The sequence below is a fragment of the Natator depressus genome, chromosome 14 (assembly GCF_965152275.1).
Source record: "Natator depressus isolate rNatDep1 chromosome 14, rNatDep2.hap1, whole genome shotgun sequence".
Lineage (NCBI taxonomy): Eukaryota > Metazoa > Chordata > Testudines > Cheloniidae > Natator > Natator depressus.
This window is the reverse complement of record NC_134247.1, coordinates 46477489-46613821: the sequence shown is the minus strand read 5'-3', so window position 1 is coordinate 46613821 and position 136333 is coordinate 46477489. Positions and strand designations below refer to the sequence as shown.

The following is a 136333-nucleotide window of genomic DNA, read 5'->3' as shown; positions in this document are numbered from 1 at the left end:
GCTGGCTCCAGGCAGCCTTCTGCTCTGGTCGCAAAGTTCCCAACATATCTAATAGGGTTCGGTTGAACCTCTCTGGCTGAGGATCACCTTGGGGGTGATAAGGCCTTGTCCTAGACTTTTTAATTCCTGCTATCTTCAGCACCTCCTTCAGAAGGTGACTCTCAAAATCCCGCCCCTGATCAGAGTGTATCCGAGCCGGGAATCCATAGACTGAGAAATATTTGTCCCACAATACTCGAGCGACGGTGGTGGCCCTCTGATCACGTGTGGGATATGCCTGTGCATACCGTGTAAAATGGTCAGTCACTACTAGAATGTTCCCAACATTCCTCTTGTCTACCTCTACAGACAAGAAATCAATGCACACCAATTCCAAAGGTTTGTTGCTGGTGATGTTCTTGAGATATGCAGCCTTCGTGGGCAGAGTTTTCCTTTGAACACATCGAGCGCAAGTCTCACATTTCCTGTGAACATCTTCAGCCATTCGGGGCCAATAGAACCTACTACGAATAAGTTCCAGGGTCTTCTCCATCCCTAAATGCCCAAAGTCATCATGCAGGGCCCTCATGGCCAGGGCTCTGTACTCTCTTGGCAGCACTGGTTGTGCTCGTTGTTTTTGTAAAGGGGCGGTGGTCATTCGGTGTAGCACTCCCTGAATCAGTTTTAGTTTGGTCCATTCTCTCAATAGTAGTTTACCCTCCGGGTTAGGTGGGACAACCGCAGCTGGGCTTCGCCCCTCCCTTTTGGCAAATAGTGTATCACGAATGTCAATATCTTGCCGCTGGGCTTCTTGCCAGTCAGCCGCATTGAGCATGGGCAAATTTCTCAGTGATGGCCCATTTTAAGGCCAAGAATTCCAGCTTGTGGGTGGGATAGCGAGTTTCACTATCAGACAATCCTCGGCTGGCAAAGGCATGGGATTGGGCCAGAGGGACAGCTAGCGCTGGCCACAGTGTCGAGGGTCTCGGAGTGGGAAGTTCCTTGGAGAATTCCACCGGGTGGGAGACTCAGCTGTGAAGGGAGGGGGCGGGCAGCAGCATCTCATCAACCCAAGATTGGAATAACTGAAGTAATGTTCCTTTTACACGGAGCCTCAGCTCTTTGGAACCTCTGCAAACCCTTTAGCCACGTAGAAGTAGCCTTGGATGGCAGTGGGAGGGCTCAGGTGTGCAAATGTTTGCAGGATGGGCGCTCAGGGCCGTCCCTGACGCCAGGGCAAAGTGGATGTGAAGTGCCACTGTCTGGATTTGGGAGCCTGCCTGCACACCGAACTCACTCGGCGCTGGGTGCATGACTGCAAGGCGCTGGGCCGGGGAAAATCAGGCCCGGGTGGTTATTTCGAGGAGAAAACCAGAGCCACTTCTGGGGTCTTTCAGCTTCTAATGCCCTTTCCCTTCTGCAGCTGGATTTCAGCGTATGATAAAATCCCTCTCAATGCCAAGTCAGTGCCATAAATCACTGGACTGGGTGCAGGAATCAGTAGGCGACGTTCTCTGGCCTGGGTTATGCCAGGGCTCAGACTAAATTATTGTTCCCAAAACTTTTAAAAGCTGAGCCCCCTCCTCAAGGCAAAGTAACCAATCGTGCCCCTCACCCGTCAGCAATGTGTTAGCGACCCCACCCCCCATTTTCCTGGATACATCTTCAAACCCCACCCTTCCCACCGTGGCTAGCCCTTCCCCACGCTTCAGGAGACGCTGGGGTAGATGATCCTAACGTCCCCTCTAACCTTAAGACCTGAGGGACCCATCCTGGAGCATCTTAAAAATCACAGTTCCCAGACTCTGGAACAGGGGCTGCTTTGCCGGGCTCACCTTTCTCCCTCCGTCAGGTTGGCCGATGGGGATGATGAGCCTGGAGATCTCATTCCCACTGCTCTGAGTGGTGCCCATGTGCGCACGACCCAACTCAGCTCTTACTGTATCCCAGGAACGTCTCCATCTTCTGGGATCCTCATGGCAGCAGTGGGATGATTTAACGGACTCCCTTAGTCATGGGGCCTTTCTCTCTCTTTTTTTGTTTCAGAGCCAGCGTCCTGGAATCGTCTCATGGTGCGTGGAGTGGTGGCAGTGGTGGGGGTGCTAGTCTTTCTGTACCGATGTGGGTTTTGGAAAGGTAGAGGGAAAGTGTTTGCCTACCCGCGACTCGTCTTCAGGAAGCTGCTGTCTCATCCCTCCCAGCAGCCTGGAAGGCCGCAGGATTCACAGGAATCTGAGCTCCCCGCAGTGCGTGACAGGGACGGGGACCAGGCCCAGGGAACCAGAAACAGGAATCGAGACCCAGCCCTGGAGAATGGCGAAGGAGACTTGCTAATGGAGGACAGACGCTTCCCCCAGGAACCCAGAGAAAGGGATCCATTAGGTGGGGACATGGGTGTGGCCCAGGAAACTGGAGTCGCATTGCCAATCCTCCAGGGTGACCGGAAGTCTGCAGGAATACGTCCAGTTAAAATTGGCAACCCTAAAGCAGAGTGGCGGGGAGGGATCCATTAAATGGAGACAGACTTGGGCTGGGGAACCAGCTAGACGAGCTGATCCCTCTTACGGTGCCCCTCAATGGTGGGGACTAGACTGGGCGAAACTTTTCATCTAAACCAATTTTAGGTGAAAAATGCAGATTCAGCAGTTTGCGAATTCGTATCCGGTCTGCTGAATTGTTCACGTCCAGCCCCTCCCCCCAGTTCTTAACAAGTCGAAGCATTTCGTTTAGACACTTTCCAAACAAACCATTTTGATTTCTCAGCTTGAAACAATTTTTTGTTTAAAAATGTCCTTCAGTTTTATTTTAAAAATTCAAAAAGTTACAAGCCTTGAAATGTCCCTGGGTCTTTTTTTTTTTTTTTTTTTTAAAGATTTTTGGTTCATCAAAAATTTGCAAAAATTTTAGTTTTGTTCAACCTGAAACCAGTTTTTTTCCATCTCTTTTTTTGGAATTGCCAGGGACCAAAAAATTCTGTTTGCCCAGCCCCAGGGGCGGGTGAGGATTTTAGCGGTTATATTGTGGGTCTCTGAGTCTCGTTGTTGCTCAAAGTTTTCTTACTGTAACAAATTAATTTGGGATGAGGGCAGAATGGGCAAAAGCTTCCTAAAAGTTGGTGGGCTGCTGGCAGCCAAACTGTGGCCTAGCCCCTGTGCCACCCCTTCTCCTCGAGGTCCTGCCCCCTCAAACCGCCCCTTTCCCTGGGCCCCCCCTCACACCGTCTTTCTCTCTCAGCTCCCACTTCACGCCGCCCCTTGCCCCCAACCCCCCCCCCACACACTCCCTTCTCTCCCCACTCATCCAGTCGCTCACACTTATGGTGTGAAAAAAAAAGTGGGGAGAGTAAAAAGTGGTGGGCCCTGGTCTCCCCTGTTCTGGCACCCCTGGATGAGAGTGGGAGAGGATGAAGAACTCCTTTCAAATATAACTCCCCCCCACCTCAAAAAAGCACAATTTTCAAAAAGCAACTCCCCCCCACCCACCATAGTCTTCAAACTTATTTGCAAATGCTTTTCATGATCAAATTTTTGTTTAGTTTTGGTGGGAAAAACTCCACGTTCTCTCTCAGAGAAATCCAAAATGTTTTTTTTAAAAAGGGAACTTTTTTCAAATGATCAATGTAATCCAAAGTGGTATTTTTAGTTCAAAGGTTGCATTGTGAGTGTAAAACCATTCTGAACCAGCTCTATTACTGAATAACAAGATGAGTTTATTTTTCATGGTGCATTGTTTGGGCCAGGTTCCAAGTGGTATTTCAGTTTTTGCACCGCTCTTGTCTTCTTGCGTCTGCACCTCTCATAAACTGTGGCCTTAATCTCGGCCCTGGAAACACTTACGTGCATGTTTAACTTTAATTACTGTTGTGAATAATTCCATTTCAATGGGACAACTCTGAGGTCGGGTTTACGCTACGGCCCTATATCACTGTAACTACGTCACTCATTGATTTAATTTTCTTTCTTTTATATGTGAAAGTTATTGAGAGCTTAAAGCAGGTAAAATACATGAACAGGTTCGGACAGTCCAAGTTTGTCAGTGCAAAGTGACAGCAGAGATGTGGTATCTGCTAGTTTTCCATAAGTCTCTCAGGGTTACCCAGGATAACTTTGGGGATCTCTGTCTTGCATCGGGAATGTTCCCTGAAAGTGTCCAAACAGCTCAGAGATCCAGAACCATTCCCTGGATCCATTCTTAGAGCTGTCTTCCCCGGAAAGCAGTCTGGCAAGTGTTCCTGTCAGCTCTTTGCTAAGTTATCTGCCAAAACCCTAGAGTTTTCAGGTGCCTAAGTAGCCCCTGGAATCATGGTGAAATTATCCTCCCCGCCACCACCAAAATTTGAAATGGTGCCCCTGAGTGCACGGGACCCTACCCTGCTCCCCCAGAGGAGCTGCATTGACAGGCAACTCTGCAAGTTCTCTGCATGCCTCTGCCAGTGACCCCCATGCCTCTCCATTTCCTTGGCCACATGTATCCTGTCCCCATGCTGGCGGCTACTCCAGAAAAAGAGGGAAAGAGCTCACCACTGCGACCACCTGAGGGAGGTGTTGGGGTGAGATCAGCTGGTCAAAGCAGGCAATAGGGACAGAATCGGAGACTTGAAGCTCCTCGAATGACCTCTGACCTTTCCAGACCTGCCCTTCAATCAGACACAGCGATTGTAAAGTTGAATGTGATAGTAACTAGACCCATTTTAAACCCTTCACCACACAAGACAAAGCCCGTAGGATTCATCATTAATGATTTATTTCTCCTCCCCTGGATTCCTGCAGCCACCAGCCACCTTGGAGCTTTCCCTCGTCTCTCCCACGCTGGGCTCACTTGATGGCAGGAGCTCAGCGGAGGGTCCAGCTTTGCTCTTTCGCTTCCATTCTTCAGTCTTTGGGTGGCTGCATTTGCAACTGAGCAGCCTGATGGAAACACGGAGTCCTCTGTCTCGGCAGGCAGGCCCAGCCGCCAAAGCCAAAGACTCCCTGAGAACAGGGGGAGGTTCGCCCGAACTCTCAGGAGTGGGGGCTGGGTCCATAGGGTAGGGTTACCATATTTGAACTTTCCAAAAAGAGGACACTCTGGGGGAGAGGGGGGAGTTGTAGCCCTGCCCCCTATCTACTCCCTCCCACTTCCTGCCCCCTGACTGCCCCCCACAGAACCGCCAACCCATCCAACCCCCCCTGCTCCTAGTCCCCTGATCGCCCCCTCCCAGGACCCCGTCCTCTATCTAAGCCTTCCTTCTCCCTGTCTCCAACTGCCCCCTCCTCAGACCCCCCCACCCTAACTGCCCCCCTAGAACTCCCCCCCACCTGTGCCCTGACTGCCCCGCCCCCTATCCGCACCCCCACCCCCTGACAGAGCCCCAGGTCTCCCACACCTATCCAAGCACTCCCTGTCCCCTGACTGCCCCCGCAGAACCCCTGACCCATCTACCCCCCCCGCTCCCTGCCCCTGACTTCCCCCCTGAACCTCCGCCCCATCCAATCCCCCCCTCTCCCTGTCCCTTGACTCCCCCGACCCCTCTCCATATGCCCACCCCCTGACAGGCTCCCCCAAGAACCCCTGACCCATCCAAACCCTCCTGCTCCCTGTCCCCTGACTGTCCCTTGGGACCCCATGCCCCTTCTCCAGCCCCCCGGCCCCCATACCCTGCTGCTCAGAGCAGTGTGTCTGGGGTGCGGAGCCAGACACAGTGCCATGCTCCCCCGCAGAGCGCACAGCTCCCCCCCCACCCCCAGAGTGCTGCGTTGGGAGGGAAATCCCGGCCCTTTGGAGAGTTTTACAAATTCCTCCCGGAGGGCGATTGAAAACCCCCAAAGCCGGACATGTCCGGGAAAATCCGGACGCATGGTAACCCGACCACAGGGACTCCAGGATCTGCAGCTGCTGCCACCTCTATGGTGAATCCTCCGACTCATCCCCAACCAGCTCTTCCCCATTCTGCCAGCCGGCCCCACGGTCTGACCGTGCAGGAGAACAGAAACCCTTTGGGACAGCAGGAGAGTCTCCTCAATGCCGCACCCTTTGCATGGCTTCCCGCGGTCACCGGGAAACACGACTCCCCTGCCCCAGGAGTCTCTCAAGGAGCTGCCGGCGCAGTCACTGGGCACCCACTCGTCATGGCCTCGGGCAGTGGCATTGCAGAGGGAGCTGAGCAGACCATCCCTTCCGTGACTTCCTGAATTGCTGCCAGGACGGATTCTCCTCTGCGCTAGGGAGAGTCCCCGAGGAAAAGCAGCCGTGGTGCGGGAGGGGGCGAGATAAGCTCTCCCCCGGAGCCCCTGAATAGCAGGCAAGCAGGACTCTGGGAGCCAAGGGATCGGTGTGTCTTGCTGGGAGAGCAGAGCTGGAGAGCAGGAAAGGGCACTGGAGGAATTGTCGAAAAGTCAGAATCATGGCCGGGTCATGGGCAGCCAGGCCTAGTGGTCAGAGGCAGAGTCCACACTCACAAGGCAGGAGTCGAGAGTCAGCTGGGTCAGGACACTGGAAGAGCAGAAGCAAGAGACCAAATTGTGTTCAGCACCTCAAGTCAGATGAGTCACCCCGAGTCCGCATGCCAGGAAATCAAGCCTGGGGAGCGGGAGCAGGAACAGCCAACACACGGTCCAGAGCCGGGGAGGAGCTCGGGTGTTCAGACAGCTCCTTGTTCCTGCTGCTGGTTTAAGGAGGTCCCGGGGGCCGATTAGCTGCTCTGGGACTCTGCCAATGGGCCTCAGGGATGGAGCCTCAAACTGGGTCTGGACTTCGTCAGTCCTAGGTAAGCAGTTTTTCGTAGGCTTCCAGGTGGCGTGCTGGAGGGCGGCTGCTCCCAGGAACCCTGCAGACCCGGGTTAATGACCCGGGGGTCATGACAGTGAGTGATCTCTCCCTGCTCAAACCTCCTCCACGAAACAGTCTCCAGGGTCCCGGACGCATCTTCTGAGAATAAAAAACCACAGTCATGAGGACAAATAGGCTATGGAACAGGAGCCCCCTCTTTGTTGCAACAGCCCCAAGTGCCCGGAAGAGTGGACGGTTCTTACCTCCAGGAGATGCCTGGGATCTAAGCCTCTTTGGGACCCCTGTTTCTTGGTCTGACAGGACGAGATCATCTGTCCCCCCTGCTCCCTGCGCTGGGCTGGCTGCAGCACACATCTGGGTAAGAGGCTGGGCCAGAGAGATGTTCCAGTCAGGGTCCAGGCAGCCCAGAAGGAGAACAGAGGGTCTGAAACCAGAAGGCGAAGCAATCAAATCCGCGGATTGGACAGAGACGTTTGGTACCCTACAGGGACATCAAAGAAGGTCTGTTAGGAAAGCTGAGATGTTAGTCTGGAAACTGCTAAGGCAAAGATTGTGACTTGTTAAGATTCAGTTTTAGTCACTACAAAGTGTGTTGTGTTTTGTTTCTCTGTTTGAAATTTGTCTCTTTCTCTTGCTTAGCGTCACTTAAATCTCTTCTTTGTTACTGTGCTTCCCAAACCACCTCAGCGTTGTGTGTTCGAGTGAAGTGTGAGTCTCCAGCCTACCCAACAGGCTGAGCTGTGCCCTGTCTCTCTGAAGGTAGCGAATAATTTCTGAGCGGTGCTGGGCCCAGAGTCCAAGGGCAGTTCACCAGACATCTTGTGTGAAGCCCAAAGAGACCAAAGGAGCAGGAGAGATTCAGGCCCCATTGACCCATGGGAACTTCCCACAGAAGAGGCTACACAGGGCTCCAGACACAGCCAGCAGGATCCCTCCCACAAGCTGGGCCATGTCCTTCCCCTCCCAGCCCCACAGCTTCCTCCCCACCCCAGCCTCAGTAACCCCTCCCATCTCCCTGCTCTCCCCACCCACTCTCCAATACCAGGCTGTTTCCCGAATGGAAGCAGGTGCGTCCCAGAGTTCACTCACCGCTAGATCCTGGCCAGGCCTCGTGTCACCGCTTTCTCGCTGGGCTAGCAACCCCGCTGATACTCACTCTTGCAGTTTGTTGGCTGGGAACTCAGCCCCCCAACCAGGTGACTGGCCTTTACTCCACTCCAGGTCAGAGCTGAAGGTTCGCTTGTCCTGCTGCGGGAAGTGGAGCTGGAGAGCGGAGATGTGATGTGAAAGAGACTGCATGATGGAGTTGGAGACTGAGGGACGGGAGCCTCCTCCCAGAAACGCTCCCAGGAGAACAGGTTTGAGGAGATCTCTGGGGAGCCTCCTGCTAGGAAAAAACAAGGGTGGCCCATTGATGGAGATGTCGCTGTCCCAGGGATGGGGGAAGCTCCCAGCCAGGCTATGCAGCAGGGATCCCATTTCTCCCCCAAGAAACCCATTTTGCCCAAAGAAGTCAATGGCTCTTACCTCCATGAGGGAGCGGGGTCTTCCCTCTCAGCCTCTTTGAGAACTACCACTGCTTGGTTTCCTCGGACAAGGGACCTGCCCCCACTGCTCCCTGAGGTGGCTCAGCTTCTGACTGCAGCCATCTGGGAGGCTGTCACACACCCCAGGGCCGAGAAGACACGGGGGGAGGAGGCTCCTCTTCATGTCAGACTCTGAGAGCCCAGAGAAGGGCCAAAGGAAGAATAAAGGGCCGGAGATGAAGCTAGCCCTGAGCCTCTGTCCCAGCCTCACCTCCTCAAATGTGGAGCTTCCTGAGCTTCCGTTGGGCAGACAGTCCGTAGCCCTGACCCAAAGGTCCTTCTGCGCCATATGGGGCAGGAAGATCTCTGCCTGGGAGCACGGGGAATGGGATGGGGGTGAGATCAAGGAAAGAGGGGAGGGGTATGGGTGTGAGGGAAAGAGCTCCTGCCCCAGATGAAGGAATTTGGGGGGCCGAGGGAAGGACCCGGCTCCACAGAGAGGGGAGAGAGTTTCTGTGAGTGCCAGGGGCCTCCATTTCCGCTTCCACTAGCCCCCCCATTTATAGAGAGACAGAGCAGTACCTGCAGCCGGGAGCGGGACTTGCTGAAGAGGGAGGGGAACCTTTCAGAGCATCAGACGAGCCACAGCCCTTGCAGGGCCTCGGGCATCTGGTGCAAGTGCCTGATGATGTGAAGCTGGCCCATGACCTTGGCTGTGACATCCTCGTGCTGCAGGGGAACGAGAACATGTCAGAGACGGAGACACTCCCCAGGAATCGGGGAGGATGAAGGGCACCTGGAACCAGCACCATCATTTCCACCCAGCAGCTGCTCATGTCTGAGTGGTGGATTCACCCTCCCGACCCCCAGGATGGAGGCTTGCTGTCCTCTCTAGTGACCTCCAGTCCAACCCCCCTCCTTGTCGGGTGAGCTCCTGCCACCTCCCCATCCGTGCCCCCTGACAGCTGTTCCACCTCCAACCCACCTGGGGACACCGCTCCAGTTCAGAGAACCCTCTCCTCCACCCCTACCTCCATCCCCACCCAGGTAGGGCAGGGACGGGGCTGTAGCAGGGTGGCGGGGGGAGGAGGGATTCTGGCAGCAGTGAAGTGGGATGGGGAGAGGTTGAGACCTTTCCCCAAGTCACCCCAGTGACAAAAGCCGAAGCCACAGGATGGCAGCCCTGGTGAAGGGGGCAGGTCAGCAGCCCCTGCTGACTGAATCCTCCCAATCGCTCGAGAGCGGGTCCAGCCCGACCAGCAGCAAGACCAGCTTCCCACGCCCATGTGCCTCAGCCCTCCCTGGTCAGTCGCCATCTCCAGCCAGTCCTTGGCCTCCCAGGCTGCCAGGGATGGGAGCAACTCTCGATGGTGGCTCGGGTGACATGGACACTAGGCCATGGGGAAATGGGTGCAGCTCTGTGGGGCAGGAAAGGTTCCCAGAGGCCACTTAGGGGACTCTCCTGTCCTTTCCAGGAGTGATAGCAGAGCATCACATCCTAAGAAGAGAAGTCCATGAAGTCCAGAAGTCCCCACTAGGCTCCTTGCTACCAGGCCAGCGAATGGCGATGGGATGGGAATGAGGCCCTGGGCCCCACCCCAAGCTCCTGAGTGGATTGCAGCTGCTTACCGTGACCCCCATCAGTTGCTGGGCTTCCCCCAGGAGGGAGTAGACGAGCACCAGCCCAGCCTGGCTGACTCGTAGCAGGGGGTCGTGGATGGCCAGCACTCCTGTCTGCAGAAAGGATCTTTTTTGCCCGTCGGAGAAGAATTTTCCAAAGACCTAGAACCAAGAGGACACGAGGCTTGAGCAGATTGCCCAGAGCCAGCCTCCAAGTCCTGGCCGTACAATGGCATCACCGTCTAGTGCCCCAAAGGGCGGGGAAGAGAGCTGCTGTGGCCAAGGCAGTTCATTCCCCAGGAGGCTTTCAGGGTCCCAGGGCTCAGGGAAGCCCCTTTATCAAAAGGTGGCAGGTGCTGAGGGACCAAAGCCTCCAGTGGCTCTTTTGGGAGGGCAATTTCTGTCAGGGGCCAGGATGGGCTGGAAATGGATCTCTAATGTGTGTCAGCAGGCCCACTCTGCTGTGCAGGGCACAGAGACGACAGGGGACCCTGTGTTGCTCCCAGCAGAGAGATCTCCTGCATCTCAGCGGCTAGAGGAGTGTGTGTGTGTTGTGGGGGGTGAGGGGGTTGGAGCTGACAGACCAAAGGTCTCTTCCCCGCCAGCTTAGTGATTTCTCTCGTCGCTGGGAATGGCCTCTGCAGCTCCTTGGTTTCCTCAAGGGGAATCCAACCTGCAGCCTGACAAGGACAAGGAGACTCATGGCCCAGTCCCCATCCCAGACACTCCTCGGAGACTTTTCTTCCGCTGCAGCAATTCAGCGTGTGTGAGGCGGGACAAGCTCACACAGTCTCTCTCACGGGGCGTCTCTGGAGCAGCGTTCTGCAGATGCCCTTGTCGATCCAGGAGCCACTCCAAGGCCTCCTCTGTGAAGTTGTGGAAATCACCCATTTCCGCTTTGACTCCAGTCTGGGGGCACTGTGTTACGGTGTGTTCGAAGGTTTGGATATTCTCACCACAGTTGTGAGACGGGGGTGGGGGGGTGTCTTTGATTATCTACTTGTGCAGCAAGTAGCCACAACTTGGGTCAGTGCCAATGTGCTTCTTTGGAACAGTGGCTGAGGTCCAGATACTCTGCCATTCCCTGGCCGGGTCTGGAGACATGAGGGGGGCGCATGTGGTCCATATTGGCTTTGGAGCTCACTCTGTCCCCTACCCAGTTCCCAGGTTGGGGCATTCTGCTTCCTGACCGGCAATGGAATTGGGCAAAGCCCACCTCCTTTCTCTGCTTCTACAGGGTGCAGGGAATTAAACAAGGGTCTGATGAAGCAATCGTGACTGACTGACTCAGTGCTCTCCTCTCAGACACTTGGGGATCAGCCAGGGGGAAAAGGAGCAGAGAGACACCCAGAGCCATAATCCTGTATTAACTCACCCACCCGGGGATCCTCCTTATGCCACGTAGCAATGCAGCCCTGTAAGACACTCAAATCACGGCAACTCGCGAGGTTCCAATGTGGGACCTTTAGCGCCAGCCTGTCCCACTGGTTGCTGGAGGAGGAACTCTGAGCTGGAAATATGGAGCGGGCTCTTTTCCTGTCTCCAGGAGGCATCCACTGCAGGGAACCCAGCCAGCCCCACTCCCTGAGCTGTGTCATGCCCTGGCACAGTGCCCTTACCTCCCCCACTCTGGCTGTATTTTTGTAGCCCAACAGCCTTCGGTCCTGGTGCCAGTCATAGCACCAGAGATCTTCCGCGTCATGTATGGTCAGGCCTGGAAGAGAGAGAGAGAGAGAGAGAGAGAGAGACTTTTCTCAGTCTGGCTGCAGTTTCTGTGTCCTTCCAATCCCATTGGTGGCTCCACAGTGGAGTGGAGAAGAACAGAGGCAGAGAGAGACTTGTCCGCCAGCTGGGGTCAGTCTGAGAGAAATGGTCTGGGGTCCCGTTATCCACCTGTGGTCACTCTCAGTCCCCTATTGGGTTCCGTGTCCCAGCTGGGTTCCTTACCCCTCTGTCGGAGCAGCAGCTGGTAGAGCCGGTAAGTCCCCTCCCTGGCCTGCCGGCTGATGTCCTTGTCTGGATCGCTGACAAATAGAGCCAGCTGGGCCACATGGTGCCCCATCCTGGGGAACTCAGCGGAGATCTAATGGAAGGGAGAGGAGAGGGGACTCCATCAGCATTTTCCTGTCAGCTGCCCTGGGCCAGAGGGCTCCTTCCCCTTAGCCCCTCTGCAGGAGATGCTGGGGGAGAGGAGCTTGAGATCGAGCCTTCATTTGCTCTGCTGCCAAGGGAGCCCAGAGCTGCTTTGGGATGCCAAGCAGGGGCTGGAGCACGGGCCCCTTAAAGGCCCAGGGACAACACTGAACCAGGACAAGAAGAACTTGACTCAAGCCGAGCTCAGTCCCTGCTCTGACCCTGCCTCCCCATGAAGAACCCTCCTAAGCCACAGCCCCTGCAGCAGCAGATCCTGCAGCCCGCCGGAGCCAGCCCGCCTCTGCCTGGAGCCAGCAAGCTGGGGTCGGAGGTCACTTACGTCAAACTCAGGGAGGGTGACTGTGTATCTCAGCAGGGCTGTGCTGCTCCTGATGGCCCTGGCTCGCTCCTGCGACACCCTGGACACGACCCAGAAGTTGACATGCTGTGGGGAAAGGAGGCAGGTGAGACTCAGTGGCCAGGTGCACCTGCTTTGCAAATGAGCCCCCCACACCCCCAGCCCCAGGGGCCTGAGACATTCTGCGCAGGGGGGAATATCTGAGGCCTTGATGGCAGAGCTTTAGAAGGGGATTCTTTCCCCCAGGACGCAGCTTGTACCCTGCAGGTCACAACTTGTCAGCATCTCTCTAGATTGGGACAATGTTCGGGGTCGGGGCCGGTCCCCTCCTCCCAGAACTCCTGATTCCTGAACAGTTCACCAGAAAGGAGACTGAACCCTCGGCCCTTCCCTGCTACGCAAATCCTTCTGGGGGTGTAGGGAGTGACTGAAAGCACAATCCCCCCAGGAATTTCAGAGCAGATCAGAGGGAAGGGCTGATTCCCTGGGGTCCTCCTGTTTCTCTAGGAAGGAGCGTGTGCCTCTTCTCTGAGAACCATCTCCCGAATCTCATGGGGTGTGTGTGTTGGAGGGGTGGGGGAAAGGTGGGTTTTCAGACTCTCACTCCCCAAGACAGCCAGGAGCCCTGTGGTTCGTGCTCCGCAGAACCAGAGCTCTGGCTTGAAGTCCCAGCTCCTTCCTCCGTCCCTCAAGAAGGAAGGACCTGACACTGCATTGCACTGACCTCCCCAACCAAGGACGGCCCACTGGGGACCCAGTTAGGAGGACAGAGTAGAAAATGGATCTTCCAGTCTCTCCTTACCAGTCCCCCAAAGAGTTAAGGTAAAATGGGGCTCACCTCCAAGATGAAGTGGAGCCTGTCTGTGTCTGGGGACTCTGCCAGCAGATTCCCCAGCATGGCATCCAGGACCTCTGGGATGACTTTGTGCAGAGCCTGCAAAGCATGGGTCAGAGTTAGGGAACCTGGGCCTACACGTTCCACAGGATGGGAAGAGGGGTCTCTGGGAAGCACTGGGGAGACTCCCAAACACATCTCCTGGCCTCTCTCCTTCACATCCCACTGCAGGCAATTCGCAAGAATTGATGACCCCTGGACCTTTGATCCATGAGCTTAGCAGATCTCTGCAGAAGGCCTTGTAGGGAGAAGAGTATGAAATAGCCAAGTTGCTATGGATGATAGCTGGGCTTCTGGGCAAAACATGGCTTATGGAAGAAAGAAAGAAAGAAAGAAAGAAAGAAAGAAAGAAAGAAAGAAAGAAAGAAAGAAAGAAAGAAATCCCCCAGAGAGGGGTAATCTCTTCCCTGCTGGAGGGAAGGATCCAACCCTGCAGCTTGTTCCATCTCCGCTACCCCACCCCTAAATCTGGAGCTCCAGGGAATCAAGGGAGCAGGACCAAGAACCACTCTGGAAGAGGAGGAGGATGGAGGAGGAGGATGTACCTGGATGCCGGTGGTGTCCTTCTCCGTGCCCAGGGTGAAGACGGAGTGAAGGGCAGCTCGCAAGAGGTGGGTCTCTAGGTCTGGCTCCAGGGCAGGTTTCATGGTGCTGGCAAGAGAGAGGAGCTGGTATTAGACTGTGCAGTACGGGAGTGGGACTGTCGCCAACACGGACACCAACCCACAGGGATATAGGCACAGGCTGGCGAGAATGGAAACTGAGGCACTGAGCTCGGGAATAACAAGGCCAAGGCGTCCCAGACAGACAGTGGCAGGACAGGAATAGCTCCTGTTCCCCGGAGCCTGCTGCCCCTCCTGTATCTGAGCCCGGGTGTGAGCCCCTCCCCAAGGCCCCTGTCATGTTATGGGAGTGAAAAGAAGAGCCCCGCCAGGAGAGAGTGACCCTTCCCACCCCACCATCTCTGCCAGAGGTGCCACTCTTGGGAGGTGACCTGGGAGGGACAGTGACGGTGACTCCCAGCTTTGGGCGGGAGCAGCACTGGGGTGGGGGGAGCCAGCGGGGTGGGGGTGTGGGGCTGTCTCGGTACCAGAGGTTGCCCACTGCAGCCAGGGAGTGGGCGAGGACGGCGCTGGGTGACGAGTCGTCGGGAAGCTCCTCGATGAGCTCCTGTGAGACGCGAAGGAGACGAAGGAGCGTGTGAGCTTCAGGCCCGACTGACACCTCCCAGTGAGGAGATGACACAGCCAGTGCCCCACATGGCCAGCAGGATCCCCCACCACCTCCCGCTCCCCCGATTCTTTCCTGCCCATCCGACTTGTCCCCCTTCCCGGATTCCTGCCCAGCTCACTCCCAATCCCCTTCTCTCCTCCTCCTGTCAAAACTGGCCCCATTCAGCCCCATCCCGACGACCGAGCTGGGACCATGTGATTCCTTGTCCCCCACTCTCAGCTGCCATCCAGCCCCACAATTCCCCCCTGCCCACTACCCACCAATCTCAGAATTTCTCCCTTCTCTTCTCCCCAGTCTTCAGCCCCAGCAATCCCTGCCCTCTGCTGCCCCCTCCAACACCACCCAGCCCCCACCCATTAGCCCGGCCATACCCCTGCCAATCCCATGTCCCTCTCCTCCCGCCAGCTGCCGTATGGCGTGTCTCACTCACCACGATCCTCTTCACCACAGCCGCCTTGCAGCAGCGCGGCTCCAGCGTGTCCTCCCCTCTCTCCCGTGCAGCCAGACATGCGGGGTAGATGGCCTGAAGGAACAGGAGCTGTTGCCCCTCACCCTGTACCCACCAGGAGTGGGGTATAGTGAGAGAGAACCTGTTAGGGAGGGACCTTCCTGCCCCACCCACCCCAGCTCCAGGGCTCAGGCCTCAATGGGGGATTGTGGGGACCCGCCTATTCTCCAAATCCCCCCCCACTCCTACACAAGCAGGATCAGGAACCGGGACAGTGCCTGTGGGGGGAGACGACCTCGGCTCTTGTGGGACAAACACCCCCATCTTGGGGGTCCCACATCGTGGATGTAAAAGGGCCCCATTAGGGGCGGTGGATCAGGAGGGACAAGACCCTCGCAGGGGGTGGGGATGCTGGGAAGGGACAGGGCAATCTTGGTTCCAGCCCAGGTGGGGAACATTTGTACCTTATGTCTGCACTGGAGCTGCTCTCGGATGACCTTGAGAGCAGCTTCATCTTTGGCCACGTCCACCCCTTCCTCCTGCTCCGAATCCAGGGGGCTCCCTGCAGCAGGGAGGGAAGGACAGGGGCGTGGTGAGCAGAGCAGGATTCAAGACCCCCCTTCCCACCTCAGGCACCCAGGGCAGATGGGGCCCCAAACCTCCCTCTCAGGGATGCATTCGGACCCCAAGAGCTGCAGAAGCCCAGAGCAGAGCCCCCCTCCCCTGCCCAGGCCCCCAGGGGAGGTGCCTGTTCCCCCCGCCCGGAGCAGCCAGGACCAAGGTGGCAGCAGCTCTTCACGCCCCCACCCCCAGGTCCCCGTGCGGAAGGGGCAGCTGTGTGACGGCTGCTGCTGTCCGTGGGGTTCGCGGGGCTCAGGCCAGACACCCGGGCTGGGGACCCCCCCCCGTATCCCTGGGAGAGCGTCTGGGCCCAGGGGGTTCACATCCCGTCCTCAGCCCTCCCGGAGCCCAGCCTGGCTCCTCACCTGGAGCAAAGCAGTGGCGCCCGTCGGCCTGGCTGCTGCCAGAGGCCCAGGTGCTGCCGCTGTCCCAGGCTGAGCTGCCGGTGCTGGGACAGGGGCCTTCCCCCTCCTGGCCGGCGGGGGCTGGAAGGGCCTCAGAGACCGGGCAGGGCGAGGCCTCCTGATGGGAATGAGGGCTGGGCTCCTGGGGCCGCTGCTGCCCACACAACCAGCCCCAGAGCCACCCTGCCCGGCGCCCCTCCTGGGCTGGGTCCTGTCTGCCAAACCGCAGCCTGGGCCAGCTCCACCGGGGCCTGGTCGGGGCTGCTCCCAGCTCGGCGCCTGCGCCGGGAGCCGGGTTCCTTCTCCAGCAGGCCGGGCACTTCCGCCGTCTGGCCTGGACGGGAGCTGCTTCCCCGCCAGCGGGGACGCAGGGCTTGCTCTGCCCCTTGGGAAGACAGGAGCTGCTTCCCTCAGGCTCTGGGGTCACCTGCAGAGCCTTCCTCCGCAACATCCGCAGTAGCCTGGCCATCCTGGAACCGAGCGGGGAGCAGGGGTGAGTCTGGGCTCAAGGCAGCCTTTCACTCCTGGCCCTTTTCCGTCCCTCCTCCTCCCTGCTCCAACCACAGCCGCCCCCTCTGCCCCCACAGGAGTGCAGGGAGTGCCATCTACACACACGGGCAGGAGTTCATTGCGTGATCTGCTCCCAACGTTCCCCCTCGTAATCCCTGCTGCTGCAATATCCAGGAGTCTCATCCTTTTCCAGCAATGGGGTCAGTCCCAAAGACCATCGGTTCCTCTGGACAAGCAGCCCCCTCCTGTCGTCCCAGGCTACTCTCCCACCCAGGCTTCAGAAGGAACAGAACCCAGAAGTCCGGACTTCTCCTGGGAAACCATTCCCCACGTCAAAGTCACAAAGACCCTAGGCACAGGAAGACCAGGGCCCTCCTCGTTCCCCATTGGTTTCCTTGCTCAGCAGCTCACAGGGTCTGGCCCAGCTCAGAGACTCTCAGCCTGGGGAACAGTGTCCCACAAGGGAAGGGCTGGGAGCCCCATTGCTGGAACCTTTCCAAACACACTGGAGATGGCTCTGGAGAAGCCCCTGCCCGGTCTAAGAGTGAGGGGCTCTTGGGGGCTGTTTGCAAATGAAATCCCCCTTTGGAGATAGTCTCTCCCCCTGTTTCTGCCTCTCCCCAGACAGACAGGGAAAGCCACTGAGGAACCCGAATGCCACTCACTTGCTCTCAGTGATGGTATGATGGATGGTGGATATTCAGGGTCAGCAGACGTCCCTCGCCCTCCTCCTCACTCCCCAAGCCCAAGGCAGGCTGGGGAGGGTGGTGACCTCAGGAGTTACCCTGCCCAGCCAGCAGGCAGGGTGATGACACGAGGGCGATGGACTGGCTGTGAAAACAAGAGTCTGTCTTATTGCCAAGGGATGGAGAAACTCAGTCAGCAGCAGGGGGGTGCAGAACACGCCCTCGTGCGGAGGTGACAGCGCCTCCAGGATCCTGACATCCCAGCACTTCCAGAGCCCAGGAAATCAGGTGTGAACATTTTCATGGAAACCGTTTTCTGGCAGAAAACCCATTCAGGCGAAACCACTTTGTTTCTTGAAATCATAACAAGTAAGATGAAAATTCTTTGCAAAAATATTTGTTTGCAAAAGAAGAGCATCTCCTGTTTGTCACAGCGCATTAAACTGTCTCCTCGTACACAAAGGGGAGACACGACGCTCTGGAAAATTAGACGAGATGCTTCCGTGTGAGCTAAGTAGTTGCTGCTCTTCACAATTTCAAAAGAATAAAATGCAAATCAAATCGAATCTTAGGTCATAATCTGCTATGGCTCAGTGTGATAGGACACCCCCGAGTCTGCACTGCTCGGAGTGACACTCTTCAGTGGATCCCCAGGATCCATCCATGGCGAGGTAGGTGGGAGAGGATTGTTATTCGTCCTTGAGAGAAGGAGAAACGAAGGCTGAAAAAGGAGCAGGGACTTGTCTTAGCTGATGCAGCCAGTCAGTAGCAGAGTTGCTCTCAAATGAGCTACAGACCAACAATTGTTCATAGTAATTATTCAGCAAGTATTTCAGAAGAATTGGAATGTTTGAGAGGATCATGAACTGCTCCGAGACAATGAATGGAGAGCAGCATCCACATTGGTCAAACATCTAACTGGTTGTGACTTATTTGCTTGGTCATAAAAGAGAACAAGAAAGACCAGAGTTTCCTCCCTGTCAATAGCCCCCTCCTCAGCCAATCAAGGTTGAGACGTTGAGGGGTGGGAGGCTAAGGGGTCTCACAAATAGCCCAAAGAATGGCCCAGGTCAGCACCGAGGGGATCGCTCTCAGAGCACTATTCCAGTCTCACCTGTCTGTGAGGGCCTCCCACAATCCCCACCCCCACCCCTGGCCCCTGCTCCACCCACAGAGCTCCTGGTGGTGGGAGGAAATCAGAGGAAAAGGACAAAGGAAGCAAGAAGAGAAAGGTAGGAGGGAGAGAAGAAAAGGGAAAACAAAAAGGAGAAACCCCAATGTCCCCAGTCATTCTAAGGGACAAAGTCCTAGGTCAGAAATAAAATGCTGCCCCCACAATCTAATGTTTTCCTTTCCTAAAAATCAGCCAGCACCTGATGGATCAGACTGAACAGGTTCCAAACCTCTCCGAGGCTCTTACCTTCTCTACACGGACGTCTGTTTTGGAGCAAAACCACGAAAAGAAAAGGAGAAAACTCCGAAGAGGGTCCTCCTTGCGCTCACGAACGTGCAAGTGAATGCTCTCTCAGTCCTCCAGGAGAGACCTCGAGAAGGAGATGTGCTGAAGCAAAGCCACAGGGATCTCCGAGGTGGCCCCTGTCCTGCACCCCTGTCCTGCCTGGCTGATGTCAAGATCTCTCTGTGAGGTCATCGCCTCCCCCCCACTTTTGTCCAATAGGCTGAGGTCCTGCCAAAGGCCCTTGTGATGTCACTGCCACACCCACCCCTCCCTTGCAGTGCTGATGTCCTGCCCCTGTCCAGCCACACTGGATGTTTGAGCTGCTTCCCCTGGATCGCCCCACGCAATGAGCGTTCATTGTGGGGATGACACCGAGCACACAGTAGAACACAGAGGCTCTTCCCCAGGCCACAATTAGGTTTTCACAAGTTAGTCGACTTTATGGCCAGAAGGAACCGTTAGAGCATTTAATCTGATCCCCTGCGTATCCTAAGGCCTCCTGTATGTCAGAAGAGCTGGGCTTTTCTTTTACTCAAACATTTTCCAGAAAGGCACCTAGTCTTTATTCGAAGAGATCAAGAGATGGAGAAGTCATCATTTCTCTTGGTAGTTTGTGCTAAGGACGAACCACCCTCTTACAAATCTGGGTCTTATTGTCATTATACTTTTTCTGATTTCTGCTTCCATCCATGGGGTCTTGTCATGTCTTTCTCTGCGACATAAAAGAGCCCTTTTATACTCAACATTTTCTCTCCATGAAGTCAAGCAACTCACCTCTCATTTGTCTTTTGTATCTACTAAACAGATTGAGCTTTTTCAATGTCTCATTAGATGGCATCATCTCCATCACTCAATTTCGAATATTTCTGTACCCTCTCCAATTGTTTTAACATAATATTCAAAATGTGGACACAAGAACTGGATTCAACATTCCAACATCAGTCTCACCAATACTGTTTCACTTCCCTTTCCATCCTCACTACTCTATCCATGCAAGAATGGCTTTAACCTTTTTTACCCCAGTTTCACATTGACAGACCATGCTGAGCAGCTCGTCCACTATGGCCCCGAAATCCTTTTCAGGGTCACTGCTTTCCAGCGGATTGTCCCCCATTCTGTAGGGTGCCCCCTGACTCCTTTGTTACTGGACGTATGGGGTTGCATTTGGCTTTATTAAAACCTAATTATTTAGTAAGTATTTTAGAAGAACTAGCCCATTAGAGAGAGAATCATGAATTACTCAAAGACAATGAATGGAGAAAAGCGGCAAGAGCAATCAAATACATGTTTGGTTACGGCCTATTTCCTTGGTCTTAAAAGAGGGTAACAAGGACCTGAGCCTCCTCCCTCACAGTAGCCCCAAGCTCCCCCAATCAGCATTGAGACTTTGAGAAGCAGAAAGCTGAGAGTTCTCACCAGATGTCCCGGGTCACCACCGGAGGGAGTCACTCTTAGAGCACTATTCCAGCCACATGTCTTTGGGAGGGCCTCCCGCAATGAGAGTTGGAGAGCAAACCCCCCCCGCTCCCGCTCCGTCCCCAACTCCAGACGCACAGACAGGTCCTGGTGGTGAAAGGAAAGCAGGGGAAAAGGACAAAGATGCAAGAGAAGACGAGAAAGGAGGGAGAGACAGGAAAAGGGAAAACAAAAAGGAGAAATCCCAATGTCCCCAGTCATTCTAAGGGACAAAGTCCTAGGTCGGAAATAAAATGCTGCCCCCACAATCTAGTGTTTTCCTTTCCTAAAAATCAGCCGGCACCTGATGGATCAGACTGAACCGGTTCCAAACCTCTCCGAGGCTCTTACCTTCTCTACAGGGACGTCTGTTTTGGAGCAAAACCACGAAAAGAAAAGGAGAAAACTCCGAAGAGGGTCCTCCTTGCGCTCACGAACGTGCAAGTGAATGCTCTCTCAGTCCTCCAGGAGAGACCTCGAGAAGGAGACGTACTGAAGCAAAGCCACAGGGATCTCCGAGGTGGCCCCTGTCCTGCACCCCTGTCCTGCCTGGCTGATGTCAAGATCTCTCTGTGAGGTCATCGCCTCCCCCCCACCTTTGTCCAATAGGCTGAGGTGCTGCCAAAGGCCCTTGTGATGTCACTGCCACACCCACCCCTCCCCTGCAGTGCTGATGTCCTGCCCCTGTCCAGCCACATTGGATGTTTGAGCTGCTTCCCCTGGATCACCCCACGCAATGAGCGTTCATTATAGGCTCAAGCCGAACACAGTAAAACATCAGAGGCTTCTCCCCATGCAACGCTCAGTTTTTCATAAATTAGCAGACTTTATGGACAGAAGAGACAATTAGAGTGTGTCTTCTGACCCCCTGCATATCATATGCTTTCGGTAGAGCATAGGAGCTAGTTTTTGACTACACACGTTCCAGGAAGGCATCTAGTCTTCATTAGAAGACATCAAGAGGTGGGGAATTCCCACCACTTCCCTTTCTAGTTTGTTCCTTTGGTGATTCATCCTCACGGTTGAATATGTGTGCCCTCTTTCTCATATGAATCGGTCTCTTTTGAGTTTCCAGCCACTGGGTCTTGTTATGCTTTTCTCTGCTAGATTAATGAGCCCTTTAAGACCCGATAGTTTCTCTCCATGAAGTCACTTCAGCACTTCAATGACGTCACCTCCCGATCTTTTTTATCATCGAAACAGGCTGAGCTCTTTCAATAGCTCACTCGCAGGCATTTTTCTCCAGCCCTCAAAACGTTTCATTGCTTTTTGCTGCCCCATCTCCAATATTTCCAAATCTTTTTTCAAAGGTGGACGCCAAAACTGGATGCAGTATTCCGTGATCAGTCTTCCCCATGGTGTGTCACCTCCCTATGCGCCTCCCTGCTCTTTTCGTACATCTGATGATGGCTTTAGCCCCGTTCACCACAGCATCACCCTGGGGGCTCTTGTTGAATGGCTTGCCCAGCATGGCCCCTCAATCCTCTTCACAGTCAGTGCTTTCCTGGATACACTTCCCCACTCTGTAGGTGTGGCCTGCATGCTTTGTTGCTAGCGATAGGACCCTTCCTTTGGGTATTTTCAAACTGGTTTTCTTTGAATGGGTCCAGCTTCTCAAGGGATCCGATTGCTCTGTGTCACTGCCCTGTCCTCATCATTAATTACCTCTCTGCTAGTATTTTATCACCCACCAATGTTAGCTGCAGTACCTAACGTGGATTTCTTGGATTTAATGTATGAGTGCAGGGGACTGGACTAGATGACCTCTCGAGGTCCCTTCGAGTCCTATGATTCTGTGATTATAGAACCTAGAGCTTTATAAAACCAATTAATAATAATTCTGGTCTCCATCTTCCTGAAACCAGCTTTACAGGTTAGTTACTATATGGGGAGGGTTTTGGAATGGGCAGGTTAAAGGGTAAAACTTCCATGCCCTTCTCCCATTTGGGACTCCCCTCCCATCATTCCAGGCAACACCGTACCGCTCTCTAATATGAAACCATTGGCAACAATGGGGCCCAAAGTCCTCTTCCAAAGGGATTTGAAGCCCATCTCATCGTCATTCGTGCCTTTCTCTAAGCACTACCTCCCCAACTACACTAGAACCAAATTTCCCCCCATATTCTAACCTCTGATTATATTCTCAACCTTTGCAGAGCGGGGAATAAAAGCCAGGTGTCCTGACTCCCAGGCCCTGCTTACCACTGGACCATACTGCCCTCCCAAAACAGGGAATAGAACCAAGGGAATAGAACTCCCAGGGCCCCCCTGCTCTAACCACTACCACTAGGTAATGTTTCCTCTCTACAAGGGAAAGGGATAGTGCTCAGTAGTACAGTTTTTTGTGACGTTTATCACTGAACTAGTTTCCTACCTTCTCCTTCTCAAGAATCAGGGATCAACGTACCACAAAGAGGAGCATTAGTTAGTGACATCAAGAAAAGTGTGAGTCGTTCCAGCCGAAAGCACCAGCCTGTGTCCCCCATTGAGTTTAATGCTGGAGCAGGGTGGAATGCAGCCACAGCTAAACCACGAGTAACAGCTCCGGTGATTATATGTTACTGCAGAAAGCAATCAGAGTGGTTTCTTTTCAATGGGGCAGTAAATACTGTGTAACATTGCTACCTAGAGAAAATGTGTAGGACTGCTTTTGAAATACATTACACCCTATACTTTCCTCTCTCGTTTCCCCTGGAGAAAGGAGATCATTTAAGAGGGAGATGGGGAGGACTCGAATATGCAGGCCCAGGCCTCTTCAGTGCAGACACCCAGAGATACTAACCATGCCAGACTGTGGAGTGGAGAACAATATCTAGCTCTTCTACAGTGGTTTTCATCTCTAGATCTCAATGCTCTTTACACAATTGTGCTGGTGATGGGCAGCCATGTGTTCCATGGGGACAACTGAGGTATTGACATGCCCAGCATCTAGGTGCTGAATGACTTCCAGGCAAAGTTCACCATCCTTAAGTCACTTCAGCATGTGAACGCCAAGGAGAGAGATGGCAGCCAAGGGGTTAAAACTAGGTGGAATTCAAAAGGGAGGGGCATTGAGGGCAGAGAGCGGGCCAACAGATAGAAAAGGTGGTCTGTGGCTCGGATGCAAGCCTGGACCCTGGGTTCAATGCCGTGTTCTGCCCCAGACCTCCTGTGTGACTTTGCACAAGCCACTTAGGGCTGAATGCTCAAAAGGAATACGGCACCTAAGGGCCAGGTTTGGCACCCCTGCAATGCACAAACCCTGGAGGTAGGTGCCTAAACTCACTCAGAGACTGGAGGCTTGTCGACACGACCGAGTTCTGTTACGTCGACATCCAAAAGTGGACAAAACAACAATGGCCAGAGGGTGTTGACACGTGCTCCCTCTGTTGAGAGATCATGTCCACTGGCAGGGTGAGCAATGCACCGTGGGTATGTTCCCCACAGTGCAGCGTTGCGAGAAGGAAGAGCTGATCGATGCGCATCTTGGGATTCTCTCCGAATTCTCCTACAGCCCCCGCCCTCAACTGCTGAGAGCAGCATCATGAGTAGCTCGCGGAGCTCGCCGTGCTGAGGCATGTCAAAGCAGTCTGCCACCCGCGACAGCAGTCTCCCACCCCACGACAGCAGTCTCCCACCCGCGACAGCAGTCTGCCACCCCACGACAGCAGTCTGCCACCCCGCGACAGCAGTCTCCCACCCGCGACAGCAGTCTGCCACCCCACGACAGCAGTCTGCCACCCCGCGACAGCAGTCTGCCACCCACGACAGCAGTCTGCCACCCCACGACAGCAGTCTGCCACCCGCGACAGCAGTCTGCCACCCGCGACAGCAGTCTGCCACCCCACGACAGCAGTCTGCCACCCACGACAGCAGTCTGCCACCCCGCGACAGCAGTCTGCCACCCACGACAGCAGTCTGCCACCCCGCGACAGCAGTCTCCCACCCCGCGACAGCAGTCTCCCACCCGCGACAGCAGTCTGCCACCCCACGACAGCAGTCTGCCACCCCGCGACAGCAGTCTCCCACCCACGACAGCAGTCTCCCACCCCGCGACAGCAGTCTGCCACCCACGACAGCAGTCTGCCACCCCGCGACAGCAGTCTCCCACCCGCGACAGCAGTCTCCCACCCGCGACAGCAGTCTGCCACCCACGACAGCAGTCTGCCACCCCACGACAGCAGTCTGCCACCCCGCGACAGCAGTCTCCCACCCACGACAGCAGTCTCCCACCCACGACAGCAGTCTGCCACCCACGACAGCAGTCTCCCACCCACGACAGTAGTCTCCCACCCCGTGACAGCAGTCTCCCACCCACGACAGCAGTCTCCCACCCCACGACAGCAGTCTCCCACCCCGCGACAGCAGTCTCCCACCCACGACAGCAGTCTCCCACCCCACGACAGCAGTCTCCCACCCCGCGACAGCAGTCTCCCACCCCATGACAGCAGTCTGCCACCCCACGACAGCAGTCTCCCACCCCGCGACAGCAGTCTCCCACCCATGACAGCAGTCTGCCACCCGCGACAGCAGTCTGCCACCCCGCGACAGCAGTCTCCCACCCCGCGACAGCAGTCTGCCACCCCACGACAGCAGTCTGCCACCCGCGACAGCAGTCTCCCACCCCGCGACAGCAGTCTCCCACCCCACGACAGCAGTCTGCCACCCGCGACAGCAGTCTCCCACCCCGCGACAGCAGTCTCCCACCCCACGACAGCAGTCTGCCACCCGCGACAGCAGTCTGCCACCCCGCGACAGCAGTCTCCCACCCCACGACAGCAGTCTGCCACCCCGCGACAGCAGTCTGCCACCCACGACAGCAGGCTGCCACCCCACGACAGCAGTCTGCCACCCCACGACAGCAGTCTCCCACCCGCGACAGCAGTCTCCCACCCACGACAGCAGTTTGCCACCCACGACAGCAGTCTGCCACCCCGCGACAGCAGTCTCCCACCTCACGACAGCAGTCTCCCACCCACGACAGCAGTCTGCCACCCCGCGACAGCAGTCTGCCACCCACGACAGCAGTCTGCCACCCCGCGACAGCAGTCTGCCACCCGCGACAGCAGTCTCCCACCCACGACAGCAGTCTCCCACCCCGCGACAGCAGTCTGCCACCCCGCGACAGCAGTCTCCCACCCACGACAGCAGTCTGCCACCCGCGACAGCAGTCTGCCACCCCGCGACAGCAGTCTGCCACCCCGCGACAGCAGTCTGCCACCCCACGACAGCAGTCTCCCACCCCGCGACAGCAGTCTGCCACCCCACGACAGCAGTCTGCCACCCGCGACAGCAGTCTCCCACCCACGACAGCAGTCTGCCACCCCACGACAGCAGTCTCCCACCCCACGACAGCAGTCTCCCAGCCCACGACAGCAGTCTGCCACCCCACGACAGCAGTCTCCCACCCACGACAGCAGTCTGCCACCCCACGACAGCAGTCTCCCACCCCGCGACAGCAGTCTCCCACCCCGCGACAGCAGTCTGCCACCCACGACAGCAGTCTCCCACCCACGACAGCAGTCTGCCACCCCACGACAGCAGTCTCCCACCCCGCGACAGCAGTCTGCCACCCACGACAGCAGTCTGCCACCCGCAACAGCAGTCTCCCACCGACGACAGCAGTCTGCCACCCCACGACAGCAGTCTGCCACCCACGACAGCAGTCTCCCACCCACGACAGCAGTCTGCCACCCCACGACAGCAGTCTCCCACCCCGCGACAGCAGTCTGCCACCCGCGACAGCAGTCTGCCACCCCACGACAGCAGTCTCCCACCCCGCAACAGCAGTCTCCCACCCACGACAGCAGTCTCCCACCCCGCGACAGCAGTCTCCCACCCACGACAGCAGTCTCCCACCCCGCGACAGCAGTCTGGCACCCCGCGACAGCAGTCTGCCACCCCGCGACAGCAGTCTCCCACCCCGCGACAGCAGTCTGCCACCCACGACAGCAGTCTCCCACCCACGACAGCAGTCTGCCACCCCACGACAGCAGTCTGCCACCCCGCGACAGCAGTCTGCCACCCCGCGACAGCAGTCTGCCACCCGCAACAGCAGTCTCCCACCCACGACAGCAGTCTGCCACCCCACGACAGCAGTCTCCCACCCACGACAGCAGTCTGCCACCCCGCGACAGCAGTCTCCCACCCCGCGACAGCAGTCTGCCACCCCACGACAGCAGTCTCCCACCCCGCGACAGCAGTCTCCCACCCCACGACAGCAGTCTGCCACCCGCAACAGCAGTCTCCCACCCACGACAGCAGTCTCCCACCCGCGACAGCAGTCTCCCACCCCACAACAGCAGTCTGCCACCCGCAACAGCAGTCTCCCACCCGCGACAGCAGTCTCCCACCCCGCGACAGCAGTCTGCCACCCACGACAGCAGTCTGCCACCCACGACAGCAGTCTGCCACCCACGACAGCAGTCTCCCACCCCACGACAGCAGTCTGCCACCCGCAACAGCAGTCTCCCAGCCCGCAACAGCAGTCTCCCACCCCGCGACAGCAGTCTGCCACCCGCGACAGCAGTCTGCCACCCCGCGACAGCAGTCTGCCACCCGCAACAGCAGTCTCCCACCCCGCGACAGCAGTCTCCCACCCCGCGACAGCAGTCTGCCACCCGCAACAGCAGTCTCCCACCCCGCGACAGCAGACTGCCACCCACGACAGCAGTCTGCCACCCCACGACAGCAGTCTGCCACCCGCGACAGCAGTCTGCCACCCCACGACAGCAGTCTGCCACCCCGCGACAGCAGTCTGCCACCCACGACAGCAGTCTGCCACCCCGCGACAGCAGTCTCCCACCCCACGACAGCAGTCTGCCACCCGCGACAGCAGTCTGCCACCCCGCGACAGCAGTCTCCCACCCCGCGACAGCAGTCTGCCACCCGCGACAGCAGTCTCCCACCCATGACAGCAGTCTCCCACCCCGCGACAGCAGTCTGCCACCCCACGACAGCAGTCTCCCACCCACGACAGCAGTCTGCCACCCACGACAGCAGTCTGCCACCCGCGACAGCAGTCTGCCACCCCGCGACAGCAGTCTGCCACCCGCGACAGCAGTCTGCCACCCACGACAGCAGTCTCCCACCCATGACAGCAGTCTCCCACCCCGCGACAGCAGTCTGCCACCCACGACAGCAGTCTGCCACCCGCGACAGCAGTCTGCCACCCCGCGACAGCAGTCTGCCACCCGCGACAGCAGTCTGCCACCCACGACAGCAGTCTCCCACCCCACGACAGCAGTCTCCCACCCCGCGACAGCAGTCTGCCACCCACGACAGCAGTCTGCCACCCGCGACAGCAGTCTGCCACCCCGCGACAGCAGTCTGCCACCCGCGACAGCAGTCTCCCACCCATGACAGCAGTCTCCCACCCCGCGACAGCAGTCTCCCACCCATGACAGCAGTCTCCCACCCCACGACAGCAGTCTCCCAGCCCGCGACAGCAGTCTGCCACCCCGCGACAGCAGTCTCCCACCCCGCGACAGCAGTCTCCCACCCACGACAGCAGTCTGCCACCCCACGACAGCAGTCTGCCACCCGCGACAGCAGTCTGTCTTCTGCTGTGTTCCTAGTGCAGGGCAGAACAGGAGCATTCCAACGATTTGCTCTTTGTTTGTTCCCCAAAGGGAGCAGCACACAGATACTTCCCGGAGCTTTGAAAGGGGAGGGGAAAAGACAAAAGTCTCTCGTAGGAGTGGAAGTTTTTTGTCGCCAAAACTGGGCATTTTTCGCGACAGACGTCCCATTGTAGTGTGTACGCTCTGGCTGTTTTGTCACCAAAAGGCAGTTTTTGGTGACACAGCTGGGTAGTGTAGACCAGGCCTAAGATTTTGCAGTAAATGTTCCCAAGGTGCCAAACTTTCTGCCTCTGGGCATGCACACTGCTGCCGCCTAGGGGCACCCAGGGGCCTTCCTCCTGCCTCAGGCCCAGAGTGATTCCCAAACTGGGGGAAGATAGGCATTTGGTCACCTAAGTCGTGGGTAGGCCTGATCTGACAGACATGCCCAGGGGCTGCCTGGCTCCGCACAAAACAACCGGGGGAGGACATCTGAGGACTTCCCTCAACTTTTAGCTCAGTAGTTACAGCACACGCCTAAGATGTGGACACCCAGCATCCAGTCCCCTCTTTCCGATGGCTCTAATCATTATCCGCAGAGCAACAGCTTCAATAGGAGAGACTGATCACAAGCAGAGATAGGCATTTGTCTCTGAGACATGGGTGGGGCTCAGCACACACCCCTGTGGTCAGCATTGCCCATTGGCTGGCTTAGTCTAAGGGGCCCATCTCGCCCCATTCATTGTCTAGGGAATCTGGGCACCAAACTCAGACCTGCAGAATCACAGTGATTTTTTCCAGTTAGGTGTTGTGATGCCGAAATCCTTCTGAGCATCCAGCCCTTACTCTCTCTTTGCCTTTGTTCATCATTTGTGAATAAATGGAAGCAATAGCTCTTCCCTATGTCACAGAGATGTTGTGAGGATAATATGTTAAAGATTGCAAGGGGCTTAAATGCTATGCTCAAGGAGGCCATGTAAGAGGCTAAGACGGATCCCCTAGCTCTAAAGGGTCTGTGAGCATCTAGATCCCTAAGGCATAGACTGGGAGCCCCATGCTGGATGTGTTTCAAATGGTCAATCAACATACACTCTGAGATATTTATAAGAAAGCTATTATTGTGGGATCAAAACCAGGAGTAGGCAAGCCCTGGAGGAAAGATCCTGCTCAAGGCCCCAGAGGTAGGTAAGATATAATAGTACTTCCATCCATGATTATCCATTGAAATGATGTGACCTGACAGGCCTCCCCATTTCTAATTTCCAAGCCTGGAAGCTCATGAGGAGACAGGGGAGCTGCAGGCTGCAAGGAATAAGCAATACAGAACTCAGAATCAGCCTGGAGGAGGCCAAAAATCATCCACATCAGGGCAGGCTGGAAAGAAGAACAGATCCCAGGGGCTGGACAGGTGCACTGCTGAATCCCTGCTCTCCAGAACTAGAAGAATTGAGCCTTTCTGCAATCCAGCTGTAAAAGCTGCCCAGACCAACCTCCTTTCTGCTGCTGGGGAGTCCCCCCCTCTCTCCTAATATACTTATGCCCTAACTTACCACCCCCCACCACCAGCTATTTATTCGTGTCCAATCTACTTTCCAACTGCTGCTTCTTCTCTCAGCACCCCTTAATGTCTGCTACCACTTGCTATGCAAACAAATTACAACAGCCGCTGAGACAATAGTACCCTGCTGCAAGGAATTGTCTTTTATCACCTCAGCTGCAGGGAGCTTTTCAGTTTCCCCATCATTCTGTTTGAAGTCGTTGTTCTTTGCAAACGGTTAGTGGCCATTTGCGCTCTGCCCCCGCCTGTCTGAATTAGGGTTCAGAGTATCCTGTGTTGGGCCTGAGACCACATCCTCTGTTGCTGAAGCCTCCACTGATCATCACAATAATAGGTATGGTACTGCCCTGGGCATCTGTGGGAGAGTAAAGGTTTCTGGGAGGTTAGCAATGGCTCCTTCAGAGAAGAAGCTGAAGATAAGAGAGGGGAAGTCAGCCCACTGGTGATGGCAGGTAACAGAGGGGAAGGGGGGAAATGGGTTTCTGTTCAATATCAGTATATTTAGGTGGGGAGGGGAACAGAGAGGGACCAGAGGTCTCTACACAGCGTGCAGGGAGCTGGAGGAAGCCATTACAGGTAGGTATATAAAAAAGCTGACCTTAACAGAAGAGGCTAGCTGTGTTGCGGGTTGGGTAATGGAAAATTACAGTAGAGTCATTGGAGCAACAAGAGGAAAATCAGTGGGGGACTCTCTTCGATATCTTAGATGTCTGTACACCAATGCAAGGAGTTTGGGGAATGAACAGAAGAACTGGAAGTATTGGAGTACATAAGCTAAATTATTGCTTAATTGGAATCACTGAAACTTGGTGGGATAATGCTCATGACTGGAATATTAGTATAGAGGGATATAGCTTGGCAAGGAAGGACAGACAAGGGGAAAAGGAGGAGGTGTGCCACTATACACCAAGAATAGAAGGAGGTCAGAAGAAGACTGGGTAAAGATAGAAGGGGAAAATTCAGGGGTGATGGCATGGTAGGAGTCTACCCCAGAAAGACGAGGTGGGTGAGGCATTTCTAGACCAAACAACAGAAATATCCAAAACACTCAACCTGGTAGTAATGGAGAACTTTAACTCCCCAGACATCTGTTGAAAAGTAATGTGGTAAAACACAAAATGTCCTGTGAATTCTTGGAATGGATCGGGGATAACTGGTTTCAGAAGGTGGAGGAAGTAACCAAGAGGCAGCCATTTTAGAATTGATTCTGACTAACAGGGAGGAATTGGTTGCGAATCTGAAGGTTGAAGACGATTGGGTGAAAGTGATCATGAAATGATATGATTTCATAATTCTAAGGAAAGGAAGGAATGAGAGCAGCAGAATATGGACAATGAACATCAAAGAAGCAAACTAAAACTCAGAATGGGTAGGTAAGCTCCCACAGGAAGAAAATCTAAAGGAAAAAGGCATTCAAGAGAGCTGGCAGTTTGTCAAAGAGAGACTATTAAAGTTATAACCGCAAACTTCTGTGTATGAAGGCAAGAATCGTGAGAGGCCAATATGGCTCCATTGGGAGCTCTTTAATGACCTAAAAATCAAAAAGGAACCCTACACAAAGTAGAAACTTGTACAAATTGATAAGGAGGAGTACAAAAGAATGAGACAAGCATCAGATTTCTTTTGGCCCAATCCTCCACTTTGTCTAGGTCCCTCTGTATCCTATCCCTACCCTCCAGCGTATCTACCACTCCTCCCAGTTTAGTATCATCTGCAAATTTGCTGAGAGTGCAATCCACATCATCCTCCAGATCATTTATGAAGATATTGAACAAAACCGGCCCCAGGACCGACCCCTGGGGCACTCCACTTGACGCCGGCTGCCAACTAGACATGGAGCCATTGATCAGTACCCGTTGAGCCCGACAATCTAGCCAGCTTTCTACCCACCTTATAGTGCATTCATCCAGCCCATACTTCTTTAACTTGCTGACAAGAATACTGTGGGAGACCGTGTCAAAAGCTTTGCTAAAGTCAAGAAACAATACATCCACTGCTTTCCCTTCATCCACAGAACCAGTAATCTCATCATAGAAGGCGATTAGATTAGTCAGACATGACCTTCCCTTGGTGAATCCATGCTGACTGTTCCTGATCACTTTCCTCTTGTGTAAGTGCTTCAGGATTGATTCTTTGAGGACCTGCTCCATGATTTTTCCAGGGACTGAGGTGAGGCTGACTGGCCTGTAGTTCCCAGGATCCTCCTCCTTCCCTTTTTTAAAGATTGGCACTACATTAGCCTTTTTCCAGTCATCCGGGACTTCCCCCGTTCGCCACGAGTTTTCGAAGATAATGGCCAATGGCTCTGCAATCACAGCCGCCAATTCCTTTAGCACTCTCGGATGCAACTCGTCCGGCCCCATGGACTTGTGCACGTCCAGCTTTGCTAAATAGTCCCTAACCACCTCTTTCTCCACAGAGGGCTGGCCACCTACTCCCCATGCTGTGATGCCCAGCGCAGCAGTCTGGGAGCTGACCTTGTTCGTGAAGACAGAGGCAAAAAAAGCATTGAGCACATTAGCTTTTTCCACATCCTCTGTCACTAGGTTGCCTCCCTCATTCAGTAAGGGGCCCACACTTTCCTTGGCTTTCTTCTTGTTGCCAACATACCTGAAGAAACCCTTCTTGTTACTCTTAACCTATCCTTGGTTCTGATTTACTGCAGCTTGTATTGGGTTAGAGGCCGTACCAGTGTAGAACAGAAATGGTTTATCCAAGTCACGTTCCACAACATGATTGAATCTCTTTATAAACTCAAGGTAAAACTTGGTTAGACCAATAGTGGATTGGATCTGCTGTTGCAGCAGGATTCCCGTATGTCTCCTGTGATCTTGCCAAGAGCTAAAGAAAAGAGCTACTTTATCCATACAAGCTCCGGCAAACGTTTGGAACCCAATTAACATCAACTTAATGTAGATATCACTGTTGTTTATAGTACAGGAATCTTGGCTATTAGCCATGAAAGCAATATGGTCGTGTGCCTGTTTCCCTTCTCATACAAAAAGAACAGGAGGACTTGTGGCAACTGAGAGACTAACAAATTTATTTGAGCATAAGCTTTCGTGAGCTACAGCTCACTTCATCGGATGCATTCAGTGGAAAATACAGTGGGGAGATTTCTATACACAGAGAACATGAAACAATGGGTGTTACCATACGCACTGTAACGAGATTGATCACTTAAGGTGAGCTATTCCCAGCAGGAGAGAAAAAAACCTTTTGTCGTGATAATCAAGGTGGGCCATTTCCAGCAGTTGACAAGAATGTCTGAGGAACGGTGGTGGAGGGGGGAGATAAACATGGGGAAATAGTTTTACTTTGTGTAATGACCCATCCACTCCCAGTCTCTATTCAAGCCTAAGTTAATTGTACCCAGTTTGCAAATTCATTCCAGTTCCGCAGTCTCTCGTTGGAGTCTGTTTCTGAAGGTTTTTTGTTGAAGAATTGCCACTTTTAGGTCTGTAATCGAGTGACCAGAGAGATTGAAGTGTTTTCCAAGTAGGGGACGTGAGCTCTGTCGGGACTCGGCACCCCTCTTTTCCCGAGCCGTCATCTCCCTGTCGCTCGTCGTTCTCTTCTCCCTGGGAATCATCCTCCGCCTGCGGCCTTGGAGCGGTACCGGCTCCACGCGGGTTCTGCCTTCACTTCCTGTCCCAAATGGTTACATGGCATCACTGTGTGGGCTGGTAAGCAGCCTTTGCCCCACCCCAGAGCCAGCTGCATCTCAGCACCGGGCAAGGGGTCCCTGTATAAACAGCCCCAGCGTTCTACCCCAGAGGGGGCTGCATTTCGTCCCTGGTGGAATCAGTCTCTCTCTGGTATTGATTGGGCTCCATCCCCGTCGCGTTTCCCCCCAGTCTGCTCAGTGACGCTCTCGTTCTGTTTCCCAGGCTTCCCCGTGGATCCCGCGGTGGGTGCTGGCTCCAAGCCGCCCCCGGCACCGGGGCGGGTGACGCTGCTTTAGCTGCTTGCGGGGGCTGGTCACCGGCCGGATTTTCCCAGCTCTTGGGGCACAAGCCGTCAGACTTCGCTGGACTCTGAGCCACCTGCCGGGGGCTCCTGCGGGGCCGGGGCGTCTCCGCTCTCCTCTGCTTCTGTCTGTGGGTCGATCGGCCCAGGGCACCCAGCGAAGGGGCCATGCAGCAGCGATGGGTGCCTGGGAGCCTTGTCGCCCACTAGTGGCCGCTGCCGTTATAGTTCTCCTTGGTCCAGGAAATGGCCTGGGGCTCCGGGCGTCGGGCTCCTGGGTGTGGGCGGGTCTGGGGAGGGGAATGTGCGCCCTGCAGGGCTGCTGGTGTGATCCCAGCTGGGGTCAATCGGCCGTAGCTCCGCTGGAATAAACTCAGAAAGACCTATTTACACCCGCTGTGGATCTGTCCTGTATGTCTTGGGTATGCCAATAACATGAAAGAAAAGTATTTCTCAAGATTAATTCCTTGTGGGACAATATTTTTCCATTTACAAATGAAAATTAAATGCTGTAACGGAGTCAGCCATAAGAGAAAACAAAATTCTAAAGAAAACATTTCTGTATAAAGCAGATAAAGACTGTCCAGAGCATGTTTGGTTTTTTAGAAGGAATACGCCGATGGGAAGAGATATGTGTTGCGAAAAATAAATATACCTCATGGTGTGAAAATAAAAGATATTAAGCAAAAATTCCTTTCTGTAAAATAATGTTATTCCTCATGACAAAATATCCCAGAGAGGGTAAGGAGCATCACCCAAGATGAGACAATGAACTGAGGACTGAACCCAGGAGTCCTGGCTCCCAGCCCCCCATCTCCCCTTGCTCTAACCACTAGACCCCACTCCCCTCCCAGCAGGGGCCAGAGGAATGCACACCCGCACCCCCGTCCAGCCCTTGTCCCCAGCCTCTTGCTGCAGCCATCTCAGAAGCGCAGGCCACAAAACTTTCCACCGGCCCCCCCCAAGGTGACATTTCCGGAGGATGCTGAGGCTGAGCTGAGCTGGGCTGCGGAGCTCCCCAGACAGCAGGGACCATGGAGCAGCTGCCAGCCCTGAGCACCGTCCTCTGCGCCGTCCTCCTCATCCCCAACTGGGGAGCAGGTATTAATTTTATATATCCATCCATCCACCTACCCCACCCCTATATCCATCTCTGTCTGTCCTTCTGTCCATCTTCCCAACCCCTAGATCCATCTCTGTGTGTCCATCCATCGACCTACCCCACCCCTAGATCCATCTCTGTCTGTCCATATATCCTGTCCCTAGATCCATCTCTGTCTGTCCATCCATCCACCTACCCTATCCCTAGATCCATCTCTGTCTACCCATTCAGCCCAACCCCTACATCTCATACCTTTTTATCTATATACCCATCCATCCCACCCCAAAAAGAATATCTATCTATCTATCTAGATCTAGGGGTGGAGGATGCGTGCATGGATGCATAGATAGATGTGGATATGTCACATCAGGTCAATGAGAAGTATTCTGTTTCCATAAAACAAATATTTCATTTCAGTGTTGACTCCTCTTCATAATATCAAGTCAAACCAGTCTGGAAATGCAAAATCAAATCATTCCCTTTTGACCCTATCAAAAACGCTTTCTCTCCCCCAGTTTTAAAGCAATTGTCACCCTTTCGAGGAGACGGCATTTCCCAAGAGGAAAACGTTCCGTCAGGACAAATTCTGACCCACTCTAGTTTGAAGCACAAATTGTATAAAGTGGAGGCATGTGTTTGTGGTGTATTGAAAAGGGTTAAAATGACAAGCTGCCACTTTAATTTGTAAGGGGGTTTCCTGGCCCTTGTAAGGGGGAAGCCGTTCCATACCCCTCATTGTTTTGGTTGCCCTTCTCTGTACCTTTTGCAATTCTAATGTATCTTTACTTGATTTGAGACGACCAAAACTGCACGCAGGGTCCAAGGTGCGGGCGTACCATGGATTTATATAGAGGCAATAGGATATTTTCTGTCTTTTTCTCTCTCCCCTTCCTAATGGATGCTCACAGTCTGGTGACTTTTTTCACTGATTCTACTCATTGAGTGGATGTTTGCAGAGAACTATCCACAACGACTCCAAGATCTCTCTTGAGTGGTAACAGCTAATTGAGACCCCATCAGTTTGTATGTACAGTTGGGATTCTGTTTTCCAATGTGCATGACTTTGCATTTACCACCCTTGAGTTTCATCGGCCATTTTGTTGCCCAGTCACTGAGTTTAGTGAGATCCCTTTGTAATTCCTCGCAGTCTGCTTTGGACATAGCAGTGTTGATGTTGGGTCTCTGTTGGGGTGGAAGTGAAAGCCCTGTGCAGTGTGTTATCGAGAGTGTTGTGAGCAATAGCAAGGTGGACAGGAACGCACAATTCTTTCCCCTTAGCTTCTTCTCTCCATGCTGCTAAGGTTTTGGGCCCTGGGGCGTGTCTTGATACCACTCCTCGTCGTTTTCCTTTGCTGCTGTAATGTTTTTTGCCCTGGTTCACGAAGGTCTCACAGTTCTTCAGAGCCCCACTGACCTCCAAGCATCCCCCGGCGAGACCATGAACCTCAGCTGCTCCTTCGAGTACAGACGGGGCAGCTTGGCCAAAGTGATTTGGACCATAGCACCCGGAGTCGTGCTGGAATCTCACCATCCCTTCTACCGCGGACGGCTCAGTATGTCCGACCTGGATCTGCTCCGGAAAGGGGAGGCCACGCTGACCCTGTCTGAGTTGGAGAAGCGGGACTCTGGTCTCTATCGGTGTCAGATCATGATCTGCCAGGAATACAGAGGGACAGAGAGCCGGACAGGAGCGGGCACCAAGCTGCAGGTGATGAAGAGAAAACAGAGTGACACAGGTGAGGTGGGGAATGGGGGCACGGGGGTTCTCCCTCAATGGGGTGCCAGCGGTGATCCAGCCCCAGAGTGGGGGACTGGCTGGCTCAGGCGGTGAGAATGGGTTACGGGGCTGTCCCCTCTATGGGGCGTTGGTCCAGGAATCTCCTAAACCCTCATTTCTATCGTCTAGGGTTTCCAGTGGGACGTCCACATACCCACCCCTAGATCCATCTCTGTCTGTGCATCCATCCACCTGCCCCACCCCTAGATCCATCTCTGTGTGTCCATCCATCCACCTACCCCACTCCTAGATCCATCTCTGTCTGTCCATCTGTCCTTCTACCCCACTCCACTATATTCAGCCCTATCTGTCCATATACCCCATCCCTAGATCCATCTCTGTCTACTCATTCAGCCCTACCCCTACATCTCATCTATCTTTTTATCTATGTACCCATCCATCCCACCCCAAAAAGAATATCTATCAATCTATCTATCTAGATCTAGGGGTGGAGGATGCGTGCATGGATGCATAGATAGATGTGGATATGTCACATCAGGTCAAAAACGCTTTCTGTCCCCCAGTTTTAAAGCAATTGTCACCCTTTCGAGGAGACGGCATTTCCCAAGAGGAAAACGTTCCGTCAGGACAAATTCTAACCCCCTCTAGTTTGAAGCACAAATTGTGTAAAGTGGAGGCATGTGTTTGTGGTGTATTTACAGGGGTTAAAATGACAAGCTGCCACTTTAATTTGTAAGGGGGTTTCCTGATCCTTGTAAGGGGGAAGCCGTTCCATACCCCTCATTGTTTTGGTTGCCCTTCTCTGTACCTTTTGCAATTCTAATGTATCTTTACTTGATTTGAGGCGACTAAAACTGCACGCAGGGTCCAAGGTGCGGGCGTACCATGGATTTATATAGAGGCAATAGGATATTTTCTGTCTTTTTCTCTCTCCCCTTCCTAATGGATGCTCACAGTCTGGTGACTTTTTTCACTGCCGCTGCACAGTGAGTGGATGTTTGCAGAGAACTAGCCACAACGACTCCAAGATCTCTCTTGAGTGGTAACATCTAATTGAGACCCCATCAGTTTCTATGTATAGTTGGGATTCTGTTTTCCAATGTGCATGACTTTGCATTTACCACCATTGAGTTTCATCGGCCATTTTGTTGCCCAGTCACCCAGTTTAGTGAGATCCCTTTGTAATTCCTTGCAGTCTGCTTTGGACATAGCAGTGTTGATGTTGGGTCTCTGTTGGGGTGGAAGTGAAAGCCCTGTGCAGTGTGTTATCGAGAGTGTTGTGAACAATAGCAAGGTGGACAGGAACGCACAATTCTTTCTCCTTAGCTTCTTCTCTCTGAATGGCTAAGGTTTTGGGCGGCTGGGGCGTGTCTTGATACCACTCCTCGTCGTTTTCCTTTGCTGCTATAATGTTTATTGCCCTGGTTCACGAAGGTCTCACAGTGCTTCAGAGCCCCACTGACCTCCAAGCATCCCCCGGTGAGACCATGAACATCAGCTGCTCTTTCGAGTACAGATGGGGCAGCGTGGACAAAGTGATTTGGACCATAGCACGCAGAGTTGTGCTGGATTCTCACCATCCCTTCTACCGCGGACGGCTCAATATGTCCGACCTGGATCTGCTCCGGAAAGGGGAGGTCACGCTGACCCTGTCGGACCTGGAGAAGCGGGACTCTGGTCTCTATCAGTGCCACATCAGCATCCGCCAGGGAGAGAGCGGGACAGGAGCGGGCACCGAGCTGCAGGTGATGGGGAGAAACCAGAGTGACACAGGTGAGGTGGGGAATGGGGCACGGGGCCTTCCCCCTCAGTGGGGTGCCAGCGGTGATCCGGCCCCAGGATGGGGGACTGGCTGGCTCAGGATGTGGGAATGGGTTACGGGGCTGTCCCCTCTATGGAGCGTTGGTCCAGGAATCTCCTAACCCCTCATTTCTATTGTCTAGGGTTTCCAGGGGGACGTGAAGTCTGTCGGGATTCTGGGCCCCTCTTTTACCGAGCCGTCATCTCCCTGTCGCTCGTCGTTCTCTTCTCCCTGGGAATCATCCTCAGCCTGTGGCCTTGGAACGGTACCGGCTCCACGCGGGTTCTGCCTTCACTTTCTGTCCCAAATGTTTCCATGGCATCACTGTGTGGGCTGGTAACCAGCCTTTGCCCCACCCCAGAGCCAGCTGCATCTCAGCACCGGGCAAGGGGTCCCTGTATAAAAGCCCCTGCACCCCAACCCAGAGGGGCCGTGTCTCAGCTCCGGGTGAGGGGTCCCTGTATAAACAGCCCCTGCGTTGTACCCCAGAGGTGGCTGCATTTCATCCCTGGTGGAATCAGCCTTCCCCCTCTCCGGCCCCAGGGCAGGGGACTGGCTGGCTTAAGGGGCTGAGAATCCCCTAACGCTCCTCTCCATCGCCCAGGTAAAGAACCTGCCCCCGTAGGGTGCTGCAGCCGGGATCTCCTGTACCAGTTCGCCATCGCCTTGGGTCTCCTTCTTATCATTGGCCTGGTGGCCACCCTCCTCCTGAAGAGATGCTGAGGTACGAAACCGGAACCTTCCCCCTGCTAAACTCCTGGCCTCCATGGGCCAGGGACTCTGCTAGTGAACATACCCAAATGGCCGTCTGTCCGTTGTGGCCCATGCTGGGTTGTCTGTCTATATAACTAATCCCCCCACTTTCTTCCTTCTTCTCCTGTCCCTAGATCTCTGCAGCTTCCCTCTTCACCCCAGACTCTCTCTCACACTCCTCCATTTTAACGTTCCTTTCTTCTCCCTTCTTCCACAGGGGAGAGAACCCAGGAGTCCTTGCTCCCATCCCCCCCTGCTCTAACCCACTAATCTCCAGTCCCCTCCCAGAGCCAGGGATAGAGCCCAGGAGCCCGGGCTCCCAGCCCCGCTGCTCTACCCAACTTGACCCCACTCCTCTCCCAGAGCTGGGGAGAGAACCCAGGAGTCCTGACTCCCAACCCCTCCGATCTGGGGTAACACTGTGGGATTTGCTCCGTGGGAGATGCCTAAATTGGCCTGAATTAAGAGACCAGATCTGGGGTGACGGCGTCCTCACAGTGTGTCTGTCCAACACAGGGCCACGGCAGCCGGGGGGCCGAGGAGAGCGAGAGCCTGCACTACGCAGAGATTAAATTCCAGTCTCCAGGACGCAGGGAACACACCTCCAACCACGCCCAGCGGCGCTGAGTCCCTCCGCACCCAGCACCACCTGAGTCCCTCACACTCACAGCCACGCCGCCAGGAGGGAATTCCCCACAGGAGGAGACCCTCACAAGGTTTGAGGGAGAGCAGAAGAAAATTATGGGCGTGAAAGTCCATGTGAACCCCAACAAAACCCAACTAGCCCTCTCTACGGTGGGGAATAATCAACTAGGGCATGGTCTGACCCTCAGGAAATGCCTTTTCCAGGGCCTCCTGGATATAACTATATCACGTCCCTGTGTGTTATTTCCCTGTCCTCTCTGGAGTGATTGCAACGCCTCCCTGTGGAGCGTGCCCAGCTGGGGGTAATTAACGCAGCGTCTGGTCCCTCTTCCTAACTGAGCAGGAAGAGAAACGCTCGCCCAGCTCAGCATGGTGTGGGCGGTGGAACTGGTCTGAGTGACCAGCGTCACTGCTCCAGCCGGCTGGAATTGCTTAAAGAAAGTGATTTTTTTTGGTCTAAAAATTAAATAATTTCTTTGTGTGAAAAATTGTCTGTTTTCAGAGTTTTTTGAAAAAATGTGTTTTGGTAAAAACTTTTGCTTTTTCTCCCTCACTTCCCTCTTCTCTTCAGTCCCCTTGTCGTGGTCCAAAATCTTAGAATCATTTCTGAAAATTTGCTTTTCAGAAAATCAACTTTTTTCCCTATGAAAAAAAATGATATTTTCCTGAAAATTTGATATTTTGTTCCGGAACATCATTCCCCCCCGCTCCGTGAAAATGTGTCATTTTGTCCCTGAAAATGGGGACACTTCCCTCCCCTCCCAAAAACAATATTTTTTTTCATGAAAATCTTTTCTCCCCTGTAAATTGGAATTTTGCCCCCCCACATATGTTATTTTTTAAAATGATGAGTGGGGGAAGAAGGAAAAAAGAGAGAAAGAGAAGAAACTGAATACAAATCACTGGGGAAAATCAACCAGCAATGTTGAGAAATAATTGAAACACCAGGGGGGAAATTGGTCTCTGATTTTTTCCCCTTTGGGTATTTACTATTTCTGTGGGATTTTTGTCCCTTCCCCTACTTTTCTCCCTCCCCACCTATCACCTCCCCATTGTCCCTGACCTAGGGAAGGGGACTTACTCCCTTTCTGATACCCCGCCCCAAATACATCCCGGAACCTTCCAACGCGGCTCCTGTTTCCCACCCGGACCCCATAAGGAACTATGGCCAAGTCCTTCGTTGAGGTTAGAGGGGTTGATGCCACTTCCAGTTTGTTTCCGCCCTCACTGAGATCCACTTCCACTGTCTCCCCCTCCCTTTGAAGCGTTAATCCCAGTTTCACCCGCCCGCCCCACCCCTTTAAATCCTGCGGGACCCACCACACCCCGGAACCCTCCCCCTCATCTTTCCCACCCGGATCATCGAGAGCGTGGCACCCAACGGTGGGCAAGTCGTCTATGGCTATAGTCCTGACGCCACGTCCGGTCCACTCCCGCCCTGCCTTGGGCCCACTCCTTGGACTGTCTTCTGTCCCCCTCCCTCACCACCTTCTCTCCTTGGAGCCATGTAACCACTGCAGAACCAAACACACCCCAAAACTTTCCCTTGAGGCCTCCTGTTTCCCACCCGGACCCTGTCGGGCTTTGCACCAAGGCTGTGGGCAAACGCCCCATCGTGGCTTCCGCGTCACTTCCGCCCTCGTTGTGGCCTCCTGGCCTCCTGGCCTCCCCTCCACGTCTCCTCTCCTGCGACATCAGGTTGTTACGGACACAGCTGAAGTGTTCGCAACTCAGTCAGTTCCTCTCTAGTGATGAAACAAACACACGTCCCCTTTGAAAAATACGGAGAGCAAACTCACTTGAGTAACGCACCAGAAACTGATGAACTCTTGACCCCGCATTTTGAGATTTCCTTATGCTACCCCCTGAGCTGCTTCCCTTTTTGCCTAAACACGAGGAACAAGGTGCAATAACTTGCAGGTCGAACACCTGCGTGGACGATGCTGATGCCAGAGAAATCCCCCGGCTCCATGGTGTATCCCTGACTTTCATTGTAAATGAGCAAGAGTCAGGCCCACGCGCGGAGCGGCAGACCCCACAGCGCTAACAGGTAGAATTGGCGGGAAACGCGAAGGGGGGCAAAGGTCAGCCGATCCGAACGCTGAGGGAAACAACGGCTGCGGGCTAAAAAGAGACCGGCCCGTCTGGAGGGCGGGCAGTTGGGCAGCAGAGGCGCCAACCGCGGCTGGCGGGTGCTCGACCCCCGTCTGCCCCCGGCCCCGCCCCGACTCCACCCTTGCCCCACCCCCATTCCAACCCCTTTCCCAAAGAGGGCACACGTATTTCCCTCACGGTTGAATATGTGTGCCCTCTTTCTCATATGAATCGGTCTCTTTTGAGTTTCCAGCCACTGGGTCTTGTTACGCTTTTCTCTGCCAGATCAAAGAGCCCTTTAATACCCGATAGTTTCTCTCCATGAAGTCACTTCAACACTTCAATGACGTCACCTCCCGATCTTTTTTATCATCGAAACAGGCTGAGCTCTTTCAATAGCTCACTCGCAGGCATTTTTCTCCAGCCCTCGAAACGTTTCCTTGCTTTTTGCTGCCCCATCTCCAATATTTCCAAATCTTTTTTCAAAGGTGGACGCCAAAACTGGATGCAGGATTCCGTGATCAGTCTTCCCCATGGTGTGTCACCTCCCTATGCGCCTCCCTGCTCTTTTCATACATCTAAGGATGGCCCCTAGAGCCCCGACCAGGGGTCTTCTATCTGTGACCCAAGATCCATAAACCTGGAAATCCTGGACGCCCCATCATCTCAGGCATTGGCACCCTGACAGCAGGATTGTCTGGTTATGTAGACTCCCTCCTCAGGCCCTACGCGACCAGCACTCCCAGCTATCACTTCAATCTCTCTGGTCACTCTCCAAGGAACTTCCCACTCCGAGACCCTAGACACTGTGGCCTGTAATTGCAGGTGGGGAATTAATTACTGACCTCGGTGGCGTTCAGACTATGTCCTGAAGCATGGGATCGGGCCAGAGGGACAGCTAGCGCTGGCCACAGTGTCTAGGGTCTCGGAGTGGGAAGTTCCTTGGAGAATTGCACTGGGTGGGAGACTCAGCTGTGAAGGGAGGGGGCGGGCAGCAGCATTTCATCAACCCAAGACTGGAATAACTGAAGTAATGTTCCTTTTACACAGAGCCTCAGCTCTTTGGAACCTCTGCAAACACTTTTAGCCACGTTGGAGTAGCCTTGGATGGCAGTGGGAGGGCTCAGGTGTGCAAATGTTTGCAGGATGGGCGCTCAGGGCCGTCCCTGACGCCAGGGCAAAGTGGATGTGAAGTGCCACTGTCTGGATTTGGGAGCCTGCCTGCACACCGAACTCACTCGGCGCTGGGTGCATGACTGCAAGGCGCCGGGCTGGGGAAAATCAGCCCCGGGTGGTTATTTCGAGGAGAAAACCAGAGCCACTTCTGGGGTCTTTCAGCTTCTAATGCCCTTTCCCTTCTGCAGCTGGATTTCAGCGTATGATAAAATCCCTCTCAATGCCAAGTCAGTGCCATAAATCACTGGACTGGGTGCAGGAATCAGTAGGCGACGTTCTCTGGCCTGGGTTATGCCAGGGCTCAGACTAAATTATTGTTCCCAAAACTTTTAAAAGCTGAGCCCCCTCCTCAAGGCAAAGAAACCAATCGTGCCCCTCACCCCTCAGCAATGTGTTAGCGACCCCACCCCCCATTTTCCTGGATACACCTTCAAACCCCACCCTTCCCACCGTGGCTAAGCCCTTCCCCACGCTTCAGGAGACGCTGGAGTAGACGATCCTAACCGTCCCCTCTAACCTTAAGACCTGAGAGACCCCATCCTGGAGCATCTTAAAAATCCCAGTTCCCAGACTCTGGAACAGGGGCTGCTTTGCCGGGCTCACCTTTCTCCCTCCGTCAGGTTGGCCGATGGGGATAATGAGCCTGGAGATCTCCTTCCCGCTGCTCTGAGTGGTGCCCATGTGCACACGACCCAACTCAGCTCTTACTGTATCCCAGGAACGTCTTCATCTTCTGGGATCCTCATGGCAGCAGTGGGATGATTTAACGGACTCCCTTAGTCATGGGGCCTTTCTCTCTCTTTTTTTGTTTCAGAGCCAGCGTCCTGGAATCGTCTCATGGTGCGTGGAGTGGTGGCAGTGGTGGGGGTGCTAGTCTGACTGTACCGATGTGGGTTTTGGAAAGGTAGAGGGAAAGTGTTTGCCTGCCCGCGACTCGTCTTCAGGAAGCTGCTGTCTCATCCCTCCCAGCAGCCTGGAACCAGAAACAGGAATCGAGACCCAGCCCTGGAGAATGGGGAAGGAGACCTGCTCATGGAGGACAGACGCTTCACCCAGGAACCCAGAGAAAGGGACCCATTAGGTGGGGACACGGGTGTGGCCCAGGAAACTGGAGTAGCATTGCCAATCCTCCAGGGTGACCGGGAGTCTGCAGGAATTAAAGATTAATTTTTAATGAAAGATTATGGCATGTGATGAAATCTTCAGGAATACGTCCAGTTAAAATTGGCAACCCTAAACCGGAGTGGCGGGGAGGGACCCATTAAATAGAGACAGACTTGGGCTGGGGAACCAGCTAGAAGAGCTGATCCCTCTTACGGTGCCCCTCAATGGTGGGGACTAGACGGGGTGAAACTTTTCATCTAAACCGATTTTAGGTGAAAAATGCAGATTCAGCAGTTTGCGAATTCGTATCCGGTCTGCTGAATTGTTCACGTCCAGCCCCTCCCCCAAGTTCTTAACAAGTCGAAGCATTTCGTTTAGACACTTTCCAAACAAACCATTTTGATTTTTCAGCTTGAAACAATTTTTTGTTTAAAAATGTCCTTCAGTTTTATTTTAAAAATTCAAAAAGTTACAAGCCTTGAAATGTCCCTGGGTCTTTTTTTTTTTTTTTAAAGATTTTTGGTTCATCAAAAATTTGTAAAAATTTTAGTTTTGTTCAACCTGAAACCAGTTTTTTTCCATCTCTTTTTTTTGGAATTGCCAGCGACCACAAAATTCTGTTTGCCCAGCTCCAGGGGCGGGTGAGGATTTTAGCGGTAATATTGTGGGTCTCTGAGTCTCCTTGTTGCTCAAAGTTTTCTTACTGTAACAAATTAATTTGGGAAGAGGGCAGAATGGGCAAAAGCTTCCTAAAAGTGGGTGGGCTGCTGGCAGCCAAACTGTGGCCTAGCCCCTGTGCCACCCCTTCTCCTCGAGGTCCTGCCCCCTCAAACCGCCCCTTTCCCTGGGCCCCCCCTCACACCGTCTTTCTCTCTCAGCTCCCACTTCACGCCGCCCCTTGCCCCCCCAACTCCCCCCACACACTCCCTTCTCTCCCCACTCATCCAGTCGCTCACACTTATGGCCAGTAAAAAGTGGTGGGCCCTGGTCTCCCCTGTTCTGGCACCCCTGGATGAGAGTGGGAGAGGATGAAGAACTCCTTTCAAATATAACTCCCCCCCACCTCAAAAAAGCACAATTTTCAAAAAGCAACTCCCCCCCCCACCATATTCTTCAAACTTATTTGCAAATGCTTTTAATGCTCAAATTTTTGTTTCGTTTTGGTGGGAAAAACTCCACGTTCTCTCTCAAGTGGGCAGAGAAATCCAAAATGTTTTTTTTAAACGGGAACTTTTTTCAAATGATCAATGTAATCCAAAGTGGTATTTTTAGTTCAAAGGTTGCATTGTGAGTGTAAAACCGTTCTGAACCAGCTCTATTACTGAATAACAAGATGAGTTTATTTTTCATGGTGCATTGTTTGGGCCAGGTTCCAAGTGGTATTTCAGTTTTTGCACCGCTCTTCTCTTCTTGCGTCGGCACCTCTCATAAACTGTGGCCTTAATCTCGGCCCTGGAAACACTTACGTGCATGTTTAACTTTAACTACTGCTGTGAATAATTCCATTTCAATGGGACAACTCTGAGGTCGGGTTTACGCTACGGCCCTATATCACTGTAACTACGTCACTCATTGATTTAATTTTCTTTCTTTTAGATGTGAAAGTTATTGAGAGCTTAAAGCAGGTAAAATACATGAACAGGTTCGGACAGTCCAAGTTTGTCAGTGCAAAGTGACAGCAGAGATGTGGTATCTGCTAGTTTTCCATAAGTCTCTCAGGGTTACCCAGGATAACTTTGGGGATCTCTGTCTTGCATCGGGAATGTTCCCTGAAAGTGTCCAAACAGCTCAGAGATCCAGAACCATTCCCTGGATCCATTCTTAGAGCTGTCTTCCCCGGAAAGCAGTCTGGCAAGTGTTCCTGTCAGCTCTTTGCTAAGTTATCTGCCAAAACCCTAGAGTTTTCAGGTGCCTAAGTAGCCCCTGGAATCATGGTGAAATTATCCTCCCCGCCACCACCAAAATTTGAAATGGTGCCCCTGAGTGCACGGGACCCTACCCTGCTCCCCCAGAGGAGCTGCATTGACAGGCAACTCTGCAAGTTCTCTGCATGCCTCTGCCAGTGACCCCCATGCCTCTCCATTTCCTTGGCCACATGTATCCTGTCCCCATGCTGGCGGCTACTCCAGAAAAAGAGGGAAAGAGCTCACCACTGCGACCACCTGAGGGATGGGTTGGGGTGAGGTCAGCTGCTCAAAGCAGGCAATAGGGACAGAATCGGAGACTTGAAGCTCCTCGAGTGACCTCTGACCTTTCCAGACCTGCCCTTCAATCAGACACAGCGATTGTAAAGTTGAATGTGATAGTAACTAGACCCATTTTAAACCCTTCACCACACAAGACAAAGCCCGTAGGATTCATCATTAATGATTTATTTCTCCTCCCCTGGATTCCTGCAGCCACCAGCCACCTTGGAGCTTTCCCTCGTCTCTCCCACGCTGGGCTCACTTGATGGCAGGAGCTCAGCGGAGGGTCCAGCTTTGCTCTTTCGCTTCCATTCTTCACGTCTTTGGGTGGCTGCATTTGCAACTGAGCAGCCTGATGGAAACACGGAGTCCTCTGTCTCGGCAGGCAGGCCCAGCCGCCAAAGCCAAAGACTCCCTGAGAACAGGGGGAGGTTCGCCCGAACTCTCAGGAGTGGGGGCTGGGTCCATAGGGTAGGGTTACCATATTTGAACTTTCCAAAAAGAGGACACTCTGGGGGAGAGGGGGGAGTTGTAGCCCTGCCCCCTATCTACTCCCTCCCACTTCCTGCCCCCTGACTGCCCCCCACAGAACCGCCAACCCATCCAACCCCCCCTGCTCCTAGTCCCCTGATCGCCCCCTCCCAGGACCCCGTCCTCTATCTAAGCCTTCCTTCTCCCTGTCTCCAACTGCCCCCTCCTTAGACCCCCCCCACCCTAAGTGCCCCCCTAGAACTTCCCCCTCACCTGTCCCCTGACTGCCCCGCCCCCTATCCGCACCACCGCCCCCTGACAGACTCCTGTGTCTCCCACACCTATCCAACCTCTCCCTGTCCCCTGACTGCCCCTGCAGAACCCCCGACCCATCTAATCCCTCCTGCTCCCTGCCCCTGACTTTGCCCCCGAACCTCCACCCCGTCCAACCCCCCTTCTCCCTGTCCCTTGTCTCCCCCGACCCCTCTCCATATGCCCACCCCCTGACAGGCTCCCGGCAGAACCCCTGACCCATCCAACCCCTCCTGCTCCCTGTCCCCTGACTGTCCCTTGGGACCCCATGCTCCTTCTCCAGCCCCCCAGCCCCCGTACCCTGCTGCTCAGAGCAGTGTGTCTGGGGTGCGGAGCCAGACACAGTGCCGCGCTCCCCCGCAGAGGTCACAGCTCCCCCCCCGCCCCCAGAGTGCTGCATTGGGAGGGAAATCCCGGCCCTTTGGAGAGTTTTACAAATTCCTCCCGGAGGGCGATTGAAAACCCAAAAAGGCAGACATGTCCGGGAAAATCCGGACGCATGGTAACCCGACCACAGGGACTCCAGGATCTGCAGCTGCTGCCACCTCTATGGTGAATCCTCCGACTCATCACCAACCAGCTCTTCCCCATTCTGCCAGCCGGCCCCACGGTCTGACCGTGCAGGAGAACAGAAACCCTTTGGGACAGCAGGAGAGTCTCCTCAATGCCGCACTCTTTGCATGGCTTCCCACAGTCACCGGGAAACACGACTCCCCTGCCCCAGGAGTCTCTCAAGGAGCTGCCGGTGCAGTCACTGGGCACCCACTCGTAATGGTCTCGGGCAGTGGCATTGCAGAGGGAGCTGAGCAGACCGTCCCTTCCGTGACTTCCTGAATTGCTGCCAGGACGGATTCTCCTCTGCGCTAGGGAGAGTCCCCGAGGAAAAGCAGCCGTGGTGGGGGAGGGGGCAAGACAAGCTCTCCCCCGGAGCCCCTGAATAGCAGGCAAGCAGGACTCTGGGAGCCAGGGATCGGTGTGTCTTGCTGGGAGAGCAGGGCTGGAGAGCAGGAAAGGGCGCTGGAGGAATTGTCGAAAAGTCAGTGTCATGGCCGGGTCATGGGCAGCCAGGCCTAGTGGTCAGAGGCAGAGTCCACACTCACAAGGCAGGAGTCGAGAGTCAGCTGGGTCAGGACACTGGAAGAGCAGAAGCAAAAGACCAAATTGTGTTCAGCACCTCAAGTCAGATGAGTCACCCCGAGTCCGCATGCCAGGAAATCAAGCCTGGGGACGGGGAGCAGGAACAGCCAACACAGGGTCCAGAGCCGGGGAGGAGCTCGGGTGTTCAGACAGCTCCTTGTTCCTGCTGCTGGTTTACGGAGGTCCCGGGGGCCGATTAGCTGTTCTGGGACTCTGCCAATGGGCCTCAGGGATGGAGCCTCAAACTGGGTCTGGACTTCGTCAGTCCTAGGTAAGCAGTTTTTCGTAGGCTTCCAGGTGGCGTGCTGGAGGGCGGCTGCTCCCAGGAACCCTGCAGACCCGGGTTAATGACCCGGGGGTCATGACAGTGAGTGATCTCTCCCTGCTCAAACCTCTTCCACGAAACAGTCTCCAGGGTCCCGGACGCATCTTCTGAGAATAAAAAACCACAGTCATGAGGACAAATAGGCTAGGAAACAGGAGCCCCCTCTTTTTTGCAACAGCCACAAGTGCCCAGAAGAGTGGACGGTTCTTACCTCCAGGAGATGCCTAGGATCTTCCATCTAATCCTCTTTGGGACCCTGTTTTTTGGTCTGACAGGATGAGATCGTCTGTCCCCCCTGCTCCCTGCGCTGGGCTGGCTGCAGCACACATCTGGGTAAGAGGCTGGGCCAGAGAGATGTTCCAGTCAGGGTCCAGGCAGCCCAGAAGGAGAACAGAGGGTCTGAAACCAGAAGGCGAAGCAATCAAATCCGCGGATTTGACAGAGACGTTTGGTACCCTACAGGGACATCAAAGAAGGTCTGTTAGGAAAGCTGAGGTGTTAGTCTGGAAACTGCTAAGGCAAAGATTGTGACTTGTTAAGATTCAGTTTTAGTCACTACAAAGTGTGTTGTGTTTTGTTTCTCTGTTTGAAATTTGTCTCTTTCTCTTGCTTAGTGTCACTTAAATCTCTTCTTTGTTACTGCGCTTCCCAAAGCACCTCAGCGTTGTGTGTTTGAGTGAAGTGTGAGTCTCCAGCCTACCCAACAGGCTGAGCTGTGCCCTGTCTCTCTGAAGGTAGCGAATAATTTCTGAGCGGTGCTTGGCCCGGAGTCCAAGGGCAGTTCACCAGACATCTCCTGTGAAGCCCAAAGAGACCAAAGGAGCAGGAGAGATTCAGGCCCCACTGACCCATGGGAACTTCCCACAGAAGAGGCTACACAGGGCTCCAGACACAGCCAGCAGGATCCCTCCCACAAGCTGGGCCATGTCCTTCCCCTCCCAGCCCCACAGCTTCCTCCCCACCCCAGCCTCAGGAACCCCTCCCACCTCCCTGCTCTCCCCACGCACTCTCCAACACCAGGCTGTTTCCAGAATGGAACCAGGTGCGTCCCAGAGTTCACTCACCGCTAGATGCTGGCCAGGCCTCGTGTCACCGCTTTCTCGCCGGGCCAGCAACCCCGCTGATACTCACGCTTGCAGTTTGTTGGCTGGGAACTCAGTCCCCCAACCAGGTGACTGGCCTTTACTCCACTCCTTCCTGGGTCGTGCTCCTTCCAAGCAAAGTCCAAAAATGTCTTGAACAGAAACAAGGCCTTCCACCCCCGTGGGGAGTTCTTCCTCAGCCTGATTTCGGTTCGGCCTGCCCTTCTTGGGTTTCCATGGTCTTCTATGTCCCCTTCCTTAGGGACGGTGAGAGAACCCAGTCCTACCTTGGCCTCCAGGTTTTTCCCAAGGCCATCTACTGAACAGCTCGGTCTGCTTCTTTACTTTTGCTGCTGTTTTCCCTTCTTTCCTCTCAGGTGGGGCTCACTTGGTCATCAACTTGGCCTAGCCCCAGGCTTGGCAGCCACAGGCCAAGCCACACTGTTAGATACCCTCCTCCTTCAAATCTGGTCCAACCCGGCTGACGGGTTTGCTGAGAGGATGGTGAAACCCCATTGGTGATCAGAAGGAGGTCAGAGTCTGTTCTCTAGGAGCTGAAGGTCCGTTTGTCCTGCTGCGGGAAGTGGAGCTGGAGAGCGGAGATGTGATGTGAAAGAGACTGCGTGATGGAGTTGGAGACTGAGGGACGGGAGCCTCCTCCCAGAAACGCTCCCAGGAGAACAGGTTTGAGGAGATCTCTGGGGAGCCTCCTGCTAGGAAAAAACAAGGGTGGCCCATTGATGGAGATGTCTCCGTCCCAGGGATGGGGGAAGCTCCCAGCCAGGCTATGCAGCAGGGATCCCATTTCTCTCCCAAGGACCCATATGCCCAAAGAAGTCAATGGCTCTTACCTCCATGAGGGAGCGGGGTCTTCCCTCTCAGCCTCTTTGAGAACTACCACTGCTTGGTTTCCTCGGACAAGGGACCTGCCCCCACTGCTCCCGGAGGTGGCTCAGCTTCTGACTGCAGCCATCTGGGAGGCTGTCACACACCCCAGGGCCTAGAAGACACCAGGGGAGGAGGCTCCTCTTCATGTCAGACTCTGAGAGCCCATAGAAGGGCCAAAGGAAGAATAAAGGGCCGGAGATGAAGCTAGCCCTGAGCCTCTGTCCCAGCCTCACCTCCTCAAATGTGGAGCTTCCTGAGCTTCAGTTGGGCAGACAGTCCGTAGCCCTGACACAAGGGTCCTTCTGCGCCATATGGGGCAGGAAGATCTCTGCCTGGGAGCACGGGGAATGGGATGGGGGTGAGATCAAGGAAAGAGGGGAGGGGTATGGGTGTGAGGGAAAGAGCTCCTGCCCCAGATGAAGGAATTTGGGGGGCCAAGGGAAGGACCCGGCTCCACAGAGAGGGGAGAGAGTTTCTGTGAGTGCCAGGGGCCTCCATTTCCGCTTCCACTAGCCCCGCATTTACAGTGAGACAGAGCAGTACCTGCAGCAGGGAGCGGGACTTGCTGAACAGGGAGGGGAACCTTTCAGAGCATCAGACGAGCCACAGCCCTTGCAGCGCCTCGGGCATCTGGTGCAAGTGCCTGATGATGTGAAGCTGGCCCATGATCTTGGCTGTGACATCCTCGTGCTGCAGGGGAACGAGAACATGTCAGAGACGGAGACACTCCCCAGGAATCAGGGAGGATTAAGGGCACCTGGAACCAGCACCATCATTTCCACCCAGCAGCTGCTCATGTCTGAGTGGTGGATTCACCCTCCCGACCCCCAGGATGGAGGCTTGCTGTCCTCTCTAGTGACCTCCAGTCGAACCCCCCTCCTTGTCCGGTGAGCTCCTGCCACCTCCCCATCCGTGCCCCCTGACAGCTGTTCCACCTCCAACCCACCTGGGGACACCGCTCCAGTTCAGAGAACCCTCTCCTCCACCCCTACCTCCATCCCCACCCAGGTAGGGCAGGGAGGGGGCTGTAGCAGGGTGGCGGGGGGAGGAGGGATTCTGGCAGCAGTGAAGTGGGATGGGGAGAGGTTGAGACCTTTCCCCAAGTCACCCCAGTGACAAAAGCCGAAGCCACAGGATGGCAGCCCTGGTGAAGGGGGCAGGTCAGCAGCCCCTGCTGACTGAATCCTCCCAATCGCTCGAGAGCGGGTCCAGCCCGACCAGCAGCAAGACCAGCTTCCCACGCCCATGTGCCTCAGCCCTCCCTGGTCAGTCGCCATCTCCAGCCAGTCCTTGGCCTCCCAGGCTGCCAGGGATGGGAGCAACTCTCGATGGTGGCTCGGGTGACATGGACACTAGGCCATGGGGAAATGGGTGCAGCTCTGTGGGGCAGGAAAGGTTCCCAGAGGCCACTTAGGGGACTCTCCTGTCCTTTCCAGGAGTGATAGCAGAGCATCACATCCTAAGAAGAGAAGTCCATGAAGTCCAGAAGTCCCCACTAGGCTCCTTGCTACCAGGCCAGCGAATGGCGATGGGATGGGAATGAGGCCCTGGGCCCCACCCCAAGCTCCTGAGTGGATTGCAGCTGCTTACCGTGACCCCCATCAGTTGCTGGGCTTCCCCCAGGAGGGAGTAGACGAGCACCAGCCCAGCCTGGCTGACTCGTAGCAGGGGGTCGTGGATGGCCAGCACTCCTGTCTGCAGAAAGGATCTTTTTTGCCCGTCGGAGAAGAATTTTCCAAAGACCTAGAACCAAGAGGACACGAGGCTTGAGCAGATTGCCCAGAGCCAGCCTCCAAGTCCTGGCCGTACAATGGCATCACCGTCTAGTGCCCCAAAGGGCGGGGAAGAGAGCTGCTGTGGCCAAGGCAGTTCATTCCCCAGGAGGCTTTCAGGGTCCCAGGGCTCAGGGAAGCCCCTTTATCAAAAGGTGGCAGGTGCTGAGGGACCAAAGCCTCCAGTGGCTCTTTTGGGAGGGCAATTTCTGTCAGGGGCCAGGATGGGCTGGAAATGGATCTCTAATGTGTGTGAGCAGGCCCACTCTGCTGTGCAGGGCACAGAGACGACAGGGGACCCTGTGTTGCTCCCAGCAGAGAGATCTCCTGCATCTCAGCGGCTAGAGGAGTGTGTGTGTGTTATGGGGGGCGAGGGGATTGGAGCTGACAGACCAAAGGTCTCTTCCCCGCCAGCTTAGTGATTTCTCTCGTCGCTGGGAATGGCCTCTGCAGCTCCTTGGTTTCCTCAAGGGGAATCCAACCTGCAGCCTGACAAGGACAAGGAGACTCATGGCCCAGTCCCCATCCCAGACACTCCTCGGAGACTTTTCTTCCGCTGCAGCAATTCAGCGTTTGTGAGGCGGGACAAGCTCACACAGTCTCTCTCACGGGGCGTCTCTGGAGCAGCGTTCTGCAGATGCCCTTGTCGATCCAGGAGCCACTCCAAGGCCTCCTCTGTGAAGTTGTGGAAATCACCCATTTCCGCTTTGACTCCAGTCTGGGGGCACTGTGTTACGGTGTGTTCGAAGGTTTGGATATTCTCACCACAGTTGTGAGACGGGGGTGGGGGGGTGTCTTTGATTATCTACTTGTGCAGCAAGTAGCCACAACTTGGGTCAGTGCCAATGTGCTTCTTTGGAACAGTGGCTGAGGTCCAGATACTCTGCCATTCCCTGGCCGGGTCTGGAGACATGAGGGGGGCGCATGTGGTCCATATTGGCTTTGGAGCTCACTCTGTCCCCTACCCAGTTCCCAGGTTGGGGCATTCTGCTTCCTGACCGGCAATGGAATTGGGCAAAGCCCACCTCCTTTCTCTGCTTCTACAGGGTGCAGGGAATTAAACAAGGGTCTGATGAAGCAATCGTGACTGACTGACTCAGTGCTCTCCTCTCAGACACTTGGGGATCAGCCAGGGGGAAAAGGAGCAGAGAGACACCCAGAGCCATAATCCTGTATTAACTCACCCACCCGGGGATCCTCCTTATGCCACGTAGCAATGCAGCCCTGTAAGACACTCAAATCACGGCAACTAGCGAGGTTCCAATGTGGGACCTTTAGCACCAGCCTGTCCCACTGGTTGCTGGAGGAGGAACTCTGAGCTGGAAATATGGAGCGGGCTCTTTTCCTGTCTCCAGGAGGCATCCACTGCAGGGAACCCAGCCAGCCCCACTCCCTGAGCTGTGTCATGCCCTGGCACAGTGCCCTTACCTCCCCCACTCTGGCTGTATTTTTGTAGCCCAACAGCCTTCGGTCCTGGTGCCAGTCATAGCACCAGAGATCTTCCGCGTCATGTATGGTCAGGCCTGGAAGAGAGAGAGAGAGAGAGAGAGAGAGAGACTTTTCTCAGTCTGGCTGCAGTTTCTGTGTCCTTCCAATCCCATTGGTGGCTCCACAGTGGAGTGGAGAAGAACAGAGGCAGAGAGAGACTTGTCCGTCAGCTGGGGTCAGTCTGAGAGAAATGGTCTGGGGTCCCGTTATCCACCTGTGGTCACTCTCAGTCCCCTATTGGGTTCCGTGTCCCAGCTGGGTTCCTTACCCCTCTGTCGGAGCAGCAGCTGGTAGAGCCGGTAAGTCCCCTCCCTGGCCTGCCGGCTGATGTCCTTGTCTGGATCGCTGACAAATAGAGCCAGCTGGGCCACATGGTGCCCCATCCTGGGGAACTCAGCGGAGATCTAATGGAAGGGAGAGGAGAGGGGACTCCATCAGCATTTTCCTGTCAGCTGCCCTGGGCCAGAGGGCTCCTTCCCCTTAGCCCCTCTGCAGGAGATGCTGGGGGAGAGGAGCTTGAGATCGAGCCTTCATTTGCTCTGCTGCCAAGGGAGCCCAGAGCTGCTTTGGGATGCCAAGCAGGGGCTGGAGCACGGGCCCCTTAAAGGCCCAGGGACAACACTGAACCAGGACAAGAAGAACTTGACTCAAGCCGAGCTCAGTCCCTGCTCTGACCCTGCCTCCCCATGAAGAACCCTCCTAAGCCACAGCCCCTGCAGCAGCAGATCCTGCAGCCCGCCGGAGCCAGCCCGCCTCTGCCTGGAGCCAGCAAGCTGGGGTCGGAGGTCACTTACGTCAAACTCAGGGAGGGTGACTGTGTATCTCAGCAGGGCTGTGCTGCTCCTGATGGCCCTGGCTCGCTCCTGCGACACCCTGGACACGACCCAGAAGTTGACATGCTGTGGGGAAAGGAGGCAGGTGAGACTCAGTGGCCAGGTGCACCTGCTTTGCAAATGAGCCCCCCACACCCCCAGCCCCAGGGGCCTGAGACATTCTGCGCAGGGGGGAATATCTGAGGCCTTGATGGCAGAGCTTTAGAAGGGGATTCTTTCCCCCAGGACGCAGCTTGTACCCTGCAGGTCACAACTTGTCAGCATCTCTCTAGATTGGGACAATGTTCGGGGTCGGGGCCGGTCCCCTCCTCCCAGAACTCCTGATTCCTGAACAGTTCACCAGAAAGGAGACTGAACCCTCGGCCCTTCCCTGCTACGCAAATCCTTCTGGGGGTGTAGGGAGTGACTGAAAGCACAATCCCCCCAGGAATTTCAGAGCAGATCAGAGGGAAGGGCTGATTCCCTGGGGTCCTCCTGTTTCTCTAGGAAGGAGCGTGTGCCTCTTCTCTGAGAACCATCTCCCGAATCTCATGGGGTGTGTGTGTTGGAGGGGTGGGGGAAAGGTGGGTTTTCAGACTCTCACTCCCCAAGACAGCCAGGAGCCCTGTGGTTCGTGCTCCGCAGAACCAGAGCTCTGGCTTGAAGTCCCAACTCCTTCCTCTGTCCCTCAAGAAGGAAGGACCTGACACTGCATTGCACTGACCTCCCCAACCAAGGACGGCCCACTGGGGACCCAGTTAGGAGGACAGAGTAGAAAATGGATCTTCCAGTCTCTCCTTACCAGTCCCCCAAAGAGTTAAGGTAAAATGGGGCTCACCTCCAAGATGAAGTGGAGCCTGTCTGTGTCTGGGGACTCTGCCAGCAGATTCCCCAGCATGGCATCCAGGACCTCTGGGATGACTTTGTGCAGAGCCTGCAAAGCATGGGTCAGAGTTAGGGAACCTGGGCCTACACGTTCCACAGGATGGGAAGAGGGGTCTCTGGGAAGCACTGGGCAGACTCCCAAACACATCTCCTGGCCTCTCTCCTTCACATCCCACTGCAGGCAATTCGCAAGAATTGATGACCCCTGGACCTTTGATCCATGAGCTTAGCAGGTCTCTGCAGAAGGCCTTGTAGGGAGAAGAGTATGAAACAGCCAAGTTGCTATGGATGATAGCTGGGCTTCTGGGCAAAACATGGCTTATGGAAGAAAGAAAGAAAGAAAGAAAGAAAGAAAGAAAGAAAGAAAGAAAGAAAGAAAGAAATCCCCCAGAGAGGGGTAATCTCTTCCCTGCTGGAGGGAAGGATCCAACCCTGCAGCTTGTTCCATCTCCGCTACCCCACCCCTAAATCTGGAGCTCCAGGGAATCAAGGGAGCAGGACCAAGAACCACTCTGGAAGAGGAGGAGGATGGAGGAGGAGGATGTACCTGGATGCCGGTGGTGTCCTTCTCCGTGCCCAGGGTGAAGACGGAGTGAAGGGCAGCTCGCAAGAGGTGGGTCTCTAGGTCTGGCTCCAGGGCAGGTTTCATGGTGCTGGCAAGAGAGAGGAGCTGGTATTAGACTGTGCAGTACGGGAGTGGGACTGTCGCCAACACGGACACCAACCCACAGGGATAGAGGCACAGGCTGGCGAGAATGGAAACTGAGGCACTGAGCTCGGGAATAACAAGGCCAAGGCGTCCCAGACAGACAGTGGCAGGACAGGAATAGCTCCTGTTCCCCGGAGCCTGCTGCCCCTCCTGTATCTGAGCCCGGGTGTGAGCCCCTCCCCAAGGCCCCTGTCATGTTATGGGAGTGAAAAGAAGAGCCCCGCCAGGAGAGAGTGACCCTTCCCACCCCACCATCTCTGCCAGAGGTGCCACTCTTGGGAGGTGACCTGGGAGGGACAGTGACGGTGACTCCCAGCTATGGGCGGGAGCAGCACTGGGGTGGGGGGAGCCGGCGGGGTGGGGGTGTGGGGCTGTCTCGGTACCAGAGGTTGCCCACTGCAGCCAGGGAGTGGGCGAGGACGGCGCTGGGTGACGAGTCGTCGGGAAGCTCCTCGATGAGCTCCTGTGAGACGCGAAGGAGACGAAGGAGCGTGTGAGCTTCAGGCCCGACTGACACCTCCCAGTGAGGAGATGACACAGCCAGTGCCCCACATGGCCAGCAGGATCCCCCACCACCTCCCGCTCCCCCGATTCTTTCCTGCCCATCCGACTTGTCCCCCTTCCCGGATTCCTGCCCAGCTCACTCCCAATCCCCTTCTCTCCTCCTCCCTGTCAAAACTGGCCCCATTCAGCCCCATCCCGACGACCGAGCTGGGACCATGTGATTCCTTGTCCCCCACTCTCAGCTGCCATCCAGCCCCACAATTCCCCCCTGCCCACTACCCACCAATCTCAGAATTTCTCCCTTCTCTTCTCCCCAGTCTTCAGCCCCAGCAATCCCTGCCCTCTGCTGCCCCCTCCAACACCACCCAGCCCCCACCCATTAGCCCGGCCATACCCCTGCCAATCCCATGTCTCTCTCCTCCCGTCAGCTGCCGTATGGCGTGTCTCACTCACCACGATCCTCTTCACCACAGCCGCCTTGCAGCAGCGCGGCTCCAGCGTGTCCTCCCCTCTCTCCCGTGCAGCCAGACATGCGGGGTAGATGGCCTGAAGGAACAGGAGCTGTTGCCCCTCATCCTGTACCCACCAGGAGTGGGGTATAGACAGAGAGAACCTGTTAGGGAGGGACCTTCCTGCCCCACCCACCCCAGCTCCAGGGCTCAGGCCTCAATGGGGGACTGTGGGGACCCGCCTATTCTCCAAATCCCCCACCACTCCTACACAAGCAGGATCAGGAACCGGGACAGTGCCTGTGGGGGGAGACGATCTCGGCTCTTGTGGGACAAACACCCCCATCTTGGGGGTCCCACATCGTGGATGTAAAAGGGCCCCATTAGGGGCGGTGGATCAGGAGGGACAAGACCCTCGCAGGGGGTGGGGATGCTGGGAAGGGACAGGGCAATCTTGGTTCCAGCCCAGGTGGGGAACATTTGTACCTTATGTCTGCACTGGAGCTGCTCTCGGATGACCTTGAGAGCAGCTTCATCTTTGGCCACGTCCACCCCTTCCTCCTGCTCCGAATCCAGGGGGCTCCCTGCAGCAGGGAGGGAAGGACAGGGGCGTGGTGAGCAGAGCAGGATTCAAGACCCCCCTTCCCACCTCAGGCACCCAGGGCAGATGGGGCCCCAAACCTCCCTCTCAGGGATGCCTTCAGCCCCCAAGAGCTGCAGAAGCCCAGAGCAGAGCCCCCCTCCCCTGCCCAGGCCCCCAGGGGAGGTGCCTGTTCCCCCCGCCCGGAGCAGCCAGGACCAAGGGGGCAGCAGCTCTTCACGCCCCCACCCCCAGGTCCCCGTGCGGAAGGGGCAGCTGTGTGACGGCTGCTGCTGTCCGTGGGGTTCGCGGGGCTCAGGCCAGACACCTGGGCTGGGGACCCCCCCCCCCGTATCCCTGGGAGAGCGTCTGGGCCCAGGGGGTTCACATCCCGTCCTCAGCCCTCCCGGGGCCCAGCCTGGCTCCTCACCTGGAGCAAAGCAGTGGCGCCCGTCGGCCTGGCTGCTGCCAGAGGCCCAGGTGCTGCCGCTGTCCCAGGCTGAGCTGCCGGTGCTGGGACAGGGGCCTTCCCCCTCCTGGCCGGCGGGGGCTGGAAGGGCCTCAGAGACCGGGCAGGGCGAGGCCTCCTGATGGGAACGAGGGCTGGGCTCCTGGGGCCGCTGCTGCCCACACAACCAGCCCCAGAGCCACCCTGCCCGGCGCCCCTCCTGGGCTGGGTCCTGTCTGCCAAACCGCAGCCTGGGCCAGCTCCACCGGGGCCTGGTCGGGGCCGCTCCCAGCTCGGCGCCTGCGCCGGGAGCCGGGTTCCTTCTCCAGCAGGCCAGGCACTTCCGCCGTCTGGCCTGGACGGGAGCTGCTTCCCCGCCAGCGGGGACGCAGGGCTTGCTCTGCCCCTTGGGAAGACAGGAGCTGCTTCCCTCAGGCTCTGGGGCCACCTGCAGAGCCTTCCTCCGCAACATCCGCAGCAGCCTGGCCATCCTGGAACCGAGCGGGGAGCAGGGGTGAGTCTGGGCTCAAGGCAGCTTTTCACTCCTGGCCCTTTTCCGTCCCTCCTCCTCCCTGCTCCAACCACAGCCGCCCCCTCTGCCCCCACAGGAGTGCAGGGAGTGCCATCTACACACACGGGCAGGAGTTCATTGCGTGATCTGCTCCCAACGTTCCCCCTCGTAATCCCTGCTGCTGCAATATCCAGGAGTCTCATCCTTTTCCAGCAATGGGGTCAGTCCCAAAGACCATCGGTTCCTCTGGACAAGCAGCCCCCTCCTGTCGTCCCAGGCTACTCTCCCACCCAGGCTTCAGAAGGAACAGAACCCAGAAGTCCGGACTTCTCCTGGGAAACCATTCCCCACGTCAAAGTCACAAAGACCCTAGGCACAGGAAGACCAGGGCCCTCCTCGTTCCCCATTGGTTTCCTTGCTCAGCAGCTCACAGGCTCTGGCCCAGCTCAGAGACTCTCAGCCTGGGGAACAGTGTCCCACAAGGGAAGAGCTGGGAGCCCCATTGCTGGAACCTTTCCAAACACACTGGAGATGGCTCTGGAGAAGCCCCTGCCCGGTCTAAGAGTGAGGGGCTCTTGGGGGCTGTTTGCAAATGAAATCCCCCTTTGGAGATATCCTCTCCCCCTGTTTCTGCCTCTCCCCAGACAGACAGGGGAAGCCACTGAGGAACCCGAATGCCACTCACTTGCTCTCAGTGATGGTATGATGGATGGCGGATATTCAGGGTCAGCAGACGTCCCTCACCCTCCTCCTCACTCCCCAAGCCCAAGGCAGGCTGGGGAGGGTGGTGACCTCAGGAGTTACCCTGCCCAGCCAGCAGGCAGGGTGATGACACGAGGGCGATGGACTGGCTGTGAAAACAAGAGTCTGTCTTATTGCCAAAGGACGGAGAAACTCAGCCAGCAGCAGGGGGGTGCAGAACACGCCCTCGTGCGGAGGTGACAGCGCCTCCAGGATCCTGACATCCCAGCACTTCCAGAGCCCAGGAAATCAGGTGTGAACATTTTCATGGAAACCGTTTTCTGGCAGAAAACCCATTCAGGCGAAACCACTTTGTTTCTTGAAATCATAACAAGTAAGATGAAAATTCTTTGCAAAAATATTTGTTTGCAAAAGAAGAGCATCTCCTGTTTGTCACAGCGCATTAAACTGTCTCCTCGTACACAAAGGGGAGACACGACGCTCTGGAAAATTAGACGAGATGCTTCCGTGTGAGCTAAGTAGTTGCTGCTCTTCACAATTTCAAAAGAATAAAATGCAAATCAAATCGAATCTTAGGTCATAATCTGCTATGGCTCAGTGTGATAGGACACCCCTAGTCTGCACTGCTCCGAGTGACACTCTTCAGTGGATCCCCAGGATCCATCCATGGCGAGGTAGGTGGGAGAGGATTGTTATTCGTCCTTGAGAGAAGGAGAAACGAAGGCTGAAAAAGGAGCAGGGACTTGTCTTAGCTGATGCAGCCAGTCAGTAGCAGAGTTGCTCTCAAATGAGCTACAGACCACCAATTGTTCATAGTAATTATTCAGCAAGTATTTCAGAAGAATTGGAATGTTTGAGAGGATCATGAACTGCTCCGAGACAATGAATGGAGAGCAGCATCCACATTGGTCAAACATCTAACTGGTTGTGACTTATTTGCTTGGTCATAAAAGAGAACAAGAAAGACCAGAGTTTCCTCCCTGTCAATAGCCCCCTCCTCAGCCAATCAAGGTTGAGACGTTGAGGGGTGGGAGGCTAAGGGGTCTCACAAATAGCCCAAAGAATGGCCCAGGTCAGCACCGAGGGGATCGCTCTCAGAGCACTATTCCAGTCTCACCTGTCTGTGAGGGCCTCCCACAATCCCCACCCCCACCCCTGGCCCCTGCTCCACCCACAGAGCTCCTGGTGGTGGGAGGAAATCAGAGGAAAAGGACAAAGGAAGCAAGAAGAGAAAGGTAGGAGGGAGAGAAGAAAAGGGAAAACAAAAAGGAGAAACCCCAATGTCCCCAGTCATTCTAAGGGACAAAGTCCTAGGTCGGAAATAAAATGCTGCCCCCACAATCTAATGTTTTCCTTTCCTAAAAATCAGCCGGCACCTGATGGATCAGACTGAACAGGTTCCAAACCTCTCCGAGGCTCTTACCTTCTCTACACGGACGTCTGTTTTGGAGCAAAACCACGAAAAGAAAAGGAGAAAACTCCGAAGAGGGTCCTCCTTGCGCTCACGAACGTGCAAGTGAATGCTCTCTCAGTCCTCCAGGAGAGACCTCGAGAAGGAGATGTGCTGAAGCAAAGCCACAGGGATCTCCAAGGTGGCCCCTGTCCTGCACCCCTGTCCTGCCTGGCTGATGTCAAGATCTCTCTGTGAGGTCATCGCCTCCCCCCCACTTTTGTCCAATAGGCTGAGGTGCTGCCAAAGGCCCTTGTGATGTCACTGTCACACCCACCCCTCCCTTGCAGTGCTGATGTCCTGCCCCTGTCCAGCCACACTGGATGTTTGAGCTGCTTCCCCTGGATCGCCCCACGCAATGAGCGTTCATTGTGGGGATGACACCGAGCACACAGTAGAACACAGAGGCTCTTCCCCAGGCCACAATTAGGTTTTCACAAGTTAGTCGACTTTATGGCCAGAAGGAACCGTTAGAGCATTTAATCTGATCCCCTGCGTATCCTAAGGCCTCCTGTATGTCAGAAGAGCTGGGCTTTTCTTTTACTCAAACATTTTCCAGAAAGGCACCTAGTCTTTATTCGAAGAGATCAAGAGATGGAGAAGTCATCATTTCTCTTGGTAGTTTGTGCTAAGGACGAACCACCCTCTTACAAATCTGGGTCTTATTGTCATTATACTTTTTCTGATTTCTGCTTCCATCCATGGGGTCTTGTCATGTCTTTCTCTGCGACATAAAAGAGCCCTTTTATACTCAACATTTTCTCTCCATGAAGTCAAGCAACTCACCTCTCATTTGTCTTTTGTATCTACTAAACAGATTGAGCTTTTTCAATGTCTCATTAGATGGCATCATCTCCATCACTCAATTTCGAATATTTCTGTACCCTCTCCAATTGTTTTAACATAATATTCAAAATGTGGACACAAGAACTGGATTCAACATTCCAACATCAGTCTCACCAATACTGTTTCACTTCCCTTTCCATCCTCACTACTCTATCCATGCAAGAATGGCTTTAACCTTTTTTACCCCAGTTTCACATTGACAGACCATGCTGAGCAGCTCGTCCACTATGGCCCCGAAATCCTTTTCAGGGTCACTGCTTTCCAGCGGATTGTCCCCCATTCTGTAGGGTGCCCCCTGACTCCTTTGTTACTGGACGTATGGGGTTGCATTTGGCTTTATTAAAACCTAATTATTTAGTAAGTATTTTAGAAGAACTAGCCCATTAGAGAGAGAATCATGAATTACTCAAAGACAATGAATGGAGAAAAGCGGCAAGAGCAATCAAATACATGTTTGGTTACGGCCTATTTCCTTGGTCTTAAAAGAGGGTAACAAGGACCTGAGCCTCCTCCCTCACAGTAGCCCCAAGCTCCCCCAATCAGCATTGAGACTTTGAGAAGCAGAAAGCTGAGAGTTCTCACCAGATGTCCCGGGTCACCACCGGAGGGAGTCACTCTTAGAGCACTATTCCAGCCACATGTCTTTGGGAGGGCCTCCCGCAATGAGAGTTGGAGAGCAAACCCCCCCCGCTCCCGCTCCGTCCCCAACTCCAGACGCACAGACAGGTCCTGGTGGTGAAAGGAAAGCAGGGGAAAAGGACAAAGATGCAAGAGAAGACGAGAAAGGAGGGAGAGACAGGAAAAGGGAAAACAAAAAGGAGAAATCCCAATGTCCCCAGTCATTCTAAGGGACAAAGTCCTAGGTCGGAAATAAAATGCTGCCCCCACAATCTAGTGTTTTCCTTTCCTAAAAATCAGCCGGCACCTGATGGATCAGACTGAACCGGTTCCAAACCTCTCCGAGGCTCTTACCTTCTCTACAGGGACGTCTGTTTTGGAGCAAAACCACGAAAAGAAAAGGAGAAAACTCCGAAGAGGGTCCTCCTTGCGCTCACGAACGTGCAAGTGAATGCTCTCTCAGTCCTCCAGGAGAGACCTCGAGAAGGAGACGTACTGAAGCAAAGCCACAGGGATCTCCGAGGTGGCCCCTGTCCTGCACCCCTGTCCTGCCTGGCTGATGTCAAGATCTCTCTGTGAGGTCATCGCCTCCCCCCCACCTTTGTCCAATAGGCTGAGGTGCTGCCAAAGGCCCTTGTGATGTCACTGCCACACCCACCCCTCCCCTGCAGTGCTGATGTCCTGCCCCTGTCCAGCCACATTGGATGTTTGAGCTGCTTCCCCTGGATCACCCCACGCAATGAGCGTTCATTATAGGCTCAAGCCGAACACAGTAAAACATCAGAGGCTTCTCCCCATGCAACGCTCAGTTTTTCATAAATTAGCAGACTTTATGGACTGAAGAGACAATTAGAGTGTGTCTTCTGACCCCCTGCATATCATATGCTTTCGGTAGAGCATAGGAGCTAGTTTTTGACTACACACGTTCCAGGAAGGCATCTAGTCTTCATTAGAAGACATCAAGAGGTGGGGAATTCCCACCACTTCCCTTTCTAGTTTGTTCCTTTGGTGATTCATCCTCACGGTTGAATATGTGTGCCCTCTTTCTCATATGAATCGGTCTCTTTTGAGTTTCCAGCCACTGGGTCTTGTTATGCTTTTCTCTGCTAGATTAATGAGCCCTTTAAGACCCGATAGTTTCTCTCCATGAAGTCACTTCAGCACTTCAATGACGTCACCTCCCGATCTTTTTTATCATCGAAACAGGCTGAGCTCTTTCAATAGCTCACTCGCAGGCATTTTTCTCCAGCCCTCAAAACGTTTCATTGCTTTTTGCTGCCCCATCTCCAATATTTCCAAATCTTTTTTCAAAGGTGGACGCCAAAACTGGATGCAGTATTCCGTGATCAGTCTTCCCCATGGTGTGTCACCTCCCTATGCGCCTCCCTGCTCTTTTCGTACATCTGATGATGGCTTTAGCCCCGTTCACCACAGCATCACCCTGGGGGCTCTTGTTGAATGGCTTGCCCAGCATGGCCCCGAAATCCTCTTCACAGTCAGTGCTTTCCTGGATACACTTCCCCATTCTGTAGGTGTGGCCTGCATGCTTTGTTGCTAGCGATAGGACCCTTCCTTTGGTTCTTTTCAAACTGGTTTTCTTTGAATGGGTCCAGCTTCTCAAGGGATCCGATTGCTCTGGGTCACTGCCCTCTCCTCATCATTCATTACCACTCTGCTAGTGTTTTATCACCCACCAATGTTAGCTGCAGTACCTAACGTGGATTTCTTGGATTTAATGTATGAGTGCAGGGGACTGGACTAGATGACCTCTCGAGGTCCCTTCGAGTCCTATGATTCTGTGATTATAGAACCTAGAGCTTTATAAAACCAATTAATAATAATTCTGGTCTCCATCTTCCTGAAACCAGCTTTACAGGTTAGTTACTATATGGGGAGGGTTTTGGAATGGGCAGGTTAAAGAGTAAAACTTCCGTGCCCTTCTCCCATTTGGGACTCCCCTCCCATCATTCCAGGCAACACCGTACCGCTCTCTAATATGAAACCATTGGCAACAATGGGGCCCAAAGTCCTCTTCCAAAGGGATTAGAAGCCCATCTCATCGTCATTCGTGCCTTTCTCTAAGCACTACCTCCCCAACTACACTAGAACCAAATTTCCCCCCATATTCTAACCTCTGATTATATTCTCAACCTTTGCAGAGCGGGGAATAAAAGCCAGGTGACCTGACTCCCAGGCCCTGCTTACCACTGGACCATACTGCCCTCCCAAAACAGGGAATAGAACCAAGGGAATAGAACTCCCAGGGCCCCCCTGCTCTAACCACTACCACTAGGTAATGTTTCCTCTCTACAAGGGAATGGGATAGTGCTCAGTAGTACAGTTTTTTGTGACGTTTATCACTGAACTAGTTTCCTACCTTCTCCTTCTCAAGAATCAGGGATCAACGTACCACAAAGAGGAGCATTAGTTAGTGACATCAAGAAAAGTGTGAGTCGTTCCAGCCGAAAGCACCAGACTGTGTCCCCCATTGAGTTTAATGCTGGAGCAGGGTGGAATGCAGCCACAGCTAAACCACGAGTAACAGCTCCGGTGATTATATGTTACTGCAGAAAGCAATCAGAGTGGTTTCTTTTCAATGGGGCAGTAAATACTGTGTAACATTGCTACCTAGAGAAAATGTGTAGGACTGCTTTTGAAATACATTACACCCAATACTTTCCTCTCTCGTTTCCCCTGGAGAAAGGAGATCATTTAAGAGGGAGATGGGGAGGACTCGAATATGCAGGCCCAGGCCTCTTCAGTGCAGACACCCAGAGATACTAACCATGCCAGCCTCTGTGGAGTGGAGAACAATATCTAGCTCTTCTACAGTGGTTTTCATCTCTAGATCTCAATGCTCTTTACACAATTGTGCTGGTGATGGGCAGCCATGTGTTCCATGGGGACAACTGAGGTATTGACATGCCCAGCATCTAGGTGCTGAATGACTTCCAGGCAAAGTTCACCATCCTTAAGTCACTTCAGCATGTGAACGCCAAGGAGAGAGATGGCAGCCAAGGGGTTAAAACTAGGTGGAATTCAAAAGGGAGGGGCATTGAGGGCAGAGAGTGGGCCAACAGATAGAAAAGGTGGTCTGTGGCTCGGATGCAAGCCTGGACCCTGGGTTCAATGCCGTGTTCTGCCCCAGACCTCCTGTGTGACTTTGCACAAGCCACTTAGGGCTGAATGCTCAAAAGGAATACGGCACCTAAGGGCCAGGTTTGGCACCCCTGCAATGCACAAACCCTGGAGGTAGGTGCCTAAACTCACTCAGAGACTGGAGGCTTGTCGACACGACCGAGTTCTGTTACGTCGACATCCAAAAGTGGACAAAACAACAATGGCCAGAGGGTGTTGACACGTGCTCCCTCTGTTGAGAGATCATGTCCACTGGCAGGGTGAGCAATGCACCGTGGGTATGTTCCCCACAGTGCAGCGTTGCGAGAAGGAAGAGCTGATCGATGCGCATCTTGGGATTCTCTCCGAATTCTCCTACAGCCCCCGCCCTCAACAGCTGAGAGCAGCATCATGAGTAGCTCGGGGAGCTCGCCGTGCTGAGGCATGTCAAAGCAGTCTGCCACCCGCGACAGCAGTCTCCCACCCGCGACAGCAGTCTCCCACCCCACGACAGCAGTCTGCCACCCCACGACAGCAGTCTGCCACCCCGCGACAGCAGTCTCCCACCCACGACAGCAGTCTCCCACCCCACGACAGCAGTCTGCCACCCCGCGACAGCAGTCTCCCACCCACGACAGCAGTCTCCCACCCCACGACAGCAGTCTCCCACCCACGACAGCAGTCTCCCACCCCACGACAGCAGTCTCCCACCCCGCGACAGCAGTCTGCCACCCACGACAGCAGTCTCCCACCCCGCGACAGCAGTCTGCCACCCCGTGACAGCAGTCTGCCACCCGCGACAGCAGTCTCCCACCCCGCGACAGCAGTCTGCCACCCGTGACAGCAGTCTGCCACCCGCGACAGCAGTCTGCCACCCCGCGACAGCAGTCTCCCACCCCGCGACAGCAGTCTGCCACCCCGTGACAGCAGTCTCCCACCCCGCGACAGCAGTCTGCCACCCCGTGACAGCAGTCTGCCACCCGCGACAGCAGTCTCCCACCCCGCGACAGCAGTCTGCCACCCGCGACAGCAGTCTGCCACCCCGCGACAGCAGTCTCCCACCCCGCGACAGCAGTCTGCCACCCCGCGACAGCAGTCTCCCACCCCGCGACAGCAGTCTGCCACCCCGTGACAGCAGTCTGCCACCCGCGACAGCAGTCTCCCACCCCGCGACAGCAGTCTGCCACCCGTGACAGCAGTCTGCCACCCGCGACAGCAGTCTGCCACCCGCGACAGCAGTCTCCCACCCCGCGACAGCAGTCTCCCACCCGCGACAGCAGTCTCCCACCCGCGACAGCAGTCTGCCACCCACGACAGCAGTCTGCCACCCCACGACAGCAGTCTCCCACCCATGACAGCAGTCTGCCACCCGCGACAGCAGTCTGCCACCCCGCGACAGCAGTCTGCCACCCCACGACAGCAGTCTCCCACCCACGACAGCAGTCTGCCACCCCACGACAGCAGTCTGCCACCCCGCGACAGCAGTCTGCCACCCACGACAGCAGTCTGCCACCCGCGACAGCAGTCTGCCACCCACGACAGCAGTCTCCCACCCCGCGACAGCAGTCTGCCACCCCACGACAGCAGTCTGCCACCCGCGACAGCAGTCTGCCACCCCGCGACAGCAGTCTGCCACCCGCGACAGCAGTCTGCCACCCACGACAGCAGTCTGCCACCCCACGACAGCAGTCTCCCACCCACGACAGCAGTCTGCCACCCCACGACAGCAGTCTCCCACCCACGACAGCAGTCTGCCACCCCACGACAGCAGTCTCCCACCCCGCGACAGCAGTCTGCCACCCCGTGACAGCAGTCTCCCACCCCACGACAGCAGTCTGCCACCCCACGACAGCAGTCTGCCACCCCGTGACAGCAGTCTCCCACCCCACGACAGCAGTCTGCCACCCCACGGCAGCAGTCTGCCACCCCGTGACAGCAGTCTCCCACCCCACGACAGCAGTCTGCCACCCCACGACAGCAGTCTGCCACCCCGCGACAGCAGTCTGCCACCCCGTGACAGCAGTCTCCCACCCCACGACAGCAGTCTCCCACCCACGACAGCAGTCTCCCACCCGCGACAGCAGTCTCCCACCCCACGACAGCAGTCTCCCACCCACGACAGCAGTCTCCCACCCCACGACAGCAGTCTCCCACCCCGCGACAGCAGTCTGCCACCCCGCGACAGCAGTCTGCCACCCGCGACAGCAGTCTCCCACCCCGCGACAGCAGTCTGCCACCCGCGACAGCAGTCTCCCACCCCACGACAGCAGTCTCCCACCCCACGACAGCAGTCTGCCACCCCGTGACAGCAGTCTGCCACCCCACGACAGCAGTCTCCCACCCCGCGACAGCAGTCTGCCACCCCACGACAGCAGTCTGCCACCCCGCGACAGCAGTCTCCCACCCCGCGACAGCAGTCTGCCACCCCGCGACAGCAGTCTCCCACCCCGCGACAGCAGTCTCCCACCCATGACAGCAGTCTGCCACCCCATGACAGCAGTCTGCCACCCAACGACAGCAGTCTCCCACCCCATGACAGCAGTCTCCCACCCATGACAGCAGTCTGCCACCCGCGACAGCAGTCTGCCACCCCGCGACAGCAGTCTGCCACCCGCGACAGCAGTCTGCCACCCGCGACAGCAGTCTCCCACCCCACGACAGCAGTCTGCCACCCACGACAGCAGTCTGCCACCCCGCGACAGCAGTCTGCCACCCCACGACAGCAGTCTCCCACCCGCGACAGCAGTCTGCCACCCCACGACAGCAGTCTGCCACCCCGCGACAGCAGTCTCCCACCCGCGACAGCAGTCTGCCACCCCACGACAGCAGTCTGCCACCCCGCGACAGCAGTCTGCCACCCGCGACAGCAGTCTGCCACCCGCGACAGCAGTCTGCCACCCCACGACAGCAGTCTCCCACCCGCGACAGCAGTCTGCCACCCCACGACAGCAGTCTGCCACCCCGCGACAGCAGTCTGCCACCCACGACAGCAGTCTGCCACCCCACGACAGCAGTCTGCCACCCACGACAGCAGTCTGCCACCCCACGACAGCAGTCTGCCACCCCACGACAGCAGTCTGCCACCCGCGACAGCAGTCTGCCACCCCACGACAGCAGTCTGCCACCCCGCGACAGCAGTCTCCCACCCACGACAGCAGTCTGCCACCCCGCGACAGCAGTCTGCCACCCGCGACAGCAGTCTGCCACCCCACGACAGCAGTCTGCCACCCCGCGACAGCAGTCTGCCACCCGCGACAGCAGTCTGCCACCCCACGACAGCAGTCTCCCACCCACGACAGCAGTCTCCCACCCGCGACAGCAGTCTCCCACCCACGACAGCAGTCTCCCACCCACGACAGCAGTCTGCCACCCGCGACAGCAGTCTGCCACCCGCGACAGCAGTCTCCCACCCACGACAGCAGTCTCCCAGCCCACGACAGCAGTTTGCCACCCCGCGACAGCAGTCTGCCACCCCACGACAGCAGTCTGCCACCCGCGACAGCAGTCTCCCACCCGCGACAGCAGTCTGCCACCCCGCGACAGCAGTCTGCCACCCCGCGACAGCAGTCTCCCACCCCGCGACAGCAGTCTGCCACCCACGACAGCAGTCTGCCACCCCACGACAGCAGTCTCCCACCCACGACAGCAGTCTCCCACCCCGCGACAGCAGTCTCCCACCCCGCGACAGCAGTCTGCCACCCAACGACAGCAGTCTCCCACCCGCGACAGCAGTCTCCCACCCACGACAGCAGTCTGCCACCCCGCGACAGCAGTCTGCCACCCCGCGACAGCAGTCTCCCACCCACGACAGCAGTCTGCCACCCCACGACAGCAGTCTGCCACCCCACGACAGCAGTCTGCCACCCCGCGACAGCAGTCTCCCACCCCACGACAGCAGTCTGCCACCCCACGACAGCAGTCTGCCACCCACGACAGCAGTCTGCCACCCCGCGACAGCAGTCTCCCACCCACGACAGCAGTCTCCCACCCCGCGACAGTAGTCTGCCACCCCGCGACAGCAGTCTCCCACCCACGACAGCAGTCTGCCACCCGCGACAGCAGTCTCCCACCCACGACAGCAGTCTCCCACCCGCAACAGCAGTCTCCCACCCACGACAGCAGTCTCCCACCCCGCGACAGCAGTCTGCCACCCCGCGACAGCAGTCTCCCACCCACGACAGCAGTCTGCCACCCCACGACAGCAGTCTCCCACCCACGACAGCAGTCTGCCACCCCGCGACAGCAGTCTCCCACCCGCGACAGCAGTCTCCCACCCCGCGACAGCAGTCTCCCACCCACGACAGCAGTCTCCCACCCACGACAGCAGTCTGCCACCCCACGACAGCAGTCTGCCACCCCGCAACAGCAGTCTCCCACCCGCGACAGCAGTCTCCCACCCCGCGACAGCAGTCTCCCACCCACGACAGCAGTCTGCCACCCCACGACAGCAGTCTGCCACCCACGACAGCAGTCTCCCACCCCGCGACAGCAGTCTGCCACCCGCGACATCAGTCTGCCACCCACGACAGCAGTCTGCCAACCCGCGACAGCAGTCTGCCACCCGCGACAGCAGTCTGCCACCCACGACAGAGGTCTCCCACCCCGCGACAGCAGTCTGCCACCCACGACAGCAGTCTCCCACCCCGCGACAGCAGTCTGCCACCCACGACAGCAGTCTCCCACCCCGCGACAGCAGTCTGCCACCCCACGACAGCAGTCTCCCACCCGCGACAGCAGTCTCCCACCCCGCGACAGCAGTCTGCCACCCCGCGACAGCAGTCTGCCACCCGCGACAGCAGTCTGCCACCCCACGACAGCAGTCTGCCACCCACGACAGCAGTCTGCCACCCCACGACAGCAGTCTCCCACCCGCGACAGCAGTCTCCCACCCCGCGACAGCAGTCTGCCACCCCACGACAGCAGTCTGCCACCCACGACAGCAGTCTGCCACCCCACGACAGCAGTCTCCCACCCGCGACAGCAGTCTCCCACCCCGCGACAGCAGTCTGCCACCCCGCGACAGCAGTCTGCCACCCACGACAGCAGTCTCCCACCCCACGACAGCAGTCTGCCACCCGCGACAGCAGTCTCCCACCCCGCGACAGCAGTCTGCCACCCGCGACAGCAGTCTGCCACCCATGACAGCAGTCTCCCACCCCACGACAGCAGTCTCCCACCCCGCGACAGCAGTCTGCCACCCGCGACAGCAGTCTGCCACCCATGACAGCAGTCTCCCACCCCGCGACAGCAGTCTGCCACCCCACGACAGCAGTCTCCCACCCATGACAGCAGTCTCCCACCCCACAACAGCAGTCTGCCACCCCACGACAGCAGTCTCCCACCCACGACAGCAGTCTGCCACCCACGACAGCAGTCTGCCACCCCACGACAGCAGTCTCCCACCCCACAACAGCAGTCTGCCACCCCACGACAGCAGTCTCCCACCCCGCGACAGCAGTCTCCCACCCACGACAGCAGTCTCCCGCCCCGGGACAGCAGTCTCCCACCCCGGGACAGCAGTCTGCCACCCACGACAGCAGTCTGCCACCCACGACAGCAGTCTGCCACCCCACGACAGCAGTCTGCCACCCCGCGACAGCAGTCTCCCACCCACGACAGCAGTCTGCCACCCCACGACAGCAGTCTGCCACCCACGACAGCAGTCTCCCACCCCATGACAGCAGTCTCCCACCCACGACAGCAGTCTGCCACCCCGCGACAGCAGTCTCCCACCCACGACAGCAGTCTGCCACCCCGCGACAGCAGTCTGCGACCCCACGAAAGCAGTCTCCCACCCACGACAGCAGTCTCCCACCTACGACAGCAGTCTGCCACCCCACGACAGCAGTCTGCCACCCACGACAGCAGTCTCCCACCCCATGACAGCAGTCTCCCACCCCGCGACAGCAGTCTCCCACCCACGACAGCAGTCTGCCACCCCACGACAGCAGTCTCCCACCCACGACAGCAGTCTGCCACCCCGTGACAGCAGTCTGCCACCCCACGACAGCAGTCTCCCACCCGCGACAGCAGTCTCCCACCCACGACAGCAGTCTGCCACCCCGCGACAGCAGTCTCCCACCCCACGACAGCAGTCTCCCACCCGCGACAGCAGTCTGCCACCCGCGACAGCAGTCTGCCACCCCACGACAGCAGTCTGCCACCCACGACAGCAGTCTGCCACCCCACGACAGCAGTCTGCCACCCCGCGACAGCAGTCTGCCACCCCACGACAGCAGTCTGCCACCCGCGACAGCAGTCTGCCACCCCGCAACAGCAGTCTCCCACCCACGACAGCAGTCTGCCACCCCGCGACAGCAGTCTGCCACCCACGACAGCAGTCTGCCACCCGCAACAGCAGTCTGCCACCCGCGACAGCAGTCTGCCACCCACGACAGCAGTCTGCCACCCCACGACAGCAGTCTTCCACCCCACGACAGCAGTCTGCCACCCACGACAGCAGTCTGCCACCCCGCGACAGCAGTCTGCCACCCACGACAGCAGTCTTCCACCCCACAACAGCAGTCTCCCACCCCACGACAGCAGTCTGCCACCCACGACAGCAGTCTTCCACCCCACAACAGCAGTCTCCCACCCGCGACAGCAGTCTCCCACCCCACGACAGCAGTCTGCCACCCACGACAGCAGTCTCCCACCCGCGACAGCAGTCTCCCACCCCACGACAGCAGTCTGCCACCCACGACAGCAGTCTCCCACCCCGCGACAGCAGTCTCCCACCCCGCGACAGCAGTCTGCCACCCACGACAGCAGTCTCCCACCCCACGACAGCAGTCTCCGACCCCGCGACAGCAGTCTGCCACCGACGACAGCAGTCTCCCACCCCACGACAGCAGTCTCCCACCCGCGACAGCAGTCTGCCACCCCGCAACAGCAGTCTCCCACCCGCGACAGCAGTCTCCCACCCCACGACAGCAGTCTCCCACCCGCGACAGCAGTCTCCCACCCCACGACAGCAGTCTCCCACCCCGCGACAGCAGTCTGCCACCCCGCGACAGCAGTCTCCCACCCACGACAGCAGTCTGCCACCCCGCGACAGCAGTCTCCCACCCCGCGACAGCAGTCTGCCACCCCGCGACAGCAGTCTCCCACCCACGACAGCAGTCTGCCACCCCACGACAGCAGTCTGCCACCCGCGACAGCAGTCTGCCACCCCGCGACAGCAGTCTGCCACCCCGCGACAGCAGTCTGCCACCCGCGACAGCAGTCTCCCACCCGCGACAGCAGTCTGCCACCCCACGACAGCAGTCTTCCACCCGCGACAGCAGTCTGCCACCCCACGACAGCAGTCTTCCACCCGCGACAGCAGTCTGCCACCCACGACAGCAGTCTCCCACCCGCGACAGCAGTCTGCCACCCCGCGACAGCAGTCTGCCACCCCACGACAGCAGTCTGCCACCCGCGACAGCAGTCTCCCACCCGCGACAGCAGTCTGCCACCCCACGACAGCAGTCTCCCACCCCGCGACAGCAGTCTGCCACCCCACGACAGCAGTCTCCCACCCCACGACAGCAGTCTCCCACCCACGACAGCAGTCTGCCACCCTGCGACAGCAGTCTCCCACCCATGACAGCAGTCTCCCACCCCGCGACAGCAGTCTCCCACCCCGCGACAGCAGTCTCCCACCCGCGACAGCAGTCTCCCACCCCGCGACAGCAGTCTCCCACCCGCGACAGCAGTCTGCCACCCCGCGACAGCAGTCTCCCACCCGCGACAGCAGTCTCCCACCCCACGACAGCAGTCTGCCACCCCGCGACAGCAGTCTGCCACCCCGCGACAGCAGTCTCCCACCCCGCGACAGCAGTCTCCCACCCGCGACAGCAGTCTCCCACCCCGCGACAGCAGTCTGCCACCCCGCGACAGCAGTCTGCCACCCCGCGACAGCAGTCTCCCACCCCGCGACAGCAGTCTCCCACCCGCGACAGCAGTCTGCCACCCACGACAGCAGTCTCCCACCCCGCGACAGCAGTCTGCCACCCCGCGACAGCAGTCTGTCTTCTGCTGTGTTCCTAGCACAGGGCAGAACAGGAGCATTCCAACGATTTGCTCTTTGTTTGTTCCCCAAAGGGAGCAGCACACAGATACTTCCCAGAGCTTTGAAAGGGGAGGGGAAAAGACAAAAGTCTCTCGTAGGAGTGGAAGTTTTTTGTCGCCAAAACTGGGCATTTTTCGCGACAGACGTCCCGTTGTAGTGTGTACGCTCTGGCTGTTTTGTCACCAAAAGGCAGTTTTTGGTGACACAGCTGGGTAGTGTAGACCAGGCCTAAGATTTTGCAGTAAATTTTCCCAAGGTGCCAAACTTTCTGCCTCTGGGCATGCACACTGCTGCCGCCTAGGGGCACCCAGGGGCCTTCCTCCTGCCTCAGGCCCAGAGTGATTCCCAAACTGGGGGAAGATAGGCATTTGGTCACCTAAGTCGTGGGTAGGCCAGATCTGACAGACATGCCCAGGGGCTGCCTGGCTCCGCACAAAACAACCGGGGGAGGACATCTGAGGACTTCCCTCAACTTTTAGCTCAGTAGTTACAGCACACGCCTAAGATGTGGACACCCAGCATCCAGTCCTCTCATTCCGATGGCTCTAATGATTATCTGCAGAGCAACAGCTTCAATAGGAGAGACTGATCACAAGCAGAGATAGGCATTTGTCTCTGAGACATGGGTGGGGCTCAGCACACACCCCTGTGGTCAGCATTGCCCATTGGCTGGCTTAGTCTAAGGGGCCCATCTCGCCCCATTCATTGTCTAGGGAATCTGGGCACCAAACTCAGACCTGCAGAATCACAGTGATTTTTTCCAGTTAGGTGTTGTGATGCCGAAATCCTTCTGAGCATCCAGCCCTTACTCTCTCTTTGCCTTTGTTCATCTTTTGTGAATAAATGGAAGCAATAGCTCTTCCCTATGTCACAGAGATGTTGTGAGGATAATATGTTAAAGATTGCAAGGGGCTTAAATGCTATGCTCAAGGAGGCCATGTAAGAGGCTAAGACGGATCCCCTAGCTCTAAAGGGTCTGTGAGCATCTAGATCCCTAAGGCATAGACTGGGAGCCCCATGCTGGATGTGTTTCAAATGGTCAATCAACATACACTCTGAGATATTTATAAGAAAGCTATTATTGTGGGATCAAAACCAGGAGTAGGCAAGCCCTGGAGGAAAGATCCTGCTCAAGGCCCCAGAGGTAGGTAAGATATAATAGTACTTCCATCCATGATTATCCATTGAAATGATGTGACCTGACAGGCCTCCCCATTTCTAATTTCCAAGCCTGGAAGCTCATGAGGAGACAGGGGAGCTGCAGGCTGCAAGGAATAAGCAATACAGAACTCAGAATCAGCCTGGAGGAGGCCAAAAATCATCCACATCAGGGCAGGCTGGAAAGAAGAACAGATCCCAGGGGCTGGACAGGTGCACTGCTGAATCCCTGCTCTCCAGAACTAGAAGAATTGAGCCTTTCTGCAATCCAGCTGTAAAAGCTGCCCAGACCAACCTCCTTTCTGCTGCTGGGGAGTCCCCCCCTCTCTCCTAATATACTTATGCCCTAACTTACCACCCCCCACCACCAGCTATTTATTCGTGTCCAATCTACTTTCCAACTGCTGCTTCTTCTCTCAGCACCCCTTAATGTCTGCTACCACTTGCTATGCAAACAAATTACAACAGCCGCTGAGACAATAGTACCCTGCTGCAAGGAATTGTCTTTTATCACCTCAGCTGCAGGGAGCTTTTCAGTTTCCCCATCATTCTGTTTGAAGTCGTTGTTCTTTGCAAACGGTTAGTGGCCATTTGCGCTCTGCCCCCGCCTGTCTGAATTAGGGTTCAGAGTATCCTGTGTTGGGCCTGAGACCACATCCTCTGTTGCTGAAGCCTCCACTGATCATCACAATAATAGGTATGGTACTGCCCTGGGCATCTGTGGGAGAGTAAAGGTTTCTGGGAGGTTAGCAACGGCTCCTTCAGAGGAGAAGCTGAAGATAAGAGAGGGGAAGTCAGCCCACTGGTGATGGCAGGTAACAGAGGGGAAGGGGGAAATGGGTTTCTGTTCAATATCAGTATATTTAGGTGGGGAGGGGAACAGAGAGGGACCAGAGGTCTCTACACAGCGTGCAGGGAGCTGGAGGAAGCCATTACAGGTAGGTATATAAAAAAGCTGACCTTAACAGAGGAGGCTAGCTGTGTTGCGGGTTGGGTAATGGAAAATTACAGTAGAGTCATTGGAGCAACAAGAGGAAAATCAGTGGGGGACTCTCTTCGATATCTTAGATGTCTGTACACCAATGCAAGGAGTTTGGGGAATGAACAGAAGAACTGGAAGTATTGGAGTACATAAGCTAAATTATTACTTAATTGGAATCACTGAAACCTGGTGGGATAATGCTCATGACTGGAATATTAGTCTAGAGGGATATAGCTTGGCAAGGAAGGACAGACAAGGGGAAAAGGAGGAGGTGTGCCACTATACACCGAGAATAGAAGGAGGTCAGAAGAAGACTGGGTGAAGATAGAAGGGGAAAATTCAGGGGTGATGGCATGGTAGGAGTCTACCCCAGAAAGACGAGGTGGGTGAGGCATTTCTAGACCAAACAACAGAAATATCGAAAACGCTCAACCTGGTAGTAATGGAGAACTTTAACTCCCCAGACATCTGTTGAAAAGTAATGTGGTAAAACACAAAATGTCCTGTGAATTCTTGGAATGGATCGGGGATAACTGGTTTCAGAAGGTGGAGGAAGTAACCAAGAGGCAGCCATTTTAGAATTGATTCTGACTAACAGGGAGGAATTGGTTGCGAATCTGAAGGTTGAAGGCGATTGGGTGAAAGTGATCATGAAATGATATGATTTCATAATTCTAAGGAAAGGAAGGAATGAGAGCAGCAGAATATGGACAATGAACATCAAAGAAGCAAACTAAAACTCAGAATGGGTAGGTAAGCTCCCACAGGAAGAAAATCTAAAGGAAAAAGGCATTCAAGAGAGCTGGCAGTTTGTCAAAGAGAGACTATTAAAGTTATAACAGCAAACTTCTGTGTATGAAGGCAAGAATCGTGAGAGGCCAATATGGCTCCATTGGGAGCTCTTTAATGACCTAAAAATCAAAAAGGAACCCTACACAAAGTGGAAACTTGTACAAATTGATAAGGAGGAGTACAAAAGAATGAGACAAGCATATAGGGAGAAAATCAGCAAGGCTAAGGCGTAAAATGAGTTACACCTAGCAAAGGACACAAAAGGCAATAGGAAAAGGCTCTATAACTACCTTGGGAGCAAGAGAAAGATGAAGGAAAGTGTAGGTCCACTGCTTAGTGGGGAAGAAGTGCTAATAACTGATGACAACAAGAAGGCGAGGTGTTTAATGCCCACTTTACTTCAGTCTTCACTAAAAGGGTTAACGGTGACCAGATATTTAACACAATTAATACTAACAACAAGGGGGAAGGAATACAAAATAGGAAAAGAACAGGTTAAAAATATTTAGATAAATTAGGTATATTCATCATATAGCTGGTGTGAGTTGGAGCAACGCTTGTGCGTGGCTCTAATATAATGCAGTAGGAAGAGCCTGCACAGGGCAGCGCAAGCTAGCTGAAATGTGAGCTTGGAGCCATCTTTGCTCAGCACCCGCTGACTGTGCTCTTTGAAGTTGGGCTGTATTCCAGGGCCTGGTCTGCTTCGCACTTTTACTTCTTCCACACCCCTCCAAACACAGGCAAACATTTTTAAGGTGAAAATTGCAGATGTGGGTTGACAGAAACATTTTACAAATCCATGTCAACTTTGGCAAGGTATTTACATTGAAACAAACAAACAAAAAGAATTTGGGGGAGAAATGTCAAAAGAACCCTTTTTTCTGCTCCCTGTTCCTCTTTATCCACCCCCACCCCTAATTCCTTCCTCAAACCCCCACCTATCCAACAACCTCCATACCTGCTGGTGCCCTCCCCGGGTCCCCAGTAGATCTACTCCCACCTGCCAGGCCACGTAATTGCAAGGAGAGCAGCAACAGAAAAAATAATTCCCTGCTTCTAGGAATTGCATGGGATTGCATTCTATATCATAGAATTATAGAATCATAGAATATCAGGGTCGGAAGGGACCTCAGGAGGTCATCTAGTCCAACCCCCTGCTCAAATCAGGACCAATCCCCAATTAAATCATCCCAGCCAGGGCTTTGTCAAGCCTGACCTTAAAAACTTCTAAGGAAGGGGATTCCACCACCTCCCTAGGTAACACATTCCAGTGTTTCACCACCCTCCTAGTGAAAAAGTTTTTCCTAATATCCAACCTAAACCTCCCCCACTGCAACTTGAGACCATTACTCCTTGTCCTGTCCTCTTCTACCACTGAGAATAGTCTTGAACCATCCTCTCTGGAACCATCTCTCAGGTAGTTGAAAGCAGCTATCAAATCCCCCCGCATTCTTCTCTTCTGCAGACTAAACAATCCCAGTTCCCTCAGCCTCTCCTCATAAGTCATGTGTTCCAGACCCCTAATCATTTTTGTTGCCCTTCCCTGGACTCTCTCCAATTTATCCACATCCTTCTTGTAGTGTGGGGCCCAAAACTGGACACAGTACTCCAGATGAGGCCTCACCAATGTCGAATAGAGGGGAACGATCACGTCCCTCGATCTGCTGGCAGTGCCCCTACTTATACATCCCAAAATGCCATTGGCCTTCTTGGCAACAAGGGCACACTGCTGACTCATATCCAGCTTCTCATCCACTGTCACCCCTAGGTCCTTTTCTGCAGAACTGCTGCCGAGCCATTCGGTCCCTAGTCTGTAGCTGTGCATGGGATTCTTCTGTCCTAAGTGCAGGACCCTGCACTTAACCTTATTGAACCTCATCAGATTTCTTTTGGCCCAATCCTCCACTTTGTCTAGGTCCCTCTGTATCCTATCCCTGCCCTCCAGCGTATCTACCACTCCTCCTAGTTTAGTATCAAACGCAAATTTGCTGAGAGTGCAATCCACACCATCCTCCAGATCATTTATGAAGATATGAAACAAAACCGGCCCCAGGACCGACCCCTGGGGCACTCCACTTAATACCGGCTGCCAACTAGACATGGAGCCATTGATCACTACCCGTTGAGCCCGACAATCTAGCCAACTTTCTACCCACCTTATAGTGCATTCATCCAGCCCATACTTCCTTAACTTGCTGGCAAGAATACTGTGGGAGACAGTGTCAAAAGCTTTGCTAAAGTCAAGAAACAATACATCCACTGCTTTCCCTTCATCCACAGAACCAGTAATCTCATCATAAAAGGCAATTAGATTAGTCAGGCATGACCTTCCCTTGGTGAATCCATGCTGACTGTTCCTGATCACTTTCCTCTCGTGTAAGTGCTTCAGGATTGATTCCTTGAGGACCTGCTCCAGGATTTTTCCGGGGACTGAGGTGAGGCTGACTGGCCTGTAGTTCCCAGGATCCTCCTTCTTCCCTTTTTTAAAGATTGGCACTACATTAGCCTTTTTCCAGTCATCCGGGACTTCCCCCGTTCGCCACGAGTTTTCAAAGATAATGGCCAATGGCTCTGCAATCACAGCCGCCAATTCCTTTAGCACTCTCGGATGCAACTCGTCCGGCCCCATGGACTTGTGCACGTCCAGCTTTTCTAAATAGTCCCTAACCACCTCTTTCTCCACAGAGGGCTGGCCACCTCCTCCCCATTCTGTGATGCCCAGCGCAGCAGTCTGGGAGCTGACCTTGTTCGTGAAGACAGAGGCAAAAAAAGCATTGAGTACATTAGCTTTTTCCACATCCTCTGTCACCAGGTTGCCTCCCTCATTCAGTAAGGGGCCCACACTTTCCTTGGCTTTCTTCTTGTTGCCAACATACCTGAAGAAACCCTTCCTGTTACTCTTAACCTATCCTTGGTTCTGATTTACTACAGCTTGTATTGGGTTAGAAGCCGTACCAGTGTAGAACAGAAATGGTTTATCCAAGTCACGTTCCACAACATGATTGAATCTCTTTATAAACTCAAGGTGAAACTTGGTTAGACCAATAGTGGATTGGATCTGCTGTTGCAGCAGGATTCCCGTATGTCTCCTGTGATCTTGCCAAGAGCTAAAGAAAAGAGCTACTGGATCCATACAAGCTCCGGCAAACGTTTGGAACCCAATTAACATCAATTTAATGTAGATATCACTGTTGTTTATAGTACAGGAATCTTGGCAATTAGCCATGAAAGCAATATGGTCGTGTGCGTGTTTCCCTTCTCATACAAAAAGAACAGGAGGACTTGTGGCACCTGAGAGACTAACAAATTTATTTGAGCATAAGCTTTCGTGAGCTACAGCTCACTTCATCGGATGCATTCAGTGGAAACTACAGGGGGGAGATTTATATACACAGAGAACATGAAACAATGGGTGTTATCATACGCACTGTAACGAGATTGATCACTTAAGGTGAGCTATTCCCAGCAGGAGAGAAAAAAACCTTTTGTCGTGATAATCAAGGTGGGCCATTTCCAGGAGTTGACAAGAATGTCTGAGGAACGGTGGTGGAGGGGGGAGATAAACATGGGGAAATAGTTTTACTTTGTGTAATGACCCATCTACTCCCAGTCTCTACTTAAGCCTAAGTTAATTGTATCCAGTTTGCAAATTCATTCCAGTTCCGCAGTCTCTCATTGGAGTCTGTTTCTGAAGGTTTTTTGTTGAAGAATTGCCACTTTTAGGTCTGTAATCGAGTGACCAGAGAGATTGAAGTGTTTTCCAAGTAGGGGACGTGAGCTCTGTCGGGATTCGGGGCCCCTCTCTTACCGAGCCGTCATCTCCCTGTCGCTCGTCGTTCTCTTCTCCCTGGGAATCATCCTCCGCCTGCGGCCTTGGAGTGGTACCGGCTCCACGCGGGTTCTGCCTTCACTTCCTGTCCCAAATGGTTACATGGCATCACTGTGTGGGCTGGTAAGCAGCCTTTGCCCCACCCCAGAGCCAGCTGCATCTCAGCACCGGGCAAGGGGTCCCTGTATAAACAGCCCCTGCACCCCACCCCAGAGGGGCCGTGTCTCAGCGCCGGGGGAGGGGTCCCTGTGTAAACAGCCCCAGCGTTCTACCCCAGAGGTGGCTGCATTTCGTCCCTGGTGGAATCAGTCTCTCTCTGGTATTGATTGGGCTCCATCCCCGTCGCGTTTCCCCCCAGTCTGTTCAGTGACGCTCTCGTTCTGTTTCCCAGGCTTCCCCGTGGATCCCGCGGTGGGTGCTGGCTCCAAGCCGCCCCCGGCACCGGGGCGGGTGACGCTGCTTTAGCTGCTTACGGGGGCTGGTCACCGGCCGGATTTTCCCAGCTCTTGGGGCACAAGCCGTCAGACTTCGCTGGACTCTGAGCCTCCTGCCGGGGGCTCCTGCGGGGCCTGAGCGTCTCCGCTCTCCTCTGCTTCTGTCTGTGGGTCGATCGGCCCAGGGCACCCAGCGAAGGGGCCATGCAGCAGCGATGGGTGCCTGGGAGCTTTGTCGCCCACTAGTGGCCGCTGCCGTTATAGTTCTCCTTGGTCCAGGAAATGGCCTGGGGCTCCGGGCGTCGGGCTCCTGGGTGTGGGTGGGTCTGGGGAGGGGAATGTGCGCCCTGCAGGGCTGCTGGTGTGATCCCAACTGGGGTCAATCGGCCGTAGATCCAGTGGAATAAACTCAGAAAGACCTATTTACACCCGCTGTGGATCTGTCCTGTATGTCTTGGGTATGCCAATAACATGAAAGAAAAGTATTTCTCAAGATTAATTCCTTGTGGGACAATATTTTTCCATTTACAAAGGAAAATTAAATGCTGTAACGGAGTCAGCCATAAGAGAAAACAAAATTCTAAAGAAAACATTTCTGTATAAAGCAGATAAAGACTGTCCGGAGCATGTTTGGTTTTTTAGAAGGACTACGCCGATTGCAAGAGATACGTGTTGCAAAAAATAAATATACCTCATGGTGTGAAAATAAAAGATATTATGCAAAAATTCCTTTCTGTAAAATAATGTTATTCCTCATGACAAAATATCCCAGAGAGGGTAAGGAGCATGACCCAAGATGAGACAATGAACTGAGGACTGAACCCAGGAGTCCTGGCTCCCAGCCCCCCATCTCCCCTTGCTCTAAGCACTAGACCCCACTCCCCTCCCAGCAGGGGCCAGAGGAATGCACACCCGCACCCCCGTCCAGCCCTTGTCCCCAGCCTCTTGCTGCAGCCATCTCAGAAGCTCAGGCCACAAAACTTTCCTCCGGCCCCCCCCAAGGTGACATTTCCGGAGGATGCTGAGGCTGAGCTGAGCTGGGCTGCGGAGCTCCCCAGAGAGCAGGGACCATGGAGCAGCTGCCAGCCCTGAGCACCGTCCTCTGTGCCGTCCTCCTCATCCCCACCTGGGGAGCAGGTATTAATTTTATATATCCATCCATCCACCTACCCCATCCCTATATCCATCTCTGTCTGTCCTTCTGTCCATCTGCCCAACCCCTAGATCCATCTCTGTGTGTCCATCCATCGACCTACCCCACCCCTAGATCCATCTCTGTCTGTCCATCCATCCACCTACCTCACCCCTAGATCCATCTCTGTGTGTCCATCCGTCCATCCACCTACTCCATCTCTAGATCCATCTCTGTCTGTCCATATATCCTGTCCCTAGATCCATCTCTGTCTGTCCATCCATCCACCTACCCTATCCCTAGATCCATCTCTGTCTACCCATTCAGCCCTACCCCTACATCTCATCTATCTTTTTATCTATGTACCCATCCATCCCACCCCAAAAAGAATATCTATCTATCTATCTATCCAGATCTAGGGGTGGAGGATGCGTGCATGGATGCATAGATAGATGTGGATATGTCACATCGGGTCAATGAGAAGTATTCTGTTTCCATAAAACAAATATTTCATTTCAGTGTTGACTCCTCTTCATAATATTAAATCAAACCAGTCTGGAAATGCAAAATCAAATCATTCCCTTTTGACCCTATCAAAAACGCTTTCTCTCCCCCAGTTTTAAAGCAATTGTCACCCTTTCGAGGAGACGGCATTTCCCAAGAGGAAAACGTTCCGTCAGGACAAATTCTGACCCCCTCTGGTAAGAAGCACAAATTGTATAAAGTGGAGGCATGTGTTTGTGGTGTAGTTGAAATGACAAGCTGCCAGTTTAATTTGTAAGGGGGTTTCCTGGTCCTTGTAAGGGGGAAGCCGTTCCATACCCGTGCCTTTTCTGTACCTTTTGCAATTCTAATGTATCTTTTTTTGATTTGAGGCGACCAAAACTGCACGCAGAGTCCAAGGTGTGGGCGAACCATGGATTTATATAGAGGCAATAGGATATTTTCTGTCTTTTTCTCTCTCCCTTTCCTAATGGATGCTCACAGTCTGGTGACTTTTTTCACTGCCGCTGCACAGTGAGTGGATGTTTGCAGAGAACTATCCACAACGACTCCAAGATCTCTCTTGAGTGGTAACAGCTAATTGAGACCCCATCAGTTTGTATGTACAGTTGGGATTCTGTTTTGCAATGTGCATGACTTTGCATTTTCCACCATTGAGTTTCATCGGACATTTTGTCGCCCAGTCACTCAGTTTAGTGAGATCCCTTTGTAATTCCTCGCACCTGCTTTGGACATAGCAGTGTTGATATTGGGTCTCTGTTGGGGTGCAAATGAAAGCCCTGTGCAGTGTGTTATCGAGAGTGTTGTGAGCAGTAGCAAGGTGGACAGGAACGCACAATTCTTTCCCCTTTGCTTCTTCTCTCCGTGCTGCTAAGGTTTTGGGCTGCTGGGGTGTGTCTTGATACCACTCGTTGTCGTTTTCCTTTGCTGCTGTAATGTTTATTGCCCTAGTTCACGAAGGTCTCACAGTGCTTCAGAGCCCCGCTGTCCTCCGAGTGTCCCCCGGCGAGACCGTGAAGCTCAGCTGCTCCTTCGACAACAGACAGGGCAGCGTGGTCAAAGCGACGTGGACTAGAGCACCCGGAGTCGTGCTGGAATCTCACCATCCCTTCTACAGTGGACGGCTCAATATGTCCGACCTGGATCTGCTCCGGAAAGGGGAGGTCACGCTGACCCTGTCGGACCTGGAGGAGCGGGACTCTGGTCTCTACCGGTGCCACATCAGCATCCGCCAGGGAGAGAGCGGGACAGGAGCGGGAACCGAGCTTCTGGTGATGGGGAGAAACCAGAGTGACACAGGTGAGGTGGGGAATGGGGGCATGGGGCCTTCCCCCTCTCCGGCCCCAGGGTAGGGGACTGGCTGGCTCAAGGGGCTGAGAATCCCCTAACGCTCCTCTCCATCGCCCAGGTAAAGAACCTGCCCCCGTAGGGTGCTGCGCCCGGGAGCTCCTGTACCAGGTCACCATCGCCTTGGGGCTCCTTCTCATCCTCGGCCTGGTGGCCACCGTCCTCCTGAAGAGACACCGAGGTACCAAACTGGAGCCTTCCCCCTGCTAAACTCCTGGCCTCCATGGGCCAGGGACTCTGCTAGTGAATACACCCAAGTGGCCGTCTGTCCTCTGGGTCCATGCTGGGTCGTCTGTCCATATAACTAACCCCCCTACGTCCTTCCTTCTCCTCCTGTCCCTAGATCTCTGCAGCTTCCCTCCTCACCCCAGACTCTCTCTCACACTCCTCCGTTTTAACGTTCCTTTCTTCTCCCTTCTTCCGCAGCGCCGCCCCCCCCGCAGTCCCGCCAGCGGCAGCCGAAGGTGAGACAATGCAGGCTGGGCCCTGTTCCATACAGTGCTTGGGTTTGGTCTCCGGGTGCCAATTAGGACTGGTACAATACAGTGAGGGGAGAGAACCCAGGAGTCCTTGCTCCCATCCCCCCTGCTCTAACCCACTAATCTCCAGTCCCCTCCCAGAGCCAGGGATAGAACCCAGGAGTCCTGGCTCCCAGGCCCCCTGCTCTACCCAACTTGACCCCACTCCTCTCCCAGAGCTGGGGAGAAAACCCAGGAGTCCTAACTCCCAACCCCTCCAATCTGGGGTAACACTGTGGGATTTGTTCCCTGGGAGCTGCCTAAATTGGCCAGAATTAAGAGATCAGATCTGGGGTGACGCCGTCCTCACAGTGTGTCTGTCCAACACAGGGCCACGGCAGCCGGGGGGCCGAGGAGAGCGAGAGCCTGCACTACGCAGAGATTAAAATCCAGACTCCAGGACGCAGGGAACACACCTCCAACCACGCCCAGCGGCGCTGAGTCCCTCCGCACCCAGCACCACCTGAGTCCCTCACACTCACAGCCACGCTGCCAGGAGGGAATTCCCCACAGGAGGAGACCCTCACAGGGTTTGAGGGAGAGCAGAAGACAATTATGGGCGTGAAAGTCCATGTGAACCCCAACAAGACCCAACTAGCCCTCTCTACGGCAGGGAAGAATCTACTGGGGCATGGATCTACCCTCAGGAAATGCCTTCTCCGGGGCCTCCTGGATATAACTATATCACGTCCCTGTGTGTTATTTCCCTGTCCTCTCGGAGTGATTGCAACGCCTCCCTGTGGAGCGTGACCAGCTGGGGGTAATTAACGCAGCGTCTGGTCCCTCTTCCTAACTGAGCACGAAGAGAAACGCTCACGCAGCTCAGCATCGTGTGGGCGGTGGAACTGGTCTGAGCGACCAGCGTGACTGCTCCAGCCGGCTGGAATTGCTCAAAGAAAGTGATTTTTTTTGGTCTAAAAATTAAATAATTTCTTTGTGTGAAAAACTGTCTGTTTTCAGAGTTTTTTGAAAAAATGTGTTTGGGTAAAAACTTTTGCTTTTTCTCCCTCACTTCCCTCTTCTCTTCAGTCCCCTTGTCGTGGTCCAAAATCTTACAATCATTTCTGAAAATTTGCCCTTCAGAAAATCAACTTTAAAAAAATAATATTTTCCTGAAAATTTGATATTTTGTTCTGGAAGATCACTCCTGCCCCCAAGTGAGAATGTTTCATTTTATTCCTGAAAATGGGGACACTTCCCTCCCCCCTCCCCGCAAAAACAATATTTTTTTTTCACGAAAATCTTTTCTCCCCTGTAAATTGGAATTTTGCCCCCCCTGAAAATTTATTTGTTTTAAAGGATGAGTGGGGGAAGAAGGAAAAAAGAGAGAAAAAGAAGGAATTTAATACAAATCACTGGGGAAAATCAACCAGCAATGTTGAGAAGTAATTTAAACACCCGGGGGGAAATTGGCCTCTGATTTTTTCCCCTTTGGGTATTTACCATTTTTGTGGGACTTTTGTCCCTCGCGCACTTTTCTCCCCTCCCCACCTATCACCTCCCCATCGTCCCTGACCTGGGGAAGGGGACTCACTCCCTGTCTGACACCCCGCCCCAAATACATCCCGGAACCTTCCAACGCGGCTCCTGTTTCCCACCCGGACCCCATGAGGAACTATGGGCAAGTCCTTCGTTGAGGTTAGAGGGGTTGACGCCACTTCCGTTTTCTTTCCGCCCTCACTGAGATCCACTTCCACTGTCTCCCCCTCCCTTTGAAGAGTTAATCCCAGTTTCACCCGCCACACTCCCCTTTAAATCCTGCGGGACCCACCACACCCCGGAACCCTCCCCCTCGTCTTTCCCACCCGGATCATCGAGAGCATGGCACCCAACTGTGGGCAAGTCGTCTATGGCTATAGTCCTGACGCCACGTCCGGTCCACTCCCGCCCTGCCTTGGGCCCACTCCTTGGATGGTCTTCTGTCCCCCTCCCCCCCCACCTGCTCTCCTTGGAGCCATTTAACCGCTGCAGAACCAAACACACCCCAAAACTTTCCCTTGAGGCCTCCTGTTTCCCACCCGGACCCTGTCGGGCTTTGCACCAAGGCTGTGGGCAAACGCCCCATCGTGGAAGGCGGCGTGACACCGCTTCCGTGTCACTTCCGCCCTTGTTGTGGCCTCCTGGCCTCCTGGCCTCCCCTCCACGTCTCCTCTCCTGGGACATCGGGTTGTTACGGACACAGCTGAAGTGTTCGCAACTCAGTCAGTTCCTCTCTAGTGATGAAACAAACACACGTCCCCTTTGAAAAATATGGAGAGCAAACTCACTTGAGTAACGCACCAGAAACTGATGAACTCTTGACCCCGAATTTTGAGATTTCCTTATGCTACCCCCTGAGCTGCTTCCCTTTGTGCCTAAACGTGAGGAACAAGGTGCAATAACTTGCAGGTCGAACACCTGCGTGGACGATGCTGATGCCAGAGAAATTCCCCGGCTCCATGGTGTATCCCTGGCTTTCATTGTAAATGAGCAAGAGTCAGGCCCACGCGCGGAGCGGCAGACCCCACAGCGCTAACAGGTAGAATTGGCGGGAAAAGCGAAGGGGGGCAAAGGTCAGCGGATCCGAACGCTGAGGGAAACAACGGCTGCGGGCTAAAAACAGACCGGACCGTCTGGAACGGGGGCAGTTGGGCAGCAGAGGCGCCAACCGCGGCTGGCGGGTGCTCGACCCCCGTCTGCCCCCGGCCCCGCCCCGACTCCGCCCTTGCCCCGCCCCCATTCCAACCCCTTTCCCAAAGGCCCCGCCCCAACTCCGCCCCCTCCCTGCCCCCATTCCAACCCCCTTCCCCAAATCCCCGCCCCTGCCCCGCCTCCTCCCCTGAGCGCGCCGAGTCCCCGCTCCTGCCCCCTCCCTCCCGGAGCTTGTTCCGCCACGAAACAGCTGTTTTGCAGCAGCAAGCGCCGGGAGGTGGGCAGAGAAGCAGGGACGGGACGCGCTCAGGGGATGAGGCAGAGGTTCGGTGACGTGAGGTGAGGTGGGGTGGGGAGGGGAGCTTGGTTGCTGGTGTGGGCAGAGCACCCACTAATTTTCCCCCGTGGGTGCTACAGCCCCAGAGCACCCACGGAACGGCGCCTGTGCCTGACAGGGCGGTATAAAAGTCGGTGTGTCAGCAGACAGCCAAGGGGTAGGTGGAGAGCGAGTGGACGGTGAGGAGAAGGAGAGAAAAGCAGAGAGAAGCTTGCTGAGCGGTCCATCTGTCCGACAGCCGAATGGGGAGCCGATGGAGCAGCAGGACACTGTCCCGTCCTGTCCAGCAGCAGAGGGAGGAGATGCAGAAACCCAAGGAGAACACAGCAGGGGAGAGAGAGAGCACAGGAGAAACAATCAGCCAGGGAGTCAATTGGCCGTAGCTCCATCTAAGTCAATGGGGCCAGATCCCTGCTGGGATCAGTCGGCCGTAGCGCTTCTGTCTTCAATGGAACGGATTGCCAGACGCTCAGTACCTGGCCCCACTGAGCTCAGTGGATGCGCGGCCGCTTGACACCAGCTGGGATCTGGTCCAGAGGTTTTCCCTTCGCTTATTTAAAAACAGTTCTATCAAGTCAAACATTTCTGGACCACAAGAGTTTTTAAATGAAGCATTTTTAATGCAAACTCTCTCCTGGAAAATGTTCTTTCCATGCAGAAATGGCTTTCAACAAAAACATATCTTTGTGAACTGTTCTCGTTGACAAAAGCGATATCACTTTAAAAAGGAAAATGCTTTGGGGGTGTTACAAATTATACCTGATAGGACACGCACACAACTGCTGCGAATTCTACCTGATAGGTCACGCACAGTTCGAATCTAGGCTGAGGCACATGAACAAAGTCCACAACTGCAGAGTTCCCAAAAAACACCAAGTTTATTACGCTCGAGCGTGGTGCCCCCCTGATAGTCAGGAGGGGACCCTTAATACAGATTATACAAAGGTTATATACCTCTTAGCAAAGCATGTTGCCCTCGTGCATCGGAAACCTTAGCCAATAAACAAACCCTTTTCTTATCTACCACCTATCCCTGCTTGGTGCATTCCTCGTGCTAAACCAGTATGTTCATTACACAGCATGGTCCTAAAGCAATGCATCAGTAACTTTTATTATCAGGATGGGAGGCCTCACATCAAAGGCCAGGAGATAGGGAGTTAGGGACAGACAAAGAAGAGATACCGGGAGTCAAGGCAGGCTGGAGACAAGGGGGAGGATTTTCACAGGAATGCAGTATCTAAGGAACACTCCTCCTGGTGCATGATGTGTTTGCTTTTAGACAATGGTGGGCCCCAAACCAAAATGGAGTCACATGTGCTAACTCTTCATTAACAGGGGACAATGTTTCTCTTTAGCGAAGATATTTTTCAACAAAAATAATTAAGGAAAATGATGTGTTTTCTCATGGACAAAAAGTGTGTGTGTGTATATGTATATATGTGTGTGTGTTTACATCTATATATAAGAGCTGACACAATATGCTCCACCCCAGTGCTAGCTGCATTTATGGGAATTCATGATTTTTCTTGATAAAAATAATGTTCTATATATAATAATACCTGTCAAGCTTCACCCCAGTGGTAGCTGCATTTATGGAACATATTTGCTTCTCCTTACGTAAATATCAACGTTATTGAAACAAGCACGTTTGCACTTGGAAATATATATGTCTTGGGAATGGACGACACACCTTGCTGAGCGGAAAGTTCTAGCAGAGCGAACGGGGTGAGTTTCTGACTTTTTCCCATTGCAAATGTTTGTTTTGAAAACACCCTAGGTCCCGACTCGATGTAGGAGGAGAGATTGAAACAGAGAAGAGGAGGTGACAGAAGGCTGGAAAATAAGGCTGTTCACCCCGTCTCAGACTACATGAGGAAGGGGTGTTGGGTGGAATTTCAAGCACTCCCAGGTCAGAGGTTCAGAAAACAGATTTTCCATCTATATTTTAACGCATGTTTTTCTCCTGAATTGAGACAAAAAGATGAGATATTGCAAATTTGGGTGGAAAGTAAAATTCTAGCAGGAGACACCCCACGCCGAGCCAGCCCACTCCCATCACTGCCTGGATCACATTCAGGCCAGCTCCCCCCTCTCCGCCCCTGGCTAGAGAGATTTCTTTGCACCTGTGAGGGCTAGAAGCATTTTTGGCACTGCAAGCTGAGCGCCTGGAGATCGACTCCAGCTCACGGGACGGAAACCGTGGTCAGTTATTTGTGCGTCGCACCCGGCACTGACTCCGACACTTCTGTAGCTGATTGTAACTCAGCCCTGCTCCCCCCTTCCCCCAGCCCCCCCCCCCTCCACCAGCTGCCACCTTTGCAGAAGCTGCAGCCGTGAAAGAGGCTGAATTTCCTGTTTCTCATCACAATGCGCAGGGGTGAAAGTGAAGACAGAGCCCTGAGCAACTCGGCACATTTCAGCCCCCCACAGAAACTGCAGAAAGTACCAGTCGCAAATGGACCCTCCCTCATGGTGCTGAGTGCTGCCCAGACCCCCTCCCCTCTGAGAAGGATCGGGACCCCTGTCGTGCCAGGCTCTGCACAGACCTGAACTGAAGGATGACAAAGGGTCTGGACTCCTGGGTTCTCTCCCAGCTCTGCGATGGGAGTGGGAACTAGGGGGTTAGAGTCAGGGGGGCATGGGAGTCTTTTTCTGCTAGATCACACTTTACCAGAACTTAGGATAGAACCCAGGAGTCCTGACTCCCAGCCCTCCCCCCGGCTGCACCTCTCCTCACTCTCTCCCCACAGCTGTAGTGTGACGGTGCGGCCCGCGGGAGCCAGCTGAGGTCACTCAATCAGGGTGAACGGCAAACCGAACGGGGAAGACAAACCCCAACAGCTGGTGGATATTCCAATACTTAGATTTACCCAGCCAGCCCAGAACAGCCTCTGTACGAGCTCCCTGGTTACTCAGAAGGCCAAAGAACGCAGTTCCCTTAAACTGCCCGGCCTCGTTGCTTTCAAAGCTCTATTCATTTACAGATCTTTCTAACCAGCCTCTAAAGTTCGGCCATGGATCAGGTCAGTCTGGGAGTTCATTGACTCTTTCTGGCCCTGTCACCTTTCAATGAGATAGATTACACTCCTAACGTCACACCCCCAACGCAAAATAGATGCAGGAAGGGATGACACAAACATCGCTGAGTGCATCCCAAGAGCTCCCCACCCTTGGTTCTGATTTACTACAGCAAGTATTGGGTTAGAGGCCGTACCAGGGTAGAACAAAAAGAACAGGAGGACTTGTGGCTCCTTAGAGACTAACACATTTATTTGGGCATAAGCTTTCGTGAGCTGCAGCTCACTTCATCGGATGCATGCCGTGGAGAATACAGCAGGAAGATCTATACATACACACAGAGAACATGAAACAATGGGTGTTGCCATACCAACCCTAACAAGACAATGCCCCAAGTACTCGAAGGGGCCACAAGTGTCCTCACTGATACAGACTAACACGGCTACCACCCTGATGCATGTGCAAAGAGTCTAGAGAGGAGCGTAGACCTGCCATCCCCTGCCTTCTCCAGAGATTTAATAATTTTATTAAGATAATGCTGAAGTAAAAAGAAAACAGTGCAGAGTTTAAGCATAGAAGTTATCAGGGAATACGCATGAGCCGTGCGTAGCGTCGACCGATCCCACAGGTCCGCAGCACTCGCTCGTTGCAGGGGTCCCAAGCGCCCAGGGCTCTGACCATCCGGGCGTCCATCTGCACCTCGTAGCCCTTCGCTCTCAGGGTGTCGGCCAGGGGGTGTATTTTTCCAGCTTACGAGCTCGGGCTTCTCGGAAGGCAGGGGTCCTGTTCTCGAAGGGGACCGTGGTGTCGACAAGGATGATCTTTTTCTGGGCCTCGTCGGTGACGACCACGTCGGGTCACAGCTGCTGTTGGTCCCGGGGATGGCGCAGTTCCCGGCGACCTCCCCCAGGCGCGGGGCGATGGCTTTCACCAGGCGGTTCTGGATGGCGTGTGGCACAGCTGCCCGGCTCTGGAGTGGGGCTTGCCAGTGCACAGGACGTGGGGCAGGGTCTCCTTGGAGTAGCCGCACTTCCTGCAACGCTGGTAACTACACAGCTGTTCTGCTCTGCAGACTCAGCTAGGCAGGCTTCCCTCTGAACCGGAGACACAGCCCGGTCACTCACACAATCAGCATGGAGACATTCCTCTCTCCACAACCTTGTCTCCCCAACAAGCTGGCCACACAGGGCCACTTGGTCATGGGGCTGTTTGAATCCTTAACAGCTTTTACTCCATCTCAGACCGTCTCAAAGCTCTCCACACTGGATCTTTCAACAGGAGAGTCAGTGGATCCATTCACCACAGAAACTTTCTGGCTGTTAGGAACTGAAACTTCCTTGATTAAATCACCCTCACTCCCTTCAGTGGCAGTAAATTGCGTGCACAGATTACCATGAGGATTCCTTTCCCTAGGAGCTTCTCTAAGCAGCAATTCACCCCTCTCAGAAATTCTTCCCTTACCCTCTTCACCTAGGGCGTGCTCTAGAGGAACACTTTCCTGAGCAACAACAGACTCTTTCTGGGTTTCACTTACATCCAGGATCACCTCTGGCCCATCAGGCAGATTCCTTACACAATCCCCTTTCAGGCAAACTTACAGACTTCCTAGATAAAAGGTCAGAAGCATTCTCCTTCCCTTTGCCACCCACAAGTTCAGGAATCTTTTCCTTCTTGCTACAAGTTGTTAAATTGTCAGTAGGTAACATAATCAAATCACCTTTATGCTCTTCTCGTTCCCTGGCTAGGAGCTCACCCTGATCAGACCAAGTTGCTACATCCTTTTCCAACCACACATTAGCAACAGGCAAAATACAAGCACCAGAATTGTCTGGTCTCTGGGATTTTTCCATGACACTAACCGGATGTGACCTAGTTACAGGGCCATTCTCCCCAGCGGACACAAACTTAGGACCCTTCCCTTCCTGGGCTTTAGTTGAATCCAGAACCAACTCTGAGATATCTGCACTATCCTCAACCATCACAGCCTGAAAGGCCCCTTCTGTCTGCTCCACAGACAAAGAGCTGGAGAAACCTTCCCCTTTCCCAGACACACAGCTTGGGATCTCATTCCCCTGGTCCCAGCACACAGGGTTGTTCACAGACAACTGCTTGGAGACCGGGGTAGCTCCCTCCATAGGCAAGTCAATACTCCTGACAGACACAGGCACGTTTCCTTTACTGTCCCAATTCTCCACACAGAAAACAGGTAAGGTATAGGGACTCTTATCTTCCACTATCCTGGCCTTCCCAAACTGCTGATTAGACAAAACCATCAGCTCACAAGGCTGCCTAGGCTCCTCCAAAATCTCCTTGTCCTCCTCTCCCTTGTCTTGACCTAATTCCAGATTTACCTCTGAGGCATTAGACAGACACTCAGAAACTTCATTCACAGCCAAACAACTATTCTCCAAAGACAAACTTTTGGAGAAACCCTCCACAGACACAACCTCGGGATTAATCCTCCCCTGTGCCTGGTTTATGTTAACTTGACTGAACATAGCTTTCATATCATGTCCAATCATAAGATCCTTAGGGATTGTGTTTTTCACTCCCACAACCATGGTGCCCTCAAATCCCTTCCCTTTAAGGTGGATTTTAGCCAAAGGCACCCTGACAAAATACTCAGATAGGGCTACCACACTTACACTTTCACCTGGCAAATAATCTTCCTCCCCGACAAGACTTGCTTTACCTAAGTAATATCTGCTGCAGTGTCCCTCCATGCCATACCCCTCACTCCATTCACTTTTGCACGGCTAATAAACTCTGCATTATTTTCCCCATATTTAGCTTTAATATGAGTTTTCCCCCGATTCATTAAATACCTCCCTGGCTTTTCCAGTCAGCCTGGTCAGCAGGACAGGCATTCGCTGAGCATCGGGGATCTGGTACAGATTGCAGGGGCACTCAAAGGTAGACAAATACTCCTCTATATCCTCAGTACCCTTGTAAATTGGAAACATCCTTTCCCAGTTTTCTCATGGTGGTGGGGAAGTGGAGTACCAGGTGGGGATGACTTTCTCCGCTCGTCCATGACTTGGAGATGAAGTGGGTGAGCCTTCTCTTCTGCAGCCAAGAGCGCCATGCACCCCCGACGAGCCCTTTCTTCACTCTCATCGGTCTCCTTCTTTCTTTTATCAGCTTCTTTCTCTCTCAGCAGCTTCTCTTTCGAACTCAGTGATGTTTTGCTTTTCCAGCAATCGAAGATCTGCTAGTTTCTGTTCGTGCTCAAGTCACAGTTTCTTTGCTGCCTTTTGCATTCTAATTGCTTCTGCAGCTTCTGCAGCCTCAGGCAAGGGCTGGGCTCCTGCCTCCTGGTCACTGGCCATGAACAGATCTCTCAGTTCTTGATTTGTAGCTTTCTTTCCTCAGCTTATCCCCTTTTCTGAACACAAATCTTCCAGGGCTCTTTTTGTCAAGGCCCTCCTATGCTCTCTGCTCACCCCCTGCAACTGTTCTTTAACCAGCCAAACTCTCAATACCAAAATTCAAATGTGCATAGTGTGGGGTTCTGACCCAAAGCTTAATTGACCTGGTTCTGTGGATCCTGCCGACTCTGCCATTGGTAACGATGCTGCCCGTGGGAGCCAGCGGAGGTCACTCAATCAGGGTGAACTGCAAACAGAACGGGGCAGACAAACCCCAAAAGCTGGTGGATATTCCAGTACTGAGATTTACCCAGCCAGCCCAAAACAGCCTCTCTACGACCTCCCCGGTTACTCAGAAGTCCAAACAACGCAGTTCCCTTAAACTGCCCAGCCTCCGGCCTCCATCCAGACACACATGTCAGATATGATGATGATTACTGAAAATCTCACCTCATCATAGAAAAGAAAAGGTCCTTCCAATCCCAAAGGACCAGCCACACACCCAGGTCCAATTATAACTTAAATCTTACCCAAAATACAAGCTTACAGCCAATTCTTATTAACTAAACTAAAATTTATTAAAAAGGAAAAGAGAGAGAAAGTATTGGTTAAAAGATCAATATAGAGACAGACACGAATTCAATTCTTGAGGTTCAGATACAGAGCAGAGATGAGTTTGTAGTTGCCAAAAGTCCTTTTAGAAATAGTCCAGAGGTTATAGTGCAATGTCCATGTTCAGGGTGACTCCAGTCAGTGACTGGGGATCTCAATTCTTATGGCTCAGGGTTTCTCCTTCTTGAAATCCAAAGCAAATCTGAGATAAAACAGGATGGCGTCCCAGGGATTTTATACATTTTCCAGCAGCCTCTTGGCCTGAGAGAATAAGCTTCATCTTCTGTCTCCCAATCATCCTGGCAATTGGCCTAGTGTAATTTATCCATTAAACAGTTCAGATACAGTTTATCACAACATTCATAGAGACAATTACACTGTTTCACTCAAGTGTCATCATAAATGTTAATATTCCTTTTTTGATCTTTGAATCAAAGCTATAGCAATAGACAAGACTTGTTTGCTGACATCCCAAGACCTGAGCAAACATTTCCCCTTCTACCGCAGCTCTATTCATTTACTCTCTTCCTAACGAGTCTCTAAAGTTCAGCCATGGGTCAGGTCAGTCTGTGAGTTAATTAACTCTTTCTGGCCCTGTCACCTTTCAATGAGATATGATATTACACTCATAAGGTAGCTTTCCCCACGGGTAGAAATTCACAAGCACCTCTTGTCAAATTTAACACCGAAAGCAGGTCGTGAAACGAGCAGGGTCAGTGGACAAAACAACACCCCACGAAAGCAAGGAACTACAGCCCCTCAACACAAGCGCCCCGTCTCCCCCTCCACTCTCAGACCCCTTCCCATGAGCCCACCTACCAGCCGACACCTTCACTCTGAGTCGCTAGGCGCCATCCCTTCTCCGCCCACCCCTGTCCACAACCATCTGAGGCCTAGGGTTGCCAATCTTCCACCATTGTCCTGCAGACTCTAGCAATTCAGGGTTAATCTTTAATTAAGGGTTAGGTCATGGGATGGAACCTCCAGGAATACGTCCCACCAAAATTGGCCACCTGAGCTGGGGCTGATGGGCACGGGGGTGGATGGGAGCAATGGCACATTGGCATGTCTCAGTCAGCGGAGATAAGGTCATGCAAGAAAATAGGACTTCCTGGAGATAAAGGGAGATGGAGGCGACCCCAGGGGGCGGTGACTGAAATGCAGCTGCTGATGGGGAAGATTTTACCCACCCGCAGCCGCATGTACAATTTGGCGGGGTCGTTTTGGACAGATAATGGCTCCAAATTACCCTAAATCCCCATCACAACTACCCGCATCCTGACAGCTCCTCTGAATATCGCTAGCCAGCGGTGTGGTGTAGCTATCGGCCAACCATCAAGGTCGTGCCGCTAAGGGCAGATCTGGTTAGAAATATCTCGTGACAGAGCCGATAAAAATGACGTGGAAAATTGACATGGCCGGATCGCCGGCCCAGGGTGGGAATTCACGCCCATCGTCCCCCTGGTCTGAGAGCAGAGCAGGGATTTGTGGCCCAGTGTAGGATGCAGCCCTGGACGGGGAGCTGTTCCTGGGAACCACCACCAAGCCAGGATGCTCCCGGAGATGCCAGCTGCTGCTGTGCTGCCCCCTCCACCAGGGCAGCCGGGCGGGGCATCAGACCAGATGCCCCAGCTCTAAACACCCCAACTGCCCCAGTCCAAGTAAGGGGAATCCTCCTCAGTCATACGCAGTACAGGGGCTAGGAGACACAGATGAATGCGGCTGATTCTAGGGGGCAGTGGGTTGTGTGCACGCACTCACACACGCACACACACACACACACCAGCCAGTCCCTCACACAGTGAATAGCACATGCTCAAACACACACACACACACACACACAGCCCTCGTCCCCGGCCTCTCGCTGCAGCCATCTCAAAAGGCGCTGACCACAAAACTTTACACCGCCCCTGGGGCTGATGCTTCCGGAGGATGCTGAGGCTGAGCTGAGCTGGCCCCACGGAGCTGCCCAGAAAGCAGGGACCATGGAGCCACTGTCAGCCCTGAGCACCGTCCTCTGCATTGTCCTCTTCATCCCCACCTGGGAAGCAGGTACTAATTTAACGTATTCATCCAGCCACCTACCCCATCCCTAGATCCCTCTCTGTCTGTCCTTCTGTCCATCTGCCCCATGCCTACATCCATCTCTGTCTGTCCTTCTGTCCTTCTACCCCACTCCACTATCTTCAGCCCTATCTGTCCATACACCTATCCTTAGATCCATCTCTGTCTGTCCATTCAGCCCTACCCCGACATCCATCTCATCTATCTTTTTATCTATGTACCCATCCATCCCACCCCAAAAAGAATATCCATCCATCCATCCATCCATCCATCCATCCATCCATCGATCCATCCATCTAGATCTAGGGGTGAAGGATGCGTGCATGGATGCACAGATAGATGTGGATATGTCATATCACGTCAATGAGAAGTATTTTGTTTCCGTAAAACAAATATTTCATTTCAGTGTTGACTCCTCTTCATAATATCAAATCAAACCAGTCTGGAAATGCAAAATCACATCATTCCCTTTTGATCCTATCAAAAATGCTTTTTCTGCCCCAGTTTTAAACCAATTGTCACCCTTTCGACGAGACGGCATTTCCCAAGAGGAAAACGTTCCGTCAGGATAAATTCTGACCCCCTCTAGTTTGTAGCACAAATTGTAGAAAGTGGAGGCATGTGTTTGTGGTGTATTTAAAGGGGTTAAAATGACAAGCTGCCAGTTTAATTTGTAAGGGGGTTTCCTGGTCCTTGTATGGGGGAAGCCGTTCCATACCCCACATTGTTTTGGTTGCCCTTCTCTGTACCTTTTGCAATTCTAATGTCTCTTTATTTGATTTGAGGCGACCAAAACTGCACGCAGGGTCCAAGGTGCGGGCGTACCATGGATTTATTTAGAGGCAATAGGATATTTTCTCTCTTTTTCTCTCTCCCCTTCCTAATGGATGCTCACAGTCTGGTGACTTTTTTCACTGCTGCTGCACAATGAGTGGATGTTTGCAGAGAACTATCCACAACGACTCCAAGATCTCTCTTGAGTGGTAACAGCTAATTGAGACCCCATCAGTTTGTACGTACAGTTGGGATTCTGTTTTCCAATGTGCATGACTTTGCATTTACCACCATTGAATTTCATCGGCCATTTTGTTGCCCAGTCACCCAGTCTAGTGAGATCCCTTTGTAATTCCTCGCAGTCTTCTTTGGACTTAGCTGTCCTGAGCGATTTGACATCTAACGTCTCTGTGAGCATCTGCCGTGCACAGAGCAGTGTTGATGCTGGGTCTCTGTTGGGGTGGAAGTGAAAGCCCTGTGCAGTGTGTTATCGACAGTGTTGTGAGCAATAGCAAGGTGGACAGGAACGCACAATTCTTTCCCCTTTGCTTCTCTCCGTGCGGCTAAGGTTTCGGGCGGCTGGGGCGTGTCTTGATACCACTCGTCGTCATTTTCCTTTGCTGCTATAATGTTTATTGCCCTGGTTCACGAAGGTCTCACAGTGCTTCAGAGCCCTGCTGTCCTCCGAGCGTCCCCCGGCGAGACAGTGAACCTCAGCTGCTCCTTCGAGAACAGACCGGGCAGCGTGGTCAAAGCGACGTGGACTAGAGCACCCGGGGTTGTGCTGGAATCTGACCATCCCTTCTACAGCGGACGGCTCAATATGTCCTTCCAGGATCTGCTCCGGAAAGGGGAGGCCACGCTGACGCTGTCGGAGTTGGAGAAGCGGGACTCTGGTCTCTCTCAGTGTCAGATCAGCATCCACCAGGGAGAGAGCGGGACAGGAGCGGGCACCAAGCTGCAGGTGGTGGGGAGAAACCAGAGTGACACAGGTGAGGTGGGGAATGGGGGCATGGGGCCTTCCCCCTCTGCGGCCCCAGGGCAGGGGACTGGCTGGCTCAAGGGGCTGAGAATCCCCTAACGCTCCTCTCCATCGCCCAGGTAAAGAACCTCCCCCCGTAGGGTGCTGCGCCCGGGAGCTCCTGTACCAGGTCACCATCACCCTGGGGCAGATTCTCATCCTCGGCCTGGTGGCCACCGTCCTCCTGAAGAGATGCTGAGGTACCAAACTGGAGCCTTCCCCCTCCTAAACTCCTGGCCCCCATGGGCCAGGGCCTCTGCTAGTGAATACACCCAAGTGGCCATCTGTCCGTTGTGGTCCATGCTGGGCTGTCTGTCCATATAACGAACCCCCCATGTCCTTCCTTCTCCTCCCATCCCTAGATCTCTGCAGCTTCCCTCTTCACCCCAGACTCTCTCTCACACTCCTCCGTTTTAACGTTCCTTTCTTCTCCCTTCTTCCGCAGCGCTGCCCCCCTCGCAGTCCCGCCAGCGGCAGCCGAAGGTAAGACAATGCAGGCTGGGCCCTGTTTCATACAGTGCTTGGGTCTGGTCTCTGGGTGCCAGTAAGGACTGGTACAATACAGTGAGGGGAGAGAACCCAGGAGTCCTTGCTCCCATCCCCCCTGCTCTAACCCCCCCAGTTCCCTCCCAGAGCTGGAGATAGAACCCAGGAGTCCTGGCTCCCAACCCCTCCAATCTGGGGTAACACTGTGGGATTTGCTCCCTGGGAGATGCCTAAATTGGCCTGAATTAAGAGACCAGATCTGGGGTGATGGCGTCCTCAGAGTGTGTCTGTCCAACACAGGGCCACGGCAGCCGGGGGGCCGAGGAAAGCGAGAGCCTGCACTACGCAGAGATTAAAATCCAGACTCCAGGACGCAGGGAACACACCTCCAACCACGCCCAGCGGCGCTGAGTCCCTCCGCACCCAGCACCACCTGAGTCCCTCACACTCACGGCCACGCTGCCAGGAGGGAATTCCCCACAGGAGGAGACCCTCACAGGGTTTGAGGGAGAGCAGAAGAAAATTATGGGCATGAAAGTCCATGTGAACCCCAACAAAACCCAACTAGCCCTCTCTACGGCAGGGAATAATCTACTAGGGCATGACCTGACCCTCAGGAAATGCCTTCTCCGGGGCCTCCTGGATATAACTATATCACGTCCCTGTGTGTTATTTCCCTGTCCTCTCCGGAGTGATTGCAACGCCTCCCTGTGGAGCGTGACCAGCTGGGAGTAATTAAGGCAGCGTCTGGTCCCTCTTCCTAACTGAGCACGAAGAGAAACGCTCGCCCAGCTCAGCATGGTGTGGGCGGTGGAACTGGTCTGAGCGACCAGCGTGATTTCTCCAGCCGGTTGGACTTGCTCAAAGAAAGTGATTTTTTTTGGTCTAAAAATTAAATAATTTCTTTGTGTGAAAAATTGTCTGTTTTCAGAATTTTTTGAAAAAAATGTGTTTGGATAAAAACTTTTGCTTTTTCTCCCTCACTTCCCTCTTCTCTTCAGTCCCCTTGTCATAGTCGAAAATATTACAATCATTTCCGAAAATTTGCTTTTCAGAAAATCAACTTTTTTCCCTATGAAAAAAAATGATATTTTCCTGAAAAATTGATATTTTGTTCTGGAACTTCATTCCCTCCCTCCCCCCCCACCGAGTGAAAATGTTTCATTTTATCCCTGAAAATGGGGATACTTCCCTCCCCCCTCCCCCAAAAAACAATTTTTTTTTCATGGAAATCTTCTCTCCCCTGTAAGTTGGAATTTTGCCTCCCCTGCAAATGTTATTTTTTAAAATGATGAGTGGGAGAAGAAGGAAAAAAGAGAGAAAAAGAAGGAACTTAATAAAAATCACTGGGGAAAATCAACCAGCGATGCTGAGAAGTAATTGAAACACCAGGGGGGAAATTGGTCTCTGATTTTTTCCCCTTTGGGTATTTACGATTTTTGTGGGGTTTTTGTCCCTCCCCCACTTTTCTCCCCTCCCCCCATCACCTATATTTTAACACTTGTTTTTCTCCTGAATTGGGACAAAAAGATGAGATACTGGAAATTTGGGTGGAAAGTAAAATTCTAGCAGGAGAGACCCCCACTGAGCCAGCCCACTCCCATCACTGCCTGGATCACATTCGGGGCAGCTCCCCCCTCTCAGAGCGATCGGCTCAGGCTCTCTGCAGACTCAGGAATGGGTCCCACTCGCCCCTGGTTAGAGAGATTTCTTTGCACCTGTGAGGGCTAGAAGCATTTTTGGCACTGCAAGCTGAGAGCCTAGAGATCGCCTCCAGCTGACGGGACGGAAACCATGGTCAGTTATTTGTGCGTTGCACACGGCCCTGACTCCGACACTTCTGTAGCTGATTGTAACTCACCCCTGGTCCCCGCTACCCTCCCAGCTACCACCTTTGCAGAAGCTGCAGCCCTGAAAGAGGCTGAATTTCCTGTTTCTCACCACGATGTGCAGGGGTGAAAGTGAAGACAGAGCCCCGAGCAACTCGGCACGTTTCAGCCCCCCACAGAAACTGCAGAAAGTACCAGTCGCAAATGGACCCTCCCTCATGGTGCTGAGTTCTGCACAGACCCCCTCCCCTCTGAGAAGGATCGGGACCCCTGTCGTGCCAGGCTCTGCACAGACCTGAACTGAAGGATGACAAAGGGTCTGGACTCCTGGGTTCTCTCCCAGCTCTGCAATGGGAGTGGGGACTAGTGGGTTAGAGTCAGGGGGGCATGGGAGTCTTTTTCTGCTAGACCACGCTTAACCAGAACTTAGGATAGAACCCAGGAGTCCTGACTCCCAGCCCTCCCCCCGGCTCCACCTCTCCTCACTCTCTCCCCACAGCTGCAGTGTGAGGATGGTGCCCGCGGGAGCCAGCTGAGGTCACTCAATCAGGGTGAACGGCAAACTGAACGGGGAAGACAAACCCCAACAGCTGGTGGATATTCCAATACTGAGATTTACCCAGCCCGCCCAAAACAGCCTCTGTACGACCTCCCTGGTTACTCAGAAGGCCAAAGAACGCAGTTCCCTTAAACTGCCCAGCCTGGTTGCATTTCAAAGCTCTATTCATTTACAGATCTTTCTAACCAGCCTCTAAAGTTCAGCCATGGATCAGGTCAGTCTGGGAGTTCATTGACTCTTTCTGGCCCTGTCACCTTTCAGTGAGATATATTACACTCCTAACATCACACCCCCCAACGCAAAATCGATGCAGGAAGGGATGACACAAACATCGCTGAGTGCATTCCAAGAGCTCCCCACCCTTGGTTCTGATTTACTACAGCAAGGATTGGGTTAGAGGCCGTACCAGGGTAGAACAGAAATGGTTTATCCAAGTCACGTTCCACAACATGATTGAATCTCTTTATAAACTCAAGGTAAAACTTGGTTAGACCAATAGTGGATTGGATCTGCTGTTGCAGCAGGATTCCCGTATGTCTCCTGTGATCTTGCCAAGAGCTAAAGAAAAGAGCGACTGGATCCATACAAGCTCCGGCAAACGTTTGGAACCCAATTAACATCAACTTAATGTAGATATCACTGTTGTTTATAGTACAGGAATCTTGGCATTTAGCCATGAAAGCAATATGGTCGTGTGCCTGTTTCCCTTCTCATACGAAAAGAACAGGAGGACTTGTGGCACCTGAGAGACTAACCAATTTATTTGAGCATAAGCTTTCATGAGCAACAGCTCACTTCATCGGAAAACATTTCTGTACAAAACATTTCTGTATAACGCAGATAAAGACTGTCGGGAGCATGTTTGGTTTTTTAGAAGGAATACGCCGATGGCAAGAGTTATGTGTTGCAAAAAAAAAAAATACCTCAGGGTGTGAAAATAAAAGATATTAAGCAAAAATTCCTTTCTGTAAAATAATGTTATTCCTCATGACAAAATATCCCAGAGAGGGTAAGGAGCATCACCCAAGATGTGACAATGAACTGAGGACTGAACCCAGGAGTCCTGGCTCTTGGAACCCCGTCTCCCCTTGCTCTAAGCACTAGACCCCACTCCCCTCCCAGCAGGGGCCAGAGGAATACACCCCCCCACCCCGGCATCCAGCGCTCGTCCCCAGCCTCTTGCTGCAGCCATCTCAGAAGCTCAGGCCACAAAACTTTCCACCGGCCCCCCCGAGGTGACATTTTCGGAGGATGCTGAGGCTGAGCTGAGCTGGGCTGCGGAGCTCCTTAGAGAGCAGGGACCATGGAGCAGCTGCCAGCCCTGAGCACCGTCCTCTGCACCGTCCTCCTCATCCCCACCTGGGGAGCAGGTATTAATTTTATGTGTCCATCCATCCACTTACCCCAACCCTAGATCCATCTCTGTGTGTCCATCCATCGACCTACCCAATCCCTAGATCCATCTCTGTGTGTCCATCTGTCCTTCTACCCCACACCACTATATTCAGCCCTATCTGTCCATTTACCCTATTCCTAGATCCATCTCTGTCTGTCCATCCATCCACCTACCTTATCCCTAGATCCATCTCTGTCTACCCATTCAGCCCCACCCCGACGTCCATCTCATCTATCTTTTTATCTATGTACCCATCCACCCCACCCCAAAAAGAATATCTATATCTATCTAGATCTAGGGGTGGAGGATGCGTGCATGGATGCATAGATAGATATGGATATGTCACATCACGTCAATGAGAATTATTCTATTTCCATAAAACAAATATTTCATTTCATTATTGACTCTTCTTAATAATAGCAAATCAAATCAGTCTGGAAATGCAATATCAAATAATTCCCTTTTGACCCTATCAAAAACGCTTTCTCTCCTCCATTTTTAAACCAATTGTCATCCTTTCGAGGAGACGGCATTTCCCAAGAGGAAAACGTTCTGTCAGGACAAATTCTGACCCCCTCTAGTTTGAAGCACAAATTGTATAAAGTGGAGGCATGTGTTTGTGGTGTATTTAAAAGGGTTAAAATGACAAGCTGCCACTTTAATTTGTAAGGGGGTTTCCTGGTCCTTGTAAGGGGGAAGCCGTTCCATACCCCTCATTGTTTTGGTTGCCCTTCTCTGTACCTTTTGCAATTCTAATGTATCTTTACTTGATTTGAGGCGACCAAAACTGCACGCAGGGTCCAAGGTGCGGGCGTACCATGGATTTATGTAGACACAATAGGATATTTTCTGTCTTTTTCTCTCTCCCTTTCCTAATGGATGCTCACAGTCTGGTGACTTTTTTCACTGCCGCTGCACAGTGAGTTGATGTTTGCAGAGAACTAGCCACAACGACTCCAAGATCTCTCTTGAGTGGTAACATCTAATTGAGACCCCATCAGTTTCTATGTATAGTTGGGATTCTGTTTTCCAATGTGCATGACTTTGCATTTACCACCATTGAGTTTCATCGGCCATTTTGTTGCCCAGTCACCCAGTTTAGTGAGATCCCTTTGTAATTCCTTGCAGTCTGCTTTGGACATAGCAGTGTTGATGTTGGGTCTCTGTTGGGGTGGAAGTGAAAGCCCTGTGCAGTGTGTTATCGAGAGTGTTGTGAACAATAGCAAGGTGGACAGGAACGCACAATTCTTTCTCCTTAGCTTCTTCTCTCTGAATGGCTAAGGTTTTGGGCGGCTGGGGCGTGTCTTGATACCACTCCTCGTCGTTTTCCTTTGCTGCTATAATGTTTATTGCCCTGGTTCACGAAGGTCTCACAGTGCTTCAGAGCCCCACTGACCTCCAAGCATCCCCCGGTGAGACCATGAACATCAGCTGCTCTTTCGAGTACAGATGGGGCAGCGTGGACAAAGTGATTTGGACCATAGCACGCAGAGTTGTGCTCGATTCTCACCATCCCTTCTACCGCGGACGGCTCAATATGTCCGACCTGGATCTGCTCCGGAAAGGGGAGGTCACGCTGACCCTGTCGGACCTGGAGAAGCGGGACTCTGGTCTCTACCGGTGCCACATCAGCATCCGCCAGGGAGAGAGCGGGACAGGAGCGGGCACCGAGCTGCAGGTGATGGGGAGAAACCAGAGTGACACAGGTGAGGTGGGGAATGGGGCACGGGGCCTTCCCCCTCAGTGGGGTGCCAGCGGTGATCCGGCCCCAGGATGGGGGACTGGCTGGCTCAGGATGTGGGAATGGGTTACGGGGCTGTCCCCTCTATGGAGCGTTGGTCCAGGAATCTCCTAACCCCTCATTTCTATTGTCTAGGGTTTCCAGGGGGACGTGAAGTCTGTCGGGATTCTGGGCCCCTCTTTTACCGAGCCGTCATCTCCCTGTCGCTCGTCGTTCTCTTCTCCCTGGGAATCATCCTCAGCCTGTGGCCTTGGAACGGTACCGGCTCCACGCGGGTTCTGCCTTCACTTTCTGTCCCAAATGTTTCCATGGCATCACTGTGTGGGCTGGTAACCAGCCTTTGCCCCACCCCAGAGCCAGCTGCATCTCAGCACCGGGCAAGGGGTCCCTGTATAAAAGCCCCTGCACCCCAACCCAGAGGGGCCGTGTCTCAGCTCCGGGTGAGGGGTCCCTGTATAAACAGCCCCTGCGTTGTACCCCAGAGGTGGCTGCATTTCATCCCTGGTGGAATCAGCCTTCCCCCTCTCCGGCCCCAGGGCAGGGGACTGGCTGGCTTAAGGGGCTGAGAATCCCCTAACGCTCCTCTCCATCGCCCAGGTAAAGAACCTGCCCCCGTAGGGTGCTGCAGCCGGGATCTCCTGTACCAGTTCGCCATCGCCTTGGGTCTCCTTCTTATCATTGGCCTGGTGGCCACCCTCCTCCTGAAGAGATGCTGAGGTACGAAACCGGAACCTTCCCCCTGCTAAACTCCTGGCCTCCATGGGCCAGGGACTCTGCTAGTGAACATACCCAAATGGCCGTCTGTCCGTTGTGGCCCATGCTGGGTTGTCTGTCTATATAACTAATCCCCCCACTTTCTTCCTTCTTCTCCTGTCCCTAGATCTCTGCAGCTTCCCTCTTCACCCCAGACTCTCTCTCACACTCCTCCATTTTAACGTTCCTTTCTTCTCCCTTCTTCCACAGGGGAGAGAACCCAGGAGTCCTTGCTCCCATCCCCCCCTGCTCTAACCCACTAATCTCCAGTCCCCTCCCAGAGCCAGGGATAGAGCCCAGGAGCCCGGGCTCCCAGCCCCGCTGCTCTACCCAACTTGACCCCACTCCTCTCCCAGAGCTGGGGAGAGAACCCAGGAGTCCTGACTCCCAACCCCTCCGATCTGGGGTAACACTGTGGGATTTGCTCCGTGGGAGATGCCTAAATTGGCCTGAATTAAGAGACCAGATCTGGGGTGACGGCGTCCTCACAGTGTGTCTGTCCAACACAGGGCCATGGCAGCTGGGGGGCCGAGGAGAGCGAGAGCCTGCACTACGCAGAGATTAAATTCCAGTCTCCAGGACGCAGGGAACACACCTCCAACCACGCCCAGCGGCGCTGAGTCCCTCCGCACCCAGCACCACCTGAGTCCCTCACACTCACAGCCACGCCGCCAGGAGGAAATTCCCCACAGGAGGAGACCCTCACAAGGTTTGAGGGAGAGCAGAAGAAAATTATGGGCGTGAAAGTCCATGTGAACCCCAACAAAACCCAACTAGCCCTCTCTACGGTGGGGAATAATCAACTAGGGCATGGTCTGACCCTCAGGAAATGCCTTTTCCAGGGCCTCCTGGATATAACTATATCACGTCCCTGTGTGTTATTTCCCTGTCCTCTCTGGAGTGATTGCAACGCCTCCCTGTGGAGCGTGCCCAGCTGGGGGTAATTAACGCAGCGTCTGGTCCCTCTTCCTAACTGAGCAGGAAGAGAAACGCTCGCCCAGCTCAGCATCGTGTGGGCGGTGGAACTGGTCTGAGTGACCAGCGTCACTGCTCCAGCCGGCTGGAATTGCTTAAAGAAAGTGATTTTTTTTGGTCTAAAAATTAAATAATTTCTTTGTGTGAAAAATTGTCTGTTTTCAGAGTTTTTTGAAAAAATGTGTTTTGGTAAAAACTTTTGCTTTTTCTCCCTCACTTCCCTCTTCTCTTCAGTCCCCTTGTCGTGGTCCAAAATCTTAGAATCATTTCTGAAAATTTGCTTTTCAGAAAATCAACTTTTTTCCCTATGAAAAAAAATGATATTTTCCTGAAAATTTGATATTTTGTTCCGGAACATCATTCCCCCCCGCTCCGTGAAAATGTGTCATTTTGTCCCTGAAAATGGGGACACTTCCCTCCCCTCCCAAAAACAATATTTTTTTTCATGAAAATCTTTTCTCCCCTGTAAATTGGAATTTTGCCCCCCCACATATGTTATTTTTTAAAATGATGAGTGGGGGAAGAAGGAAAAAAGAGAGAAAGAGAAGAAACTGAATACAAATCACTGGGGAAAATCAACCAGCAATGTTGAGAAATAATTGAAACACCAGGGGGGAAATTGGTCTCTGATTTTTTCCCCTTTGGGTATTTACTATTTCTGTGGGATTTTTGTCCCTTCCCCTACTTTTCTCCCTCCCCACCTATCACCTCCCCATTGTCCCTGACCTAGGGAAGGGGACTTACTCCCTTTCTGATACCCCGCCCCAAATACATCCCGGAACCTTCCAACGCGGCTCCTGTTTCCCACCCGGACCCCATAAGGAACTATGGCCAAGTCCTTCGTTGAGGTTAGAGGGGTTGATGCCACTTCCAGTTTGTTTCCGCCCTCACTGAGATCCACTTCCACTGTCTCCCCCTCCCTTTGAAGCGTTAATCCCAGTTTCACCCGCCCGCCCCACCCCTTTAAATCCTGCGGGACCCACCACACCCCGGAACCCTCCCCCTCATCTTTCCCACCCGGATCATCGAGAGCGTGGCACCCAACGGTGGGCAAGTCGTCTATGGCTATAGTCCTGACGCCACGTCCGGTCCACTCCCGCCCTGCCTTGGGCCCACTCCTTGGACTGTCTTCTGTCCCCCTCCCTCACCACCTTCTCTCCTTGGAGCCATGTAACCACTGCAGAACCAAACACACCCCAAAACTTTCCCTTGAGGCCTCCTGTTTCCCACCCGGACCCTGTCGGGCTTTGCACCAAGGCTGTGGGCAAACGCCCCATCGTGGCTTCCGCGTCACTTCCGCCCTCGTTGTGGCCTCCTGGCCTCCTGGCCTCCCCTCCACGTCTCCTCTCCTGCGACATCAGGTTGTTACGGACACAGCTGAAGTGTTCGCAACTCAGTCAGTTCCTCTCTAGTGATGAAACAAACACACGTCCCCTTTGAAAAATACGGAGAGCAAACTCACTTGAGTAACGCACCAGAAACTGATGAACTCTTGACCCCGCATTTTGAGATTTCCTTATGCTGCCCCCTGAGCTGCTTCCCTTTTTGCCTAAACACGAGGAACAAGGTGCAATAACTTGCAGGTCGAACACCTGCGTGGACGATGCTGATGCCAGAGAAATCCCCCGGCTCCATGGTGTATCCCTGGCTTTCATTGTAAATGAGCAAGAGTCAGGCCCACGCGCGGAGCGGCAGACCCCACAGCGCTAACAGGTAGAATTGGCGGGAAACGCGAAGGGGGGCAAAGGTCAGCCGATCCGAACGCTGAGGGAAACAACGGCTGCGGGCTAAAAACAGACCGGCCCGTCTGGAGGGCGGGCAGTTGGGCAGCAGAGGCGCCAACCGCGGCTGGCGGGTGCTCGACCCCCGTCTGCCCCCGGCCCCGCCCCGACTCCACCCTTGCCCCGCCCCCATTCCAACCCCTTTCCCAAAGAGGGCACACGTATTTCCCTCACGGCTGAATATGTGTGCCCTCTTTCTCATATGAATCGGTCTCTTTTGAGTTTCCAGCCACTGGGTCTTGTTACGCTTTTCTCTGCCAGATCAAAGAGCCCTGTAATACCCGATAGTTTCTCTCCATGAAGTCACTTCAACACTTCAATGACGTCACCTCCCGATCTTTTTTATCATCGAAACAGGCTGAGCTCTTTCAATAGCTCACTCGCAGGCATTTTTCTCCAGCCCTCGAAACGTTTCCTTGCTTTTTGCTGCCCCATCTCCAATATTTCCAAATCTTTTTTCAAAGGTGGACGCCAAAACTGGATGCAGGATTCCGTGATCAGTCTTCCCCATGGTGTGTCACCTCCCTATGCGCCTCCCTGCTCTTTTCATACATCTAAGGATGGCCCCTAGAGCCCCGACCAGGGGTCTTCTATCTGTGACCCAAGATCCATAAACCTGGAAATCCTGGACGCCCCATCATCTCAGGCATTGGCACCCTGACAGCAGGATTGTCTGGTTATGTAGACTCCCTCCTCAGGCCCTACGCGACCAGCACTCCCAGCTATCACTTCAATCTCTCTGGTCACTCTCCAAGGAACTTCCCACTCCGAGACCCTAGACACTGTGGCCTGTAATTGCAGGTGGGGAATTAATTACTGACCTCGGTGGCGTTCAGACTATGTCCTGAAGCATGGGATCGGGCCAGAGGGACAGCTAGCGCTGGCCACAGTGTCTAGGGTCTCGGAGTGGGAAGTTCCTTGGAGAATTGCACTGGGTGGGAGACTCAGCTGTGAAGGGAGGGGGCGGGCAGCAGCATTTCATCAACCCAAGACTGGAATAACTGAAGTAATGTTCCTTTTACACAGAGCCTCAGCTCTTTGGAACCTCTGCAAACACTTTTAGCCACGTTGGAGTAGCCTTGGATGGCAGTGGGAGGGCTCAGGTGTGCAAATGTTTGCAGGATGGGCGCTCAGGGCCGTCCCTGACGCCAGGGCAAAGTGGATGTGAAGTGCCACTGTCTGGATTTGGGAGCCTGCCTGCACACCGAACTCACTCGGCGCTGGGTGCATGACTGCAAGGCGCCGGGCTGGGGAAAATCAGCCCCGGGTGGTTATTTCGAGGAGAAAACCAGAGCCACTTCTGGGGTCTTTCAGCTTCTAATGCCCTTTCCCTTCTGCAGCTGGATTTCAGCGTATGATAAAATCCCTCTCAATGCCAAGTCAGTGCCATAAATCACTGGACTGGGTGCAGGAATCAGTAGGCGACGTTCTCTGGCCTGGGTTATGCCAGGGCTCAGACTAAATTATTGTTCCCAAAACTTTTAAAAGCTGAGCCCCCTCCTCAAGGCAAAGAAACCAATCGTGCCCCTCACCCCTCAGCAATGTGTTAGCGACCCCACCCCCCATTTTCCTGGATACACCTTCAAACCCCACCCTTCCCACCGTGGCTAAGCCCTTCCCCACGCTTCAGGAGACGCTGGAGTAGACGATCCTAACCGTCCCCTCTAACCTTAAGACCTGAGAGACCCCATCCTGGAGCATCTTAAAAATCCCAGTTCCCAGACTCTGGAACAGGGGCTGCTTTGCCGGGCTCACCTTTCTCCCTCCGTCAGGTTGGCCGATGGGGATAATGAGCCTGGAGATCTCCTTCCCGCTGCTCTGAGTGGTGCCCATGTGCACACGACCCAACTCAGCTCTTACTGTATCCCAGGAACGTCTTCATCTTCTGGGATCCTCATGGCAGCAGTGGGATGATTTAACGGACTCCCTTAGTCATGGGGCCTTTCTCTCTCTTTTTTTGTTTCAGAGCCAGCGTCCTGGAATCGTCTCATGGTGCGTGGAGTGGTGGCAGTGGTGGGGGTGCTAGTCTGACTGTACCGATGTGGGTTTTGGAAAGGTAGAGGGAAAGTGTTTGCCTGCCCGCGACTCGTCTTCAGGAAGCTGCTGTCTCATCCCTCCCAGCAGCCTGGAACCAGAAACAGGAATCGAGACCCAGCCCTGGAGAATGGGGAAGGAGACCTGCTCATGGAGGACAGACGCTTCACCCAGGAACCCAGAGAAAGGGACCCATTAGGTGGGGACACGGGTGTGGCCCAGGAAACTGGAGTAGCATTGCCAATCCTCCAGGGTGACCGGGAGTCTGCAGGAATTAAAGATTAATTTTTAATGAAAGATTATGGCATGTGATGAAATCTTCAGGAATACGTCCAGTTAAAATTGGCAACCCTAAACCGGAGTGGCGGGGAGGGACCCATTAAATAGAGACAGACTTGGGCTGGGGAACCAGCTAGAAGAGCTGATCCCTCTTACGGTGCCCCTCAATGGTGGGGACTAGACGGGGTGAAACTTTTCATCTAAACCGATTTTAGGTGAAAAATGCAGATTCAGCAGTTTGCGAATTCGTATCCGGTCTGCTGAATTGTTCACGTCCAGCCCCTCCCCCAAGTTCTTAACAAGTCGAAGCATTTCGTTTAGACACTTTCCAAACAAACCATTTTGATTTTTCAGCTTGAAACAATTTTTTGTTTAAAAATGTCCTTCAGTTTTATTTTAAAAATTCAAAAAGTTACAAGCCTTGAAATGTCCCTGGGTCTTTTTTTTTTTTTTTAAAGATTTTTGGTTCATCAAAAATTTGTAAAAATTTTAGTTTTGTTCAACCTGAAACCAGTTTTTTTCCATCTCTTTTTTTTGGAATTGCCAGCGACCACAAAATTCTGTTTGCCCAGCTCCAGGGGCGGGTGAGGATTTTAGCGGTAATATTGTGGGTCTCTGAGTCTCCTTGTTGCTCAAAGTTTTCTTACTGTAACAAATTAATTTGGGAAGAGGGCAGAATGGGCAAAAGCTTCCTAAAAGTGGGTGGGCTGCTGGCAGCCAAACTGTGGCCTAGCCCCTGTGCCACCCCTTCTCCTCGAGGTCCTGCCCCCTCAAACCGCCCCTTTCCCTGGGCCCCCCCTCACACCGTCTTTCTCTCTCAGCTCCCACTTCACGCCGCCCCTTGCCCCCCCAACTCCCCCCACACACTCCCTTCTCTCCCCACTCATCCAGTCGCTCACACTTATGGCCAGTAAAAAGTGGTGGGCCCTGGTCTCCCCTGTTCTGGCACCCCTGGATGAGAGTGGGAGAGGATGAAGAACTCCTTTCAAATATAACTCCCCCCCACCTCAAAAAAGCACAATTTTCAAAAAGCAACTCCCCCCCCCACCATATTCTTCAAACTTATTTGCAAATGCTTTTAATGCTCAAATTTTTGTTTCGTTTTGGTGGGAAAAACTCCACGTTCTCTCTCAAGTGGGCAGAGAAATCCAAAATGTTTTTTTTAAACGGGAACTTTTTTCAAATGATCAATGTAATCCAAAGTGGTATTTTTAGTTCAAAGGTTGCATTGTGAGTGTAAAACCGTTCTGAACCAGCTCTATTACTGAATAACAAGATGAGTTTATTTTTCATGGTGCATTGTTTGGGCCAGGTTCCAAGTGGTATTTCAGTTTTTGCACCGCTCTTCTCTTCTTGCGTCGGCACCTCTCATAAACTGTGGCCTTAATCTCGGCCCTGGAAACACTTACGTGCATGTTTAACTTTAACTACTGCTGTGAATAATTCCATTTCAATGGGACAACTCTGAGGTCGGGTTTACGCTACGGCCCTATATCACTGTAACTACGTCACTCATTGATTTAATTTTCTTTCTTTTAGATGTGAAAGTTATTGAGAGCTTAAAGCAGGTAAAATACATGAACAGGTTCGGACAGTCCAAGTTTGTCAGTGCAAAGTGACAGCAGAGATGTGGTATCTGCTAGTTTTCCATAAGTCTCTCAGGGTTACCCAGGATAACTTTGGGGATCTCTGTCTTGCATCGGGAATGTTCCCTGAAAGTGTCCAAACAGCTCAGAGATCCAGAACCATTCCCTGGATCCATTCTTAGAGCTGTCTTCCCCGGAAAGCAGTCTGGCAAGTGTTCCTGTCAGCTCTTTGCTAAGTTATCTGCCAAAACCCTAGAGTTTTCAGGTGCCTAAGTAGCCCCTGGAATCATGGTGAAATTATCCTCCCCGCCACCACCAAAATTTGAAATGGTGCCCCTGAGTGCACGGGACCCTACCCTGCTCCCCCAGAGGAGCTGCATTGACAGGCAACTCTGCAAGTTCTCTGCATGCCTCTGCCAGTGACCCCCATGCCTCTCCATTTCCTTGGCCACATGTATCCTGTCCCCATGCTGGCGGCTAATCCAGACAAAGAGGGAAAGAGCTCACCACTGCGACCACCTGAGGGAGGTGTTGGGGTGAGGTCAGCTGGTCAAAGCAGGCAGTAGGGACAGAATCGGAGACTTGAAGCTCCTCGAGTGACCTCTGACCTTTCCAGACCTGCCCTTCAATCAGACACAGCGATTGTAAAGTTGAATGTGATAGTAACTAGACCCATTTTAAACCCTTCACCACACAAGACAAAGCCCGTAGGATTCATCATGAATGATTTATTTCTCCTCCCCTGGATTCCTGCAGCCACCAGCCACCTTGGAGCTTTCCCTCGTCTCTCCCAGGCTGGGCTCACTTGATGGCAGGAGCTCAGCGGAGGGTCCAGCTTTGCTCTTTCGCTTCCATTCTTTGGGTCTTCGGGTGGCTGCATTTGCAACTGAGCAGCCTGATGGAAACACGGAGTCCTCTGTCTCGGCAGGCAGGCCCAGCCGCCAAAGCCAAAGACTCCCTGAGAACAGGGGGAGGTTCGCCCGAACTCTCAGGAGCGGAGGCTGGGCCCAGAGGGTCGGGTTACCATATTTGAACTTTCCAAAAAGAGGACACTCCGGGGGGGAGGGGGGGAGTTGTAGCCCTGCCCCCTATCTACTCCCTCCCACTTCCTGCCCCCTGACTGCCCCCCACAGAACCGCCAACCCATCCAACCCCCCCTGCTCCTAGTCCCCTGATCGCCCCCTCCCAGGACCCCGTCCTCTATCTAAGCCTTCCTTCTCCCTGTCTCCAACTGCCCCCTCCTTAGACCCCCCCCACCCTAAGTGCCCCCCTAGAACTTCCCCCTCACCTGTCCCCTGACTGCCCCGCCCCCTATCCGCACCACCGCCCCCTGACAGACTCCTGTGTCTCCCACACCTATCCAACCTCTCCCTGTCCCCTGACTGCCCCTGCAGAACCCCCGACCCATCTAATCCCTCCTGCTCCCTGCCCCTGACTTTGCCCCCGAACCTCCACCCCGTCCAACCCCGCTTCTCCCTGTCCCTTGTCTCCCCCGACCCCTCTCCATATGCCCACCCCCTGACAGGCTCCCGGCAGAACCCCTGACCCATCCAACCCCTCCTGCTCCCTGTCCCCTGACTGTCCCTTGGGACCCCATGCTCCTTCTCCAGCCCCCCAGCCCCCGTACCCTGCTGCTCAGAGCAGTGTGTCTGGGGTGCGGAGCCAGACACAGTGCCGCGCTCCCCCGCAGAGGTCACAGCTCCCCCCCCGCCCCCAGAGTGCTGCATTGGGAGGGAAATCCCGGCCCTTTGGAGAGTTTTACAAATTCCTCCCGGAGGGCGATTGAAAACCCAAAAAGGCAGACATGTCCGGGAAAATCCGGACGCATGGTAACCCGACCACAGGGACTCCAGGATCTGCAGCTGCTGCCACCTCTATGGTGAATCCTCCGACTCATCACCAACCAGCTCTTCCCCATTCTGCCAGCCGGCCCCACGGTCTGACCATGCAGGAGAACAGAAACCCTTTGGGACAGCAGGAGAGTCTCCTCAATGCCGCACTCTTTGCATGGCTTCCCACAGTCACCGGGAAACACGACTCCCCTGCCCCAGGAATCTCTCAAGGAGCTGCCGGCACAGTCACTGGGCACCCACTCGTAATGGTCTCGGGCAGTGGCATTGCAGAGGGAGCTGAGCAGACCGTCCCTTCCGTGACTTCCTGAATTGCTGCCAGGACGGATTCTCCTCTGCGCTAGGGAGAGTCCCCGAGGAAAAGCAGCCATGGTGGGGGAGGGGGCAAGACAAGCTCTCCCCCGGAGCCCCTGAATAGCAGGCAAGCAGGACTCTGGGAGCCAGGGATCGGTGTGTCTTGCTGGGAGAGCAGGGCTGGAGAGCAGGAAAGGGCGCTGGAGGAATTGTCGAAAAGTCAGTGTCATGGCCGGGTCATGGGCAGCCAGGCCTAGTGGTCAGAGGCAGAGTCCACACTCACAAGGCAGGAGTCGAGAGTCAGCTGGGTCAGGACACTGGAAGAGCAGAAGCAAAAGACCAAATTGTGTTCAGCACCTCAAGTCAGATGAGTCACCCCGAGTCCGCATGCCAGGAAATCAAGCCTGGGGAGCGGGAGCAGGAACAGCCAACACAGGGTCCAGAGCCGGGGAGGAGCTCGGGTGTTCAGACAGCTCCTTGTTCCTGCTGCTGGTTTACGGAGGTCCCGGGGGCCGATTAGCTGTTCTGGGACTCTGCCAATGGGCCTCAGGGATGGAGCCTCAAACTGGGTCTGGACTTCGTCAGTCCTAGGTAAGCAGTTTTTCGTAGGCTTCCAGGTGGCGTGCTGGAGGGCGGCTGCTCCCAGGAACCCTGCAGACCCGGGTTAATGACCCGGGGGTCATGACAGTGAGTGATCTCTCCCTGCTCAAACCTCTTCCACGAAACAGTCTCCAGGGTCCCGGACGCATCTTCTGAGAATAAAAAACCACAGTCATGAGGACAAATAGGCTAGGAAACAGGAGCCCCCTCTTTTTTGCAACAGCCACAAGTGCCCAGAAGAGTGGACGGTTCTTACCTCCAGGAGATGCCTAGGATCTTCCATCTAATCCTCTTTGGGACCCTGTTTTTTGGTCTGACAGGATGAGATCGTCTGTCCCCCCTGCTCCCTGCGCTGGGCTGGCTGCAGCGCACATCTGGGTAAGAGGCTGGGCCAGAGAGATGTTCCAGTCAGGGTCCAGGCAGCCCAGAAGGAGAACAGAGGGTCTGAAACCAGAAGGCGAAGCAATCAAATCCGCGGATTGGACAGAGACGTTTGGTACCCTACAGGGACATCAAAGAAGGTCTGTTAGGAAAGCTGAGATGTTAGTCTGGAAACTGCTAAGGCAAAGATTGTGACTTGTTAAGATTCAGTTTTAGTCACTACAAAGTGTGTTGTGTTTTGTTTCTCTGTTTGAAATTTGTCTCTTTCTCTTGCTTAGCGTCACTTAAATCTCTTCTTTGTTACTGCGCTTCCCAAAGCACCTCAGCGTTGTGTGTTTGAGTGAAGTGTGAGTCTCCAGCCTACCCAACAGGCTGAGCTGTGCCCTGTCTCTCTGAAGGTAGCGAATAATTTCTGAGCGGTGCTTGGCCCGGAGTCCAAGGGCAGTTCACCAGACATCTCCTGTGAAGCCCAAAGAGACCAAAGGAGCAGGAGAGATTCAGGCCCCACTGACCCATGGGAACTTCCCACAGAAGAGGCTACACAGGGCTCCAGACACAGCCAGCAGGATCCCTCCCACAAGCTGGGCCATGTCCTTCCCCTCCCAGCCCCACAGCTTCCTCCCCACCCCAGCCTCAGGAACCCCTCCCACCTCCCTGCTCTCCCCACGCACTCTCCAACACCAGGCTGTTTCCAGAATGGAACCAGGTGCGTCCCAGAGTTCACTCACCGCTAGATGCTGGCCAGGCCTCGTGTCACCGCTTTCTCGCCGGGCCAGCAACCCCGCTGATACTCACGCTTGCAGTTTGTTGGCTGGGAACTCAGCCCCCCAACCAGGTGACTGGCCTTTACTCCACTCCTTCCTGGGTCGTGCTCCTTCCAAGCAAAGTCCAAAAATGTCTTGAACAGAAACAAGGCCTTCCACCCCCGTGGGGAGTTCTTCCTCAGCCTGATTTCGGTTCGGCCTGCCCTTCTTGGGTTTCCATGGTCTTCTATGTCCCCTTCCTTAGGGACGGTGAGAGAACCCAGTCCTACCTTGGCCTCCAGGTTTTTCCCAAGGCCATCTACTGAACAGCTCGGTCTGCTTCTTTACTTTTGCTGCTGTTTTCCCTTCTTTCCTCTCAGGTGGGGCTCACTTGGTCATCAACTTGGCCTAGCCCCAGGCTTGGCAGCCACAGGCCAAGCCACACTGTTAGATACCCTCCTCCTTCAAATCTGGTCCAGCCCGGCTGACGGGTTTGCTGAGAGGATGGTGAAACCCCATTGGTGATCAGAAGGAGGTCAGAGTCTGTTCTCTAGGAGCTGAAGGTCCGTTTGTCCTGCTGCGGGAAGTGGAGCTGGAGAGCGGAGATGTGATGTGAATGAGACTGCGTGATGGAGTTGGAGACTGAGGGACGGGAGCCTCCTCCCAGAAACGCTCCCAGGAGAACAGGTTTGAGGAGATCTCTGGGGAGCCTCCTGCTAGGAAAAAACAAGGGTGGCCCATTGATGGAGATGTCTCCGTCCCAGGGATGGGGGAAGCTCCCAGCCAGGCTATGCAGCAGGGATCCCATTTCTCTCCCAAGGACCCATGTGCCCAAAGAAGTCAATGGCTCTTACCTCCATGAGGGAGCGGGGTCTTCCCTCTCAGCCTCTTTGAGAACTACCACTGCTTGGTTTCCTCGGACAAGGGACCTGCCCCCACTGCTCCCGGAGGTGGCTCAGCTTCTGACTGCAGCCATCTGGGAGGCTGTCACACACCCCAGGGCCTAGAAGACACGGGGGGAGGAGGCTCCTCTTCATGTCAGACTCTGAGAGCCCATAGAAGGGCCAAAGGAAGAATAAAGGGCCGGAGATGAAGCTAGCCCTGAGCCTCTGTCCCAGCCTCACCTCCTCAAATGTGGAGCTTCCTGAGCTTCAGTTGGGCAGACAGTCCGTAGCCCTGACCCAAAGGTCCTTCTGCGCCATATGGGGCAGGAAGATCTCTGCCTGGGAGCACGGGGAATGGGATGGGGGTGAGATCAAGGAAAGAGGGGAGGGGTATGGGTGTGAGGGAAAGAGCTCCTGCCCCAGATGAAGGAATTTGGGGGGCCGAGGGAAGGACCCAGCTCCACAGAGAGGGGAGAGAGTTTCTGTGAGTGCCAGGGGCCTCCATTTCCGCTTCCACTAGCCCCGCATTTACAGTGAGACAGAGCAGTACCTGCAGCAGGGAGCGGGACTTGCTGAACAGGGAGGGGAACCTTTCAGAGCATCAGACGAGCCACAGCCCTTGCAGGGCCTCGGGCATCTGGTGCAAGTGCCTGATGATGTGAAGCTGGCCCATGACCTTGGCTGTGACATCCTCGTGCTGCAGGGGAACGAGAACATGTCAGAGACGGAGACACTCCCCAGGAATCGGGGAGGATGAAGGGCACCTGGAACCAGCACCATCATTTCCACCCAGCAGCTGCTCATGTCTGAGTAGTGGATTCACCCTCCCGACCCCCAGGATGGAGGCTTGCTGTCCTCTCTAGTGACCTCCAGTCCAACCCCCCTCCTTGTCGGGTGAGCTCCTGCCACCTCCCCATCCGTGCCCCCTGACAGCTGTTCCACCTCCAACCCACCTGGGGACACCGCTCCAGTTCAGAGAACCCTCTCCTCCACCCCTACCTCCATCCCCACCCAGGTAGGGCAGGGACGGGGCTGTAGCAGGGTGGCGGGGGGAGGAGGGATTCTGGCAGCAGTGAAGTGGGATGGGGAGAGGTTGAGACCTTTCCCCAAGTCACCCCAGTGACAAAAGCCGAAGCCACAGGATGGCAGCCCTGGTGAAGGGGGCAGGTCAGCAGCCCCTGCTGACTGAATCCTCCCAATCGCTCGAGAGCGGGTCCAGCCCGACCAGCAGCAAGACCAGCTTCCCACGCCCATGTGCCTCAGCCCTCCCTGGTCAGTCGCCATCTCCAGCCAGTCCTTGGCCTCCCAGGCTGCCAGGGATGGGAGCAACTCTCGATGGTGGCTCGGGTGACATGGACACTAGGCCATGGGGAAATGGGTGCAGCTCTGTGGGGCAGGAAAGGTTCCCAGAGGCCACTTAGGGGACTCTCCTGTCCTTTCCAGGAGTGATAGCAGAGCATCACATCCTAAGAAGAGAAGTCCATGAAGTCCAGAAGTCCCCACTAGGCTCCTTGCTACCAGGCCAGCGAATGGCGATGGGATGGGAATGAGGCCCTGGGCCCCACCCCAAGCTCCTGAGTGGATTGCAGCTGCTTACCGTGACCCCCATCAGTTGCTGGGCTTCCCCCAGGAGGGAGTAGACGAGCACCAGCCCAGCCTGGCTGACTCGTAGCAGGGGGTCGTGGATGGCCAGCACTCCTGTCTGCAGAAAGGATCTTTTTTGCCCGTCGGAGAAGAATTTTCCAAAGACCTAGAACCAAGAGGACACGAGGCTCGAGCAGATTGCCCAGAGCCAGCCTCCAAGTCCTGGCCGTACAATGGCATCACCGTCTAGTGCCCCAAAGGGCGGGGAAGAGAGCTGCTGTGGCCAAGGCAGTTCATTCCCCAGGAGGCTTTCAGGGTCCCAGGGCTCAGGGAAGCCCCTTTATCAAAAGGTGGCAGGTGCTGAGGGACCAAAGCCTCCAGTGGCTCTTTTGGGAGGGCAATTTCTGTCAGGGGCCAGGATGGGCTGGAAATGGATCTCTAATGTGTGTCAGCAGGCCCACTCTGCTGTGCAGGGCACAGAGACGACAGGGGACCCTGTGTTGCTCCCAGCAGAGAGATCTCCTGCATCTCAGCGGCTAGAGGAGTGTGTGTGTGTTGTGGGGGGTGAGGGGGTTGGAGCTGACAGACCAAAGGTCTCTTCCCCGCCAGCTTAGTGATTTCTCTCGTCGCTGGGAATGGCCTCTGCAGCTCCTTGGTTTCCTCAAGGGGAATCCAACCTGCAGCCTGACAAGGACAAGGAGACTCATGGCCCAGTCCCCATCCCAGACACTCCTCGGAGACTTTTCTTCCGCTGCAGCAATTCAGCGTGTGTGAGGCGGGACAAGCTCACACAGTCTCTCTCACGGGGGGTCTGTGGAGCAGCGTTCTGCAGATGCCCTTGTCGATCCAGGAGCCACTCCAAGGCCACCTCTGTGAGGTTGTGGAAATCACCCATTTCACCTTTGACTCCAGTCTGGGGGCACTGTGTTACGGTGTGTTCGAAGGTTTGGATATTCTCACCACAGTTGTGAGACGGGGGTGGGGGGGTGTCTTTGATTATCTACTTGTGCAGCAAGTAGCCACAACTTGGGTCAGTGCCAATGTGCTTCTTTGGAACAGTGGCTGAGGTCCAGATACTCTGCCATTCCCTGGCCGGGTCTGGAGACATGAGGGGGGCGCATGTGGTCCATATTGGCTTTGGAGCTCACTCTGTCCCCTACCCAGTTCCCAGGTTGGGGCATTCTGCTTCCTGACCGGCAATGGAATTGGGCAAAGCCCACCTCCTTTCTCTGCTTCTACAGGGTGCAGGGAATTAAACAAGGGTCTGATGAAGCAATCGTGACTGACTGACTCAGTGCTCTCCTCTCAGACACTTGGGGATCAGCCAGGGGGAAAAGGAGCAGAGAGACACCCAGAGCCATAATCCTGTATTAACTCACCCACCCGGGGATCCTCCTTATGCCACGTAGCAATGCAGCCCTGTAAGACACTCAAATCACGGCAACTCGCGAGGTTCCAATGTGGGACCTTTAGCGCCAGCCTGTCCCACTGGTTGCTGGAGGAGGAACTCTGAGCTGGAAATATGGAGCGGGCTCTTTTCCTGTCTTCAGGAGGCATCCACTGCAGGGAACCCAGCCAGCCCCACTCCCTGAGCTGTGTCATGCCCTGGCACAGTGCCCTTACCTCCCCCACTCTGGCTGTATTTTTGTAGCCCAACAGCCTTCGGTCCTGGTGCCAGTCATAGCACCAGAGATCTTCCGCGTCATGTATGGTCAGGCCTGGAAGAGAGAGAGAGAGAGAGAGAGAGAGAGACTTTTCTCAGTCTGGCTGCAGTTTCTGTGTCCTTCCAATCCCATTGGTGGCTCCACAGTGGAGTGGAGAAGAACAGAGGCAGAGAGAGACTTGTCCGCCAGCTGGGGTCAGTCTGAGAGAAATGGTCTGGGGTCCCGTTATCCACCTGTGGTCACTCTCAGTCCCCTATTGGGTTCCGTGTCCCAGCTGGGTTCCTTACCCCTCTGTCGGAGCAGCAGCTGGTAGAGCCGGTAAGTCCCCTCCCTGGCCTGCCGGCTGATGTCCTTGTCTGGATCGCTGACAAATAGAGCCAGCTGGGCCACATGGTGCCCCATCCTGGGGAACTCAGCGGAGATCTAATGGAAGGGAGAGGAGAGGGGACTCCATCAGCATTTTCCTGTCAGCTGCCCTGGGCCAGAGGGCTCCTTCCCCTTAGCCCCTCTGCAGGAGATGCTGGGGGAGAGGAGCTTGAGATCGAGCCTTCATTTGCTCTGCTGCCAAGGGAGCCCAGAGCTGCTTTGGGATGCCAAGCAGGGGCTGGAGCACGGGCCCCTTAAAGGCCCAGGGACAACACTGAACCAGGACAAGAAGAACTTGACTCAAGCCGAGCTCAGTCCCTGCTCTGACCCTGCCTCCCCATGAAGAACCCTCCTAAGCCACAGCCCCTGCAGCAGCAGATCCTGCAGCCCGCCGGAGCCAGCCCGCCTCTGCCTGGAGCCAGCAAGCTGGGGTCGGAGGTCACTTACGTCAAACTCAGGGAGGGTGACTGTGTATCTCAGCAGGGCTGTGCTGCTCCTGATGGCCCTGGCTCGCTCCTGCGACACCCTGGACACGACCCAGAAGTTGACATGCTGTGGGGAAAGGAGGCAGGTGAGACTCAGTGGCCAGGTGCACCTGCTTTGCAAATGAGCCCCCCACACCCCCAGCCCCAGGGGCCTGAGACGTTCTGCGCAGGGGGGAATATCTCAGGCCTTGATGGCAGAGCTTTAGAAGGGGATTCTTTCCCCCAGGACGCAGCTTGTACCCTGCAGGTCACAACTTGTCAGCATCTCTCTAGATTGGGACAATGTTCGGGGTCGGGGCCGGTCCCCTCCTCCCAGAACTCCTGATTCCTGAACAGTTCACCAGAAAGGAGACTGAACCCTCGGCCCTTCCCTGCTACGCAAATCCTTCTGGGGGTGTAGGGAGTGACTGAAAGCACAATCCCCCCAGGAATTTCAGAGCAGATCAGAGGGAAGGGCTGATTCCCTGGGGTCCTCCTGTTTCTCTAGGAAGGAGCGTGTGCCTCTTCTCTGAGAACCATCTCCCGAATCTCATGGGGTGTGTGTGTTGGAGGGGTGGGGGAAAGGTGGGTTTTCAGACTCTCACTCCCCAAGACAGCCAGGAGCCCTGTGGTTCGTGCTCCGCAGAACCAGAGCTCTGGCTTGAAGTCCCAACTCCTTCCTCTGTCCCTCAAGAAGGAAGGACCTGACACTGCATTGCACTGACCTCCCCAACCAAGGACGGCCCACTGGGGACCCAGTTAGGAGGACAGAGTAGAAAATGGATCTTCCAGTCTCTCCTTACCAGTCCCCCAAAGAGTTAAGGTAAAATGGGGCTCACCTCCAAGATGAAGTGGAGCCTGTCTGTGTCTGGGGACTCTGCCAGCAGATTCCCCAGCATGGCATCCAGGACCTCTGGGATGACTTTGTGCAGAGCCTGCAAAGCATGGGTCAGAGTTAGGGAACCTGGGCCTACACGTTCCACAGGATGGGAAGAGGGGTCTCTGGGAAGCACTGGGCAGACTCCCAAACACATCTCCTGGCCTCTCTCCTTCACATCCCACTGCAGGCAATTCGCAAGAATTGATGACCCCTGGACCTTTGATCCATGAGCTTAGCAGGTCTCTGCAGAAGGCCTTGTAGGGAGAAGAGTATGAAACAGCCAAGTTGCTATGGATGATAGCTGGGCTTCTGGGCAAAACATGGCTTATGGAAGAAAGAAAGAAAGAAAGAAAGAAAGAAAGAAAGAAAGAAAGAAAGAAAGAAAGAAATCCCCCAGAGAGGGGTAATCTCTTCCCTGCTGGAGGGAAGGATCCAACCCTGCAGCTTGTTCCATCTCCGCTACCCCACCCCTAAATCTGGAGCTCCAGGGAATCAAGGGAGCAGGACCAAGAACCACTCTGGAAGAGGAGGAGGATGGAGGAGGAGGATGTACCTGGATGCCGGTGGTGTCCTTCTCCGTGCCCAGGGTGAAGACGGAGTGAAGGGCAGCTCGCAAGAGGTGGGTCTCTAGGTCTGGCTCCAGGGCAGGTTTCATGGTGCTGGCAAGAGAGAGGAGCTGGTATTAGACTGTGCAGTACGGGAGTGGGACTGTCGCCAACACGGACACCAACCCACAGGGATATAGGCACAGGCTGGCGAGAATGGAAACTGAGGCACTGAGCTCGGGAATAACAAGGCCAAGGCGTCCCAGACAGACAGTGGCAGGACAGGAATAGCTCCTGTTCCCCGGAGCCTGCTGCCCCTCCTGTATCTGAGCCCGGGTGTGAGCCCCTCCCCAAGGCCCCTGTCATGTTATGGGAGTGAAAAGAAGAGCCCCGCCAGGAGAGAGTGACCCTTCCCACCCCACCATCTCTGCCAGAGGTGCCACTCTTGGGAGGTGACCTGGGAGGGACAGTGACGGTGACTCCCAGCTTTGGGCGGGAGCAGCACTGGGGTGGGGGGAGCCGGCGGGGTGGGGGGGTGGGGCTGTCTCGGTACCAGAGGTTGCCCACTGCAGCCAGGGAGTGGGCGAGGACGGCGCTGGGTGACGAGTCGTCGGGAAGCTCCTCGATGAGCTCCTGTGAGACGCGAAGGAGACGAAGGAGCGTGTGAGCTTCAGGCCCGACTGACACCTCCCAGTGAGGAGATGACACAGCCAGTGCCCCACATGGCCAGCAGGATCCCCCACCACCTCCCGCTCCCCCGATTCTTTCCTGCCCATCCGACTTGTCCCCCTTCCCGGATTCCTGCCCAGCTCACTCCCAATCCCCTTCTCTCCTCCTCCCTGTCAAAACTGGCCCCATTCAGCCCCATCCCGACGACCGAGCTGGGACCATGTGATTCCTTGTCCCCCACTCTCAGCTGCCATCCAGCCCCACAATTCCCCCCTGCCCACTACCCACCAATCTCAGAATTTCTCCCTTCTCTTCTCCCCAGTCTTCAGCCCCAGCAATCCCTGCCTTCTGCTGCCCCCTCCAACACCACCCAGCCCCCACCCATTAGCCCGGCCATACCCCTGCCAATCCCATGTCCCTCTCCTCCTGCCAGCTGCCGTATGGCGTGTCTCACTCACCACGATCCTCTTCACCACAGCCGCCTTGCAGCAGCGCGGCTCCAGCGTGTCCTCCCCTCTCTCCCGTGCAGCCAGACATGCGGGGTAGATGGCCTGAAGGAACAGGAGCTGTTGCCCCTCATCCTGTACCCACCAGGAGTGGGGTATAGTGAGAGAGAACCTGTTAGCGAGGGACCTTCCTGCCCCACCCACCCCAGCTCCAGGGCTCAGGCCTCAATGGGGGATTGTGGGGACCCGCCTATTCTCCAAATCCCCCACCACTCCTACACAAGCAGGATCAGGAACCGGGACAGTGCCTGTGGGGGGAGACGACCTCGGCTCTTGTGGGACAAACACCCCCATCTTGGGGGTCCCACATCGTGGATGTAAAAGGGCCCCATTAGGGGCGGTGGATCAGGAGGGACAAGACCCTCGCAGGGGGTGGGGATGCTGGGAAGGGACAGGGCAATCTTGGTTCCAGCCCAGGTGGGGAACATTTGTACCTTATGTCTGCACTGGAGCTGCTCTCGGATGACCTTGAGAGCAGCTTCATCTTTGGCCACGTCCACCCCTTCCTCCTGCTCCGAATCCAGGGGGCTCCCTGCAGCAGGGAGGGAAGGACAGGGGCGTGGTGAGCAGAGCAGGATTCAAGACCCCCCTTCCCACCTCAGGCACCCAGGGCAGATGGGGCCCCAAACCTCCCTCTCAGGGATGCATTCGGACCCCAAGAGCTGCAGAAGCCCAGAGCAGCGCCCCCCTCCCCTGCCCAGGCCCCCAGGGGAGGTGCCTGTTCCCCCCGCCCGGAGCAGCCAGGACCAAGGTGGCAGCAGCTCTTCACGCCCCCACCCCCAGGTCCCCGTGCGGAAGGGGCAGCTGTGTGACGGCTGCTGCTGTCCGTGGGGTTCGCGGGGCTCAGGCCAGACACATGGGCTGGGGACCCCCCCCCCCGTATCCCTGGGAGAGCGTCTGGGCCCAGGGGGTTCACATCCCGTCCTCAGCCCTCCCGGGGCCCAGCCTGGCTCCTCACCTGGAGCAAAGCAGTGGCGCCCGTCGGCCTGGCTGCTGCCAGAGGCCCAGGTGCTGCCGCTGTCCCAGGCTGAGCTGCCGGTGCTGGGACAGGGGCCTTCCCCCTCCTGGCCGGCGGGGGCTGGAAGGGCCTCAGAGACCGGGCAGGGCGATGCCTCCTGATGGGAATGAGGGCTGGGGTCCTGGGGCTGCTGCTGCCCACACAACCAGCCCCAGAGCCACCCTGCCCGGCGCCCCTCCTGGGCTGGGTCCTGTCTGCGAAACCGCAGCCTGGGCCAGCTCCACCGGGGCCTGGTCGGGGCCGCTCCCAGCTCGGCGCCTGCGCCGGGAGCCGGGTTCCTTTTCCAGCAGGCCAGGCACTTCCGCCGTCTGGCCTGGACGGGAGCTGCTTCCCCGCCAGCGGGGACGCAGGGGATGCTCTGCCCCTTGGGAAGACAGGAGCTGCTTCCCTCAGGCTCTGGGGTCACCTGCAGAGCCTTCCTCCGCAACATCCGCAGTAGCCTGGCCATCCTGGAACCGAGCGGGGAGCAGGGGTGAGTCTGGGCTCAAGGCAGCTTTTCACTCCTGGCCCTTTTCCGTCCCTCCTCCTCCCTGCTCCAACCACAGCCGCCCCCTCTGCCCCCACAGGAGTGCAGGGAGTGCCATCTACACACACGGGCAGGAGTTCATTGCGTGATCTGCTCCCAACGTTCCCCCTCGTAATCCCTGCTGCTGCAATATCCAGGAGTCTCATCCTTTTCCAGCAATGGGGTCAGTCCCAAAGACCATCGGTTCCTCTGGACAAGCAGCCCCCTCCTGTCGTCCCAGGCTACTCTCCCACCCAGGCTTCAGAAGGAACAGAACCCAGAAGTCCGGACTTCTCCTGGGAAACCATTCCCCATGTCAAAGTCACAAAGACCCTAGGCACAGGAAGACCAGGGCCCTCCTCGTTCCCCATTGGTTTCCTTGCTCAGCAGCTCACAGGGTCTGGCCCAGCTCAGAGACTCTCAGCCTGGGGAACAGTGTCCCACAAGGGAAGGGCTGGGAGCCCCATTGCTGGAACCTTTCCAAACACACTGGAGATGGCTCTGGAGAAGCCCCTGCCCGGTCTAAGAGTGAGGGGCTCTTGGGGGCTGTTTGCAAATGAAATCCCCCTTTGGAGATAGTCTCTCCCCCTGTTTCTGCCTCTCCCCAGACAGACAGGGAAAGCCACTGAGGAACCCGAATGCCACTCACTTGCTCTCAGTGATGGTATGATGGATGGCGGATATTCAGGGTCAGCAGATGTCCCTCGCCCTCCTCCTCACTCCCCAAGCCCAAGGCAGGCTGGGGAGGGTGGTGACCTCAGGAGTTACCCTGCCCAGCCAGCAGGCAGGGTGATGACACGAGGGCGATGGACTGGCTGTGAAAACAAGAGTCTGTCTTATTGCCAAGGGACGGAGAGACTCAGCCAGCAGCAGGGGGGTGCAGAACACGCCCTCGTGCGGAGGTGACAGCGCTTCCAGGATCCTGACATCCCAGCACTTCCAGAGCCCAGGAAATCAGGTGTGAACATTTTCATGGAAACCGTTTTCTGGCAGAAAACCCATTCAGGCGAAACCACTTTGTTTCTTGAAATCATAACAAGGAAGATGAAAATTCTTTGCAAAAATATTTGTTTGCAAAAGAAGAGCATCTCCTGTTTGTCACAGCGCATTAAACTGTCTCCTCGTACACAAAGGGGAGACACGACGCTCTGGAAAATTAGACGAGATGCTTCAGTCTGAGCTAAGTAGTTGCTGCTCTTCACAATTTCAAAAGAATAAAATGCAAATCAAATCGAATCTTAGGTCATAATCTGCTATGGCTCAGTGTGATAGGACACCCCCGAGTCTGCACTGCTCCGAGTGACACTCTTCAGTGGATCCCCAGCATCCACCCATGGCGAGGTAGGTGGGAGAGGATTGTTATTCGTCCTTGAGAGAAGGAGAAACGAAGGCTGAAAAAGGAGCAGGGACTTGTCTTAGCTGATGCAGCCAGTCAGTCGCAGAGTTGCTCTCAAATGAGCTACAGACCACCAATTGTTCATAGTAATTATTCAGCAAGTATTTCAGAAGAATTGGAATGTTTGAGAGGATCATGAACTGCTCCGAGACAATGAATGGAGAGCAGCATCCACATTGGTCAAACATCTAACTGGTTGTGACTTATTTGTTTGGTCATAAAAGAGAACAACAAAGACCAGAGTTTCCTCCCTGTCAATAGCCCCCTCCTCAGCCAATCAAGGTTGAGACTTTAAGGGGTGGGAGGCTAAGGGGTCTCACCAAATAGCCCAAAGAATGGCCCAGGTCAGCACCGAGGGGATCGCTCTCAGAGCACTATTCCAGTCTCACCTGTCTGTGAGGGCCTCCCACAACCCCCCTGGCCTCCGCTCCATGCACAGAGCTCCTGGTGGTGGGAGGAGAGCAGAGGAAAAGGACAAAGGAAGCAAGAAGAGAAAGGTAGGAGGGAGAGAAGAAAAGGGAAAACAAAAAGGAGAAACCCCAATGTCCCCAGTCATTCTAAGGGACAAAGTCCTAGGTCGGAAATAAAATGCTGCCCCCACAATCTAGTGTTTTCCTTTCCTAAAAATCAGCCGGCACCTGAGGGATCAGACTGAACAGGTTCCAAACCTCTCCGAGGCTCTTACCTTCTCTACAGGGACGTCTGTTTTCGAGCAAAACCACGAAAAGAAAAGGAGAAAACTCCGAAGAGGGTCCTCCTTGCGCTCACGTACGTGCAAGTGAATGCTCTCTCAGTCCTCCAGGAGAGACCTCGAGAAGGAGACGTGCTGAAGCAAAGCCACAGGGATCTCCGAGGTGGCCCCTGTCCTGCACCCCTGTCCTGCCTGGCTGATGTCAAGATCTCTCTGTGAGGTCATCGCCTCCCCCCCACCTTTGTCCAATAGGCTGAGGTCCTGCCAAAGGCCCTTGTGATGTCACTGCCACACCCAGCCCTCCCCTGCAGTGCTGATGTCCTGCCCCTGTCCAACCACACCGGATGTTTGATCTGCTTCCCCTGGATCACCCCACGCAATGAGCGTTCATTGTGGGGATGACACCGACCACACAGTAGAACACAGAGGCTCTTCCCCAGGCCACAATTAGGTTTTCACAAGTTAGTCGACTTTATGGCCAGAAGGAACCGTTAGAGCATTTAAGCTGATCCCCTGCGTATCCTAAGGCCTCCTGTATATCAGAAGAGCTGGGCTTTTCTTATACTCAGACAATTTCCAGAAAGGCATCTAGTCTTTATTTGAAGAGATCAAGAGATGGAGAAGCCATCATTTCTCTTGGTAGTTTGTGCTAAGGACGAACCACCCTCTTACAAATCTGGGTCTTATTGTCATTATACTTTTTCTGATTTCTGCTTCCATCCATGGGGTCTTGTCATGCCTTTCTCTGCGACATAAAAGAGCCCTTTTATACGCAACATTTTCTCTCCATGAAGTCAAGCAACTCACCTCTCATTTGTCTTTTGTATCTACTAAACAGATTGAGCTTTTTCAATGTCTCATTAGATGGCATCATCCCCATCACTCAATTTCGAATATTTCTTTACCCTCTCCAATTGTTTGAACATAATATTCAAAATGTGGACACAAGAACTGGATTCAACATTCCAACATCAGTCTCACCAATCCTGTTTCACTTCCCTTTCCATCCTCACTACTCTATCCATCCAAGAATGGCTTTAACCTTTTTTACCCCAGTTTCACATTGACAGACCATGCTGAGCAGCTCATCCACTATGGCCCTGAAATCCTTTTCAGGGTCACTGCTTTCCAGCGGATTGTCCCCCATTCTGTAGGGTGCCGCCTGACTCCTTTGTTACTGGAAGGATGGGGTTGCATTTGGCTTTATTAAAAGCTAATTATTTAGTAAGTATTTTAGAAGAACTAGCCCATTAGAGAGAGAATCATGAATTACTCAAAGACAATGAATGGAGAAAAGCGGCAAGAGCAATCAAATACATGTTTGGTTACGGCCTATTTCCTTGGTCTTAAAAGAGTAACAAGGACCTGAGCCTCCTCCCTCACAATAGCCCCAAGCTCCCCCAATCAGCATTGAGCCTCTGAGAAGCAGAAAGCTGAGAGTTCTCACCAGATCTCAGTCCCAGGTCACCACCGGAGGGAGTCACTCTTAGAGCACTATTCCAGCCACATGTCTTTGGGAGGGCCTCCCGCAATGAGAGTTGGAGTGCAACCCCCCATCCCCAACTCCACATGCACAGACAGGTCCTGGTGGTGAAAGGAAAGCAGGGGAAAAGGACAAAGATACAAGAGAAGACGAGAAAGGAGGGAGAGACAGGAAAAGGGAAAACAAAAAGGAGAAATCCCCATGTCCCCAGTCATTCTAAGGGACAAAGTCCTAGGTCGGAAATAAAATGCTGCCCCCACAATCTAGTGTTTTCCTTTCCTAAAAATCAGCCGGCACCTGAGGGATCAGACTGAACAGGTTCCAAACCTCTCCGAGGCTCTTACCTTCTCTACGGGGACGTCTGTTTTCCAGCAAAACCACGAAAAGAAAAGGAGAAAACTCCGAAGAGGGTCCTCCTTGCGCTCACGAACGTGCAAGTGAATGCTCTCTCAGTCCTCCAGGAGAGACCTCGAGAAGGAGACGTGCTGAAGCAAAGCCACAGGGATCTCCGAGGTGGCCCCTGTCCTGCACCCCTGTCCTGCCTGGCTGATGTCAAGATCCCTCTGTGAGGTCATCGCCTCCCCCCCACCTTTGTCCAATAGGCTGAGGTCCTGCCAAAGGCCCTTGTGATGTCACTGCCACACCCAGCCCTCCCCTGCAGTGCTGATGTCCTGCCCCTGTCCAGCCACATTGGATGTTTGAGCTGCTTCCCCTTGATTACCCCACGCAATGAGCGTTCATTGTAGGCTCAAGCCGAACACAGTAAAACATCAGAGGCTTCTCCCCATGCTACGCTCAGTTTTTCATAAATTAGCAGACTTCATGGACAGAAGAGACAATTAGAGCGTGTCTTCTGACCCCCTGCATATCACATGCTTTCTGTAGAGCATAGTAGCTAGTTTTTGACTATACACGTTCCAGAAAGGCATCTAGTCTTCATTAGAAGACATCAAGAGGTGGGGAATTCCCACCACTTCCCTTTCTAGTTTGTTCCTTTGGTGATTCATCCTCACGGTTGAATATGTGTGCCCTCTTTCTCATATGAATCGGTCTCTTTTGAGTTTCCAGCCACTGGGTCTTGTTATGCTTTTCTCTGCTAGATTAATGAGCCCTTTAATACCCGATAGTTTCTCTCCATGAAGTCACTTCAACACTTCAATGACGTCACCTCCCGATCTTTTTTATCATCGAAACAGGCTGAGCTCTTTCAATAGCTCACTCGCAGGCATTTTTCTCCAGCCCTCAAAACATTTCATTGCTTTTTGCTGCCCCATCTCCAATATTTCCAAATCTTTTTTCAAAGGTGGACCCCAAAACTGGATGCACTATTCCGTGATCAGTCTTCTTCATGGTGTGTCACCTCCCTATGCGCCTCCCTGCTCTTTTCGTACATCTGATGATGGCTTTAGCCCCGTTCACCACAGCATCACCCTGGGTGCTCTTGTTGAATGGCTTGCCCAGCATGGCCCCTCAATCCTCTTCACAGTCAGTGCTTTCCTGGATACACTTCTCCACTCTGTAGGTGTGGCCTGCATGCTTTGTCGCTAGCGATAGGACCCTTCCTTTGGGTATTTTCAAACTGGTTTTCTTTGAATGGGTCCAGCTTCTCAAGGGATCCGATTGCTCTGGGTCACTGCCCTCTCCTCATCATTCATTACCACTCTGCTAGTGTTTTATCACCCACCAATGTTAGCTGCAGTACCTAACGTGGATTTCTTGGATTTAATGTATGAGTGCAGGGGACTGGACTAGATGACCTCTCGAGGTCCCTTCGAGTCCTATGATTCTGTGATTATAGAACCTAGAGCTTTATAAAACCAATTAATAATAATTCCGGTCTCCATCTTCCCGAAACCAGCTTTACAGGTTAGTTACTATATGGGGAGGGTTTTGGAATAGGCAGGTGTCACGGAGTGTGGGGGAGTCCAGGCCCTGCACCCCTCTTCCTGGGATTCACTGAGACTCTCAGCCAGCCAGTAAAACAGAAGGTTTATTGGACAACAGGAACACAGTCCAAAACAGAGCTTGTGGGTACACCCAGGACCCCTCAGTGAAGTCCTTCTGGGGGAGCAGGGAGCTTAGACCCCAGCCCTGGGGTTCCCTGTGTTCCTCCACCCAGCCCCAAACTGAAACTAAACCCACCGAGCAGGTTCCCTGCTGCAGCCTCCGTCCACATTCCTGGGCAGAGGTGTCACCTCCCCCTCCCCCTCCTGGCTCAGGTGACAGGCTCTCAGGTCTCCCGTCCCCAGGGCACATTCCCAGGTCAACACTCCCCCCTCCCTGCTGCGTCACATCGTCACATCTCTCCCCCCTTCGAGACTGAACTGAGCGGGGTCACTGTGACCAGTGACCTGGGGAAGTTCGGGGCCCCCTCTCCGGGACAGCGCATCCGCTATCAGGTTGGCACTTCCCTTCACATGGACCACGTCCATGTCGTAATCCTGCAGGAGCAGGCTCCACCTCAGGAGCTTGGCGTTGGCTCCTTTCATCTGGTGCAGCCAGGTCAGGGGAGAGTGGTCGGTGTAGACGGTGAAGTGTCGCCCGAAGAGATAGGGCTCTAGTTTCTTGAGGGCCCACACCATGGCCAGGCACTCCTTCTCGATGGCCGCGTAGTGTTGCTCCCGGGGTAGCAACTTCTTGCTCAGGTACACGATGGGGTGTCTCTCCCCCTTTTCATCCTCCTGCATTAACACCGCCCCCAGTCCCGTGTCTGAGGCGTCGGTGAACACCACAAAGGGCTTGTCAAAGTCTGGGTTTGCTAGAACTGGGCCACTGACCAGAGCCTCCTTCAGCGCCCGGAAAGCCTCCTGGCACTGCTCGGTCCAGACCACCTTGTCTGGCTTCCCCTTCTTGCATAGCTCAGTGATGGGGGTGGCTATGGCGCTAAAGTGGGGCACAAATCTTCGGTAGTATCCTGCCATCCCAATAAAGGCTTGGACCTGCTTTTTGGTGTGGGGAGCGGGCCAGTCTCTGATCACCTCCACCTTGGCCGGTTCCGGCTTTAGGCGGCCGCGCCCCACCCGATGGCCCAGGTAAGATACTTCAGCCATCCCCACCTTGCACTTCTCCGCTTTGACAGTCAGCCCAGCCCCCTGGAGTCGGTCCAGCACTTGTCTAACCTGGGACACGTGGTCCTCCCAGGTCTGGCTAAAGACACAGATGTCGTCAATATACGCCACGGCAAAACTCTCCATCCCCCTCAGGAGCTGGTCCACCAGGCGCTGGAAGGTGGCCGGCGCTCCCTTGAGGCCGAAAGGCAGGGTCAGAAACTCATAGAGCCCCAGAGGGGTGATAAAGGCCGATTTCAGCCGGGCATCTGCATCCAGCGGCACTTGCCAGTAGCCCTTTGTAAGGTCCATGGTGGTAAGGTACCGAGCTCCTCCCAGCTTGTCTAGGAGCTCGTCCGGCCTGGGCATGGGGTAGGCATCCGATACAGTGATGGCATTGAGCTTCCGATAGTCCACACAGAACCGGACTGACCCATCCTTTTTGGGGACCAGCACCACCGGCGAGGCCCAAGGGCTGGCCGATGGCTGGATCACCCCCAAAGCCAGCATGTCCCGGACCTCTCTTTCCAGGTCCTGAGCAGTTTTCCCTGTGACTCGGAAGGGGGAGCATCTTATCGGCGGGTGCGACCCTGTCTGCACCCGGTGGACAGTCAGATTAGTGCGTCCAGGCTGGTTGGAAAACAGCTGTCGGTACGGATGCAGCACCCCCCTGACCTCAGCTTGCTGGGCAGGGGTGAGCTGATCCGAGAGGGGGATTGTTTCCAGGGGGGAACCAGCTCTGGTCCCAGGGAATAGATCTACTAAAGGGTCATCTCCCTGCTCCTCCCACTGACCACACACAGCTAACACCACATTCCCCCTGGCATAATATGGCTTCATCATATTCACATGGTACACCCGGCGGTGGTGGGCCCGGTTCGACAGCTCCACCACATAGTTTACCTCATTGAGCTGCTTGACGACCTTGAACAGGCCCTCCCAGGCGGCCTGTAGTTTGTTCTTTCTCACGGGGATGAGAACCATCACCTGATCCCCGGTGGCGTAGGCCCGGGCCCGCGCCGTGCGGTCATACCAGACCTTCTGCTTCCTCTGGGCTCTGGCCAGATTCTCCCTGGCCAGGCCCATGAGTTCAGCCAGTCTCTCTCGGAAGGTCAGGACATACTCCACCACTGACTCTCCATCGGGAGTGGCCTTCCCCTCCCACTCGTCTCTCATCAGGTCCAGGGGGCCCCTCACCCTCCTTCCATATAACAGTTCGAAAGGCGAAAATCCGGTAGACTCCTGGGGCACCTCCCTGTACGCGAACAGCAGGTGAGGTAAGTACTTGTCCCAATCCTGCGGGTGCTGGTTCATAAAGGTTTTCAGCATCATCTTTAGCGTCCCGTTAAACCTCTCCACCAGCCCATTGGACTGGGGGTGATACGCTGAGGCCCAGTCATGCCGGACCCCACATTTCTCCCACAAGCACCGGAGCAGGGCCGACATGAAGTTGGAGCCTTGGTCTGTCAAGACTTCCCTGGGGAACCCCACTCGGCTGAAAATGGTCAGGAGCGCATCTGCCACGGTGTCTGCTTCAATGGAAGCTAAGGGCACTGCCTCGGGGTAGCGGGTGGCGAAATCTACCACCACCAGAATGTATTTCTTCCCCGACCGGGTCGTCTTGCTGAGAGGCCCCACGATGTCCATGGCCACCTTCTGGAAAGGCTCCTCTATGATGGGCAAAGGTCTCAACGCCGCTTTCCCCTTGTCCCGGGCCTTCCCCACCCTCTGACAGGGGTCACAGGATCGGCAATACTGCCGGACGGTGGTAAAGACCCCGGGCCAGTAAAAGTTCTGTAGCAACCTCTGCCGGGTGCGCCGGATTCCCTGGTGCCCTGCGAGGGGGATGTCATGGGCCAGGGACAGGAGCTTGCGGCGGTACTTCTGGGGGACCACCAGCTGCCTCCTGATCCCACAGGACTCCCCTTCCCCTGGGGGAGCCCATTCTCGGTACAGGAACCCCTTCTCCCACAGGAACCTCTCCTGGCAGCCTCTCCTCATGGTCCGTCCCTCACTGAGGTCGGCCAGGTCCCTGAGCTTCTGCAAGGAGGGATCTTTCCTCAACTCAGCCTGGAACTCAGCGGCTGGGGAAGGGATGGGGCCCGGTTCCCCCTCCGTGGCCAGGTCTGAGGCCGCAGCCTCTCTGAGCCGTGCCCCTCGGCGCTCCCTCCCCCCCCGAGTAGGGTCTCGCGCCTCCAGTGTGGTACCCTCCCCAGGGTCAGGTCGCAGTGCCCCTCGCTGGCTCTGGCTACGGGTCACAACCAGGGCGGTCTGGGGGTCGCTTGGCCAGTCCTCTAGGTCTCCCCCCATCAAAACTTCAGTGGGCAAATGGTGGTGTACCCCCACATCCTTGGGGCCCTCCTTGGTCCCCCATTTCAGGTGTACCCTTGCCACGGGCACCTTAAATGGGGTCCCGCCCACCCCCGTCAGGGTCAGGTAGGTGTTGGGCACCACCCGATCTGGGGCCACCACCTCGGGCCGGGCCAGCGTCACCTCCGCGCCCGTATCCCAGTATCCATTGACCTTCCTCCCATCCACCTCCAGGGGAACAAGGCACTCTCTCCGGAGGGACAGCCCCGCACCCACCCTGTAAACCGAGCACCCTGAGTCCAGAGCCTCCAGCCCTCTGGCGGGGCTGGCTGGGGGTACTCTTCCCTCCTGAGCAGGTGGCAAACTGGTAGCCCCCCTTTCCTGGGTCGCCTGCCCCTCGTCCAGCTGAGTCCCTACCCAGTTAACCCTGGGTAGGTTGGGTCTGCTCAGTTTGTCCCTGAGCCCGGGGCACTGAGCCCGTACGTGGCCTCTCTGGCCACAGTGATAGCAGCTCAGGTCACGTTGGTCCCCTCGAACGGGTCGGAGGGGCCCGACACCAGGCGTTCCCCTTTGGAGGGGGTTCTCCCTATTTCCCCGCTGGGAGGCCCCATGGTGACTCTCTCTCTGCATCGGGGGGGGCCTGTTCTTTTGGGACTCCTCCCGGCTACCCCCTGACCGACTGTTCACAAACTCGTCGGCCAGCTGCCCTGCATGCTGGGGGTTCGCGAGCTTTTTGTCCACCAGCCACAGCCTCAGGTCGGAAGGGCACTGTTCATACAGGTGCTCCAGTACAAACAGGTCAAGCAGGTCCTCTTTAGTTTGGGCCCCCGCTGTCCACTTGCGGGCATATCCCTGCATCCTGTTGACCAGTTGTAGGTATGTGACCTCAGGCGTTTTACGCTGACTCCGGAACCTTCTCCGGTACATCTCGGGGGTCAGCCCAAACTCACGGAGCAGGGCCTGTTTGAACAGTTCATAGTCCCCTGCCTCTGCCCCTGTCATCCGGCTGTAGACCTCCACGGCTTTGGGGTCCAGTAAGGGGGTGAGGAACTGGAGCCTGTCTGCAGGGTCAACCCTGTGCAGCTCGCAGGCATTCTCAAAGGCCGTCAGGAAGCTATCTATGTCCTCCCCCTCCTTCCGCTGGGCCAGGAAGCACTTATCAAAGCTCCTTGCAGTCTTGGGTCCCCCCTCACTCACCGCAGCCGGAGCCCCACTGCTCCTCATCCTGGCCAGCTCCAGTTCATGCTGTCTTTGTTTCTCCTTCTCCTGCTGCTCATGTTGACGTTCCCTCTCCTTCTCCTGACGCTCCCTCTCCTTCTCCTGCTGCTCATGTTGACGTTCCCTCTCCTTGTCCTGACGCTCCTTCTCCTTCTCCTCCTGCTCATGTTGACGTTGTTTCTCCTCATGTTGACGTTGTTTTTCATGATCCTCCAGCTCCCTCATTTTCCTCTCCCTCTCCCATTCCAGCCGCATCCGCTCCAGGGATGGGGAGCTCCGCTGGGAGGATCCCCTGCTGGCTGCTGGGGTCAGGGGGCCCTCGGTCTTCGCTGGGCTTCCCACAACCCCTCCCCCAGGCATAGGTAGGAAGGGTCTCGGGGTGTCCTGGGCAGCAGTCTGACCCCTCCCAGCCTGGTCAGGCCCCAGGGCCCACGCTGCGTCCGCCGGGCGGCTTCCCTCAGGGAGAGGGATCGGGTCATCCAAGCGATCCCTCTCCTCCAGCTGGGCAATCAGCTGTTCCTTGGTGGACCTCCCGACGCGCAGCCCCCGCTGCCTGCACAGCTCCACCAGGTCGCTCTTAAGGCGTTTAGCGTACATCTCCCGGCTGGCCACTCGCAGGCCGGGCAGCTGTCCACGGTTTCCAGGAAAAGCCCCTAGTGTGCCAGTCCTTCTTGAGGTCACCACCTCTTTGCCAGGGTCGAGCTGCAGACTCCTCCGCCCCTGGGACCGCTCGCTGCAATCCCCCGGGGGACCCTGTTACTGCAAAAGTCCTTCTCTCTGGTCACACACTCCCAGGGGTTAACCGCCCCCTGAAACCGTCTCTCTCTGAATCTTCAGCACGCCTGGTCCCCGTCAATCCCCCTTCGTTTTACTGTTCCCCAGTCACTTACTGCAGGAAGCGCCGTTCACGGGGTGCAGTAGATCCCACCGCTGCCACCAGTTGTCACGGAGTGTGGGGGAGTCCAGGCCCTGCACCCCTCTTCCTGGGATTCACTGAGACTCTCAGCCAGCCAGTAAAACAGAAGGTTTATTGGACAACAGGAACACAGTCCAAAACAGAGCTTGTGGGTACACCCAGGACCCCTCAGTGAAGTCCTTCTGGGGGAGCAGGGAGCTTAGACCCCAGCCCTGGGGTTCCCTGTGTTCCTCCACCCAGCCCCAAACTGACACTAAACCCACCGAGCAGGTTCCCTGCTGCAGCCTCCGTCCACATTCCTGGGCAGAGGTGTTACCTCCCCCTCCCCCTCCTGGCTCAGGTGACAGGCTCTCAGGTCTCCCGTCCACAGGGCACATTCCCAGGTCAACACTCCCCCCTCCCTGCTGCGTCACATCCTCACAGCAGGTTAAAGAGTAAAACTTCCATGCCCTTCTCCCATTTGGGACTCCCCTCCCATCATTCCAGGCAACACCGTACCGCTTTCTAATATGAAACCATTGGCAACAATGGGGCCCAAAGTCCTCTTCCAAAGGGATTTGAAGCCCATCTCATCGTCATTCGTGCCTTTCTGTAAGCACTACCTCCCCAACTACACTAGAACCAAATTTCCCCCCATATTCTAACCTCTGATTATATTCTCAACCTTTGCAGAGCGGGGAATAAAAGCCAGGTGTCCTGACTCCCAGGCCCTGCTTACCACTGGACCATACTGCCCTCCCAAAACAGGGAATAGAACCAAGGAGTCTTGACTCCCAGGGCCCCCCTGCTCTAACCACTACCACTAGGTAATGTTTCCTCTCTACAAGGGAATGGGATAGTGCTCAGTAGTACAGTTTTTTGTGACGTTTATCACTGAACTAGTTTCCTACCTTCTCCTTCTCAAGAATCAGGGATCCACGTACCACAAAGAGGAGCATTAGTTAGTGACATCAAGAAAAGTGTGAGTCGTTCCAGCCGAAAGCACCAGCCTGTGTCCCCCATTGAGTTTAATGCTGGAGCAGGGTGGAATGCAGCCACAGCTAAACCACGAGTAACAGCTCCGGTGATTATATGTTACTGCAGAAAGCAATCAGAGTGGTTTCTTTTCAATGGGGCAGTAAATACTGTGTAACATTGCTACCTAGAGAAAATGTGTAGGACTGCTTTTGAAATACATTACACCCAATACTTTCCTCTCTCGTTTCCCCTGGAGAAAGGAGATCATTTAAGAGGGAGATGGGGAGGACTCGAATATGCAGGCCCAGGCCTCTTCAGTGCAGACACCCAGAGATACTAACCATGCCAGCCTCTGTGGAGTGGAGAACAATATCTAGCTCTTCTACAGTGGTTTTCATCTCTAGATCTCAATGCTCTTTACACAATTGTGCTGGTGATGGGCAGCCATGTGTTCCATGGGGACAACTGAGGTATTGACATGCCCAGCATCTAGGTGCTGAA

At 54.6% G+C, this 136333-nt stretch overlaps 1 protein-coding gene and 3 pseudogenes across 1 annotated transcript; all 4 read left to right on the top strand.

Annotated features, from left to right (window-relative positions):
- Positions 1–34197: 34197 nt before the first annotated feature.
- Positions 34198–80147, top strand: LOC141998093 (uncharacterized; annotated as a pseudogene).
- Positions 80148–82672: 2525 nt separating this feature from the next.
- On the top strand, positions 82673–84058 carry LOC141998092 (natural cytotoxicity triggering receptor 3-like; the record flags this gene model as incomplete). Its single annotated transcript, XM_074970724.1, has 4 exons — positions 82673–83051; positions 83161–83280; positions 83526–83563; positions 83948–84058. Coding segments are annotated over 4 exons (648 nt in total), but the record flags the coding sequence as incomplete, so codon positions are not given.
- Positions 84059–95568: 11510 nt separating this feature from the next.
- Positions 95569–98339, top strand: LOC141998090 (natural cytotoxicity triggering receptor 3-like; annotated as a pseudogene).
- A 4682-nt stretch (positions 98340–103021) lies between these two features.
- Positions 103022–106891, top strand: LOC141998089 (uncharacterized; annotated as a pseudogene).
- The last annotated feature ends 29442 nt before the right edge of the window (positions 106892–136333 follow it).